The sequence below is a fragment of the Lepidochelys kempii genome, chromosome 16 (genome assembly GCF_965140285.1).
Source record: "Lepidochelys kempii isolate rLepKem1 chromosome 16, rLepKem1.hap1, whole genome shotgun sequence".
Classification (NCBI taxonomy): Eukaryota; Metazoa; Chordata; order Testudines; family Cheloniidae; genus Lepidochelys; species Lepidochelys kempii.
In genome coordinates this window covers 23,984,321-24,112,053 of record NC_136395.1, presented here as the reverse complement: position 1 = coordinate 24,112,053, position 127,733 = coordinate 23,984,321, and the positions used below count along the sequence as shown (strand labels likewise).

Sequence of the window (127,733 nt, the reverse complement as noted above, 5' to 3'; positions counted from 1 at the left end):
TCCTACTGAGGAAAATAGAAAGGAACAAAAACTCTGGCAAGTCAAGTGTAAAAGTCTAGCGGCAGGTTAAAAAAGAATTTGAAGAGCTACTAGGAAAAGATACAGAAGCTAACTGCAATTTTTTTTAAGTACATTAGAAGCAGGAAGCCGGCCAAACAACCAGTGGGGCCACTGGATGACAGAGATGCTAAAAGAGCACTCAAGGAAGACAAGGCCATTGTGGAGAAGCTAAATGAATTCTTTGCATCAGTCTTCACTGCCAAGGATGCGAGGGAGATTCGCACACCTGAGACATTCTTCTTAGGTGACAAATCTGAGGAATGTCCCAGACCATGGTGTCAAGAGAGGAGGCTTTGGAACAAATCGTTAAATTAAACAGTAATAAGTCACCAGGCCCAAATGGTGTTCACTCAAGAGTTCTGAAAAAACTCAAATATGAAATTGCAGAATTACTAAACTCTGGTGGGTAACCTATCACTGGAAATCAACCTCTGTACTAGATGACTGGAGGATAGCTAATGTAACACCCATTTTTTTAAAAGGCTCCAGAGGCAATCTAGCAATTACAGGCCAGTAAGCCTAACTTCAGTACCTGGCAAATTGGTTGAAGCTACAGTAAAGAACAGAATTATCAGACACATAGATGAATGTGATTAATTGGGGAAGAGCCAGCATGGCTTTCATAAAGGGAATCACGCCTCACTAATCTATTAGAAGTCTTTGAGGGGCTCAACAAATGCAGACAAGGGTGATCCAGTAGATGTAGTGTACCTGGATTTTCAGAAAACTTTTGACAAGGATCTCACCAAAGGCTCTTAAGCAATGTAAGCTGTCATGGGATAAGAGGGAAGGTCCTCTCATATATCAGTAACTGGTTAAAAGATAGGAAACAAACAGTAGGCATAAATGGTTAATTTTCGCAGTGGAGAAAGGTAATTAGTGGTGACCCCCAAGGAGTTATGCTGGAACCAGTGTTGTTCAACATATTCATAAATGACCTGGAAAAAGGGGTAAACAATGAGCTGGCAAAGGTTGCAGATGATACAAAATTACCCAAGATAGTTAGGTCCAACACAGACTGCAAAGAGTTACAGGGGGATCTCACCACACTGGGTGACTGTGGAACAAAATGGGAAATGACGTTAAGTGTTGAAAAGTGGAAAGTAATGCACATTGGAAAACATAATCCCAACTGTACATAAAAAAGAGATCTTGGGGTCATTGTGGATAATTCTCTGAAAACATCTGTTCAATGTGCTGTGGCAGTCAAAAAAGAAAACAGAATGTTAGGAACCATTAGGAAAGGGATAAATAAGAAGAAAATATCATATTGCCACTATATAAATCCGTGGTGTGCCCACACCTTTAATATTGCGAGCAGATGTGGTTGCCCCGACTCAAAAAAGATATTTTAGAATTGGAAAAAGTATAGAGAAGGGCAACAAAAATTATTAGGGGTACAGAACAGCTTCCGTATAAGGAGAGATTAAAAAGACTGGAACTGTTCAACTTAGAAAAGAGATGACTCGGGGGGATATGATAGAGATGTATAAAATCATGAATGGCATGGAGAAAATGAATCAGGAAGTCTTATTTACCCTTTCATGTAACACAAGAACCAGAGGTTACCCAATTAAATTAATAGGCAACAGGTTTAAAACAAACAAGAGAAAGTACTTCTTCACACAGTGCACAGTCAAGCTGTGGAACTCATTGCAAGGGGATGTTGTGAAGGCCAAAAGTTTAACAGGGTTCAAAAAAGAATTAGATAAATTCATGGAGTATAGGTCCATCAATGGCTAATAGCCAAAGTGGACAGGGACACAACCCCATGCTCTGGGTGTCCCTAAACCTCTGACTGCCAAAAGCCGGGACTGGCTGACAGGGATGGATCACTCCGTAAATTGTCCTGTTCTGTTCATTCCCTCTGAGTCATCTGGGACTAGCCACTGTTGGAGGACAGGATACTGGGTGAAATGGACCACTAATCTGACCCAGTATGGCTGTTCTTATGTCAGTGGGAGAAATGTACATTACTGCTCTTCATGCTGTACCTGTTCTGTGCATTTAGTGAGGATTTCATTCCACAGGGTTGTGTCTAACACTAACAATTCATACTCACAATCACTCGGCATTTCTAAAGCACCTGTATAACATCACCTTTATTGAACTTTTCAACAATATCAGCAATTAATCTTTCTTTTGCCAAATTTGAGCAAACATTGAAAACAACTAAGTATAAACATGAACACTAAAATGCATTACTCTATTAGGACATGAAACCCTTGAGATGAGATCTGTGTGAGACTCTGAGCACACCTATGTTAGACAGTAACAAACTGACTACAGAATCCAAAGAACCTTGATCATTTCAAGTAGCAGTCTGAGCCAGTTAAATTCAGCCTGTTTTCCAAGGTCGACACTTGAAACTAAATAGTCTGGCAGATTTTGCAAAAGAACTGAGGAGCACAGTGACCAACTTATCATTTTCTGCTGGTATAGTATATCAGCCTAGGGATTTATTTGTAGAGGATGTAGAGGTGAGGAAGACATGGAAATTCTCTGATGTTGAAGAACTGTCTGTCTTCCATGTCCTTTTTCAGGCCTACCACTCCATTTTTGGATTAATTTCCAACATGCAGAATGCCAGTTCCTTTCTTCTCCTTCTTAAACCTCTCTAATTCTTTCCTGAAGCCTTTCTATGTTGATCTCCTTCCTGATGGCATGTCCTAATGCTATCTCTCCATCCTATCACATTTAAGTGGTTGTCCTGTGTGTTGTAGTTGCCCAAAACATGTATTTGAAGTCAATAGGGCTGTGCACTGGTTCAGGGATCCACTCATGCAGAGTCAGTTGCAGGATCAGGACTTTCGACTGGCAACCTTGTTGGCAACATCACCAGAGAGGTCAAGGAATGAGGGTCATGGAGCTATATGGCATTTCCTGTAAAGCTGTGTGGGTATTGGTGTGCTAGATTAATAATTATAATTTAAAAAACTTCTCACCCAGGGAACGTGGTTCTCTTCTGCTACTTGTTTGTCTGTAGTTTGCATTATCATTTGCTTAATATCTTATTACATATTCTTCTTTACCTCAGTCTGCAGTTTACTAACTTTTGCATGGCTTCCTCTGACATCTCAGGTTTTACAAAAAAGTTACATGGGGCCTGGCTCCCATTCTTAAGTGGGTGCTATCCCTCATATGGCTACTGTCTTTTTTCAGTCTGGAGATTACTGGCAGAAAAAAATGTGGCTTCTACCTTTCCTTTTTCATATATTATATAAAACACCAAGAAGTTAAATGGCAGTTATGCACGAATATGACGCAACAGCTGCAATATAAAAGTTACACAATTCTGATTTTTGGCTGTTATCCTGGAAAATGTTAACCCCCCCACCCCACCCCCGCGCACACGCACACTGTCCAGCTGTATTGTATCTCATCTCTGCTCCTGAATGAAAGAAAATGTACACTCAAAGTATGAGAAACAAATCAGACGTCCATTTCTTTTTTTATCAGTGCTGCTCAGTTGCTTAGTGGGGGGCTGCTGTCCTAAAATGGAGTCAGTGTCTCTGTTCTAGGGTTACATTTAGCTCTCCTTGCGTTCTAAATTCTCAGTACAAAATTACATTAAAAGAATGCTAGGGTTGGGAGTCCAACCAACAAATACAAAAGAAGTGGCAAGTAACCAAGCTAAGCAAAGTAAGCTTACATTGAGATCCGTGCTTAATTTGTGTCAGGGCTTGTCAGGGCTGAGCTCTGGCACGTCTAGGCTTGGCAGTTCATAGCCTTGGCACCTCTGGGCTGGCTGCATCAGTTATGAATGTAAAAAAATTGCTTGAGTTCCAGTACATAATTGCTTGATCCATGGCACCTCTTTCATTACAAATGAAGCACTGATTGAGGTGGCATGTCATTGGTCTAGTTCCTGGAAATTCCATCCTGATCTGACTCAAGTATTTTCTATGGTGTTTGGGTTATGCGGACACCTGACTCCTTCTGTACCAGGCAGAATTTATCTAATATGGATGCAGTTTTTATGTAAGGTGTTAAGCAATTTATCTCCTTAATAAACCCTGAACCTTGCTTCACCTTACTCCAGCTCCAGATTAGAACACTTCTCCATCAATGATTACTTTTATCTCTGGTTCATAAAAATCCGTCCAAAGAACAATGTTATTTATTTATTTTATTTATTTTTCCTGTGAAGTGAGCCAGATTGCACTAGACGGCGGATGTTTAAAATATTTCTCAATCTATTCCCCTAGACCCTCCTAAAAAGAATTTATTTTTGCCACATCTTCCTACTACTTCAAATTACTAATTTCAAATACTGTTTAACTTTCTCTTAATGTGGAATTTGTTTTATTTGTTTTTTGTTGTGTTTTGATGTTAAGTAACTTTTAATCATTGGATCTATACATACAGAAACCCTATCTAATAATGTAGTGATAACATAGATTTATACAGTTAAGAATTGTTAGATAATCACATCACATCATTCTGTAAATATGTTGTGTAGTGATATCATAACAATTCCGGGTAAGCTGCATGAGACGTTGTATTGCACACGCATGACATATGATTATTTTGTATACACTGGATGGATGCTCTTTATACTTCTACATCTCAGCCATTAGAGAATTTCCTTCCTCCCCTACCCTCCATGTTCCAAAATGTTAAATTAACAGAATAGACTCATCCTGCAAAAAAAATGTTGTTAATCTTTGATTTTTTTTTTGTAAACATTTTTGGGTGAAAATGTGTATTCGTAAATAATGTTTTCTGTTCATGTAAATGAAGGTACAGTAGAAATAGCTCAACCCAGACACAAAGTAGACAGATGCTTTGCAATATTCACACATACACAGCTCTAAAAGGCTCCTTAGATAGCACTTCCATATACTATTCTAGTCCTCCACCTGACTACCAATGCATGTCAGTCCTGACCTGCCACTTCCCACACCAAGCATGCCTACTACAAGAGCTAACAGGAAGATGTTTCTTTCTGCAAGAGCAATGAGACTTTGGTATTCAATTCAAGTAATTGCTTAATTTTAAAAAAGAAACAAACAATCTGAGATCCCAGGACAGACTGTATGTTTAAAATACACCTCCTAATCTGTAGTAGATCTGTACAGTTATATTCCTGTTATAGAGAGAGCAATTCAAAACAATTTAAAAAAAAATTCTTCAGTCCTTATGGGAAGATTTTATAAAAGGGGCAAACTATCAATATAGGTTCAGTTTAAAGCCTACCAACCTGTCAGTGACCTTTTAAGCATCCTACATTGGAGGCAGTTTATGAGAATTGGCTTTGGAGCCAGAGAGACTGTGGTTTTCTTCTGAGCACTGCCACTGAGTCCAAACCCTATTACATGGGTTCATCAAGTCTGTTCCGATGTTGGACTCTTGGGCCGTCAAGCCCTTGGAGCCGCGCAGGAACGGAACAAATGGCAAACGATCGCTGCAGCCAACTGTTTGGCTAAGCATTGAAGAAGAGAAACTGCCACTGAGTGACTATGTGATTTTGGGCAAGTTACTTAATCTTTCTGGGTAAATTTAAAATGGGATTAATAATAATAGTTAAAATGGAATAATAATTGCGGGGTACTGTATGTAAATTCCTTTATAAATTATAAGTATTGTTACTATTATCATGAAAAAGCACTACACTTTACCTCCAAATTTTAGAACTCTAGCTTAATCTAAAACAAACTCTCAAACACCATCATGTTAAAAATCAAATGCAGACATTTGACTTACTTGTGGTAATGGTGATGTCAGTGTTAATTCCAGCCAGTGGAGCAGAAACAGCAGCTGATTTTGTCAACCCTACCAAGCCATTTCTGAATGAATAGTTTCATTCTTCTGTACTCAGTGACCATGACTTTCTGTGTTTTCCTGCTGCAGTACAGGGTTGAAAGCTTTAAACACAACCTAGATAGATTGAAAATGAAAGGTTTGCTTCCATTGTAGCACCAGGAAAAGAATCAGATTGCAACTTGCTGCAAGAGCAGAGGTTTTAACCTCAGTTGCCTGGCTTTGGGTACTTACATTCTGCCTATCGTAATTACCCATGGAGTTTCAAATGGCAAAGTTATTCTCCACTTCCAGATCTAAATGGTTGGTTAGTTCTGTTGTGCACTGTTGTTATAATTCACCCCAGAAGTTTCTTCTTTTTAGTGGTGGGTGAACTGATCCCTGTGCATAGTGTGTATATCAGTTTGGTAAACACATTGGGATCATTCAGGATGAAAGGTGCTCTATGTAAGCTATTATTATTTATTGTGCAATTTACTTGAGCCCCTGAGAAATGAAACAATTTTTAACTTCTGAGATATTTCAGCAGTAGATAGTTTACAACTGTCTTGAAAGGGAATCATTGTTTTATTATTCTTCTGTATTGTGTTATAAATCAAACAGGGCTAGATTCATCCTTCATGCAACTCCATTGATGCCCTAGGGATGAATATGGCTATTGAAATTCATTAATTCTAATCTGAGTTTTGTGACATGTTTAACATAGCAACATATATGAGCTCTATTGATACATTTTCAACATTTCTCAAAAAGAGTTTAATTTCTAATTAATTACATTTTTTGCAAAGCTTTTCTTACCTACCACAGCTGTGCGATGGCAAGTATGACACAGGCAGACAGACACCTACACAGCTGGCTATGTTTTTTCTTTCTTTCTCTACACCTTGCATCAGAGAAGTGTGCCTTCCCACCCTGACAGAAGTATTGTACTGTGATAAACTGACACAGTGCCACCATGGTGCAGCAATTTACAAAACAATTCCTATTCCGTTAACAATGCTTTCTACAACTGCTGGACTTGTATAAAAATGTAATGAGGCCATGGCTAACGTTAAAAAACAATTGCCAATGTGTTTCTCTTGGGTGATCATTGAAGCTAAAGAAAAAGGGTGCAATTCATATTCTAAGCAAAAAGGTTTTTGCCAGAATATTTTCAGGGAGAAGAAGGTTTCATTTCATTTTGATTTTACAACCTGGTATGTAATGGTGTGTGAACCAGGGCAGTAGGGGCTCCTTGCCATATCGGTAACATATGCTATGAGGTCAGGTACTAATGCTGTTACAGAGCTACACATGCAGATTTCTGCTTTCATAGTATGGGACTTCCATTTATTTATTTTGTGAGGGGAGACTTCATCTCTGTCTCATTTACCTTGTTATTAATCTAGATGCCAGACCCACATAGCCCAGCTCCACTAGATATCTGCAACCCCCTCTCTTTGATCCTGGTTTGCTCCACCTATTTCTTCATTTGAAAGTCTCAAATTCTACTGAAAACCCAGGAATCACCAATGGTGTTTTGGCTGGACTCATGCTGAAAAGTGAAAAGTGGTGAACTTTGGACTTTCACTTACTGGAACACTTGGAAAAAAGCAAAGCTATATCCTACATTCCTTAGTCGCATCAAACAGACAGCTCTAGGAGTTATACCCGAGTTAGGAGTAAAAGGACTGGCTGTAAAAAAAGCTTCTGACTAGAGCATCCGATGAAGTGAGCTGTAGCTCATGAAAGCTTATGCTCAAATAAATTTGTTAGTCTCTAAGGTGCCACAAGTACTCCTTTTCTTTTTGCGAATACAGACTAACATGGCTGCTACTCTGAAACCTGTCATTATGGGAACCAGAATTTTAATTCTGTGGGAAATTCTGCAATTTCAAAATTTGTTTTAGTTCCAAATTGGAACAAAGCAAAAATTTCTTAATGATAAGTTGTTTCAAAATGAAAAATTGAAATGGTCCATTCTGATAAGGTCCTTATTGAAATGTTTTGTTCTGAGGTTTTTTAAATGAAATTTTGTTGAAATTGACATGTTCAGGCAGAAAATTTCAATTTTGATGTGCAGTGAGGCAGTGTGGTTCCCCGCTGCCCCGGAGAGGGACGAGCCCCTCCGGACCCCAAAGTGGGCGGAGCCAGTGGAGCCTGCGCCTGCCCCCCACAGGTCAAGGCGCAGGACAGGAAGTACAAAAGCCCAACCCCAGAGCTCTCTAGAGACCCAGCCACTGGAGAAGCCAGATGCTTGTGACCTAGCTCCCGGTTGGGAGATTCTTGCAATTGGCGACCGACCCGAGGACTGGCCAGACCCCGGAGAAGCTGTTAAGCCTGCCCGTGGCAAGTTACCAAGAGGAGCTGCCAAGCCTACCGCTCGCCGGGTACCCTGAGGAGCTTGATTCCTTGGAGGACACCGTCCAGACTCAGGTACCTCTAGAGGGGGAGGTAGGAAGTAGCCCAGGGGCAGCTAACCCTAGTCTGGCTGCTGCACTCCCAGAGCCAATGTCAGTGTGTGGTGGCCAGGATCCCCACTGACACAGCAGTAGGCCATCTGCCGCTGCTAGGGCCCCGGGCTGGGATGCAGTGGAGTGAGTGGGCCTGCGTCCCCCCTGACACCCAACATGCAGATGGCCGTCTCCCCCTCTCCCAGGCCCTTCAGAGCCAGGGGCTGGGCCTCCTGAACTTATTTGTTCGCTCAGCCCCTGCCTGAGGGCCTGAGCCACAGACTCTTTGCCGCCCACCCTAACACAGGGCCTGGGCTTATTGCTTAATGGTTTGCCCATTCCCTATCCAAGGACCGGAGCGTGGGACTTGCTACTGCCTGCCAACTGGGTGTGAGTAACTGTTGTTTTGCCTCTACCGCTGCCGGGGCATGAGACCTCGCAGCCAGACTAGTTCCCTGGACGTAGGAAGACGGTGTGGTTCTCCTCCGCCCCGGAGAGGGACGAGCTCCGGCCAAACCCTTCTGCATGATGCAACAGCCTTTTCCTACAGAGAAACCTTCTGTTGTAAAATTTTCAACCAGCTCTACTCCTGATGAGGCACACAACTGCACCTTGAACACTAAAGGAACTGAGTCACTTACTTTTCAGGAAGAAACCTTCCCAAAGCGTTGTGTTGACAAAAGCATTGAATTGAATCCAGCAGCTAGTGTCAGGAGGGCAAGGATTCAAAATTAAAGAGGAAAGGAACTTGGTGATGTTAGGTTTCAAAGTAACAGCCATGTTAGTCTGTATTTGCAAAAAGAAAAGGAGTACTTGTGGCACCTTAGAGACTAACCAATTTATTTGAGCATAAGCTTTCGTGAGCTACAGCTCACTTCATCGGATGCATACTATGTAAAGTACAGAAGACGTTTTTATACACACAAACCATGAAAAAATGGGTGATTATCACTACAAAAGGTTTTCTCTCCCCCCACCCCACTCTCCTGCTGGTAATAGCTTATGTAAAGTGATCACTCTGATGAAGTGAGCTGTAGCTCACGAAAGCTCATGCTCAAATAAATTGGTTAGTCTCTAAGGTGCCACAAGTACTCCTTTTCTTTTTGCGAATACAGACTAACACGGCTGTTCCTCTGAAACCTCTCCTTACAATGTGTATGATAATCAAGGTGGGCCATTTCCAGCACAAATCCAGATTTTCTCCCCACCCCACCCCCCCAACACACACACAAACCCACTCTCCTGTTGGTAATAGCTTATCTAAAGTGATGACTCTCCTTACAATGTGTATGATAATCAAGGTGGGCCATTTCCAGCACAAATCCAGAGTTTAACGAGAACGTCTGAGGAAGGGGGTGGGGAGGAAAAAACAAGGGGAAATAGGTTACCTTGCATAATGACTTAGCCACTCCCAGTCTCTATTCAAGCCTAAGTTAATTGTATCCAATTTGTAAATGAATTCCAATTCAGCAGTCTCTCGCTGGAGTCTGGATTTGAAGTTTTTCTGTTGTAATATCGCAACTTTCATGTCCTTAATCGCGTGACCAGAGAGATTGAAGTGTTCTCCGACGGATTTATGAATGTTACAATTCTTGACATCTGATTTGTGTCCATTTATTCTTTTACGTAGAGACTGTCCAGTTTGACCAATGTACATGGCAGAGGGGCATTGCTGGCACATGATGGCATATATTATATTGGTAGATATGCAGGTGAACGAGCCTCTGATAGTGTGGCTGATGTTATTAGGCCCTGTGATGGTGTCCCCTGAATAGATGATGATGTTAGATGGTGATGTTAATTATTTAACAGCTGTAAAGTGCTTTGAAAATATGAAGCTCAGTAAGAGCTCTGTGTAAGCTTGAAAGCTTCTTTCTCTCACCAACAGAAGTTGGTCTGATAAAAGATAATGGCAAAGTTCTTGGTTCAGGCTTGCAGCAGTGATAAAATAAACTGCAGGTTCAAATCAAGTCTCTGGAGTACATCCATAGCTGGGATGGGTATTTCAGTCCTTGGTTCAAAGCTTCAGTGTAGCAAAGTCCCTCCAGAGGTATGAAGCAGGATTGAAGACAAGATGGAGGAGCTGCAGCAGCTTTTTATAGTCTCTTGCTATGTGGTCTTTCTTTCTTTGTTCCAAAGACAGGCATTCCATCACATGGCCTGGAAAAACCTCAGAGTTCTGTCCATAGGCATGTCCCTGCATATCTTGCTGAGTCACAAGGCATGCCTGCCTTCTCTCAATGGGTCAATTGAATATCTGATGGTCCTTAATGGGCCATCAAGCAGGCTAGGCAGAGCTGACACCAACTTGTCTGCAATGTCACCCAGAAGCAGCGCATAAGTTTGAAATACAGACAGTATAGAGCCAATATTCATAACTTCAACTACAAAAATGATACACGCATATAGACAACATAGTCATAACCAGCAAACCATAACCTTGTCTTGGACACCTTATTTGACCCCCTTTATACAAGATTTGGTGCCACTACAAAACCTTGGTTGCAACCATGTTCTATATGGTCCAGTTCAAGTCAATAACGTGACAGTCATACAGACCTGTGCTACTTCCTTAATGATGCATGAGAGCATAACTGTAGTGTTGAGGTTTTAAGCTAAGGTAGGAATACATTGGTCTCAAAGACAAACTTTTAATGATTTGGTTCATGGGGAATTTGGAGTCAGTTTGGGTTGTATGGTTTTGTATGCCTGGAGTTTGCCTTTGAGATTCAGTTTTATCCAAATCCAGTATGATATGGAGACCCAAATTAAAATTGGAGTTGCCTTAAAAGCTGTCATTACATGAGCGCTGTCAGGCTTTGTGAGGTTCATGAGGGTTCATTTGACCCAGAAGCTCTGCCATGTGAGAAACTAATTTCATTACAGAAACAAAACCATGATGGTGGAGAGGGGCAAAGAGTAAGCAAAGCCATGGTTTCATCCCCTTATGCACTGGCCAGGGGGGATGGCTGGCCATGCAGGGGTGGAGAAAGTATATACTAACTTCCTCACTTTTCCCCAGAATAACCCTGAATCTCCTTAGGCCAAGCACATTTGATTTGAACTAATGATCTAGAAAAGCAATGGACACAATAATAATAGACACAGGAATATATTGAGGTATTCATAGACATGGGGGGAAACGAATAGAGGAGACAGCTAGATACGGGGAGCTCATACTACTTCTCCTGCCCTTCAAGGGAGACCATTTGAAAGCAATTTGCTGTATGTATCCGAGGGTAGAGTTAAAAAGCTAGCCAATGCTGAGAGAGAGAGAATGCCAAAATCTGTTCTTAGTTATTTCACAGACTTCAGTGGAGCTGCACCATTAACTGAGAGAATTCAGTGGATTTGCATCTGCTTACCCAGAAGTAAAATTGGTCCATATTTGTTCATACCATTATTTACTATCAATGTCTATTGATTGCATAGGCATAAATATGGACACAATTTGGCCCACATACTGTACAGCAATGAAAGAAATAGAATTGAGAATAAGCTATTACACCAATAAGGAGGAACAAAATAAAAACTAGCTACAGAAGAAAATTCCTACAGAAACCACAAAACTGAAATGGCAAAACAGTGGCGGAAAAGCTCAGCGACTTAAAATAGAAAAGAAGGAAATGCCAAACAATTAGTCATTTCAGAGTAATTCAAAGGTATAAAAGAGTGAAAAAAATAAATGATTAACTCTTGCAGAAGTAACTTCCAAGTTTACTATTTCTAAATAGTTCCTGAAATATCATGTGGTTCTTCCTCGTTGCTTAGCAGTATATATATACAGTACATATATGCACAAAATCACCGGGAGAAAAAGAAAAAGACAAGGACAGAAGACGAGAGACAGAGTTTCAACAAACATCAAATTTCAATATATTTTTACTTTTTTCATTAATGATTTTTAACAGCAGCAAGTTAATAACTACAACTATCTCCAAGCTTTTATTAATTTAGGCTAATTTTCCTTTTATGTTAACTAATAATGAGTGTGTTAATGGCAATGAGAATCCTATATTGCTCCACAGATGTCAACAATGGTCAAGTTTTCTGTAGCTAGCCTTTTGGATCACTTGTATTATAACAAGGAAAGGGAGGAATAAGTATCCCATGTTAACAACAGGTTACACCCGAACACTTTCACCTAGAAACTGTATGTTTAATGTGGAGTAAGCAATACTGTGTTATTAATATTGGATATCTGTGTTATGGCCATACAGCTGTTATTATTGGCATTAGACCTGGTGCCATCAGGGGCATTGAGTGATGTTAGTACATATTCAGAAAACCTCACTCCAAATGGAATTAACTAAATAATGAAACATAGTTCTCCAAACTATACTAATACTTCGCACTTCTATATCATCTTTCATTCTAGGATCTCAAAGCACTTTATAAATATTAAATAAGTTTCCCAACACCTCATCAAAGAAATATTTTATCCTTGTTTTATAATTGGGTAAACTGTTCTGCAGAGAGTTTAAGTAACTTTTGTTTCAGAGTAGCAGCCATGTTAGTCTGTATCCGCAAAAAGAACAGTACTTGTGGCATCTTAGAGACTAACAAATTTATTTGAGCATAAGCTTTCGTAGGCTACAGCCCACTTCATCGGATGCATAGAATGGAACATATAGGAAGAAGATATATATATATACATACAGAGAACATGAAAAAGTGGAGTAAGAGGCTAATTAATTAAGATGACTGACATACAGCAAGTATGTCGCTAAGCTGGGGTAGAACAGCTCATCTGATCCTAGTTTTGTACTTTAACCACAAATCCATCTTTCTTCCCTACCATGAGCAAAGTATAATTTAGTATCAGCATTACTTAGTCTTAGGTAAAATTATAACAGATCCTCTGTTGTTTCCAGGGCCACAGCCTACAATCATTTTTCATATGGAACATCCACTGACTTTGGTAGGAATTACGTGTGCATGAGGAATGGAAGCTCAAGCGCTACTTTTGCAGCACACCAGTAACAATTTCCCAACAGGAGGGGCATTTGGATGTGAATGTGATTTTTTCTTATACCTCAGTGGGGCTATCTTCCTACTGCTGTTCTGGTGTGTGGACTTTGAGCAACATAAAATTTGTGTCCAAACAAATCAGATCCCTTTGAGTAAGAAAATGCAGACATATCATCAAAGACCATTAAAAAATCCTACAAAACCAAAGAAAAGGGAGGTGGGGAAAAGCTGCTTTTTGCAAGAAGATCCATCATGCTTATTAGTCTCTATTGTGCAGAAGATCACAGAGGCCTTCAGAAATCTTGAGACCCAGATATCTTAGGGTCTACTTCTCTTTCTGGCCCCCATCGGCAAATAGGATGCTTCAGCTGAGAAAGACTGCTTTTGGCACCTCAGGTTCAGAGTGTTGTCAGTAGAGGAGCTCTGGCTAAGGAATTCACTGCTGCTAGAGATCAGGCTAAGCCCTAATTTTACAACTTCAAGAGTGTGATGGAAGACTCACCTATTCACACAGATTTTTCGGCATTGATCAAGTTGTAAGTGTCCCTGACAATGCTTTGCTGGAAGTCAACTAATAGGATATGGTCATTATAAGGGACTGCTATAACAGAGGGAGGTGAATAGTGGTCTCATTTAGGATAGAAAGAGGTTTCTCTTAAATTTGAGGGCACATAGATATTATGGTAAGGAAATTATGAGAAATTAATAATCACAATGTTAGCTCAAAAGACAGTTTAAAGCTTATTCCCATGATTGAAAAAAGCTGTGAAACTGAAAAATTGCAGATGCACTGCTCAGTAGTTAACAGCATCAAGATCTGTACAGAAGCAGAACAGGCATCTCCTGAAGGTTAAAGTGCCTAAAATGTCATTGTCTAATTTTGTCTTGTTTTCACAAGCTTTGATACAGTTTTCCAAAGGAAAACAGCGTCTCCTCTACAGCCAAGAGATTTCCTTCCTGAGTCAAAGAACTACTGCCGGCAAATATCACAGGTCCTTCATGAAGTGTCAGGACATGCCAAGAAGATAGCTAATCTAAATAACATGTATGAGCTAAATAATATTCTGTAATGTTTTATAATCAGTAGATGGTGCTGTTGTTTAAATGGTAACTTCAGCTACTCCTGGTGGGAGAGACAAGTCATCCATGACGCTAGGTCTGTGTGTGCAGGTTTTCCTAGCAGATTGAGTGTAACCTGCACTGGGTGAAAAGAACAGGGTGAGGTGAGGGAGACAGGATCAACCTTAAGCACAAACAATAGCTTAAGGTCCTGTGCTTTGGGGTGCCACAGCATACACTAACAGTCCCTGGGCCAGTGAAACTGGAAGAGAAGGCATCTCTGCTGACCAATCCTTTGGCCATCTTGCGACCTGTCTCTTACTTGGGGCCTGCAAACTATAAGGTCACCCCTGGTGGGAGGACTCATATGCATGTGGACAAGTCTTAGTAGAATGGTGAGTTAAACTCTGCAGACAAATTGTTCCTATTTACCGGTTTCTCATGGCCTTCCTACTCCATGTTTCCATGTAGTCAAAAGGAGTGTCCCCCTAATTTTCCCCCCTGGTTATCTGTTTTTGTTGCTTTCGAATGGTAGCAAGTTTATGAAAACTGTAGTGTTGAGGTTTTAGGCTAAGGTAGGAATGGAAACCTTTAAGCTAAGGTAGAAATGGAAACCTGAGTTGCAATGGAAACCAGGATGCACACCAGCCCTCCTGGAGCTCTGCTGCTACCTCTGAAACACATGCAGCCTTGACTACACATAACCAACAGCACAAATGAGGCAGATTTTCAGATTTATGCCTCTATTCAAAGTGTCATTTCCTTGTACGCTACAGAACTATTGGCAGGAGGGCAAAAGGACAAACATATTTCAAAACCAAGTGTACGTTATTTGTTTTGTAGGATAGTCTTTCCTCCCTCCCGACCCTAAGCTGATGTGTAATTCTGTTGTGTACCCTTAATCAGTAGCTGCTTTTCATGACAGAGGTGGCTGCACTTCAGTAGTGGGTGACATCATTTCTGTACGTATGGTTAGTAAATTTTGTAAAGCACTTGGGGATCATTTTGGATAGAAAATATTGTCAAAATGCATAATATTATTGTTATTATTTTTGTTGTAATCCAGCATACTCTATAATGTGGCACCAGAATGACTGGAAAAAATGCGTGGAGCAACCTGTCATGTTAGCATCTGAAAGCTTGGCAGTTGCTCCAGTCTTTGCTAACCATTCAGAAATTAATGCTAATCCCTGTTGGGTTCAGTCCAAGAAATATTTTCAATGAACTGAACAATCTTTTTTATGTTGCTTAGTGCTTGTCTCTTTCAGGAAGTGTAATGTATCAAATAGATGAGTGGCCATCTTGAATTCAGCTCAATGCACACTATAACTTTGTTAAAATAGTAAAGGACAGTGGTGCCAAAGGAAAAGAAATACCATCTGAACATCAATGTTCCTATTGCCTACATATTTCCTAGGACAGGGTACAAGAGCAACAATTAATAAAACAATAAAAATATCCTCAAATTAACTAATTAATCCTTACAAAACTCTTGTGAGGTAGATAACTAAGTGTTATTCCCATTTTCACATGAATAAACTGAATCTTCAAGAGGATATGCAAAAACTACAAGAAGCTGAGATCATCCTTTCATGTATTTTAGCCAGCCTGAATATATTTCTCAATCTCTTGTGAAATCATTGTAATTTTTGGGTCTATTCTGAGCTTGGGTTACATTTCCTTTTGTGTGAGTGTCTCTCCTATGAACATTTTCCTAATATTATAAAGCAAAAACCAACAACTGTTGCTTTTATTCTACTAATAGCATACTGGGTAGCAAAGGGGCTGTGTAGTTTGGACTCCCAGGTTTTATTTGTGACTCTTCCATTGATTTGCTGTATGACCTTGGGCAAATCATTTGACTCCTCTGCGTTTTACTCTGTTCATCTTCATAACAGATATAAAATTACCTCCCTATTTCACAGGGGTTTTGTGAGGCTTAACTAGTTACTGTGTGTAAAGCTCCTTGAACTTCTTAGGTGAAAAGTGTTATAGAAGTTCACAGTATTATTCTGATTGTTTTTGCTGTTTTCTCTATGCAAAGGTAATTAAATAAGGCAACCAACCACTGACTGAGATTTGACTACATCTATTTGAAGGACCTGTTTACCAATGCGGGAGGCGGGAGAGTATTGCTGGTGGCTAGAACAGGGAGCTACGAGTCAGGAATCCTGGGTCCAACTCCCCGATCTGTCACTGGTTTTCTTTGTGTCTTTGTGTCACTTAATTTCTCTGTGCTCTCTACAGAAGGGGATTAATTAATGCTTCCTCGTTTCACAGGGATGTTGTAAGGATTACATCATGTTTTAAAAGCACTTTGAGATCCCTGAATGTGTCTAGCTATAACATATATTATAATTACAGAGGGCTACGTTAACTGTGGTGTAAAGCAGAAAAATATAATCACCTTTTTCTGAACTAAGGTGTAAATAAAATAATTGCTGTTACATTTTCAGAGAGATCAAAGCACGATACCTCAGCAAGTGAAAGAGGAACTCAGGGAACTGAACGCCTTGCAGGATTAAAATTAAATATTGTTGGTTGGTTGTATCATTAGCAATGTGACAGTCAGCAGAGCTCAGCAGAAAGGATTTAGTTGTTTGGCTTATTTGAAAGCCTTTTGTTCCAAGGGGTCATTAAATATTGCTCTTGGGGGTTGGTATAAAACAGACATTGTGGTTCTCTTCTGTCTTGGAAGCCTGCAGCATCTATTTCCTGAAGAACTAAGGGATATGGTTGATCAAGCAGTTTATTTGGCAGTGCAATTGTTTTAAATTCTATTTATATTTAAATCCAATGTGGAATGCTGGCCATCTCTCACAATTTCCATTTGCATGCTCCCTTATTCTTTAGCAGAAAGAACGCTCTGAGCTAGCCTTCAAGAATAGCACTGAAAAAAGGCATGGCCTTTCTCACATCTCATCAGGAGTAAGTGTGTGAAATATGCACGGCATTGCATCTCCTCTAGCTACAGAAGGTGGACTTCTGCACCTACTAGGGTCAACTGCATGGACTCAAAGGACTGAACTTTGCTCTCAGTAGCATCCAGGCAATCCTTCTGCCTTTCACTGGGTTGAATTGGTATCATTGACAGCAGAATTTGGCAAGGATTGAATAAACTACAGAAAGTAAACTACTCTCTCTTCAGTGGGGTAGTCCTTCTGTTTGGGGTTCAGGCACAGTAACATGGCAGTGTGAGGAAGGTTTCCCGTGCCTCTTCCCTTGTTGTAAATGTTCTTTGGATAAGTAGAGATCTTCAGTCTCCACAAGTTTCTATGTCACATCTTTCACAAATCCTGGCACATACAGTACTTTAAATAGTCATTCATTCAAAAAATATACAGTCAACATGAATTTTACAACAGAGAAACAAGTAATATACATATATTTGAAATAAAGCCCTCTACCAACTGTACAAATATAAGGCTGCATTTTTCTTGGGGTTAGTGGTGAGAAAATAAAGAGAGCAATGCGTATGTAACTAGAGCCCTGAGTTTAAAATAGAGCTTTGTTATATGTACAGTTTAGATGTGGTTCTCTCTTTATAGCAACGTCAGAAACATAAAAAGAAAAGGAGTACTTGTGGCACCTTAGAGACTAACCAATTTATTTGAGCATGAGCTTTCGTGAGCTACAGCTCACTTCATTGGATGCATACCGTGGAAACTGCAGCAGACTTTATACACACAGAGAATATGAAACAATACCTCCTCCCACCCCACTGTCCTGCTGGTAATAGCTTATCTAAAGATCACTATTTGGCGTAGATCACTTTAGATAAGCTATTACCAGCAGGACAGTGGGGTGGGAAGAGGTATTGTTTTATATTCTCTGTGTGTATATAAAGTCTGCTGCAGTTTCCACGGTATGCATCCGATGAAGTGAGCTGTAGCTCACGAAAGCTCATGCTCAAATAAATTGGTTAGTCTCTAAGGTGCCACAAGTACTCCTTTTCTTTTTGCGAATACAGACTAACACGGCTGTTACTCTGAAACCTGTCAGAAACATAGACACACAGGACAAGATTTTCAAAAGCACTCAGTGTTGACCTAACTGAAAATCTCACCCATACAGCAGAATTCCCTGTGAGTCAGGTGCCCCCCATCTCCCCTTCTCCCCCACCCAAGAATGGTTCCGGCAAAGGAAGCCCTTTGCTTGAGCCACAGATTTGACTCTATTGGCTCTATAGCTCCAAATAGTTAACACTCAGCCAGTTAGCACATGCCAAAGTACAACTTGTCTTGTTTACACTAGACATTTAGAACCTTTAGTTAGAATGTGGTAGCTAAAATATTCTAAAAACAACAAACAAACAAACAAAGCCCCATCTTGTATCCTAGTTTAGACATATCCTGGCATCATCTTCTGCAACAATATATCATAAATATGGTGCTGACTGTAGTATTTTTTAACAATAGGTTATAAGTTACTAGACATTTGCATTTAAAGTATTTTTCTCAGAAAAGTGTTACTAATTCCTGAAAATGTTTTGCTTAATATATTACAAGTAATTATATTAATAACCATACTTGGATAGTTGGTTAAATTCACTTTACTGTTAGAGTTAATTATGTTTATTATATCATTATTGCTGTGGAAATTAAAATTAAAAATTAAAATTAAAATTAAAAAGAAAAATTTGAAACATTAAATATGAGTCATATAAGAGTATCTGCATTTTTGTTGTATTAACATGCAAATACAGTGGTAGAACTACAAAATATGTCTCCCTCTCCCTCCCACCACAAGAAAAAAATGTAATCAGTTCTGTAAGCAAACTTAAACCTATTATTTAAAAGTAACTTTTCCATAGTTATTATCAAAGTATTCTGAAGGTATGAACTAGAAACTTACATAAACTAAACAAAGTGTCCAAAAGAATGACGTCATTTCCCTTGGCCTACATATGTATGATGGGTAAAGAACTAATATTTGGCGTAGTCTGTACTTTCAGATTTCTGTTATCTTTACAGGACAATATATTTTTTAAACAATGCAGTAGTTACATAAAGCAGGACACATAATTTAACAGTCTCTGCTTGCTACCGTGAACTCTGTTTCTGATACGTTGAATTCCTTGCACTGCCTGTTAAAATAGTTTGCACCATCCAAGCCACTAAATTCTGCCTTTTGCCCTCTTTGTAACTTGAAAGTGATGAAACACTTAAGACAAGACTTTGTTACATTTCAACTTTTAGCTGTTCTGTTGTAGTATATAGCATTTCCTTCTGGATAGTCAAATTACAAGTTTCCTGTTGCAATATGCAATCCACAGAGAAGGGTAGAGCAACATACTCTGTGGGTGGGTTTTAATTATTGTTGTTAGGTTTGTCCCAGATGTCCAGAATGAGTAGGCTGAAGTCAGCCTTTTCTGAAAACTTCAGTTAACAAGACTTGTACAGGTTTTCAAGAATATACTAGAATAAACAGGTCAAAAGAAAAATAATACATACCATTTTTCAATCTTTGGGGTGTTTTAAATGTGTTTTGTGTGCTTTAAATACTGGATAAAAGTTCACAAAAATAATGTCTAATTCAAATCCACAAACACAAGGAAAGTGAAATGTAAAGCTAATCTATACTGTTCCTCATCTCATTTGACAATATGTTGTAAATAAGGTCATGTCTACACTATAAACTTCAGGTTTCAGAGGAGCAGCTGTGTTAGTCTGTATTCGCAAAAAGAAAAGGAGTACTTGTGGCACCTTAGAGACTAACACATTTATTTGAGCATAAGCTTTCGTGAGTTACAGCTCACTTCATCGGATGCATTCAGTGGAAAATACAGTGGGGAGATTTATATACATAGAGAACATGAAACAATGGATGTTACCATACACACTGTAATGAGAGTAATCACTTAAAGTAAGATATTACCAGCAGGAGAGCAGGGGGGTGGTGCGGAAAAACCTTTTGCAGTGATAATCAAGGTGGGCCATTTCACATTTGGGGACAATGTATACCTTCAGATCAGCGGCACTGCTATGGGTACCCGCATGGCCCCACAGTATGCCAACATTTTTATGGCTGACTTAGAACGCTTCCTCAGCTCTCGTCCCCTAATGCCCCTACTCTACTTGCGCTACATTGATGACATCTTCATCATCTGGACCCACGGAAAAGAAGCCCTTGAGGAATTCCACCATGATTTCAACAATTTCCACCCCACCATCAACCTCAGCCTGGACCAGTCCACACAAGAGATCCACTTCCTGGACACTATGGTGCTAATAAGCGATGGTCACATAAACACCACCCTATACCGGAAACCTACTGACCGCTATTCCTACCTGCATGCCTCCAGCTTTCATCCAGACTACACCACACGATCCATTGGCTACAGCCAAGCTCTACGATACAACCGCATTTGCTCCAAGCCCTCAGACAGAGAAACACCTACAAGATCTCTATCAAGCATTCTTACAACTACAGTACCCACCTGCTGAAGTGAAGAAACAGACTGACAGAGCCAGAAGTCTCCTACTACAGGACAGGCCCAACAAAGAAAATAACAGAACACCACTAGCCATCACCTTCAGCCCCCAACTAAAACCTCTCCAACGCATCATCAAGGATCTACAACCTATCCTGAAGGACGACCCATCACTCTCACATATCTTGGGAGACAGGCCAGTCCTTGTTTACAGACAGCCCCCCAACCTGAAGCAAATACTCACCAGCAACCACGCACCACACAACAGAACCACTAACCCAGGAACCTATCCTTGCAACAAAGCCCATTGCCAACTGTGTCCACATATCTATTCAGGGGACACCATCATAGGGCCTAATCACATCAGCCACACTATCAGAGGCTCGTTCACCTGCACATCTACCAATGTGATATATGCCATCATGTGCCAGCAATGCCCCTCTGCCATGTACATTGGTCAAACTGGACATTCTCTACGTAAAAGAATAACTTATAACTGTGAGCAACACAGGGGTCAAAGCCCTCAGAGAGAAAGCAAAGTGCAGGCACTGGCTTATTAGGCAGTCTGGTTTGCTGAGGATATCACAGTGTAAGGCAGAAACGTATATAGCCTTAAAATCCTCGATCAGAAGGGAGTGAGATGCAGATCTCTGTCCAAAAGACAGAATGGCTTGGAGCTGGAAGCTTAACTGGGAATACAGAGAGGGAATACAGGTGCAGTTGCTTTGAAACTGTGACAGTACTCACCAGGAGTGCTTGAGTCGATGTAAAGCGTGGTGCACCATGGGTAGCTATCCCAGTGAGCTGCATGCCGTGGTCCAGTACAATGTCCTTTGTTTTATGGGACAGTAATGATTCACCCAAGGATTTCTGGGAGCTAGGAGTCAAGTTCCCAGAATGCAATTTTTTCCATCCCATACTACCTTCCACAACCCATAATTTTCAGTTTTTTAATATCCCACAACCCTGTGCAGCACTTTTCAGTCTCAGCAAGTATAATGTGCAGTTAATTGTAAAAGAGGCTGGTCTGCAGGGCAACACCAGATGTTTCGTTGCCCTCCCTCACCGGGTAGTAACCCTGGAGAAGTTCCTTCACTTTCATGCTGCACTGCTGCTGATCTCTGTCATGCCCCTTGCCTGTGTCCTCCATGCCTCCGTCTGCTCATAGATGTCCACATTTCTTGGCTGTTCCATAGCTATGCTTGTAAAGCCTCTTCTCCCCACAGGCCCAGGAGATCCAATACTTCTTGCCTGCTCTGAGCAGGAGCATGTCTAGTACCTCTGTGTGCATGGAGCCACGGTTGGCTGGAAGCAAGCAACAAAGGTGAGCTGCTAGGTGTGCTCATCAAGGTGGGGAACCAGGAAAGGGCATTTAAAAAACACACAGGGTTTTTTAAAGGCAGGGGGAGCTTCCTGTCTCTGCAGCCCCTTGGCAGTGGAGTTTAAAATTGTGAGCAAAGCAGTTACTGCTGCAGGGACTGAGACAGTGGCTGGAGGACTGTTAGTGTCAACACAAGTCATGCAGTGTTTACACTCACACCGTGTACCAAAGTAGTTGACTGTAGTTCTATGCTGTTCAGGGAAGTTGTTTTACTGTGTCTCTGTAATGGGGTGCTTACATCAGCCAGAGACAAATTTGACTGTAGACACATGCCTAAATAGGTTGATGCAAGGTGATGTACATCAACAGTTAACATAACTTTGCAGTGCAGACCAAGGTGCGTGTGGGGATTGGATGGGAAGTAATCACAAAGGTTTGAAGAATGAGGAGTACTCTAACACAGCTACCACTCTGAAACCTGTCACAAAGGTTTGAGTTACAAATAAAATACCTGATCTTGCTCCCACTGAAAGAAATGGTTCTGATTTTCCCCTTTGCTGAAAAAGAGTAACTAATAATTTTATCCTAGAAATAGTTTCCATACTCAGGATTAGAATATGCCTTTCAGACACAAGCCCATGGGTTAGCAGGTGTTGGAGACACATTGGCCTAGTGAGTGCTCCTGAAGTTAATGTGCCTGAGCAGGGGAAACAGGGTCACTGCTACAGCCATTGCATGGATGAAAAGATATGCTGTCTCAGTGGTGCACCAACTCTTCTGCTCTGTGCAAAGGCCTTGTTTTCTTCCTTTTGGACAGCCAGTATCACCCTGTGCACTATTCTCAAGCAGGCCTTGTTCTGCCAGAATTAAGAACTGGGGTTGCGTTTGGCCTCTGCACTGGGGCACAAGATAAGGCAAATCATCTAGACTATTCAGATTCTCTCTCCCATAGTATATCCATGGAATCTGAACTCGTCACAGGCTATACCTAAAATGAGGACAGCTACCCCTGAGGCCCCTTTTATACACAACACATGTTGCCTTAGGTATATGTATTGTCATTGCAGCCTTCAGAAGGGCAAAATCTGGATGCCCTATATCTTGCATCTCAAGTGCTGTAGTATTACTTAAATGAATGATTAATCATTTAAAGTACAGAGTCAACAAAACATAATACAATTTACAAAGCAAGCAGCTGTGAACTATTAACTGTGATTTCTGTCTTTTAGTTCTGTGTCAGAGGCTGAACTTTTCATTCACGTTATCTGTAAATATAGGCAACATTGTATTCATATTCCTTGGTTATTATTTCTAACTTGCTGAGCATGACAATACAAAGTGCTGATGCACTTTGCAAAACTCATATTTAGTTTTAACAGGTTTCAGAGTAACAGCCGTGTTAGTCTGTATTCACAAAAAGAAAAGGAGGATTTGTGGCACCTTAGAGACTAACCAATTTATTTGAGCATAAGCTTTCGTGAGCTACAGCTCACTTCATTGGATGCATACTGCTCACTTCATCGTATGCATCCGATGAAGTGAGCTGTAGCTCACGAAAGCTTATGCTCAAATAAATTGGTTAGTCTCTAAGGTGCCACAAGTACTCCTTTTCTATTTAGTTTTAAATGATAATTAACTCTTTTTTCCACAGAAGACAGACAAGGATGTTGCTTCAGAACTAGAATTTTATGCTCAAATATTTACAGTCTGAGCCTGACCTTATCGTATTTGCTTGAGTCACTGAGAGTTTGCCTGTCAGGCCAACTGAGTAGCCAGACCCCACAATTTAGAGATTTTAGTCTTCATCAGAACTTCTTTCTTCTCTGAATTTCCTAAGACCAAATCTTCTACTCTTTATTCAAGCAATATCCCCTTCATCTTCAAGAATTTGGCCTCTGTTTAGGAGGAATCAGTCAAGGGCAGTTCCCTCTCCCCTAAGAGGTCTCAGGCTCTCCTGGGAGGGTTTTTTTCCTTTATTCTTTTCAGCCAGTGTCATGCACCTGAACCTTCATTTTTATGTTATGTGTAAACTTAATAATGAACATTTAACAAAGAATGAATAATTAATAATGCTACATACCTGCTTTCCCTACCAAGCAATGTGGCAGAGTGGGGTCAGTTAGAAAGTTTTTTCCTTTATTCTTCATTAGCTGATGTTCCTGACCAAGACCAGCAAAGATCAGGAGGAATCAGCTGTTCTGGGAAGGATAACCAAACTGTATAAAATAGAAATATTCTGGCAGTCCTGTTTTTTGTTTGTTTGTTCCCCCCCCTCAGTTGTGATGTAATGGTTGAAGGTGTAATCAAGACTTGTGCTGAATTCAACACACAAAGTTGTTAAATAAATCACACACATATGCCTCAGAAGTTAGGATTAGACCCTTGAAACTTCAAATCTAAAAGCACAGTCTGCTGCTGCTTGAACTAAAGGAGGTTAATTAAACTTGTAAAAGGCCCTTTAACATATCTGTGGGTCCAATCACTAGCAAGCAGTATGGTCTCTCTCTCATAGACACACACATCTAAATGTCCTATATAAGTGCAAAGTATTATTGTTCTGTGCCTGAGTGAACAGTTGGAGCATAAGACTTTGTCATTTTTTGAAGTTATAATTCTTAGTGACCTAATGTTGCTTTTAAATTAGCCTTGTCTGCTCAAGCACTGTCTTTACTTATACCACCGGTGACTCATTTTAAAAAGAAAAAGCATATACGTCTTTGTGCATTGTAAAAATGAAACAGAAGGACAAAGACTATATAGGAGCAAATTCCTGATGCAAACAGGAACAATATTCGCTACCCACACTTCAATCTCTTAGACAAAGGAGGTCTTATTCTCTTATCAGGATGACATACAACTGAAACTTGCCTTTCATCTCAATTAATTCATAAAAGTGAAAACTATTTTTTTCAGTTTAAAAAGAAAATATATTTTTGGCAACCCTTACTCACAGGCTGATATGTTAATATGTACAGGAGCAAATAAAATCATGTTTGAAGTCCGGTAGCTTTACTGTGTACCCAGTTACTTGAAAATGCATTTTTTACCAAGACATTACTTTCAGTGTTTGCAATAACAATTGCTTTTTCAACCCCAGAATACCAATGGGCCGCAGCTGGTTCTGTGGCCTAGTTGTAATTTTTCATTAATGATTTGTTTGATGATTAATACTGATTTTTTAAATCATTATTAATGATGTTGACAAGAACGTGTGATCCCTTGTTTTCATGTTCCCAGGGTGCCCCAAATAAGCATGGGCTTTCCAATGCTACCCCTTTTAAGCCAACCTGTGGAAAATCCGCACTCCCGAGCGATGTAGCTATAGTGACCTAACCTGTGGTGTAGACAGTGCTATGTTGGCAGGAGAGCTTCTCCCATTGACATAGCTCCGGCGTCTCGCACAGGTGGATTAACTACGCCGACGGGAGATGCTCTCCCATTGGCGTAGCAGCATCTTCACTAAAGCGCTACAATGGCACAGTTGCACTGGTTCAGCTGCAGCACTATAGGTGAAGACAAGCCCTAAATTTGAAAGCTTGTCTCTCTCACCAACAGAAGTTGTTCTAATAAAATATATGACCTCATCCACTGTATCTCTTTAAGAGCTTTGAGTCATTTTCTCTGAGAAATACCCTCTTGTGGAAATTCTTCCTTGTGTTTTGTTTTCAATTATATTTCTAGTAAAACTGGTTCCATATACAGTACTGCAACATTGGAATTTTTTTCTGTTGCACCTGTGTTATCTGTTTAAAGTTATTCTTTATGTATGTTTTTATACTGTACTCATCACCATAGTATTTGAAGTACCATAGTTAGGGCTTTGACTGTAACAGCTGTGAAGAAAACAAATTGATGGACGTCAGTAATACAAGTTTAATAGACTACCTATCTATCCTTTTCTAATGTACCTATCACAGTGGTATCTGGTTTATATTGTTCATACATATTTTGTATTTATTTTTGCTATAGATGTAAAAAACAAATAAACTTATTATTTTTCATGTAGTTATTTTCAGACTCATGCCATAACCTCTGCCCACATATTCTTGGCAATGGAATTCCAGTGCCTGCACAATGAGAGGCTGAATTCAGAGCAGGGACTCACTGTTTCACAGCTGATAGAGGTCAGTTCATTTTGGGGAGGATTTCCTACACAGCTGTACACTGAGGAAAAGGAATTCATAGGGTCAAAGTAGTTAAAAATGGAAAATACTCAATAGATCTCCTGGAAGGATAGGATATTGCCATGGGATCTTTACTATTAATCTGGATGGGCAGCCAGGATCTCAAATTAATGTTTTATGGGAAAGCTGGATTTGTATCTTATTTATGGTGTGCACCATCATATCTTAAAAATATGCTACTGTACAGGAACCATCATCACAGTGTGTTGATTTATAAGAATACACGTTGGTGTGGTTCTGTATGTCTGAGATCAGAATTAAGCCCTTATGCTTCAATAATTTGGTAGGAATAAAAATTACAGAATCTAGATTTAGTATCAAATGTATGTTCTAACATGCAGAACCATTAGCTCTTTCCAAACTCACTTAAAACCTAGTGAACTTTTAATCCTAAAACTAGTAAATGGAATCTCTTCGCTTGCCTTAATTGAGGCTTTTGCTAAGCAGTCTGTTCATTCTTAGAATCATAAATCATGCACTGAAACCTTGCCACATGGCTGCCCTCTAGCAGCTATTGTAAAAATCTCTCTCTCTCAGTAGAGATGTCACTATTCTTAACAGGTTTCAGAGTGGCAGCCGTGTTAGTCTGTATCAGCAAAAAAAAAACAACAAAAAACCAAGGAGTATTTGTGGTACCTTAGAGACTAACAAAATTATTTGAGCATAAGCTTTCGTGGGCTAAAACCCACTTAATCGGATGCATGCAGTGGAAAATACAGTAGGAAGATATATATACACAGAGAACATGAAAAACTGGGTGTTGCCATACCTGTTACAGTTGGCACAATTGGTTAGGAAAATGAAAGCTCATTATATTAATGTAGATGAAAATGTTACATTGTGTAAATCTGCATGTAGAATCTTTTATATTGTATAATCTGCACTCAGACCATTAAACTATAGGGGGTATTATTGACCCAACATATAGACCCAACACACTGGTCTAACTTGTGTATCCATAGCATTTAGAGCAATCTGAAATCATATTATTAACTCTTGAGGTGCGAATACACTTATTTTACTCCTTCCCATAATACAAGGACCAGGGGTCACCCAATTAAATTAATAGGCAACAGGTTTAAAACAAACAAGAGAAAGTACTTCTTCACACAATGCACAGTCAACCTGTGGAACTCATTGCCAGGGGTTATTGTGAAGGCCAAAAGTATAACAGTGTTCAAAAAAATATTAAATTCATGGAGGATAGGTCCATCAATGGCTAATAGCCAAGATGATCAGGGACACAACACCACACTCCTAATGTCCCTAAACCTCTGAATGCCAGAAGCTGGGACTGGACAACAGGGGATGAACCACACAATACATTTCCCTGTTCTGTGTATTCATTCTGAAGCATCTGGCACTGGCTACTGTTGAAAGACAGGATACTGGGCTAGATGGACCATTGGTCTGACCCAGTATGTCCATTCTTAAGTTCTCAAATTCTTAAGTACTTTTTCAGTGTGCACATATTTGTAATAAGTTTTAAAAATGTATTATTCAGCCATTTAAAAAAGCTTTAAATAACCAAAACCCTTACTAAGGACTAAATATATGTACAATTTCCTCTTAAAAGACAAAAAAGCTTGGGAATAGCAGCAAAAATATTAATAAATTAGAAAACTTCCATTTCTCCCACCCTACAACAGACAAAGAGTGTGGTGGGTAACAAAGCAATCAGAAGACAACCCAGTGCATGTGGAAACATCTCCCGCATCTTTCAGAACTCATATACTAACTCTACTTAGGACGGATGAATGCCTGATGATGGTAAACATTACTCTGATTCAAATTATACTTTTTACTGAAGTAATAATACCGATAATGTATTGCATTCATATAACAGCACTATTGGAATTCTGAAGGAAGGTGGGAAACATGATGTGTTTCTAAGTCATTAATGGCCTTCTAGGTCATGGCTATTTTGAATGCCATAGGTAATTTTCTTTACAGTTTTGTTTGTTTATGCTTTACATTATTGTTACAATAAAATGACACCATTAAGGTTTATTAGACTCAAAATTTCAACTATCAGCTGGATTTTGGGTGTGTGCATATTACAAACACTTTCTCTTTGCTTTATTTCTAGGCACATAAAAATGCTGTTCTTGGTCCTGTGTGATTGAAGGACTGGAGGTTACAGATATAGTGGAGTTGGAGATCTTCAAGCTATGTGCACAGCCTGTTTTCTTAGGGAGAAAGTCCACTTGGTTTATCTTTGTAGGCTCACTCAGAAGAATAATTTTAATTTAAAGTCTGGTTGCAGTAATTGTTTTCTGAAGGGGAAAATCCCATAATTTCTGTAACCAGGAGGGCACTGTGAATGCAAATATAGTTCCCTTTTCACTGGGGGATTCCAGCAGCATCACCATACCTGCCTACAATGGAAAAATGAAAAGTCTAAGATTTTCCTCTTGGCTAACACCTCCTCATTCATCCCCTCTGTACTATTTGAACTTGAGCATTATTTTTATTGTAGTCTGCATGGATAGTCTATCTCTCCACTCAGTCTCTATTTTATTCAGTTTCTTTTTACTCCGTGTAGCACCCACATCCTTGGTGCTGCCAAAATTCCAGAGATTTTCCAGGCAGCACTGATGGCCTGAGAAATCTGCCGCAAAAGCTGAGGTCTGAGTGTCACCCATTGGGACCAGCAAAATGCTATGTTGTGATGCTGCATTATGACATGCTGATTTTTTTAGACATAGTATCATAATTTAATCTCATCATATTGCTGGCATCTTTATGGGACACCATGTTTATGAGTGTTACTCATGGGTCACTTTTAGGGCACAACAGCAAATCATAGTCCCTTTGTGAAACTTCTTGATGTACTAGTGTCTCTATGAAACAATGTATTTGTGTGTTTTTCTTGTGTCCTCTGATTAATTTGTGTGTGTAGGGGAGGGGCAGGGGGAGAAGGGTGAGAAGGTCACACTTTAAGACCCTGGAAGCCATCAGCAAACTATCATTGTAGCATTATGGCCCACTGCCATCTGGCAGGCTGTATTGTTGCTACCTCCTATTGTGAGAGGCTGGTGTCTTTCCATGAGCTGTTTGTGTGGGTTTCCTTGTGTCCTTTCATTATTGTGCAGATGGGACATTTGCTCCCCGCTACCCCAGGGGCCAACAAATGGTCATAAAACACAGCACCTGTCCTCATTGCCATGTGGCCCCTTGTGTCTGTGCTAGTGTTTGCCTCCTGACCCCTTGTTAATTTGTCAGGGTCACTTTGTGTCACACCCCTGAGGCAGTCCACAGATTGCCATGACATTGTGAGGCGGGGTCAGGGCAGGCTGAGGTGGTTTATACCAGATCCCCTCGCTACGGAGCCAGGTAGGGTGACCAGACAGCAAATATGAAAAATCGGGACAGGGGGTGGGAGGTAATAGGAGCCTATATAAGAAAAAGACCCCAAAATCTGGACTGTCCCTATAAAATCGGGACATCTGATCACCCTAGTGTGAGGGCATTGTGTCTCTGTGTGCCACGTATGTGCCTTCAGCCATTTCTTGCCCGGGCACCTCAGGGTCTCCAGCCTCCTCTCTGCACCACAGTAGACATGGAACCGGCACTGCGCTGCTTGAGGCTGCACCGCCAACTCTGTGTGGGTGACGAGCAGCTGTGTCGGGGACACTCTCCCTTGGTGTTTAGATGAGTCCCCGCTAGGGGCCGGAGCCACTGGCTGAGGAGGGGCACCGGGATGGGGGGTGTGGCACGAAGGAGGAGCAGCCGCGCCTGTGGGCCGGGCGGGGATGATTGGCGGCTCACTGACCCAGGCGGAGACTTTTCCCGCCCGCCCACTCGGCGCGCGCCCCAGGCGGCGCGCGCGACTCAGGACGCGCCCGGAGGCAAGAGGGAGCGCGTGACCCGGCGCGCGCACCCCTGCCCAGCACGAGCGCGCGCGCGCTCGCCGTCGCCTGCTTTGGGCACGGCCCGCCGCGTGCGGTTAGGAGTGCCCCGTGATTGGCCCGAGCTCTGAATCCTGCGTGCCGCTTTGTGCGGCCGGGGCCCGTTGAGAGTGGGCGGGGAAACCCCGTGTACAGGACACCGCCATCTTGGATAAGGGAGGGATGGGGGCGCAGTAAAGCCGTCAGAGCTGAGCCTGTGGGAGCCCCGGAGAGAGGCGGAGACCCAGCCCGGCCGCCGCTGCCCAGCCCGAAGCAGAGCCGTACAGCGCCCAGAGGGGACCGGGCTGCCGCCGCCGCCGCCAGCGAGAGAGCCAAGCTGCACAGCCACCAGCTCCCCGAGCCCAGGTAATAAGGAAGCGGCGGCACCTCCTCCACAACGCCGGGCCCAGAGAGCCAGCCCCCGCCCGGTCTCGGCCCGGCCCGGCCGGCCTCCTCCTGAACCCGGCCGGAACCCCTCCTTGCCTGGCGAGTCATCCCAGGACTGCACTCGGAACCCATCTCCTGGCCCCCTTGCCCCGGGAGCCTTTCAGCCCCCGCAGCGGTGCCCTCCTTCCCCTCCCCACAGCCACCCGCGGCCTAGCCTGGTGATCACTCCGTGCCCAGGCCTCGCTGGGACGTCTGCTCCTCCTCCTCCTCCCTTGCGCCGCTCCCCTTGCTGGGAGGTCCGAGGCGGATGCAGCCTGCACCCCGCATCAGGGGGCCCGAAGCCCCCTGTCCCCCGCCTGCTGCCCTGCCACCAGCCGCCTCCCCGTCTGTAACGATGAGGCACAATGGAAGGGGACAGAGCCAGAGCCCTGGGGGCTGGGCCTGCCAGGTAGGGTGAGGCTGGCTGGGCAGGAGCTAGGCCTCTGCTGCGCTGGTTCTCTGGCCTCCGCCTCCTCTGCGCTGCTGCACACTCGCATTCCCCTCATGTATGTGTGCAGTATGTGCCCCTGCGTAGTACGTGTGACTGCACGTGTGTGTGTATCGTATGTGCACTCAGGGTTTGTATACAGTAGGGTATGTGTTTGCGATGTAGGATGTTTGTTTCTGCTGTCCCTAACTTCAATATTTAAAATTTACCTTGCATGAAACTATGATAAAGAATCTTTCATGTAGGAATAATAACAAATCCTCCAAATCTTTGTCTGAGAGTCCCCCAAAACATTCTGTAGTTCACTCTTTTAGGCAAAATTATTCTAGATGCTGCACAGGAAAATGGATTAAAAGACTCATTGTTGTTTTCTGTTTCCATCACATTTCTGAATTGTCTTTTAACGATGATATTCTGGAGTGGGTGGATGGCTTATTTTGGAAACAAGTTTGTGACAACAAAAACACTGGCTTCATCAATTCTGTGAAGCAAGGAAAGGTGTGTGTTAGGCTCTGTCTACAGTTATTTTGCTTTCAAGACTATACTGTTGTGGCCTTTCTTGCTACACAGTTTCTTTCTAATAGTCTTAAATTGAGTGGCTACATGAGGGGTGGAGGGGACACAAATATAGATACAAGATCTTAGAAGGATTTTTAATTGACTATGCTGACAACATGAAAATGGCATTTGTCTACACTAAAAATTGACAGATAATCTAAAAAATTATCTTAGTATTGGGTTTTGAACTAGAAACTGATTCTGTAGTGGATGTGTCTTGTGTATTATAAATGTTAACTGAAACATCTTGCATAAAACTACTAGAGACTTTCTAACCACAAAAAAAGTAAACATTTAAATTATAGTGACAGGTTTCAGAGTAACAGCGTGTTAGTTTGTATTCGCAAAAAGAAAAGGAGTACTTGTGGCACCTTAGAGACTAACCAATTTATTTGAGCATAAGCTTTCGTGAGCTACAGCTTACTTCAAAAGATCTTCTACACTTCCCACAGTATGCATCCGATGAAGTGAGCTGTAGCTCACGAAAGCTTATGCTCAAATAAATTGGTTAGTCTCTAAGGTGCCACAAGTACTCCTTTTCTTTTTATTTAAATTATAGTATTACTTAAAGTCTTGGGTTGGGATTTGGTCTATGTTATGCTGAGCAATTTACAAACATAAGTGAGAGAGTTTCTGCCCTGGGGGAGTTAACATCTAAAAGTGTAACTAACTGCATATGAATTAAAAGGAAAATTACTAACTCCTGTGAAGGATTGGGGAAACCACTTAAACCAGAGCTGTGGTAAGAAACTCCAGTCTCCAGGTTTTTATGACTTGTTGGTGATCTTGAAATTGGGGGAACATGGTATTTACAAGTGAATTGGATACGTTTGTCCTGAATGAAGCCATCATTAAAGGAAAAAAGATGGAATTGTTTAACATTAAAATTAGAAGTTTTGAAATTATGTTTAGAAACCTAGTTATAAGTTTTTTATTTCCATACTTCAGTGTATCCAGTGGGCTCTCAAGACTCCCCTCCCATCTTTCTGAACCAATGAAATTGGCACTTTCCCTACTGATCAAGAGTGTATCAAGCTGGTGACTTAAACAGCCCAGTAACTAATTGCTAGAGAATCCTAGGTAACTTTCCATTATCTGTCTAGTTGTTACCAAAACTTTTGGTGTTGTATGTAATTTGCCTGTTCAGGCTTACCTTGCAGTAGATATCTGTGGGAGAATGTGGCTTTGCTGCTAAACAAGCAGTGAAAGGAAATGCCTCATACACAGTTGAATGAATATAAAATTTTCTTTTGCTTCAAGGTAGTTGCTAAAAATGTAGCTTTCTGAAGGTGGTATGGAGTGTTTTTAAGTGACTTGTGTTTTACCTTGGGCATTATCTCTGGTTTTGGTTGAGTGGTCATACTCATAAGCACAAGATTAATTCTCCTAGCTATTGAGACTTCTGTACACAGAGAGGACATCCAGTGCACCTTCTCTCTTTCCTCTTCCCCCCCACCCCCCACTCCCTCCGCATCTGTAGAGTAATATTCTGTTCCATTATTTCAGCGCAATGGGCAATAAAGGCTTGGTTGTTGTGTCCAACACAGCTTTTAGTTAAAGGGATTGCAGGGTTTATTAATTGTTGGTGAATCTGAACAATTTTGATACAATGTAAATGTTAGAAACATTTTTCCTAACTCTACAGTCTCGGCCTGGGTTCTTGCTATATAATGCATATCCATACATACTAAGGTCCTGTAAGCCAACATTGTCTTCAGTGACACCTGTGCATGCAAGTCATAGTCTTTGGGTTGGTTGCAAAGGTATAACTGATACCAGGAAGGAAGAACATTAGTTGCTGTGGCTCTGCAGTGTTAAAGGGGTAAACATAATTGAATTATTTGTCAATAAAATAAACAGATTGAAATCAGAAAAGAAAAACTGCTGTTTCAAGAGTGCTGTCATATGGTCACAGAAGAACTGCACTCTTAATAAACAGGGTTTAACTGTGAAACTTAGACACTGCTTAAATCTTACCAAAAAGCAGCTTCTTGTGGTAGGTCAAGTTATGTGCCTACCAGACTTATTTCTTTATATGCTGCTTTCCCAAAAAGCCTCAAACTTTCTTTATTAAGGAACACATAAGTGCCATCAGTTCAGTACTCATGTACAACTCTACCAGATGAAACCAATTTCTCACTGGGAAGAGAGAACAAACCTTAAACTACTGCTATATCAAATAGTTCATAAGTGCTTGCAGTTTGAGTCCCACTATCGTTTGATGGAGTAGGAGGGGGATGGTGGGTAGAGGCACGTATATAACTAGTAGGCTGGTGGTGGTGGGGGAACAACCTTAAAGAACAGTCTCATAAATACATTTCCTCTTCTAGTTAAGAATTTAAACAAAAATAGCATGAAACAAGAAAAGGAGGACTTGTGGCACCTTGGAGACTAACCAATTTATTTGAGCATGAGCTTTCATGAGCTACAGCTCACTTCATCGGATGCATACCGTGGAAACTGCAGCAGACTTTATATACACACAGAGAATATGAAACAATACCTCCTCCCACCCCACTGTCCTGCTGGTAATAGCTTATCTAAAGTGATCATCAAGTTGGGCCATTTCCAGCACAAATCCAGGTTTTCTCACCCTCTACCCCCCCACACAAATTCACTCTCCTGCTGGTGATAGCCCATCCAAAGTGACAACTCTCTACACAATGTGCATGATGATCAAGTTGGGCCATTTCCTGCACAAATCCAGGTTCTCTCACCCCCCTCCCAAAAATCTCACACACAAACTCACTATCCTGCTGGAGAGTGAATTTGTGTGGGGGGGTGGAGGGTGAGAGAACCTGGATTTGTGCTGGAAATGGCCCAACTTGATGTTCACTTTAGATAAGCTATTACCAGCAGGACAGTGGGGTGGGAGGAGGTATTGTTTCATATTCTCTGTGTGTATATAAAGTCTGCTGCAGTTTCCACGGTATGCATCCGATGAAGTGAGCTGTAGCTCATGAAAGCTCATGCTCAAATAAATTGGTTAGTCTCTAAGGTGCCACAAGTCCTCCTTTTCTTTTTGCGAATACAGACTAACACGGCTGTTACTCTGAAACCTAGCATGAAACAAAACTTAGTGACCATAAATGGCACCTGATCATTAGTAACATAGACTAAGCTGTCATTCTGTATTTTTTTTAAATTTTTTTCTTTAAACAGTCACTCCTGCTTTGGTGCATCCTGCTGACTATTTAATGGGGATTTGATGAATGCAGATCAGGTGACCTGACATACTTTCTGCTGTTTAAGTATAAGACTCACTTTCTCTTTATGGAGGAATGTCTGACAGCAGAAATATAAAATCCTTAGTAGTAGTGAGACATTCCCGTCAATAGAAAAACTAATAGTGATGTTGCTGGAAAATTAAGGGCAATGAAATGTTTTCTGATAAAACTAAGAACTTGGGAGTTGATTCTGATGGCTCTAGGCACTATTCATATGCCACTGTGTAATAATGTGGCATGACCTTGATACTTCCTCTTTGCTCTGAGTAGAACTAGTAAGATTGCAGAGGCAATGTATTTAAAGCTGTTATCTTTTTGCACCTGGCTGTTCCAGTACCACCTCCTGTAAGGATGAGGGGGACGGGAATAAAAAGTGCTTTAGAAACCTCGGACTACTCACATAGTCCCTGGGTAGAGTCAAGGTTAAAAACTGGCACCTTGGTCATCATATCTGTTCCTCTTGTAGTCTCACATTTGCTGACTCCAGTGACAAAGTTACTGCTTGCATTTTACTCTTGTTGGCTGCTTTGGCTTTCAATACTGAGAGCAAGTGTTCTTTTGTTCAATCATGCACATAAGCAGAGTTGTTCACAATGTACCAGTTACTCCCATGCAAACCCATTCAGGGCAGTGGAGTTGTGCAGTTATAAATAAGGGCCTAGTTTGGCCTGCAGAAAGTATTACTAATGGTAGTACACATGATGGGAAAATAATCTTGACACTTTGCGCTCAGGATGAGTTTCCATGACTGCCTGTTTAGCTTCTTGTTTTGTTTTAAACAGATCAAACTCTGCTTGGAGATCAAGAAACACACATGCAAACCCATGATGCCATTTTATGTCACTTTTCAGAGTAGAAGTGCATTATCGTGCTATAGTCATAGTTGGAGGGTATAGTTTCTTTCTGGAGCTTATATGGGTGTGTGAAGCAGGTGTGTTTATGTGACTCTGATGGGAACCTGTACCCCTAGTAGGCACATAATTACTGAGACGACATTATGTCTAATGCACATCAGTTATAACTACTGTTCAGATATACTGCTTCAATTATAGCTCGCCGTAACCTGATTTTATCTAGGGGCTGCTCTACACTGGCAGTGCTTTAACATGGCTTGTGTAGGCATGGCACGGTGCTGCGGGAGAGCTCTCCCCAGCGCTCTTACACCCATCTTAACAAGGGGCATAGCTACCAGCGCTGGGAGCCCGGTTCCAAGCGCTGGTGCACTGTCTGCACTGGTGCTTTACAGCGCTGAAATTTGCTGCACTCAGGGGTGTGTTTTTTCACACCCCTAAGCGAGAAAGTTGTAGCACTGTAAGGTGCCAGTGTAGACAAGTCCTAACATGAGTAACGACTAGGCCACTTTCAGAGTGTAGGAGATGTAAGTAGTAACTACATGTTGCTACACTTATGTAGGTAAAAGGGGTTGGAGTAGCACTAAGTTGTATGAAGACAGGAAGGCATATTTGAGGTTGCTTTAGAGTAGTTTTGTGGGAGCAGGAGAAACAGACTTTACATTGAACTGTGTCCATGTAAAACTACTGTTGATAAATTGAGGTGGTGGAGAGTGTAAATCATCTGTAGACCACTTTTTCCTTGAGGATTTAATATAGAAGATAGTACTCAGATAAGTCATTAAATACATTACTGTTCACTTCTATCCTAGGACTTAGTAAACACTTTACAACTCTCAAATTAAACTTCTCACAGGATTGTAAGAAAAAGCCTTTATGGGTACTTAGTCTTGGATTTTTAATTTTTTTTTTTTTTTAACCATGTTACTGCTCCTGCAGCAGCGCTTTGAAGTACGAGTGTGGTCACGTGCAAGCGCTGGGAGAGAGCTCTCCCAGTGCTCCTGGTAATTGGGGGGGCTCCGATCTCCTGGTGCGCTGAGAGCCTGTTTTCAGAGCACTTTAAAGTGCTAGTGTATTGCTGTGCTCAGGGGGGTGATTTTTCACACCCCTGAGCCAGCAAGCTAGAGCGCTATAAAATGTAAATGTAGCTAAGCCCTATGTCTGTACAGTGAAGTCCTGACCTGCTTATGGCCTTTAGTTACTAATGCCATGTATATGGTGGTGGAACACTGCTACTAACAAAATGTAGGTTAAATAAACTAAATCTTTTTTAGATAAGGGCCAAAGATCTAAATCATGTCACCTTTTAAAAATATTGATTATGCTTTTTCAGTTATAGATAATTATGAATTATAAACATTTTTAAATGCCATTACTTAGTGGGCTATCTTATTTGAATCATACAGTACTGCTATATGCAAAAAACAAAATACTGAAATTAAGGCACTGATCCAGTAAACATTTAAGCAGGTACATAACTTGACTTCAGTGGAACTAATCTTGTGTTTATAGATCAGCACATGCATAAGTGACTGCAGGATCAAGGCTAAAATTGTTTTTTTTTTTTTTGGTCTTAGGGCATAACTATAGCTGAACCCCTTGGTAACAGTGACTATAATATAATTAATCTTGGCATCCAAAATAATACAAAAAAAAATCCACCACGGTAATATTTAGCTTTTAAAAAGGGGAACTACATAAAAATGAGGATGTTTGTTACGTGGAAAGTAAAAGGAACTATCAGAAGGGTTAAATGCCTGCAGGCAGCATGGGGACAACTTAAAAAAAACATAATAGAGGCTCAGACTAAATGGATACCCTAAATCAGAAAGTACAGTAAAAGGATCAAGAGTACCACTATGGCTAAACAGCAGAGTAATGGAGACCATTATAGGCAAAAAAGCATCCTTTAAAAATTGAAAGTCAGATCCTAGCGAGGTTAATTGGAAGGTGCACAAGAACTTGAGAAACAACTTGCTTAAGAAAAATTCTTAATGTGGTTTTTTTTAATAAGTACAAATGGAGTATGTCTACACTTTAATTAAACACCTGCAGCTGGCCCATGTCAACTGAATTGGGCTTTCAGGAACAATTGGGAAAGGGACAAAGTATTATAATGCCTCTATAAATCCATGGTGCAGTCACACCTTGAATACTGTCAAGTTCTGATCACCCCATCTCAAAAAGGATATAGTAGAACTGGAAAAGGTTCTGAGGAGGGCAACAAAGATGATCAAGGGTACGGAATGGCTTTGATCTGAGGAGAGACTAAAAAGATTAGGGTTGCTCAGCTTAGAAAAGACAACTCGGGGAATATGATAGAGGTCTATAAAATCATGATGTGGAAAAAGTGAATAGAGAAGTTATATCTAGGAATGTAAAATATTAAGCAGTTAACTGGTAAGTATTACTCTTACCATTAACCCACTGTAACAGTTAACTGCCTGGTCGTGGGTCTCGAACAGGTTCTCCTGCAGCAGAGAGGCCATTTTGGGATGCTGGTAAGACGTGACTGGCAACCAGGAAGGAGTGGGCATCACGAGAGGTCACTGGGAGCCCTGCCTCTTCTTCCAGGGGCCAGATCAATGATAATGCTCTAGCCCAGCTGCGGGGGGCAGCTAACCAGGCCGGGGGAGCGTGTTTAGATCTGTGGGGGCCCCGTCAGGGGGTAAAGTCATCTCCAGTCTCCCCCATGCCACTGAAAGGGGTTCGGCTGTGGAGGCGGACAGCTTGCTGGTCAGGGAAGGGAAGCTGCTGCTGGGGTGGCATGGAGTGTCTGTGGAGGCTGCACTGGAACAAACTAGGTACCTGGGGCCCCTCTCCCTTTCCTTGGGTACTGAGGATGCAAAGGGGGTACTGGACCCTCTCAACTCCCCCGGGCTCTCCTGGCTAGGCCTGTTGTGTCACCTGCTCACCCCCCCCCCCCCCCCGAGCTCAGCTGCTCTTCCCCATCTATCTGGGGCAATGGGGGAGAAGAGATGCAGCATCCTAGGAACAAGGATCCTGCCTGAAATGGAGAGAGAGAGAGAGAGATGCCTGAATTGGTTAACAGATATTCCCACAATACAAAATCCAGGGGTCACCTGGTGACCCTAATATACATCAGGTTTAATACAAGAGGAGCTACTTTGTCACACAATCCACAGTTAACTTGTGGACTATATTGCCATTGGAAGTTGTGATGGCCAGAAGTATAACTGGGTTCAAAAAAGAATTAGATAAGTTCATGGAGAATAGGTCCATTAGTGGCTATTGTCAAGGACGCTACACTATGCTCAGAGTATCCCTAAACCTCCAGCTGCAAGAGGGTGGGACTGGATGACAGTACATGGATCACTCAAAATTGCCCTGTTCTGTTCATTACCTCTGAAGCATCTGGCACTGGCCAAAGTCAAAAGAGAGGATGCTGGGCTGGATAGTCAATTGGTCTAACCCAATACATCTGTTTTTATGTTCCCCTTAATATCTTGCTCTTTTGCCATTATTATGCACAATGACATCTAGGTCTCTCTGTGTATGATTAGTTCACACTGTTCTTTCCAGTGTACACTGATATCTTCAGACTACTTACAGAGCAGTCAAGTATGACAATCAGCTAGTCTTGATGAGGCAATCTAATTATATAAATTTGTTCCTTTAAAAAAAAAATAAAAAAATTCTGCCTTAAACTAGTGGTTTTCAACCTTTTTTCATTTGCAGACCCCTAAAATTTCAAATGGAGGTGCAGACCTCTTTGGAAATTCAACTTGTGGTGTGCGGACCCCTAACACAGGAATCTTAGAAAACTGACTGAACAGAATTCAGCTATAAATGTTGCATGTGCTTGGCATGGCATTTGATGTAGCGTGGAAAAGGGTGCTGAACTGTGGACTTCTATGGTGATGACGACAATTCCGTGTTTTGACCTCTAAGTGGGGATATTCACGTACTCTTGATCAGAAAAACAGAGTGCTTCTTTTGGGATCTGAAACTTCATTTTCATAGTCAACTTTCACAGATTCTTTAGACATAGTCTTTGAACCCCCAGATTAAATACCACTGCCTTACACAATGCAAACTTTAAAGAGACCCAATTAAATGTAGAGTCTGACTTGCATGTTGCTCATTCTTTAGAGATTTAAGACAATAAAATGAGAAGGAAGTAAAATGGATGTTTTGTACTTGTTTGTTTAATTCCTTAATTGTTAGTAAAGTTTCAGATTTAATAGATTCTTTACAAAAACAAGTTTCACATAGAATTCTCATCTATGCTGAAGAAAGTTTAGGGCCTTACTGATATCCTGTCTGTTGCATCAATTTTGTGTTGAACAACTTTTCATTGTTAACACTGACATTTCCAAACAAAATTGCTTCAAGAACTGCCATACTGGGTCAGACCATTGGTCTCTCTATCCCAATATCCTGTCTTGTGCAGTGGTCATTACTAGCGCTTCAGGGGGATCATACAAAACAGGGCAGTTGGAAAAATTCTCTCCCCCCCCACTTTCCCTCCCAGCTTTTGGCAGTCAGAGCTTTAGGGCCACATTCCTGAGCATCTTGGCTAATAGCCATTGATGGACATAATCCTCTCTGAACTTATCTAATTGTTTTTGAACACAGTTGCACTTTTGCCTTGGCATCATCCCATGGAAATGAGTTCCACAAGTTAACTGTATGTTGTTAAGAAGTACTTGTTAGTTCTAGATCTGTTGCCTATTAATTTAATTGAATGACACCCCCCCCCAACCCTGTTCTTGTTATGTTTAGGGGTAAATAACAGTTCCTTATTCACTTTCTCCATACCATGACAGAGGTTTATAGAATCATGATTATCTGCCCTCCTCCCCTTAGCCTCCAGTGGATTGTTTTCTAAGCTGGAAGAGAATATTGAAATCATGCTGCTATTCTATAAAATTGCTGGTACGCTTAGTCCTTTGGTAGTCTGAAGTCTAGTGTACACCTTCCCAAAGAACATAGTAGTAATAGAAAAGGTCCTGGGAATGGCAATGAAAATCTTTTTGAATGGCATTAAAAAGACTAATACTAACTAAACAGTGGACATAAGGCATAACGCATGATAAAGCTGATAAAAGAAAACTAATCTATGGAATGCTGTCTTCATTCCTACTACACTCTTTGCCAACCAACATAAAGGATTAGACATTATGATCGATAGTAGTAGTTAATCTTAGGATAAAAAACTTATGGCCTGACAAATCTTTTGGTATACTTAAAATAGCTTAATTGCTTGGGGTTAAGATTTCCCCTCGCCCATGTTTTATCCACATTCATTATAGGGACTTTTACAGCTTCTGAAGTATCTGATAGTCCACTGTTGGAGATAAGATAGTGGCCTAGTAGGGCACTCTTTTGTGTTCTAAGTAGCGATCTAACTTTTAGTTGTATAAAAGTGACTATATAACTCATCAACAAATTAGATGCTAATTTCAAATTGGAGTTACCTGTATTGGACCAAAACGCTTTCAGACATCTGGAAATGGTTAACTGAACCTGGCTTGATCTTAAATTTGATCTGATAGGCTCTTGAGTGGTCATTAAGATCTTTAACTTAGTATCTCAATTGTACATTCAGAAGTATTAATTGGAATGGCAATTCTTTAGCTACTTTATGTAGTGTACTATTTCAGTATTGATTAGACACTTGTAGTGTTACTGATGTGTAAATGGTGATTCACAGTATGCATCTGAAAGTTTTGTGGCTTCATAATTTATCCATTGATATATTTGGGAATTGGCCCTGCTTTGAGTAGGGGGTTGGACTAGATAATCTCCTGAGGTCCCTTCCAACCCTGATATTCTGTGATAGACTTTTTTGAAGTGATTTTATAGCACAAATGTAAATTGATAAATGCTTTTATGTGTGTGTTAAATCTTAAGGTATATTTTGATCAAGAAATATTTGACTTAGGCTTTGTTTCTGAAATATCTATTCTTGATGAATGCTCCAAATATTTAAAGATTTAAAAATTAGAAGGAGTTATAACTTTATCTCTGGTCTAGTCTACACTTAATGGTTTTGGTGGCATGGTTAGAAGTGTGCGTGGGGGGTGGTAATTGCACCACAAATTGATATCACTATGCTGGCAAAAGCCTGATGCCTGATCTACACTTAAATTAGATCAACCTAGTGAAGTTGCTCAGAGCTGTAAAATTTCATGCCCTAACACCCAATATAGACGCGTCTAGGTTGATAGAGAATTCTTTATGTTGTCCCTATATACTATAGTGGGAGAAAAAGCAGTAGCCAAACTTAAATTTATTCTGATCTTGTTAGTTCAACAAACCTGTTAAGATTTTTCTGACACTGAATGGTATTGCTCTTGGGACTCATTCTGCTTCCTTTCCAGCATATAAAACCTGGAAGATGCAGTCAGAAAATCTGCAGCATCAGGGTGTGTCCACACTGGAAAAGCTGCACTGACATTGAACTCTTTATGTACTTGGAGCATTAACATTCATCTGACAGTGAAGTAATCTTTTTCTAAATATGATGATCTTCAGTATCACTGCACATCCAGCAACTGGTGGTGTAAGCCTGAAAGAACTTGAGCCTTTTATGTGAAAGGACAAAGCTTGATGCTGAAGTTATAGCCCTACATCAGTGGGTTGTTTGACTCCCACAATTGCTCTTCTACCCAGTACAACAACAAGAAGTACTGTCCTTGCAAAACTACTGCCTTGCACTGCTTTCAGACAGTCTCTGGAGGGGGATCTAAAGTCTTGTTCTGAGAACTATAGTCTGGGGTGGAAGGGGAAGAAAACTATTGTCCTGACCATCATTTCCTCTCCAGTTCTCTCTCTCTCTCCTCTCCCCTCTTTCCCCCTCCAACCAAAATAGTGCCAAAGGTGCTCTGAGCTACTGCAGAGCATCTCATCGTGGAAACTTGCCTTGCTATTACATTACCAGAATAACTTTGTGCAAAAACTCCTTTGGGCTATCTAGGCTTAGTTTAGGCCTAATAGAATTTAACTTATGATGTTTTAGATAGTTTGCTTAGCTGCTTGGGGTACATGGAGTGGAAGTTGCCTAATTCAAGAGACCTGAGAAAGGTAGAGAAGTGCTGTCTGGTTGGACAGAGGGGAAAGGGGAACTTCCTCTGAATAAAACAGCTGGGGAAGGGGAAAGTCCCTGGTACTACCATATCTTGCCTTGCACACATTAAGACCTTTAAGCTATTCTTACCCCACCCCTTCCCCCCAAAAGTCCCTGCTGGAGTCTCTTCCTTCTGTCCTTCCTGCTGTGCTCTAAACTATTGTCCACACCATCTTTTTGGATTCACACTGTATGCAGTTCCTGTTAGACAGTCAACTCAGGCTTTTTCCTTACCTTGAGTGGTCATTAGTTTGGATTAGTTTCCTTTTTTAGGTGAGTAAGAAGAAGTGTTTACTATGGTATATATCAAAATGCCGTTGAACTGTCAGCATTTCTGTAGTGTTCCCCACTGATTTTACTTGACTGATTCTTTTAATATATAAACACACTTGTCCTATCTCCATGAGTTGAAGTTGCACTAACTTGTAATATGACTTAAGTGGGCTAGAGATCCAAAACCACTAGTTACATAGAGGGATATCTGACATGCGGGGGGTAGGAAAATGAGTAAGTGCAGAAGATGTTGAACCAATGAATACTTAACATTTAGTCATATGGGTGAGCAGCACTATCCTCATTTTAAACGGGTGGCTGGGGTGGGTAGGAAATAAGATGTATGAGAAGTGCCACTAAGGGAATTAATGAAGGGACAAGGCTGCCAAGGAAACATCTGAGCAGGACTAGAACTCCGACATAGCTGTACTTTGAAGTAGTAAAAGGAGTCTTCAGTGAGGCAGAGGAGTCATTCATAAATGTTAAACTCACAAGAACTATAGTTCCAGTTTTTAAGCAGATATTTGAAATTGTTTAGATCCAAAAATTGCATATATTAAAGGTAAATAATGGCAATCTAGACAGAACTAAGCATTCCTTATTCCTATGTATTTAAACTTCCCAGAATAATTCACCTTATCTTACTTAGTATACCATTTATAGTAAAGTTTAAGTAAAAGTTAATTAACAGGTTGATATGATATAAAATGATCAGTTCATGTAAAAGTAGTCAAATTACTGAGGCTTGTTCACTGCTGTCTGGCTGACAAAGCAACAATTATTGCCCAATTTCCTGAACATCTGACCTGTGGCTTAAGCTCTCTCAATGACTGGGTGTAGGAAATCTAGACTTCTTACTCAACAGAGCATGGGGCCTGAAGTAGCCTTCTCTATAAACTAGAGTGAGCAGGTTTAGCTGACTTAAAATATGCAAATCTGTAGTGTTTATCTTTGGAAAACATTCTGTGGTATACTGTAATTTAAGTTATTTGTAATGGCAAAATGGTGGTTATGGCTTTGGTTCAAATCTTAAAGTGCACTTTTTTTTAGAAAAGCTTTTGGGACTTCAAAGGAGGTGTTCTAAATTGTAACTAGCACTGTATTGTCAAACTGAGACTTCTCCACAAATGTGGAAGTTGGAATGTCCTATTTTCTGTCAAACCATCTGCACTAAAGAATCTGATTACACCTCTACCCCAATATAATGCAACCTGATATAACATGAATTTGGATATAATGTGGTAAAGCAGTGCTGCGAGGGAGGGCGGCTGCGCATGCTGGTGGATCAAAGCAAGTCCACTATAACGAGTAAGAGATTTTTTTTGGCTCCCAAGGACAGCGTTATATCAGGGTAGAGGTGTATATTATACACTCCCATTAGTGCCAGAAGCTGCTTGAGCCTTCTGTATGGAGCGGCTAGACTAGTATTTGCACTAGTTAAAATTTGTTCATGGAAGTCCCTGGTGCAGATAGTGCTTCGTAATACATGACATGGAAGGGCCTGTTACTGGATGTCTTGTGTTCTGAGTATTTGCATCTCTTAATCCATTGGCTGCATGGAAATGCAGTAGAAGTCTGAGATTGGAATAAAAGGATAGCTCAAGAAAAAAATGCACTCATTTTATACCCTTCAGGGAGAAGGGATGTATCTAAATCAGCAATACAGCTTAACCATTTAAAACCACTGATCTATTTCTTTTCTTTTTTTTATAGTGCCACAATGGCAACTGCACCTTACAACTACTCTTACATATTTAAGTACATCATTATTGGTAAGTATGAAATTGAAAAATGTTTTTACTTTAAAAACACATGTTGGGATAAATACTTGCTTACAGACATTCTAAAGTGTATCTGAACTTTGGGTGAGTTCCTACTGAAAGGAAATCTTCCTGTTAAGTGTGTATCTAGAGCAATGTTTTTCATTATGTACACTTCACCTTGCATCTCCTATTGTTTCTACTCTTTCTCCAGCCCCACAAAACTTCATCTAATGGAATATTGTGTTTTAAAGTTAAAGTGGTAAATATGCGCTATTTACTGAAATCCACCTTCCTTTGCTTTCTGAGCACCGCTTACCAGGCGTAGTTCTAATTGGATTTCATTGTACCTCCCCCTCAAATTCTTATTTCTAAGGCCACAACACTTAGCTCTAGTTTTCTGGTGCTTGTTAAAAGTTGTGCTGCAAATCACATGAAGTTTAACTGCTTATGGGATGGAGGGGGGAATCTGGGAAACATGCAAACTCATTTCTATAGAGAACATTGAGCCAGTCTGCTGCTTGCTCTGCTTTAAAATTAATGAAGATAATATTACTACAGTACTGGTATAATTGTAGTTATCTGCTTTATTTTTTGTAGCTGGATTATCCTGCTACTGTTTGTTGATATGCACAGTGGTTGCTTTCTAAGGCTAGAAAAGAGAACAGTCCAAACAAGGCCATTGAAACAAAAGCATACTCGGTAGAGTGTAATTGTCTCAGCAGAAAGCACTACACTGAAGACACACTCTTCCCAGCGAAGACCTGTTTGTGAGCTGGTAGTGAGTGCAAGTTCAGTATTCGTTCCCTTAGCAGGGTGGGCTGTATTCTGGTGCAATCTTACAATACAGAAATGTTTGTCAATCCCAAAGGGTTAGTGACTGTAGCCCCCATTTTTGGCTATTCTTGGTCTCCAGTATACGCTTTCACAGTGTAAAGGGCTTGAAGGTAGCCAGATTCTTTGCTTTTTTTCCCCCCCCTCTTACCATGTGTAGGTGGCTGAAGGGTAGAATGACTTAAATCACCAATTTTAATCCTGAATTAAATCAGTGTTTCTTCCTAGATGATTTAAATTGATTTTAATCTTGTTTTGCATCTCTACTGTCAGTTTTCCTAGAGAGGGTTGATTCTCATTGGTTGGCATAATTTGGTGGTTCTCTTGTTGACCAGAAGGATAAACTATAATTGCTTGATAAGTATACAGATGTAGTATAACATGCTTCTCAGATGCTTAGTTTTTAGTATTTTAGAAACTAGAATGATACATTTTTTTCAGTAGATAAATTTTTTAATTTTAATCTAGTGTTGCTGCATTTGGTGAAAATTGGAATTCAATTAAATACAGACATTTTAAAACTGTTTTTATTAAATTACCTTACATATGCTGGTTACCTACTTTTTTTTCTTGTCAACACATTTTACATTTTAAAGCTGCTTTTATTAAAAAAAAAAAAGTGAATTGAATGTTTCTGGTAACTATGGCCTTCAAGATTTTATAACTAGTAAATCTTATCCTCACACCTCATTTTTATTCATAGATGGGAAGAGAGAAAACAAGCTTTCCTGCTTTCTCAACTACAATTGGTTTCTCAACTTAAAACTGAACTAGTTGAATAGACAGAAATGAAGAAAACATTCTCTCTGCACCTGCAGAAGAGGCTAATGCTGCCAAAAGTTGGTTTAGCACTTCAGCAAACTCTGGCTCCAGATTCTTGGCCAGTGACTTCTACCAGTTCAGTGGTTTGACTCTCTTTAAAGCTTTGGAGCAATTGGGTACTGCTTTAACATTGTTTTTATTTAAATGATTTTAATAGAGCATAGTAAGCTTAGGACTTAATCTAGGTTGTCATTTAAAACCCCCCCTCCCCCCATTTTTAAAAGTGTTTAATTTAAATAAAATTAAAATGTTGGGTCTTCTGAAAAATACTTCTTCTTCTTCTTTTTTTTTTTTTTTAAAGCCATCCTGGGTGGATGTGGAAAGATGCTGTAAATCAGCTCCCGCAACTGCTCTAACTTGTATTGCAGACAACAAATCTACAGACAGCCCAGAATTTGGGAGGCACAAAGGTGTATCTCCACTTTTAGATGAAAATTTCAGAATTTGGGCCATTGTCTTTTATTCTGATGTAGCTTATCTTTATTAGGAAATTGGTGTTCATCTCAGCCTGGGAGAAAGCTTTTGTGTACTCTGTACTTTTGAGTTCCAATTAAAAAACAAAACTAAAAACTAATCCACAGTCACAGTCTGACTAAGAAATAACTGAAGTGAACGTATGTACCTGCAATGGGAGACTTCCTGTTCACATTTACAATACGACCTATGAAACTTTTTTGTAACAAATACATGTTAGGTACGTTGTACTGCTGAGTTTCACTGAGTGGCATAGTTCCAGGATTGCACAGGCAAACTTATGCAAGTGCATGGTTAAATCAGAATAATGATTTCTATAACCCTCTCTAAAATATGCCGCTGCTTTTAAATGTCCCTGTCTTAAAACTGCAACTTTGTATTTTAAAAAAAAAATAAAAATAAACAGATTACTGCGGGTACCAATGCCTGCAGTGCAATTTATGGGGAAGAGAGGCTACAGTGGCTTTAAGTCTCCTCCTTCATTCTCTCAAATGCTAGTGACCTGGTTCAGTCCTTGGTGCAATTTGGGCAGCTCTGGAGGTTCTGCTCACCCTAATGCCAAAACCTACAACATTCTGCCTATGCTGGGGAAATCCTCCCTTGGCTAAATGGCTCTTCCAATACTTTATGCTGCTGCAGCTGCATAAAAGGGGCACAGTTATGTGTGGGGTATGGCGGGGAGGAAAATCCTTAATGTTTGTCAGTTGAACTTGGAACCCACAGCATCAAAAAACAAATTTTGTTTCTTTTCATTTATAAAAAACGTAACTGAGAGATTAAGCTGCATAGTCGCTGGGGCCAGCTGCTTGAGGACATATGATTGCAGGTACTAGGCCCGTACACTCCTAGGGTGTCTTTTGACTGTAGAGTGTCAAAATTAAGTTTACTACGAGCACCTTATCTTGACCACAAGAGATGTGTGGAGTATTGTGGGTTATCTATACTGTCGCATTTAAAATTATAAGCAAACTAGGGAAATATCTAAATGAAATGACAATGAGGCAGGTGCACAGCTGGATGAAAGACCATATTCAGAATAGTTACCAATGGTTTGCTGCCAGACTGGAAGGACATATCCATGGGGTCCTGCAAGGGTGTCTCTGATCCAGTACTATTCAGTTTCATTAACAACTTGGATGATGGAGAGTAGGCCTATAAAAGTTGTAGACAACACCACACTGGGAGGGGTTGCAAGCACCTTGGAGGACAGAATTAGAATTCAGAATGATCTTGATAAATTGGAGAATTTGGTCTGAACTAGAGATGAAATTCAGTAATGACAATTGCAAAGCACTACACTTAGGAAGAAGAAAGTCAAACACACACACACAACCAGTTTTCCCCTTTGTAGGCAGCAGTACTGTAGAAGAGGATCTGGGAATTACAGTGGAACATAAATATGAATCAGCAACATGATGTAGTTGTGAAAAAGGCAAATCTCATGCTGGAGTTTGTTAATAAGAGTGTTGTGAGACACAGAATGTAATTGTTCTGCTTTACTCTGGACTGTGAGGCCTCAGCTTGCATAATGTGTCCAGTTTTTGGGCATCATACTTTTAAGAAAGCTAGTCTAGAAGAGAGCAATGAAAATATGAGGCTTGGAAAAGATGACCTTCAAAGAAAAGTTGAAAGAGTTGTGTATGTTTAGTCTAGAAGAGAAAAGGCTGAGCAGGGACTGAAGTCTTCAAATAACTGTCCTCTAGCAACTTTTAAGTTATTCATTGTTCTACCCTCGCTAGACGTGGGGAACAAGAGGTAATCCTCTCAATTTGCAGCAAGGGAGATTTAGGTTGGATATTAGAAAAAACTTCCTAACTGTGAGGATAGGTAAATGCTGGAACAGGTTATCAAGGGAGGCTGTGGAATCCGTTATTAGAGGTGTTTTAAAAACAGGTTAGAGACAAAAGCTTATTGGGGATGGCCGAGGTTTACTTAATCCTGCCTCAGTGCAGGAGAATGGACGAGATCAGGGGTTCACAAACTGGGGGTCGTGACCCCTCAGAGGGTCAGGAGGTTTACAGAGGATGGTCATGAGCTGTCAGCCTCCACCCAAAACATACTTCACTCCAGCATGTATAATACTTTTAAATATTAAAGGTTTTTTTTAAAAAAAAATTCATAAGGGGGGCGACCACACGCAGAGGGTTGCTGTGTGAAATGGGTCACCAATACAAAAGTTTGAGAACCACTGGACTAGATGATCTCCTGATGCTTCTTCCTGACCTGTTTCTTTTTATGATTATCACAGTAGGATTGGGCTCGCTGTGTTGCTTATACAACTCTAAAGGGTTTTGTGTAGATGACTCTGGGGGCAGTTTTGCCTTAAAGGTGTGCAAATCAAGGTTGCTATGAGATCCTTGATTGTTTCTTTGTTCTCTTTAAAACAATTGATCATTTAGTTCTGTATGTGAAGCACACTGCAATGATTGGGCTGAAGCCTAATACAGGACTAACATGACAGTGTAGCAGCTGCCTCACACTTGCTCAGCTACTGGAAGATGCCTAACTTCTGGTGTAAAATGTTTATAATTAAAGGTCTCTGCTCTGTCTGTCAGTATGGAATTTAAAATTTCTGTTGCCCTTCTGAAAGTTGCAAATAACCTTGGTATCTCTCCCACTCAGTGTCTAACGGGTCAGCTTTCTGTAGGACCTTGCAAACCTCAAATAGTGATATCGCATGAGGCTGTAACCTGAATTCCTTTCCTTTTGTTTATTCCTTGGACGCCTTTACTACCCTATGCCTGTGAACAAAGCTATAGGGAAAAGTACTGTTACCAGGTGCACTGTGAAGCATCTTGTGCATACAGGCATAGCAAAGCATGGTCCAGCAAGGCACTTGCGTATTCAATGTAAAGTTTGTCAGATGTTTTTAAATTGAAGCCATTGTTACCAGTACAGTAACTGTGTTTTCTGTAACAGGGGACATGGGTGTAGGAAAGTCCTGCTTACTTCACCAATTCACAGAAAAGAAATGTGAGTATCTTCATTTGGAGCCTCTGTTTGAACTGATGGTATGCTTTCTCCTTCTTTTTCCTGCTTCCCTAGTTCTGAAAGCTATTTTCCAGCATGCATGAGTTCCTTCGGGTGCTTCACCCATTACAAATAGGTAGACTAATCATAGTCAGAATGATGAAGATAGAAGCAAATAGTTATTTAGCATAGTCTGCTGCCTGTCAGGTCATTTGTCTGTCCACATGTCTGGAGAGTGAGTTCTGTGAAGTAAAGGCTATAGCATTCCCAAAACATAGACGGGTATCTGTAACAGGCATGGTGCTGGGAAAGGTCGTGCTACATGATGGCTTCTGAAAGTGTGCTACTAAACTTCAATCACAAACTCCACTTGAAAAATATTCCTACACTTCTTTGCATTGGTATTTGGTGAGAGTAGAGCCTCTGTTGGAATGCAAAAGCTCACTTTGAGAGGAGTTATACTTTTGACATTCAAAGTGGGATACAACTGCTAAAAATCAAAGGCAGCCTCTTACAGGTTTAAGTAACACTGGAGTTAATTTTATAGCTTGATTGTCATGAGTCACAGCTGCTGCATCTGCACGATACATGCTCCTTAAGGAGTGTATATGTATCTGTTTTATAACTGCAATGTCCTTTTTCTCTTCTGTGTTAGAGATGTGGTATATGAGCATTGACTCAAGTGTTGCTTCTCAGTTCTGAAGTTTTGCTAGTTTCGTTTCTTCAGTGGTGGTGAAAGTTTGTTGTGGCTCTTAATACTGTCTTATCCTTTCCATGCAGTTTTCTTATCGTGGATAAAGTAGCTTAGTTTTCATGTCCTTAAGCTTGCAAAGTAGTTACACAGCTTTAAAGTGTGCTTGTGTGGTGAGAACTAGGGCTCTGAAAGTGACTTTCCAGTGTGAATAGGGTAATCAAAGGTAATACCAAATCTCTTGCATGTGGCCTGACTTTTGAAGAGACCATCAGATTTTTTGAGAGAATGCTTTAAGTATTTTTAATTCATCAAAAGTTCTGTAAACTTGAAGCAATAGAACTTAAATTTTGAGCACAAAGACAGGGCATAAACTGATCTCTAGCGGGGATTAGGAAGATGATTTTCCTTTTGACAGGTTATCCTAGAACTGTCTTCTGACATGTTTCTTAAACCTTCCTCAAACAACAGTTACAGGCAAGTCTTCAAAATGTGATACTAAACTGGATGGATCTCTGGTGTGATCCGGCATGATCACTCCTATAGTCATGTGCAGAGTTTTTAACCGTCTGTTGGAAATTTATAAACTTCATTGAATTATTTCAAGTCATGGTTAGTCTCTCTAAGCCTTCAAGTTAAAGTTGTTTCCACAAGGGTTGGTTCTGCAGCCACCTAAACTGACTCAGTTACTCAACTTGTAGTGCCAAACACCTTAATGTTGCATACTTTTGCAACTTCCATTAGGAATTTTCTGATTTATGAATTGACCATTCTTAAATGTTTGGCAGTGCATTAAAACTATCATTGGTTATTTCCTGAACACAATCATTCAGTGCTGTTTAAATTAAAAACAATTTACTGTTATAAAGCGGGTTGATTTAGATTAGTGTTCTCTTCTCCCTCTTCCCCCCCCCCCCCATATGAAAGATGGCATTACTAACTCTTCCTCTGTCAGAGGGAGAAGACTTCTAGTAGAAAGATGTGAACCTCTGATTTATCTTTCTATAACAGTTATGGCTGACTGTCCCCACACAATTGGGGTCGAATTTGGTACAAGAATAATTGAAGTTAGTGGCCAAAAAATTAAACTGCAGATCTGGGACACAGCAGGACAAGAGCGATTTAGGGCTGTAACACGAAGCTACTACAGAGGAGCAGCAGGAGCGCTCATGGTCTATGATATTACTAGGTAAGATATTGTCTGAGTTTTGTCAACTGTAGTTATAGCTAAAATAGAACATGTGGTATGACTACCAATTTATTTCCAAGCCTATTTGGGACACTGCTGTACAATGTCACTACATAGTATATGACTACTTTCTCTGGGTCTCAGTCCTCTTGGTTTTCTAAACTAGTCAGGTATCTGGATAGTGGATTTTCACCCTTCTTATGCAGCCTCTCCTTTATTTCCCTCCCTTCTACAAATGGCTGTTTAAAAAGTAAAGCACTGGTAGTTTACTTTCAAATTGACTTTGGTTAATAAATGTGAGACTTCAGAATCTGAGTTCTGCATAAACAAGCTTCTCCTTGGAAACGTCTGTTATTGACTCTCCCCCTTCAGGCATTGTGGTGTTACTGCATTCTGCCAACTTATTTAAACTATCTTACCTGAAAGGTGGTTCTGTGTCTCTTAATATTTCAGGGTATGGAAGTTAGTTTTTTTTTTATTTTTATTTTTCATGATGGGGATATGGGAATATTCCCAGACTCAAGTTGTCTACCCTGGAGATAGTATGTAGTAGAATTCTGGGATACGGCATTCTGTTACACAGATCTATTAAAAAGCTGCTGGCCCAGGGGTGGGCAAACTTTTTGGGCCGAGGGCCACATCTGGGTGGGGAAATTGTATGCGGGGCAGGGGGTTGGGGTGCAGGAGGGGCTGCAGTGTGCAGGAACAGGCTCAGGGCAAGGGATTGGGGCAGAGGAGGGATGTGGAATATATGAGGGGGCTTAGGGAAGGGGGTTGGGGTCCAGGAGGGGTGCAGGGTGCAGCTGGGGGCTCAGGGCCGGGGGTTGGGGTGCACTGGGATGCAGGGTGCAGCATGTGGCTCAGGGCAGGGGGTGTTGGGGTGCAGGGTACAGGACGGGTTTGGGCTCCTGCCCGGTGCCGCTTACTTAAAGCGGCTTCGGGGTGGCAGCGGTGCGCCCTGGGGACAGGGCAGACTCCCTGCGTGCCTGCTCTGGCCCCACGCCACGCCGCTCCGGGAAGCAGCCGGCACCATGACTGCACTGCCTTTGCCATGCCTCCAGGTTCCCGGGCCAATGGGAGCTGCAGGGGGGCGGTCCCTGGAGGCAAGGGCTATGCATGGAGCCCTCTGCCATACCCCCAGCCCCCCCAACATGGTGCCGGTTGCTTCTGAGAGTGGCGCAGGCCCTGCGGCACCACAGGGGGTAATTCCGCAGGCCGGATCCAAAGCCCCGAGGGCTGGATCCGGGCCACGGGCCGTAGTTTGCCCACCCCTGTCCTGACCTGTTCTTGAACTCTCCCATTTATCGGTAGTCTTTCAAACAGAGGTGGCCTAGCTTTCCCTAAATGGGAAGGAATACAATAAATAGTGAGTAGCTAGCTGCTTGTACACACTCAAACTCTGTGTAGTCATTTTTTTTATAGCAAAGACTTGGTATTTTGAAGATGTAGTAATTTCCCTGTCACTGAAACAGTTTCAGAGTAAAACTAAATATCTTCAGGGTCTTAACTAATAGTCATAAATTACATTCCCAACTGCAGCTACCTTTCTTTTTGCTGTATAATCTGTAATTGACTTGCATGTAGGTATACCAACGATATACATTTTATCAGCACGTTATATTCAGTATAAGGAAAAACTACTGAATATTCATGGTCAGGTTGCAGATGAATGAATGTCTTGTACTCTACATGCTTCTCTAAGTGGTGGTGGTTTAGAATCACCTATTTAATACCTTGTTACACATCCCTTATCTGTGTGTATTTAGAGAACTGAATTTTTTTTTGTTATCCATTAAGAAATGAATGGTGGGTTAAAAATTTAGAACAATGAATAAAATGATGCAATGCATGGAGAAGCTGTGTTTTGAAACTTAAGTTGCATTGCCATGTAGAAATGATTAGAGGGTACTCAGCACGTGTCTGATATAGCTCCGTTTAGAGGCTGGGAATGCAAGGTGTTTCTTTTAGAAAATGGTTAATAGGCTGTTCGCAGGGTAAGAAGAACTTTGTGAGTTCTTTCCAAAATAAGGAGCAAAGCATACAAAAATCTTCTTCTTCCCTGCAGGGATGCAGGCATACACCAATTAGGCTCCCTCAGAGGAGGTCATTGTCATTTCATGGCTTTGATTCCACGGGCAATCCAAATTCCTCACAGACCAGGGCATACCAACTCAAAGCAGCACCAGACCCTGCCAGAAAAGATGCAAAACTTGCAGACATATCTCTGCTGTTACAATGATCACCCACCCCCACTTTTCAAGATCCATAGATCCTATGCCTGCCCATTACAACATGTGGTGTACTACATTTAGTGCGCTAAATGCCCCAATAATTATGTGGGTGAAAATAGACAATCACTATGCTCTTGAATTAACTCTCACAGGAAAAGAATACAAAAACACCATATCCCCTGTGGATGAACACTTTGTTCACAAAGCAGTCACTCTGACCTATCAGTCTTCATCCTCAAAGGAGGCCTGCACAACACTTTCAAAAGATGAGCCTGGGAGCTTAAATTCATAACTGTTCAGTCCATGATTTTTAGTGTCTCAGACACTGAATTTATGGCTTACTACAACAATCTGTAACCCATTTAGCGCTCTCCCCCCCTTGTCCTATGCAGAGGTGTTAACAAGCCGCTTCACCTTGAACAGCCGCTTAGAATATAAGAAAAGGAGTACTTGTGGCACCTTAGAGACTAACCAATTTATTTGAGCATAAGCTTTCGTGAGCTACAGCTCACTTCATCGGATGCATACTGTGGAAACTGCAGAAGACATTATATACACAGAGACCATGAAACAATACCTCCTCCCACCCCACTCTCCTGCTGGTAATAGCTTATCTAAAGTGACCACTCTCCCTACAATGTGCATGATAATCAAGGTGGGCCATTTCCAGCATAAATCCAAGTTTAACCAGAACGGGGGGGGGGGGGGTAGGGGAAATAGGCTACCTTGCATAATGACTTAGCCACTCCCAGTCTCTATTTAAGCTTAAATTAATAGTATCCAATTTGCAAATGAATTCCAATTCAGCAGTTTCTTGCTGGAGTCTGGATTTGAAGTTTTTTGTTGTAGGATAGCAACCTTCATGTCTGTAATTGCGTGACCAGAGAGATTGAAGTGTTCTCCGACTGGTTTATGAATGTTACAGTTCTTGACATCTGATTTGTGTCCATTTATTCTTTTACGTAGAGACTGTCCAGTTTGACCAATGTACATGGCAGAGGGGCATTGCTGGCACATGATGGCATATATCACATTGGTGGATGTGCAGGTGAACGAGCCTCTGATAGTGTGGCTGATGTTATTAGGCCCTGTGATGGTGTCCCCTGAATAGATATGTGGGCACAGTTGGCAACGGGCTTTGTTGCAAGAATAGGTTCCTGGGTTAGTGGTTCTGTTGTGTGGTATGTGGTTGTTGGTGAGTATTTGCTTCAGGTTGGGGGGCTGTCTGTAGGCAAAGACTGGCCTGTCTCCCAAGATTTGTGAGAGTGTTGGGTCATCCTTCAGGATAGGTTGTAGATCCTTAATAATGCGTTGGAGGGGTTTTAGTTGGGGGCTGAAGGTGACGGCTAGTGGCGTTCTGTTATTTTCTTTGTTGGGCCATGTCCTGTAGTAGGTGACTTCTGGGAACTCTTCTGGCTCTATCAATCTGTTTCTTCACTTCCGCAGGTGGGTATTGTATCAATGCCTGATAGAGATCTTGTAGGTTTGTCTCTGTCTGAGGGGTTGGAGCAAATGCGGTTGTATTGCAGAACTTGGCTGTAGACGATGGATCGTGTGGTGTGGTCAGGGTGAAAGCTGGAGGCATGTAAGTAGGAATAGCGGTCAGTAGGTTTCCGGTATAGGGTGGTGTTTGTGACCATTGTTTATTAGCACTGTAGTGCCAGGAAATGGATCTCTTGTGTGGACTGGACCAGGCTGAGGTTGATGGTGGGATGGAAATTGTTGAAATCATGGTGGAATTCCTCAAGGGCTTCTTTTTCATGGGTCTAGATGATGTCATCAATATAGCGCAAGTAGAGTAGGGGCGTTGGGGACGAGAGCTGAGGAAGCGTTGTTCTAAATCAGCCATAAAAATGTTGGCATGCTGTGGGGCCATGCGGGTACCCATAGCAGTGCCGCTTGATCTGAAGGTATACATTGTCCCCAAATGTAAAATAGTTATGGGTGAGGACAAAGTCACAAAGTTCAGCCACCAGGTTAGCCGTGACATTATCGGGGATAGTGTTCTTGTCGGCTTGTAGTCCATCTTTGTGTGGAATGTTGGTGTAGAGGGCTTCTACATCCATAGTGGCCAGGATGGTGTTATCAGGAAGATCACCGATGGATTGTAGTTTCCTCAGGAAGTCAGTGGTGTCTCGAAGGTAGCTGGGAGTGCTGGTAGCGTAGGGCCTGAGGAGGGAGTCTACATAGCCAGACAATCCTGCTGTCAGGGTGCCAATGCCTGAGATGATGGGGCGCCCAGGATTTCCAGGTTTATGGATCTTGGGTAGTAGATAGAATATCCCAGGTCGGGGTTCCAGGGGTGTGTCTGTGTGGATTTGATCTTGTGCTTTTTCAGGAAGTTTCTTGAGCAAATGTTGTAGTTGCTTCCACAGTATGCATCCGATGAAGTGAGCTGTAGCTCACGGAAGCTTATGCTCAAATAAATTGGTTAGTCTCTAAGGTGCCACAAGTACTCCTTTTTCTTTTTGTGAATACAGACTAACACGGCTGTTACTCTGAAACCCGCTTAGAATATGTTTCAGAGTAGCAGCCATGTTAGTCTGTATCCGCAAAAAGAAAAGGAAGACTTGTGGCACCTTTAGAGACTAACAAATGTATTTGAGCATAAGCTTTCGTGAGCTACAGCTCACTGCATCGGATGCATTCGGTGGAGAATACAGTGGGGAGACTTATATACACAGAGACCATGAAACAATGGGTGTTACCATACACACTCTAAAGAGAGGTTTCAGAGTAACAGCCGTGTTAGTCTGTATTCGCAAAAAGAAAAGGAGTACTTGTGGCACCTTAGAGACTAACCGATTTATTAGAGCATAAGCTTTCGTGAGCTACAGCTCACTTCATCAGATGCATATCGTGGAGTGATCGCTTAAGGTGAGCTATTATCAGCAGGAGGGAGGGGGAGGGAGACACTTTTTGTAGTGATAATCAAGGTGGGCCATTTCCAGCAGTTGACCAGAATGTCTGAAGAACAGTGGGGGGTGGGGTATAAACATGGGGAAATAGAATATGTGCTAATTACTTATGCTAAACAATCTGTTGCACCTTGGGTTTAGTGGTGCTCCTGGGAGTACCTTTCCCAGACCTGAAGAAGAGCTCTCTGTGGCCTTAAAGTTTAAGCTTCTCTCTCACCAACAGAAGTTGGTCCAATTAAAGAGATTCCCTCACCCATCTTGTCAGTCCAAATTCCCTTCATTTGAGCAAGCTCAGCTATTGATCTGCTGAAGAATATACAGTCCGATAAGAGTAAATATTTTAATTGTTTTTAAAGGAATAGTTAATACAGAACGATCAATGAGACTTAATGGTTTAGAGAAAAAAAGCAACCTGAAGGTATTGCCTGTCTTCTAAGCAAAGAACAAACTTAATGGGCATTGCCCAAGATAAATCCTCATACATTTGGGGCACAGTTGAAGGCACATCCTTGTCCTTAAGTGTGTGGTTTCATGTCCAGTTTTTCTGCCGCCTTATACTTTCTCTCCATCTCATGCATCCTAATTCACTGAAAATAAGTCTTACTTAAAGAACGCAATCTTATGCAGTGTTACCTAAGCAGTATTCTACAGTGCAGTATTCTTTGAGTATTAGATAGGAAATCCTTTAATGAGTTTAATACAGCACTGTGTCTTAACATGTTGCCCTCATGGAAAGCAGTAATACTGCATCTGATGTAGCTGGCCTATGCTCCAGAGTTCGTGCTGCTTCATGGGTTAGCTGAGTTGCTTAAGTTCTGTTCTGAATTCAGAACAGAACTTATCACTTCATCTCTGGGACAAACCTATCTTAAACACTAAAATTCTGAAAAGTGTACTATTGGGAGTAACTACATACTATAGTTAAATCCTCCTCACTTGGCTCTTCACAGAAGAAGCACATATAACCATTTAAGCAGCTGGTTGACAGATGCAAGGAACCTCACCAATCCAAATACTGTAAGTTGGACTGCTTTTTATGTTTTTTAAAAACTTATTATCCCAAAGCAAGAAATACATTTGTTTCAACCTTGGATTTCCTTGATACATGGTGGTAATCTTTTAAATAAACTTACAGTGTGCTGTCCTTGATATATGGCTGCTATGAGTTTATTCCAGGTTTTCTACTCCTAGCTTTAGATCTTAATATTGAACATACATTTGACTTTGTTCTGCCCCTCTTCTCACCACAACTTGTTGCTTTTAAACTGAAAGTTTAACTTGTCCTTTACTTAGTAATAACTTATTTTGTTCTTCTCAATTTGATTGTGGGTTTAAATCTTATCCAAAGGAACTACCCAGTATCTTTCTTCCAGGGTTCTCTTTTCCCCTCTTGGAGGCCAAAAGACTTTCCAGCTCCTGTAGTGTGGTTCTAATCTTATGTCTCTCTAATTAAAATGCTTTGTAAGGGTTGGCCTACACTACAGGGAGGGGAATCGATCTAAGTTACGCAACTTCAGCTGCGTGAATAACGTAGCTGAAGTAGACGTACTTAGATCTACTTAACGTGGTGTCTTCACTACGGTGTGTCGACAGGAGAGCATCTTGCGCTTCTCATTGAGGTGGACTACTGGAGTCGATGCTAGAGCGATCAATGGTTGATTTATCATGTTCATACTAGACATGATAAATCAACCCCCGCTGGATCGATCGCTGCCCGTCGATCCAGCTGGTAGTGTAGACAAGACCTAAGACTTCATATTTGTTTGACTCTGAAAGTCAAGCTGTATTCTTTCAGTTAGAGCATTTCTGATTGCAGAACTATCCCTTTCCTACTCTTGTGTTGCCTCTGCAATATTTGTGGGTTTTTTTTAATGTGCATTCAAATCAGCAGATGACTCTGAATACACACGAGGTAGTTATGAGATAGGACTGCTTCAACATAGTCATGTTTTAGAATAAAACTGTATTTTTCACAAGCCCTCAGGCCATGGGAATCCTATAGTGGAGAAGGGTTGAATGTGGCATCTGGAGTTCCTATCATTCCTGTCTTTATGGTGGAGATGTCGCTAGAGAAACAAGATACTATCACTAGTCTGCCCTACTTGCTAGAGTAAGGGACTGTGCGTGGGTGACCTGTCCCTTAAACTTTTTGGGCAGTGTCTTCAGTTTTACTGAGTCTTGCCTATCAAACGTAGGGTGACCAGATGTCCTGATTTTTATAGGGACAGTCCCAGTTTTTTTGGGTCTTTTTCTTGTATATAGGCTCTATTAACCCCCTCTCCCCCAACCCCCGTCCCGATTTTTCACATTTCCTGTCTAGTCACCCTGATCAAATAAATGGGTCTGCCTGTTTTTTGGGGGAGGGAATGCTCCTAGTTTAGGGACAGACAGCGGTAGCAATGCTGTATGAAAGCTTGCCGAGGTCCTGGACATCTGCAGACCCTCTGATCTGGGACAGTTTGTATCAACTTCCTCTTCCTGGGCAGAGGAGGGGAGGAGGTGCACTTCCTACTGCTTAGCTGGCTATCTTAGGGCTTGTCTACGCTGGCACTTTACAGTGCTGCAGCTTTCTCGCTCAGGGGTGTGAAACACCCCCCGAGTGCTGCACGTGTCAGGGCTGCAAAGTGCCAGTGTAGACTGAGCACTAGCACCAGAGCTATTCCCCTCGTGGCGGCAGGTTGTTTTAGAGCGCTGGGAGAGACCCTGTGAGTGCCAAAGCACCTCTCCTATTTCTCCCGGGCAGGGGTGCGTGAGAGAGCTGCCATTATTCTAATGTCGCGCCTTGTGGAGGAACCCTTTGCTTAATAGTAACTTGTTTTGGAGTTGGGATTAAAAGGCAATTGAACTGTTTTCCAGGCTAATATTTTTCTGTTCTGAACCAGGTGATAATCCTCATAGGGAATAAAGCGGATCTGGAAGCACAGAGAGACGTTACATATGAAGAAGCCAAACAATTTGCAGAAGAAAATGGTGTGTTTTGTTTTTCTTTTGTGGTGTTACGTTTCAATGAGGTTAGAGGTTTTAAAGTGAACCTTCTGCATTCGTAACTGGAAGCTGTTTAAAGCACACTTTTCAAAGTAACTTAGTTGTATATAGAACTTCTACTTTGCCTCAAATAGTCTAACTTGGTTTAGCTTAGTACTAGGAATGAAGTTTGCGTATTGATGTTGTACTTAAAAAAAGAACCTTAAATACTTTCAAAAGTATTATTTAGTATGAAACTTCAGTGGGCCCTCACGTGTTTATCTCAGGATTCAAACTTCAGTGACGACAATATGGTTCTCTTGAGGTATTTCATGTACCCTAACAATTTCAATTTTGTTTCTAAATAGGGTTGTTGTTCCTTGAAGCAAGTGCAAAAACGTAAGTGATAGGCCTACTATCTGATACTAAAATGTTTAGGTTCCCTGGACTTCATCTCTTTGAGCAAAAAAACCACACTTCCCAGAGAGACATTCTTAAGTTTAGTATACATTTTCATAGAGGGACTTAATCTGTGGTTTTGTGGGTGAAAGTGAACTTGATTTTCTCAGGTTAGATTGCAGTAAAAATATCATCAGGAGATGGGGGAATAGAGCATGCCTAGCTTCATCTTAACCTTAACTTGCAATAACCATCTTGTTACTCTGCTTTTGGGCCATCTTCCAAGCAAACAGTTGCTGAATTGTGATGGGCTGGCATTTAAAAAAACAAAACAATGTCCAACTGGAAACTGAAACTACTAAACTAATTTCACTTAAGACCTCACGCAACCTTCCTCCATCAGAGTTGCACTGATAAAATGGCGCACTTTATTGTGTGTGCTTTAGGCTGCAAGCTGACTTTAACTGATTAAATTACACTGGTCTAATTGTGCAGCTTCCTCATTTTAATGACCCTGCAGTTCTGTAGTGGTCGGAGTTCAGACTTGAAGTGTGAAACTTCTCCTGTATGGAGTGTGCAGTGCACTTGCATCTGTACAAGGCTATGCAGCTGCATGACGTGCTATTGCTGGATTGGGGTGATGCGATGCCAGAAGCTGCTGTAGGGAGTTTCCTTTTGACCTCCCCAAAAGAAGAGGGTGACAAATTCTTCCCCTTAACCACCGAGGACAGGACAAGAAGCAATGGCCTTAAATTGCAGCCAGGGAGATTTAGGTTAAATATTAGGAAAAACTGCCTGTCAGGGTAGTTAAGCTCTGGAACAAATTACCTAGAGAGGTTGTGGAATCTCCCTTATTGAAGGCTTTTAAGAAAAGGTCGTCAAACACCTGTCAGAGATGGTCTAGAAGAGAACACTTAACCTTGCCTCAGTGCAGGGGACTGAACTAGATAACTTAGCCAGGTCCAGTTCTACATATCTGGGATTTCTATAATTTATTTTTATAGGAATTGAGAGATCCAGTTGACCTATATATTTGTGTTCTCACAGTGCGGTAAGCCTATATGGCTTGGCAAGTCTAGCAACACTCTTAATAGAAACCAGGCCTACCATAGCACCTTGCAGAACTAACAAGGATAGGTTTGTTTTTTTTAAATTCAGGGGCTTCACTAATAGCATGTCACTGTACAGATTATAAGGGCTTCATGCTCTACTGTGCTCACGCTGGCAAAACTTCTCTAGCAGTTGCTAATGGAGCTGGTTGGAAAACTTAAAAAAAAAATTCATTGCAACTTGCTGATTTGTCAGAACCGTAACGTTTTGTGGGTCTTGTCTGTTTTGACAGAATTCAGCTGGGAATCTGCCTGCTGGGGAGAACAGCTTCAGGCTCGCAGCTTGGCAACCTGGGCTACCAGAGTGCCCTGCTCCAGTGTAGGCCATCAGGCACGCTGCTCCAGTGCCAGGTCTGCTGGTAGAACTGGGCAGAGAACAATAATTCTCTTTTTTGCTGAGAATTTTAAAACTTTTTTCTTTCAAATTAGAATGAAACCAAATTCTGAAATCTCAAAACCCTCCAAACCAGAACTACAGTTCTTTGCTCACGTGTAGCTGCTAGCAGTGAGACCTTGGAGAGGATATCACAGCTGATCAGTGCTATGCGACAGGTGCTATGGTAGATGATGCAAACTCAAAAAGCAAGTAAACCCTGACTTAGAAAGATTTACAGAAACTAATAGATCAGTTGATTGTGCCTTTTATTATAACTGTCAAAATCATTATATGAAAATGCTCGGGGGGGCAGGGGTGAAAAAGCCCATCTCTGTTGTGCAGCCTATTTTAAAACTGATGTATTTTTGAAGTCCAACAGTACTAATGGCTAATCTACTTCAAGGGTGAACTGACAGATTTGATTCTTTCCCCCTAAAGCTGGAGATAGCATCTGAAAACTGTCCCCATTGCCTGGTAATCTGTAAAAGACTTCATTAGACAGTTTACTTTTTCAGAATCTTCTGAGGGGATAGCTGCTTTAGGTTGGGAACATTGGACTGTACCCAGCTTTTTCTGTCATCTTAGCTGTTCTTACAGAACATAAAATCAATGCATAATTGTTACTATTAGAAAATCTCAGCTAGTGACTGAAAGAGGTGGATGGTAGGCCAAGCACATTCATGACTTCTCCTTCAATCTAGAATGTAATGTAGTGCACAACTCGAATTAATTTTGCTTCTTTTTAAGAGGAGAGAATGTTGAAGATGCATTCCTGGAGGCTGCCAAGAAAATCTATCAGAATATCCAAGATGGAAGCCTGGATCTGAATGCTGCAGAGTCAGGTGTACAACACAAACCTTCAGCTCCGCAGGGGGGTCGACTAACCAGTGAACCCCAGCCTCAGAGAGAAGGCTGTGGTTGCTAGTGACCTCTATTCCATGGCTCCATTTTTGACCTTTCACCTCTGTTGGAAGCAGTACTTTTGACTGCTTCACTGTCTTCTGTACATCTTACTGGGTTTAATTAAACTCCGAGACAACAGTTTAACACAATACTAAACTGCTAAACAACTTTAGATGTAATCAGGTTATCAAAGGCAAGTAGAGTAATAACCTCTCCTGCATGGTAAATCTAGAAGTTTTTTTCCAGTTGTCTGTGTGATAGTGTCACCAATACATGATTTAAATTGAGCACTGATGCTGGACTCATGATTTTACACTTTTGCAGGGCCTTTTCTTGTACGGTTTAATTTTATGGTTCTTCAGCCTTCCTTCCCCATCTGTAACTGTTCTAAATCTGTCCATAGTAACTGATGTTTATTTGCTGTGAAATGACTTGATGGTAGAAAAGGGGCTCTATAACAATGTGCTTTTGTTGGAGGAATTCCCTGTGGCGGGTGTGTGTTGGTGGGCTAGCTTGTTGCAGGAGTATACAACTTACTTCTGTCTTAGCCTAGCACAGGGAAAACAGTCCACTCTTTCTTCTTGTGCTCAGTAGCTTTACATCATTTTTTGCCATTTTATCCTTTACATTTGTTAACAGAGCGTAAATATGTATAAAATTTGAAGGAACTGAGCTAACAGTTAAATACATTCTGTGTATATGATTTTAATGAAGAAAATAAATTGATTACTGGCATTAGAACAGTATATAAGAAAATATCAGTTTGTACAGTATGATCTATATGTGACCACACTTTTCCCCATTTAGTCAAAGATAGATGTAACTGCAGTTCACTAACATAAGCTTAACTCCTTGGTGTCAACAGTGGGCGTTGTGCTTGGGAACTCTACTCCCGATGCAACAATATTAACACTAGTGGAATATCTGTCTTTGTTCCATCTTTGCACTGTGGTATATCTAGGCCTCTTTATTAACCCTGTTTGTGTGCAATCAACAGTGTGCTAACCTGCTTCTCTCTTTCTGTAAGCATTTTGCATTGGGCTTAATTTCCTGCCTTGCATTGTATAGAATGGTTCTATTACACATTTTATGCTTTTATACCTTTTTGGGAGTGGTCAGATTCTGAACTGGACAGTCAGAACTCTCTAGGGATTTTTAACTACTTTTGCATTTTTATTTACACTACAGTGAAACTTTTTTTTAAACAATTAGGGTCCCCTCTTACTAAAAGCATTTAGAACACTGCCTTCATAAAATTACACATGTTGAAAATGGGAGAGTTCAAATCGTATCCGGGCATATGCAGACTTTGTTAAAGTACATGTGGTATTTTCTATTTGGTTAGACCAGTGTATTTAAATCTCTATACACAGTACCATGCTTCACATGAAATCGAATTTTCATTTCTGAAACTTCAAATTTGATTTAGAGGTGGCGGGGGAAAGAATAAGTGGCTAAGAAAGAGAGAACATGCTTTTGTTATACCTACCATTCATTCATTGACACCAGTCAAACTGCAGTATTTAAAATACAAAGTAGTCTTAAAATCCCTCTCTACAGACACTAAGAGAAACTATCCAATGTTCAGACTTATAAGCAAAGAGTGGTACCGGAGTATTGTACAGTCAATGTTAAATAAAAGCCAAAACTGAAATGTGCAGACAATAGGATTTGGGTAACTTGTGCACTGTCCCTTGTTTTTTGTCTGGTTGGTCTTTTTTAAACCTAAGATTATTAAAGTAGATTGGTATAATGTTAAAAATTTATGGCTGATGCATTTTGCTAAAACAAAGTTGCACCGCATAGGGGTTGCCCAGGGACCATGACCTGCTGATGAAACAAAATTTGGGTGAAGTAAACAGCATTCTAATGACTACAGCTAGTTGAGGTGCAATGCCCTTATTCTCAAAGTAACTTACAGTAGGTCTCATTGTTTCTGTGACAGAAAGGACTTGTTTGGACTGCTGTACTCTTCATTTGGTGTAACAATGCTATTAATCTAAATATTTGTAAATAAAGTACCTGTATCTAGATAAATTATAGTGGGTTGCCTTATTTGAGACTTTCATGAGTTTGGTTTAGTCATCCCATGGACTTTTAGAATCTAAAATACTCTGCCTATCTGTCTTGCTGCTTCTGACAGGACTTGGTTTATGTAAGTAATGCTTCACTCCATTTCTTGCTTCGCACTCTTATCTCGGTAGCCAGACAAACTGATTACACATGGATCTCCTCTCAGAGAACTTGATTTGTTCAGAATTACCAAAACTTGAATTTCTCAGTACCTATAACTTTGCTAGCAAAGAAGGGCCCTCTGCCTTTAGCTGTTGTGCAATGGTGGGGTATGCCACAGGTTATTGCTGGGCACCAGCTAATTTTCAACTGCTTGGAAGTGCAAGAACTTCTTGAAGCCTTAAACCACTTGCTTGATGGTTCCCTTTAAGTTAAACATGAAGGCAAACAATCTTCCAACCTCTAACTAGATCCAAATACTGGAAGTAGAGAACACTCACCTCTGTAATAAGTTATTGGAGTGACAAAATGTGCTTGAAGGTGAAATGAATCTGGGCAGTAACACTTAACAGCTGCTGATTGTACAGCTGTCTGTGTAAAAAAAAAAAAAAAAAAAAAAAAAAAAAGTCCTAACTCTAGTGCATTGAGTGGGATTTATGTCAACTACATATACTGTCCAGCTGCACTATAAAGCTTGAAAGTAGGTCTCGAACACCTAGTGGATTTAGTCCTGTTGGTGACTTGCTCTGTAAACTAGTTCTAGGTTATGCTCCTAAAACAGTTCCTATAAAAGCGATTGTGTTGGTGGAAAGCTTTCTATATAATGCACGTTTTTTTTTATTAGTTGTTGCTGCTTCCACTTCCCTTGGTGCTTAGTTAGAACAAGGTATGTCTTATCCATGTGTGCACTCCTCCAGTTGTTACTGGAATCTCCCACAACTCTTAAAGCTCTGGTAAGAGTTCTAAAGTGTCCCTCTGCCTTCAAAAACATCATTGTATGGCCAAACAAGCAGAATTTTGCTGTTATGTATGTACATCTAATCAAATACTTTGTTTTGGAAAGTGATGTAACCTGGGTGAAGATTCTTTAACTACTTAGTGTTAAGGTTGCAGAAAGGGCCTTTGGGTTAATGACCATTCGTTAGCTAGTCAACTGGAAATGGAAGGGTTGACCCCCAAGCCTTTAATTTCACAAAAGCAGTATTAGTCTTCTAAGCAGAGTTCAAATGCAACATGGCTTTCATGAAATGCTTTCAACAGATAAATATTTTGTCTTAATTTTTATGCTTCAAGCCACATTCAGTCTAAAACACTGTGTGTGTGTGTGTGTGTGTGTATATATATATATATGTGCTAGAAATGTTCATCTACCTCGCTTACACAACCTGTACATAAATACATTTGCCAGCACTTGCCTTGCTAAGTGGGACACCTACTGTCTGAGGACTTAAGATTCATAGTGTGGATTTAAAATTGTACAATGACCTGAAAGGAGACTTGGCTGAATTACTTAAGTGGCACTTCCACTTATCACAAGTTTAACAGCCTGGACCATGCAAGTAGGTGAAGATTAACTAGTACACAATGTCTCTAGAATCTTGCTTGGGGAAAGTTAGGTGTACACCTCTATATTCATTTAATATGAGGAAGAGATTCCTAGAAAACTTTGTATATATTGAGTTTATAATCTAAGACAGCTGTAGGGTAGGCCCCTTGCTATTGTACTAGACTTTGTCAGGGTTTCCTCTCCATCTGAATACAGAAATGAGCATTACAAACTCAGGAAACTGAGTTAAGATCAAGATACTTTAATGTTTGGATCCTCTCATTAAATATGTATTTATTATTTCGTATCTCTATAGAGTAGACTTGAGGTTGCCTGGGTGCCTAATTATTTCCATAACATGTTTGGTTTTATTACATCTGAATTTCCTGCCCCTGTAATGCTGGTTTACATAATTAATCTAGGAATCTCCTTGTCATAGAAAAAACTTAAAGGATACTATGTCACTTCTAATCATTGCCTGAGCAATGCAAAGCAGCTGCTGTGTAGTGGTGAATATGACCATTGTGTATGAGTAAATATAAGTTACAAATTAAGCTTCCAGCATCTGAAAGTGCAATCTTCCAGCTGACATAAATATCTCAAAGCTATGAGGTATGAGAACAGGGTTGTGCAGGTATCATGAAGGGATAACAGCGAAGACCTTTCCAGAGAGGTCAAAGATTTGGGTGGGGGGCCTGAAAGAAGGGCTGTTAGAGATCACTCCCAATGTTTCTGTTTTAAAGACTCTCCTAGCAGTGCTATCTCAGTGCACTTCTCAAGACTTCTCTCTTCCCATTAAACTTAACATCTGTCTGGTCTCTCTTCCTACTATTTACAACCAACAGAGCTTGAACATGCAAATTCCCTGTAAAGGAAGGGTTGCGACTGCCTGAGTTACTTAAACTATTGACCCAATCCTATTTAGACTAAACAAGATGCAATTCAATGGCAATTTAATTTCTTCAAATGTAGCCTATATGCAAGATTAAGTTAAACTGTTTGGCATCAAATCATTCAGGACTGACCACAAGTGATGTGTGGTGGTGTGTGTTCTTTTGTTTTTTAAAGAACTCCATGTTAAATCCTAGCTCATCTAATTAGTGAGTACAGAATTGAGAATGCACATTATCAAGTGCTTTTGTTGGCGAGAGAACCCTGAAAGCCAGTTTTAAGTAGAAAACCCAACCGTTAGAGAGAGGTGGTCTCCATACCACCTCTGAATTCACTCGAGGCCTCTCTGACCTGCAGCTACCTGTTGAACACTTGTTGCATGCTTACTGAACTGCATAAATAAAGGTTTGGATTTCAGTCAATTTGGGTGATGTGAATTGGTCAGACAGATTCTGGCACACTTTCTAGATGGGAACAGTGGCAGACATTTTTGAATGTAACTAGAAGTCATGGACTCCATGACTTTTTTGCAGCAGCCGGCGTGGCTGGCTCATGGGCTGCCCAAGCCAGGCAGTCACTGGGCCAGCAGCAGTTTTGGGGTGCCTTCAGCTCCTAGACTGAGGGCCCAGGGTGCTCTGTGCAGTTTCCCTGCCTGCAGGCACTACCCATTGGCTGTGGGCCCTCCCCCTAGGAGCTGCAGGGACATGCCAGCTGCTTCCAGGAAGCTGCATAGGAAGCTTGCCAACTCCATCAACCCACCCTCCCCCCGCTAGGGGTCCTACTGCACACCGCATCTCTCCTGTCCTCCCCCAGCACCAGCAGAGGTCCCAGGCTCTCCCCCAGCCTAGCAGGGGGTCCTGGGCCATGTGCTGCTACCTGCCCCCCCCCACTAGTGGGGGGCCCAGGCCACCCCACTAGCACAGCCTATTTAATGGCCAGTACCCATATTCTGTTTAGATCAGTGTGTACTGCACGGTAGCCTGGGAATTTTAAATAGACCAGAGAGCTGCACAACCAGAGAGATTTTTGTGCTTTTCTTTCTGTATCAAATCTGAGGTGAAAGGAGTTTGGGGCCTGTAGCTCTAGACACTGCCTTAATAGCAACCTCTCACCCTGCTGGTATTTAAGTGTGACAAACATGGCGTTGAGAACTCTTAGTACAGCTCTGATTATGATCTCTATGAAAAGTTAAATACCAAATTCATGGAAAATGGTAATTTTCATGTAATGGTGCACATAACATCTTAGAATCAGTACAAACTTTATTTTGTGTAAGAAATATTCCATTCAAAGTAATGTGCATCAAGGCAGAGGAATAATGGCATTTGTTTGACAGCAGATGAAGGAACTATTACCAGATGTGTGTCAATACCACAGAAGTTCAAATTTGTGGTGGTGTTTCTTTAAATTAAATTTGTTAAAGATTTGAGATAATTGTTGCAACCTTTGTGCCCCAGAATAAAAGTTCCTCTTATATTAACACCAGGCTTTAACATAAATATTGCCATTATCTCTTGCTTAAGTAACTTAAGTTACAGTGCCATACAAAACTTTACAGTACTGTCAGAGGCTTACAGCCAGTATTTACATGGAAAAAATATTCAGGAATGGTAGACCACACTGCCTTGACAGGTGCCTGTATGGTGTGTCTGGTTATCCAGACTTCCAAGCTAATGAGGTAGCACTCTTCAGGTTGTATATTTGGACCAGGCTAGAAAGAGTCATTTCTAGCCATACAGCTGTTAGCGTTGTTAAATGTCAGCATTCTTCTACTACAAAAAAAAAAAATTTGGAGAAAGTTAGTGATTCTGTTAGAACACCAGCAAGCTATTTTGTTCTGGATGCAAGATGATGCTCTCTAAGAGTGAAGAGAGCCAGGGCAGCCATAGGATCACATCCTGCCAGTTTTTTTTTAAAATGCCCTTGTGTAGTGTTGTTCTTGATGTACATATTTCCAGTTTCACTCTATAGAAAAACTGGCTACCTCTTGGCAGATGAAAACTGGCCAGCATGAATTTGCTCCAGTGGAGATATACAAAGAACTCCTTTACAGCAGTCTATTAGAGACTACTGCATGAAGTGATAGCTCCTACCTGAGTAAGAATGGTTGGCTCAAATCAAAGTACCTCATTAAAATAGCACCATTAATGTTCTGAAGGATCTGCATTCAATATAAGCCAGAATTTGACAGCGTAGAACCTACCACTGAAGTTGTCTTGAAAAACATAGCACACAGGTTTACAGCTAGACCTTAGCCCCTGCCAGATTGAACTGTTGGCAAGCTTAAAGATAAAATGCCCCTGTGCAAAGTACAACCCCCTCTGCTTCCTATAAAAATGTACAACCTGTTAAACTGGAGGGTTAAGGGGTACTCCCACACAGAAGGCAAGAGTATTTTCACCAAACATATGACCCAAAACAATTTTAAATTGGAGATGAATTTAAAACAATGGTGGAGATTTCCTTGGGGAGTCTGTTTTAGGTCCATAAAGCACCTATTATGTGGAACCAAGAAGAGGTAGCATGTCTCGGTATAGTAGAAAGCTCTATTAGCTACCTACTATGTTTCTGAGAAGATGCAGTATGTGCTGTGCCCTACTACACACAAGTCTTCAAGGAGAAGTTCTGCTTAACCTTGTCTGTAGGGATCTATGTGATTTAATGTAACAGCTGGCTCAAATCTCTTACCTCCATGGTTTAGTGGGATTATTTCTTGTGTATGATATTGGTGGAATCGTTGAGAGCGAGATGAAAAGCCTGCTGGCCTCCTGTCAGAGCAACCTAGAAAGAAGAGTAAAATGGTTTGAAAAACGAAGCGTGAAAGCTAATGCACATAATGAGCAATTCAAATTAATCTCCGAAATACTCATTTACTCTGGGATTTAAACTTCAAGGTTATGGTAACCTTCCACCTCCAAAAGGTTGGTTTGTTTTAAATGAAATGTCACTTACTTGTGGAAAAACACTTACACAAAAGAGTCCCATACATACAAATCTGTTTGCTATCGCAGAATTTAGCATGAAGTTTATAAATACATAAAGTTTAAGCTGCCACCCCCCACATCCTCCTTATACTAGTACACTGATTCAGTCAATAGTCAGAAAATAGATCCACATCTCTTGACAGGCAAATTCTTTCCCACAGACTATTCATCTTATGTTGCTATTCTCATTTGTCAGTTTAGAGGGCCATCTTTGCATTAAGGCTAAGAACCAGGAAGTGAGTATATAAAAGGTAGGTAGCCCCTATTTACAGAAGAAATAGATGTAACTTTCGTGATGGGGTACTCTGATGTTGTAGACTTTAGGTACAAGAGAGAAATGGGGGAGATGTAGTTTTTACTACTGATTCAGACAGGACTTAATTTGACCTTGAGTAGATAATGTAAACTGTCTCTTTGCTTCCTCATCTGTAAAAAGGTAAATATCCAGGCTTCCAATTTTACAGGGGGTACAGTTGGTTAAGTCACTGTTTGCCATGTAGCTTTGTATTGCAATAGTACAAACTTCCTGAACTCTGTAAAACTGGTATACACAGTTTAAGCTAATAGTGTCTCTTTATCTAGTAACTTTTTAAAAAAAGTTAAAGCTATTTCAGTTACTATTGCCAACTTGTGGATTTAGAGTCACTTTCCTGTTTTCTACTATACAGGGAAAAACTGATAATGCACAAACTGCACAAATGGGAAAAAACCAGACCCCTTCCTCTCTAGTGTTTTGGCTACAATTATCTTAAGAGTTTACTTGTAACCAATTTAGGTAGGAAATGTTCAGGCAGAAACTTTTAAGATGGTATTCCTTTAAGAGCTCCCCAGTTCCTGTTCTACACAAATTGCTTTTAATATTAAGTCCAAGAAACAGTAAAGTGATTTAAAACTAATTCAGTTTCAGGACCAGCCATTTCAGAGTTGGGATAAATCAAAAGGAGTTAAAGAGTACCTGGAGACTACCATTTTTGTATGCATGTGTTTGTATGCAAAACACTGTCATATTTGTATTAAACTGTCCAGGACAATTCTACAGCAGCATAAGATTATGAAAACAAAGTACATTAGTGCATGTTTGGCTACAGCAGGGTGGCCATCAGAGTTAATAGACCACAATGATTTGGAAATGTGGTACTGCAAAATGCTCTGAAGTGTTACCTGGTTCTGCGTAACATTAAGATCATCATGAAGGGAGGACGTTAGCCTGGATGAGCTCTGAGACAGAAGGAGTGAATCTACAGTGGTGCTGCTAACCAGTTCATCTAGTGCGTCGACTTGCCTCTTCAAGCTGTGCAGGGTGCCCTCCGTTTGCCGTTTCCCTCTAATCAATACTTCCACTTGCTGGGACATGCATTGTCGAAGTTGAGCCTTAATAAAACAGAACTAAATTATTTCCTTATATCCAATTTCTGCTTCAGTTCCAGGTGTTTAATTGAAAGTGAAGGTCAGACTATTTTAAAAAAAACAAATTAACACAATATGATGGAAGCTGTTTTGCCTATCAGTTCTAATAATCTGCCTGTTCTGACCATTCAGAAAAGCAATATTTGTATGGTATCTTCTAACATCATAAAACATTACTTAAAGAGCAGCAGATGTGCGCTAACCAAAGTCTGGTTCCATTTGTGATTGTGGCTAGACTTGTATTAGAGGCTATCACATTGTTAACTTACACAATGCACTGCATTACCAAAGAATTATGACAACATTCACACACAAAAGCCTTTCTGGAAAAGTAGTGTTACGGGAAGCATGTTTAAACAACATGAACTTTGAGCAATAAATTATTAATTTACATTGAAAATATACAGTGCCTTCCTCTCCTTCCTTTTCATCCCAATGGAAAGAGCTACGATGTTGCAAGACATATTGTATGTTTATTTAAAAGGTATAAAATTATGGTTCAAGAACCACAGGAAAAAAGAATTCTTCAACGGCGCCCTGCTACGCAAAATAAATAAATAAATGCGTTATATAGTGTGTGAGATACAACCTTGAGCCGATCTTCATGGTGACGCAGCTTTTCTCTGAGTGCTTCTCCACGCCACTGTTCATCCTTTAGGAAAGAGAATCATATTCAATGGCCAAAATCCAAGGTTTTAAATCGGTTTAAAAAAAAAATAAAAAAAAATCTTTACCCTGCCATATAAACCACAAAAACTTAAATATGTACTGGGACCAATCTTCCATTCCTTTCACATGCACATCTTCCATTAAAATCAGTGGAGTTTGGGGAAGGGTGTGTGTGTAAAAGGAATGAAGGATTGAGTTGATTATTAGTAACCAAAAAGATCTACCAGAAAAATGTAGTTTAGCTCAGCTAAGCAATCCAGTTTTAATAAGAGAGAGGTTACTAGGAGTATCCAGTTATGCATGGGAGATTGAGAATGGTGAAATGAAGTACACAGAATACACAATCAAGTGGCCAATTTAAACAAATAGGGCCAAATTTAATCCTGGTGTAGACAGATGCAGTGTTTTGATTGTATATATAAAGTGTTTTTTTAAGTAATTTTACCATTAAGTGGACTTTGGACAAATCCCTCTTCTCTTCAAATGACAGCGGTCTTTCCTCATTAGTTGAAAATGGAAAGTTCTCTTTTAAGTTTTCTAGTTCACACTCCAGACATTCGTTTGCTTCAAAAACAGCTTCCAGATCATCCAACAGCTCTGGAGGAGATTGGCTTACGTCTTTAAGGCCAGTTCTAATTTCATCTTTCACCTCCAATTTTAGCATCTTCACTGCATCTTTTATCTCCTTTTGTCTCTTTTCCAAATCTTCCTGAGTTTTAATCTAAATAGCAGTAAAAAGACAGATTTATGCTTTAAAGAGGGGTGACAACTCAATGTTGCCATCAAATTATTGTTAAAAGTTAAAGCATCAACCTATGGTCTTTGCATTTACAACCACACTTACTTCTAAAACAAACATTCTAATTGAACAGTTATGCATGGTTGTAGACTGCTCTCATTACTGCTGTTAAAAATGAACAGTAGTAGCTTTCTAAACATTTCAGAATTTGGCCCGCAAGACCAAGCTAAGAAGTTTTATCCTGATGTATGTATGAGGCATCTGTAATTCAAACAGAAATTCTGTCATAGCTGTAAACTAATTTTGAAGGTCCCTTGAGGTCAGACTGGCAATATTAAAACACGAACATTCCATTTCCTATCTTCTCTCAGTCCTCCTGGATTGCTGTATAGGTACTGATAGCATTCCTCTCTCAGGCACTCTCAAGTCAAAATTAGTGGACTAGGATAGTTAAACCACTACAGCAATTTTATTGGCTGAACATTACAGTTTAATCTAAACTAAGAGGGAGACTGCATTTTTGTGGGATTACTGCACACTTCAAATCTGTGAAGTACAAAAAAGACAGTATATCTATGACCTGAAAACTGCAATCATTCTTTAGAAACTGACAAAAAGTTCTATAGAGATTGTGAAAATTATATCTAAAAATAAAAAGTCACATGCATGTATTTAATGGGAATTACTAAAATATGTGAGGTGACTGACAGTTAATGAGGCTTCAGTTTTTCCAGAGTTGTAAAGTAATTTCATGGTTATACTCAAAATATACTCTAAAACCTAGCCATGCATCAGTAATTGAAGCTGGGCATCAAGAGCACACTCCATTTCAGGTATGCTATAAGCATTTCACTGAATAGTTTACTTTCAACAGATGGCTCTATTTAATCTTTAATGTGTTAGAGTTTTTAACCAAACCAGTCAAAAAGTGTGCTTGATAATGTTACTAGTGCTTGCATGACTGAAAGACAGAGATACTAGGATTTACACTGATGTGTACGTAATAAATAAAAGCAGGTTCACAAATTACATCAATTTAATTTCCAAAAACACTGATTATTCTTGAGGGCAATTAGTGCCTAATCCTGTAGTCCATGATTTGCATAAGTAAGGACTGCAGTATTAGGCCCTCAATAGATTGTGTTGTTTGGAAGTTTTAAATGCATTTATTTATGCTAATAACAGAAGTGAACACAGGCAGATTAAAAATGAAAATGAATTTGTTTAGAAAATACATAAATTTCCAGGCAAAAACTTCCCATTGAAAAAATGGAATTATGGTTAGGTACTAGACCATACCTGTGACTTGAGATCCAAGTAATCCTGTTGGATCTCGCCCAGCTCCTTAATCAGGCGTTTTGCTCGTTCATGATTATCGTGTGCCACTCGTTCTACTGATGCCATTTCTTTCTGCAAAAAACTGTTTTCATTCTCTTTTTCCTAAGATATAAATGTGAAAATTGCTGAAACTTTACTTGTTTCCCCTATGGACAAACTCATTTCAGAAAAAACAAACATACATACATACATACATACATGTAAATATAAAACCATTTCTCTGACTTAAAATAGTATTGTTGTGAACAGTCAGTACACTAACTAGGATCAAGTAAGAGAGTGTTTGCAAGGCATCATAGGAACAGCAGAGTGTGGGTGGGTGACTTGTGAGCTGATTGCCTGAATTGTATCCTGTAGGCTCAAAAGGACATACAGGATTTTTCTCTCTAAAGAAAAATGCAAAGTAATTAAAATTGATTTTTTTACAGCAACATAATGAAAACATACATTAAGTGCTCTCTCAAGCTGGGTCCTTTGCGTTTTGATTGCTTCCTTCAGACTTGTGATTTGCTTTTCTGCTTTCTTCCTCTCTAACAGGATCTGATCTTGGAGGTGGTTTAACTCAGCCTTTGAGAGTTCCAGTTCTTTCTGGAGGGATAAAAACTCTTGGTTTTTTTCTTGTAACTGTGTTTCTTTTTCTGAGAGCTGATGTCCTGGAATTAAATTTAAAAAACACTTTAATCAGCAGAAAGTCAATGTATCCACTCACATTGGGTGTATGGCACTCATTGCAAAATCATTGTGTGTGTGTGTGTGTGGGGGGGGAACATGCAACAAAAGCTCTAGAAGCCCTTAAAGTTTCTATACACAAAACCCATAGTTTCTTCAGTTTTCAGGGACCCACAACTTCTCCATACTGCTGTGCTAACTGGTTCTTTTATGGTAGAGAAACGGAGCAAGACTGAAACGGATGATACTAACTTCTGTTTTATCTTAAAAAAATAAAACAACAACAAACCCTCATATTACACACTTGCCAATAAAAAACTGCAAGAGGGCACTGAAATGAAATTCCATTGGTCTTTATGGTTGAAATCGTATTCAGATGGTGATAACTGGAGAATAATCTAAGTCCCTTTACGAGATCATGAAATTCCTTTTTCAATCCTATTTAGTTTTACAGTTCTTCACACTTGTCTTGCTGGTTAACAGAGTAGAGCAGGAATTGCTTTTTCCTTCTGTTATAGTCATGCTGTCAAGATCAAATCCTATGAAAATTACTACCATGCAATTTTTCTCATTTTCATGAACACTGGTCTTCTAAACAAACAGTAAAACAACTGGGTCTAGCGAAATCAATCTGGGAACTCTCCATCCCCAAGTAGGGAAGCTCAATCAATATTTATTAAGAATCTGCTTCAGTGGCCTGCTCCAAACCCTAGCAAAGTCAATAGAAAGACTCCCATTGACTTCAACAGGGTTTGGATCAGCCCTCATATATCATAGTTTTATGAACATAAGTAGTATCTTACTGGTTTTTCTCACTGTTTCTTCCAGTGCTGTATACCAGGTCTCCTCCTTTTCCAGTTTCTCAACCCTTTCTTCTGCCAATCTTACTTTAGCAATTGCCTGCTCAAATTTTCTTTGTTGGTCTGTCAGCTCCTGTTCCAAGAGTTGTTTCTGATCTTTCAATTTAGCTGTATACTCTTCTAATTTTTTTTCTTCACATTCAGTGTCTGCCTTGAGGTGCTGAAGAATCTACAAAGAGAGGATGTCAAGTGTTAACTTTTGTTGAGACAGTTGGGTAGTATCAGCTCAATAATAGTAAATACCATCACCACAGATTATATTAGAAAAATAATACAGGGGGGCAAAGTCAGAACTGATGTCAATTCAATTCCATTGTCTTCACACTAGCAATCAACCTGAGAAACACAGAAAATTATTTTCTTTATGAATATGAGCTAGTGTCTTAGCTTTTCTTTTTCTTGTTCCTAACATTTAAAGGATATTTAGACAAACACATTTCTCCATCCTTTAATCCTGCTTTTAATTATGGTGCAAAAGTAACTTCTAATTATTAAGAAAATGGGTAATCCCCTTTTTTCTATTTTTTTTTATTTTAAAATTTCCCAAGAAATGGTTTGTTTTAGATTTCTCTTTATATAAAATCTTTAACAAGAGTTCAGTTTCTCCCCAAACTGTACTACTGTTCATTAGGCTAGATATTACAAAGCTGGATGTTTGTACATGATACTAATGTTCAGAGTTCTCTTCTACAGATGTTGAATCTCTCAGATGCATCCAGCCACTCCCATTATCAATGTGTGACATAGCACTGCAATAAGCTGTTGACTCATCAGACCAACACTAATAGCATTCTCCCAGATACAAAACTGCTGTCCATGAAACACAACTGTTATAAGTATGATGGTTTATTTCAGTAAGATTGTGGCTCCTACACATGGAAAAAAATAACCACTATGAGAAATTGGTTTTAGTTATCTACTATTATTGTAACACACAGAGGCCCAGATCTTCAAATGCAGCTGATGAGCACACACAACACTGTGGTGTGGGAGAGGCGTGTAAAATATGGCATTGAATAGAACTGATGTCAAAAGAAAAATTCACAATTAAAAAAACCTGATTTTTCAACATGTATCAAATTCCAAGTAGCTTTATAGCCCATCAAAACATGAAAGGGAATCATAGACTTTAAGGTCAGAAGGGACCATTATGATCGTCTAGTCTGACCTCCTGCACAACACAGGCAACGGAATCTCACCCACCAACTCCTGTAACAAACCTCTCATCTATGTCTGAGCTACTGAAGTCCTCAAATCGTGGTTTAAAGACTTCAAGGTGCAGAGAATCTTCCAGCAAGTGACCCATGCCCTAGGCTGCAGAGGAAGGCGAAAACCCCCCAGGGCCTCTGCCAATCTGCCCTGGGGGAAAATTCCTTCCTGACCCCAAATATGGCAATCAGCTAAACCCTGAGCATGTGGGCAAGACTCACCAGCCAGACACCCAGGAAATAATTCTCTGTAGTAACTCAGATCCCAGCCCACCTAACATCCCATCACAGGTCATTGGGCATATCTACCACTAATAGTCGAAGATCAATTAATTGCCAAAATTAGGCTATCCCATCATATCATCTTCTCCATAAACTATAGCTCAGTGGTTTGAGCACTGGCCTACTAAACCCAGGGTTGTGAGTTCAATCCTTGAAGGGGCCATTTAGGGATCTGGGGCAAAAATTGGGGATTGGTCCTGCTTTGAGCAGGGGGTTGGACTAGATGATCTCCTGAGGTCCCTTCCAACCCTGATAGTCTATGATTCTATGAAGCCAGATAGGTCTTTTGCCCCCACTGCTTCCCTTGGAAGGCTGTTCCAGAACTTCACTCCTCTGATGGTTAGAAACCTTTGTCTAATTTCAAGTCTAAACTTCCTGATGGCCAGTTTATATCCTTTTGTTCTTGTATCCACATTGGTACAGAGTTCAAATAATTCTTCTCTCACCGTGGTATTTATCCCTCTGATATATTTATAAATAGCAATCATATCTCCTCTCAGCCTTCTTTTGGTTAGGCTAAACAAGCCAAGCTCTTTGAGTCTCCTTTCATAAGACAGGTTTTCCATTCCTCGGGTCATCATAGTAGCCCTTTTCTGTATCTGTTCCAGTTTGAATTCATCCTTCTTAAACATGGAAGACCAGAACTGCACCCAATATTCCAGATGAGGTCTCACCAGTGCCTTGTATAACGGTACTAATACCTCCTTATCTCTACTGGAAATACCTCGCCTGATGGATCCCAAGACCACATTAGCTTTTTTTTTTTTTCCTTCAATTTCATTAACATTTGTCCTGGTTTATTTTTAAAATTTTTAAATTGATGTTGAAACTCAAAATTCTGATCATGTCTCAATTTATCCCACCTTTATGCTCCCACGATCCTAAATCGACAATATGCTTGCTCAATTCTCTGGTGAAGGTCAGAACAGCTTAAGAGCTGCTTTATGCTAGCTCTCAACAGCTGAGGATAAAAGGGTGCAGAGAAACTTCATCAATGATCCATTTTCTCTTGAGATACCATCTACACCTGCAGCCAGAAGGGTAGGTGTGGGGTGGGTGGAATAGATATCATGTGCCAACTTTCTTCTGCAAAAAGATCTCCTTACACTGGGATGATCTTCCCATGGTTTTAAGAAAGCTTTGTGCTGCATTTCAGCACAAAGTGGTCACACCACAGGGGAGAATCTGGCTCTTTGTTATTAATAATGGATTGCCATTGTTTTGTAGTGTTAAAGTTTCTGTTCCAGAATGTGAAATCTCATGCTCTATTGCTATTTCTCTCCAAATGAAATTAAAAAAAATTAGATAGAAGTATTATATTAAAATTGCAAACTCACACCTATACCCTTTTCGCCAAAATAATTTTAGAAGCACAGAAGCTGTGTCTCCACCAGTCATGCAAAGACAAGAAAGAGATAATCTGAGTCTCATTACCATTTCTTGTTTGGCTAGTTCTAGTTTCCTCTCTTCGATTTCTCTCTGAAGCTGCTGCAGTTGGTTCTCCTTCCTTTTCTGTCTCTCCTGGCAATCCTTATACTTGTTTAAACATTCACTGATGTCTTCTTTTAGGGTTGCCTGCTCTCTAAGCAACTCATCCTGATGCTTTGTGGTATTTTTCAGATCCTGCATTATAGATCAAATACAAAATCAAGTGAATAGTGGCTCAAAATAAATTCTCTAAGGATCCTACACAAAACAATCCTCTCATTGGGCCATATTCTGCCAACCTTATGTTACCTTATTGCTTATGTCCAAACTTAACTATTGAGAATTGCAGGATTGGGAAAATTACTACAGAGTTGCAAGAGGACATATCTTAAACTGTGAAATTTATACTTTGGACATGAACATTGTCACAGATCAACCTTCCTTCCATGTTTTAACACCACCACCACAACATCTTGGATCCTAGTTAAAATGGTATTGTGCTCCAAGTGACTTGAGCTCATTTAGGATTTTTTCCTCTTGATGGAAGTCTAAAATATCTAAACAATCTGTAAGGCCCACACCCTTGAGCTAATATGCACAGATCCAGAAAATGGCTGTACTACAATACATACGTGAAAAAATATGAACCTTGGGGGACAACGAAAAATCATCCTTTGGTTTATGCTTCGGTGTTCGCATTGTTGTAACATAGTTTTTAATTTTTGATTAAGCATATATTTAATCTTTAAGCAAAGCTAACCTGTTCTACCAGCTGAAGTTGTTGCCTGGAGTCACTCAGTTCACCCGTCAGTGTGTCTAGCTCTTCCTTTTTCTCTGCAGAAAACAAAATATGTTTGGTAAAAGAAAAGAAAATAATCTGAATTGACAATCCATGAATTTAAGTGTGTGTGTGTGTGTGTGTGATGCACACACAGAAGGAACTTTCTATAATATTTGAAGAATGAGTCTAATAGAAAACTGTAATTTAACCCATGATACATCACTCAGCATGCTACATTGGATAACTTATGAACATACATTGTGGCTTTAAGTAAAAATATGAAGCTATACATTGTCACTTAAAATTCACAACTTTTCTTTACCTTGGAGATGCTGCTGTATTACTGCAATGTCTCCATTTAGTGATTTTTTGTGTCTGTTTAGTTGGTCAATTTCCTGTTTCAGTTTTCTGACATTTAAGTCCATTTTCTCTACATTAGACAGTGCAGCTTTGCTACTATCTTCAATAGCAGTTAAATTTCTGTAAAATGTGAAGAAAAAACAACACATTCTTGGTCTGTTTAAAATATTTGGCAAGGATTTAAAAAAAAAAAAAAAAGCTATACTACTACAGGCAGTTTTATGGGAAGTAACATCTTCTGTCCCATTTCAAGACTGAACATGTTGCTTTCAAATGGTCTCTTACTACACTGCCGCAGTATCGCAGATGTAGCAAGTGTTCAACTGAAGTTTTAAACACAGGCACAAGCCAAAGTAGGAATGATTAAAAGACACCTCCACAGTAATGGACAGTATAGTCATTTATCCTTTTTTTTTTTTTTTTAAAAGGAACAAATTGTTCATGACAAATGCAAAAAGTAATTCTAGAGAACAAAAGCTTTCCAATCACTGATCTTTGAAAAAGTTTATTTCACCCACTTTTTAGTTTGTGACAATTTTCTCTCCAAACTCTGATAGTTTTCTTCAAGTTGTTGCTTTTCTTTTCTCAAAGATTCAGTGTTGTTTTGCAGAGTGCGCATTTGAGAAGCCAGCATCTCCTTTTCTTGCTGGTCTTTCTCAAGGAGCTGTCTCTGCCACTCCATTTCCCCTCTCTGATGCTGGGACAGTTGCTGGAGATTCTCTAACTCTAGTTTCTCCTATGAAATACGACACAAATACAGTATGTGTGTAACAGATGCAGATATTAAAGAAAATAAAACCAAGCTAACACCACCTTTCTGTACATCTGCACAGGACCTTTTATCCACAAAGTTCCCAGAGTTCATTGCAGCCTGCATATACAGCACTTACTACTCCTTTTACTAAACTATACACAAAGGCAAACAGCCTGTGATTTTACAAGTTATCATGAAATATAAACTGCACACTGGAACTTTCTATTGCATTGTGTCAGATTTAATTGAGATTCTTTGAGAGGAAGAATAGTGCAGTGGTTAGGGCACAAACCTGGGACTTGGGAGACTAGAGTTCAGTTACCTACTCCACCACACACCTACCTTTAGTACTGCAACTTGAGTCTTTTCTAATTCATTAACTTTTTGGCTATGTTGTAGTTTTAGACCTTGTAGTTCATTATTTTCAAGTTGCAACATTTCTAGAATGCGCTTCAGTTCTAATTGAAAGAAATAAAATCAAGTCAGTTATAGGAAAACCAAAATATGATGGTTGCAAAAATGCATTAAAAACAGGATTCACCTAAATGAACTTTGTTGCCAAGAGTGTCCCATTCACTAAAGGATCCACTTTAGAATTTTTAAGAATTCACAGTGTTAATGACTTCTGAAAACATCAATGGGCACACTTCCTCTGCACTGAGTGAAGTAGAGAAAATACAATATTTGACAATGTAATGAAAGACTGTATTACAATGTATATGCACAAGAGTTTTCTAATTTTTGAGTGCTTAATTTTGCAATTAGTGTTCTTTAAATGGAGATTTTTATATGTAATTTCAAATATATTGTACCACATCCTCATTGTAACAGTGGCTGGCCCTTTAAGGCGAGTCAGGGCCTAGTCTACTTATGCTGGAATTCATTATGGAGAACGAGCCCATCTTGGTCTACCTGGCTGACTGCCAGCTAGCTGACTAATGAGCACCCAAGCCTGATAAAAGGCTATCAAAGTCAGTTGAATAAGGGTCTCCAAAGGAGAGGAGGTTTTAGAGATGCTAGTGGGATGATGATGTATGATGATGACTTCCTTCTTAATCTCTCCAAGCTGCCAGGTGAAAGGAGTGAGTAAAAAGAGAATACCTGCGGAAAAGCTGGCTGAGGGCTACAACTGGTCTGAAGTATAACCCAGCTTCAGGAGAGCTGAGGACTCCTGATTTAAGGAGAGAAGCCCCAATCCGCAAAAGGTACTTAAGCTCCTAAATACACATTTAGGTTCTGCTGTGAACCAAAAAACACTCCTGCAAACTCTGTAGGTGCCTAAACTGACTTGGCATGTAAGTTTTTGGAGTAGAAGTGCCCTTAGAGCCTATATTTGTGCCTCAGGCTGGTGTCTGGATGTCTGTCTCCCACCTAGGCTGCACAGTGGCTTACAAACTGGAGAAGATAGGTGGATGAACCTTGTGTGCAGGGTCTGATCCAGCAGGTGTACTCATAGAATAGTCAAAGGGCCAGACAGTGGGAGGGGGAGGGAATAAGTCTGTAGCCTGGTGGTTAGGGAGATGGGAGACCCAGGGTTCAAGTCTCCCTGCTCCAGTCATTCTTTCATTATTTATCCACAGTGGCACAGTTTCAACAGGAGACACTGAAGGAGCCCCACATCAAAATATTTCATAGCTGAGTGGTTAGAGCACAGACCTGAGAGGTGGGAGACCCCTGTTCAAATACTTTCTCCCCCTCTGACAGAGAAGGGGGAATTGAACAGGAGTCTCCCATATTCTAATCAAGTGCTCTGACCACAGGGCTAATAGTTATGAACTAGGCACCACCACCACTTCATCTCACTGCCCCTCCTCCATTTTGTGTGGCATGAGGCAGGTACCTAACTCATTCCTGCAAGGAACCACTTAGGTGCCTAAGCTGCCTGAGGTTCCGGTTCAGGGATCATTAAGCAGAGAAAGGCACCTCTCTGAAGCCCAGACTTAGGCCTTTCTGTGAGAACGGTGAGGCCTATGATACATCCTTCTTGTTGGCATCTTCCATTGGCTAGCTTAAGGCAGCTCCACGCCTAGCATGTTGGTTTTTGTGGATTGTGTTCTAAGGTGCCTATTTCTCCCCAATCACTGTACACTGAGCCTAAGTGCCTTACTCACGCTTTGTGGATCGGTGTGGTTCCTGTGATTTTTCTAGGTGCTGCAACGCTCAGTGCTCTAACGCCTAAGTCCCTTTGTGGATCTGGGCCAGTGAGACTCTTTGAATGATAAGCCAGCTCTGGGAGGAGAGCTGGGGACTCTTGAACTTGGGAGAGAATGCTTGTCATTATTAGCACCAGGGTCAAAAGAAGTGTTGGACTTGAGGAGGGGGTTTTGTGCACTATAAAAAGGAGTTAATGAGACCCTGAACATGGTGAATCTTGGTCTCAGAACCCATGTCTGAGTAAATGATTTCAACTGCCAAGAGGGTGCTGTGGGCTGTGTAAGTGTAGGGCCACAAGGGGAGGAGATGTGCTTGAGGGCAGTGCCCCATCACACACATGTTTAGTGAAAACCCATTCTTAATTGAAGGGGGGAAAAGAAGGACTTTCACTTCTGAAACTTCTAAAGATATTTAACCCATGACAGGTTTTCAATAAAACTTTCATTCAAATTTTGACTTCATTCCAGAAAAGAAATGTAAAGCAGTATGTTTTAAGCAACTTCTTTGACAAGTGTCTGATAATGCTAATAACTTGAAACAGTTTAAAAATCATTAGGAGCTGGCAAAGAAAAAAAGCAGAACTTGAAATGTTCTTAAAAAAAATCTATGTACATGCCAAGCCTGTACAAATAATGTATCATGGCATCAGAGACATACCTGTCTTATGTTTAGTTATTTGCCCTAGTACTCCCTGCAGATTTTCTTCTTCTTTTCCAATGTCCTGCTTTATGAGGGAAAGGTGTGTTCTTTTTTCATTTATCTGGGCGTTCAGCTCTCCTCTCTGAGCATTCAGCTGTTCCAGAAATGACCTTACTTCCTATATCAATATGCCAGGGTTAAAATCATATTTTAAAAAAATCCTTAGCTGTATTGCTAACAAGAGATTAATTCACTTCGAGTTATTTTTTTAAAATCACCATTCTTGCTGTGTTTACTTTTTGCATTTAATTTAGTTTGGATAATAAAAATAGACTAGTCAGTTTCACTTTAGCACGTGTTTTAGCACAATGCTGCAGTGTTTGGGTTGCAAACATGAAAGAACGTTGTCATTGCAGATCTTTTTTGAAGAAATATTTTAACTGAAAACATTTCTATTGCTCTTGAAGTCTGTAAACTTTTGATTTCACAGACCTACATGACTCTAACTATCTCTTAAATAAACTTAAAGAAAAAGCTTTACAATATCAGTCTTGGTGCTGAATTTTAATTTCACAATACCAGGGCAGAACTGACAGCCTGGGCCACTAAGATTTCTTTCTTTCTACCAGAAATGTATACATCTAGTATCACCAATTTTCTTCCAGAAAACAGGATAAAAGACTGATTTGTTTGTTGTTGTGTACGGGATATATTACACAGACTGGCCAGATTAGTTTTTCTTCACCAACCATTTGTCCTAACAGAAATTGTAGCTACATTTATCCAAACCAATGGTTCTCAACCAGTGGCTGTGGGGCACGTGCAGCCCAATCAGCACACAGCTGCAGCCCATGTGATCTCCTCAGGGCCATATTGGTAGTGTATATATTGTGTGGATGCGGCCCACAATGGTAAATAGATTGAGAACCACTGATCCTGACATTTCCGTTTGATAACAAACACACCCACTACCAAAAAGTAACCAAGGGACTGATTCTGTACTTTAACTGATCCAGATCAGGCCTTTATGCATTAGTATTATCAAAACTGCAAATTTTTTTTTTTAGGGGGTGGAGAAATTTTTTGAAAACTTCATGAAATATTTTAACTTTTTTCCTTTCACTGAACTAAACTACACAGATAAACAGTTAAGAACTGTTAAGACGTTTGAAAATTTACTTTTATTTGTCGTCGTTTATCAGTAACTTCAATCTCCCCTTCTTGAAGAGCTTCTTTGAGGTTTGCTTTCTTATGAGCAATGTCGTCTTGAAGCAGGTGCAGCTCTTCTTTTTTTTGACCCAATAATCGGTCCAAGAGCAGCAGCTCTTGCTGGTTAGCGGCTATCTACAGTACAAAAATAAATTAACAATCTTCTGCCTAAACCACTTTCATATCTACATTAAAATATGTCAGGCTGTCAAATTATTGCTAAAGAAGGTGTCTTTCTTGGAAAGTTCAAAATATAATTTTTGTGACAGCACTGAGCAGCACAGCATGGGGAGGAGGTGACCAGTCCTCTGTGGAGAAAGAAGTGGTTTGGGACAATTTAGAAAAGCTGGACAAGCACAAGTCCATGGGGCCGGATGCACTGCATCCGAGAGTGCTAAAGGAGTAGGCGGATGCGATTGCAGAGCCATTGGCCATTATCTTTGAATACTCATGGCGATTGGGAGAGGTCCCGAACGACTGGAAAAAGGCTAATGTAGTGCCCCATCTTTAAAAAAGGGAAGGAGGAGGATCCTGGGAACTACAGGCCAGTCAGTCTCCCCTCAGTCCCTGAAAAAATCATGGATCAGGTCCTCAAGGAATCAATTCTGAAGCACTTAGAGGAGAGGAAAGTGATCAGGAACAGTCAGCATGGATTCCCCAAGGGCAAGTCATGCCTGACTAATCTAATTGCCTTCTAGAACGAGATAACTGGCTCTGTGGATGAGGGGAAAGCAGTGGACTTGTTGTTCCTTGACTTTAGCAAAGCTTTTGACACGGTCTCCCACAGTATTCTTGCCAGCAAGTTAAAGAAGTATGGGCTGGATGAATGGACTATAAGGTGGCTAGAAAGCTTGCTAGACTGTCGGGCTCAACGGGTAGTGATCAATGGCTCCATGTCTAGTTGGCAGCCGGTATCAAGTGGAGTGCCCCAAGGGTTGGTCCTCGGGCCGGTTTTGTTCAATATCTTCATTAATGATCTGGAGGATGGTATGGATTGCACTCTCAGCAAGTTTGCAGATGACACTAAACTGGGAGGAGAGGTAGATACGCTGGAGGGTAGGGATAGGAAACAGAGGGACCTAGACAAATTAGAGGATTGGGCCAAAAGAAATCTGATGAGGTTCAACAAGAACAAGTGCAGAGTCCTGCACTTAGGACGGAAGAATCCCATGCACCACTACAGACTAGGGACCAAATGGCTCGGCAGCAGTTCTGCAGAAAAGGACCTAGGGGTTACAGTGGACGAGAAGCTGGGTATGAGTCAACAGTGTGCCGTTGTTGCCAAGAAGGCCAATGGCATTTTGGGCTGTATAAGTAGGGGCATTGTCAGCAGATCGAGGGACGTGATCGTTCCCCTCTATTTGACATTGGTGAGGCCTCATCTGGAGTACTGTGCCCAGTTTTGGGCCCCACACTACAAGAAGGATGTGGAAAAATTGGAAAACGTCCAGCGGAGGGCAACAAAAATGATTAGGGGACTGGAACACATGACTTATGAGGAGAGGCTGAGGGAACTGGGATTGTTTAGTCTGCGGAAGAGAAGAATGAGGGGGGGGATTTGATAGCTGCTTTCAACTACCTGAAAGGGGGGTTCCAAAGAGAATGGATCTAGACTGTTCTCAGTGGTAGCAGATGACAGAACGAGGAGTAATGGTCTCAAGTTGCAGTGGGGGAGGTTTAGGTTGGATATTAGGAAAAACTTTTTCACTAGGAGGGTGGTGAAACACTGGAATGGGTTACCTAGAGAGGTGGTGGAATCTCCTTCCTTAGAAGTTTTTAAGGTCAGGCTTGACAAAGCCCTGGCTGGGATGATTTAGTTGGGGATTGGTCCTGCTTTGAGCAGGGGGTCGGACTAGATGACCTCCTGCGGTCCCTTCCAACCCTGATATTCTATGATCTAGCAGAACCTGTTGAAGCTCTGATCCTCATTGTGCTAGGCACAGTATAGACACACAGATTAAAAAAAATAAAAAAGTCTCTGACCCAAGAAGCTTACAATCTACAGCCCCAATCCAGCAAATGTTTATGCCCATGAGTAACTTTTATGCATATGTGTTGTCCCATGAAGCTCACCAAGATTACTTATGTGCACAAGTGTTTGTGGGATGGGCCTTAGTTATTACTAGAAGCAACAGGTGGAAGAGAAGGAAGTAGTAATATATTCAAACTATCAAATTAAACTTGATGTCTATACAGCATATTTTCTGCAAAAACTCCATACAGTAATGTGGAAGGCCTACCTACTAAGTATTACAGTAACTTTGTGGATTTTTTGGTACAAAAATGGAACAGCTCTTCAATTTTAATGTATTCAAATTTGAGATTAAAGGAAACTTGGACTATAACATTATTTCTACTGGTAAGTTTTATATACTGTTCAGCCCTGATTTCTTGACAAGTACTTGACAACAAGTGACAACAAAGAGTGCAGAATAAATGGGCATGTCATCTGCACGTCAAGAAGGTTTTGGCTGGTGTGAAAATGCATTTATCAATGCACAGGTGTATATAGTATTTAATTTGTAATATGTATGGACTAGCTATTTAAAAATAGTAAAACTTCATGTTGAGAAGATACTGACACTAAAATAAACCTAAAAATTAGGCGATTCTGACCGCAAAAAAATCAGAACATAATGGATTCTACTTCCAGTGCATGGAGTGGGTATATTTTTTTTTCTTTAAACTTACCTGATCTTTCAATCTTTCCAGCTCAGTTTTTTTGCCTTGAAGAATATTTTCTGCTTCTTTAAGAATTTGAAGATGATGATCTTCATTACCTTCTGCAACCTGAATATCTTCCTGCAGCTTCTGAAGACTGATTATTAAATTTAGGATTAAAATATGTTCAAGAACACCACTTAGGTAGTCCCTTCACTTTGCCATTAGGTGAACTAAACAGATGTTTAAAATAAATTAAATTAAATACTTACCTTTCAGTCAATATTTCTATCTTCTGGCTTAAGGACTGGAACTCAGAATCTCTTGCTGATACAACTTTATTGATTTCTTTCAAGATACCTTCTTGTTTAGTCTTGTGCTGTTCTAAATCCCTCGTATCTGCCTGAAGCAACCTGAAATACATTCATTATTTCTCATAATATCACAGCATTAGGTCTCCGAAAACAACATGAAACACACCTTCTTTTGTTCCTTCCATTTCATGAATCTACATTACATAGCACCAAAAATATTAAACATAAACCAAATGTACCTTAACTGCTGATCTGCTTTCACAAGCTTAACAGCCATCTCCTGAGCTCTTCGCTCTAGCTCCTCTGCATCAGTCTCAGTACGAGACAAGTGTTGCTTGGCATGACTGTACTTCTGAATAGTTTCTTTGGTCTAGAAAAGAAATGGATTTTTTTTTAAGTTACTGAAACGAGATTCACAGCAATTCCATTTGGTGGTGTCACTTAAATATAGGTTGACCAGATAGCAAGTGTGAAAAAATCAGGATTGGGGCGGCGGGGAATAGATGCCTATATAAGACAAAGCCTTGAATATCAGGACTGTCCCTATAAAATCAGGACATATGGCCTCCCTACTTAAATAAAAAGGCTTATTATCTGAGTATGGCAAATTGGCACACTTGGTTTGAAGGAAGTTTATTAGTAATGAGGAGGGAGGGGTGATTGATTGATATACAAAAATGAAGTCATAAAATGAAAAATTTCCCCTGGCTTTTTAAAGTTAGTCACAGAAACCCAGACAGCTGCCATTTATACATTTATAAAATAATGAATAAGAACTTGCCTTCACATCTCCCTCTCATCAAAGCAAATGAACAAATTTAGATTCAGATCTAACCATCCTTAGCTGCATCTGCCTTGCACCATGAAAATGAATATTCTACCCACTTTAACACAAATATCTTCCTTAAACCAAACAGATAAAATACAGAACAATTTACTTTTCCCCGGGTACTTTCAAGTTCAGTTTCAGCTTCCGCAAGAAGTCGATCTGCCTCCCGGAGCTCTGCCCGTCGTTTTCGAAGAGTCTTTTCTATACATTCAATTTCATCTACAATGTCTTCGTGATGTTTGAGAGATTTTTCTAATTCTAGCTCCATAATAAGACTGTCAACATGTCCTTCAATGAAGTCCCTAAAAGAAAGGGAGGGAGGAAACAAACAAACCAATTAATTCAAAAGTCAAATGCAAAAGATCTGACCAATCTTTCAAAAGGTATACTCTCTTACAGAAAGACTACAGAAACAGAAGTTGTGCATAGTAATACAGTGGACCCATCTTCACTAATAGATTTTGAAAAGTCTATTAATCTTTTAACAGGCATACTTTTAAATCCATATAACATACTACTCTTACTTGCGTTTACTGCGTTTCTGGGCTGTCTTACGTAGCTCTGCTACTTCATGCTCCAGCTCTTCTCTTTCATGCAAGAGATCTTCAATGTTTTGATGCAATTTTCCCATCTCTTTATTATGTTTATGCTCAGATACTCCTGTCCACTTATATTCACATCTCTGAGACCTTAAACGATACACAGTATCTTCTAGTCTTGATATTTCCTTTTCCTAATGCATGCAAATACAAAGGACAAGACTGACTCTCCACAACAATCCTCCATAACAAATATGTTCCAAGGCAAAGCTAATGTTCTTTGAAACTAGAGGAGCTGCTGTATTCCTATGCTGTGGGACTATATAAAACTTTTAATCTGAAGATCTCAGAACACATGGAAAAATGGAGGCACTGAGGATCAAGAGATTTACCCAAGATATAACGGTGATCTAGCTGCAGGGTTATGAATAAAAGTCACATCTTATTACTTCCAGGCCTGTGCCTTTATCTGCGGCGCCATATAATCTCCACCTGGATAACTCCAACTGTATATCTTCTGTTCAACAGACACCAGACAACATATCCCTTTGAAAAACATATCCCTAGGAACTGTCTTCCAGTAAACTTTTAAAGTCAGATGATACTCTGCAGGAATATATGGATTTAGTGAAACCTTTTTATGTTCGTCAAATCTGTAATCCATGAAATGATTAGATGGAATAATGAATACTATGTTAGCTAGAGAAAAAACATTGAGGGGGAAAGTTAGAGATGTTTAGAAGTAGAGTCAGTAATATTTGTGTAGTTTTTAGTTTTACAAATTTATTTTCAAACCCAACAGGTGATGATACTAAAAAAACACCACCACCTATATTGAGTCAAGTGTATACAGCTGGGCCTGCGCCATACACGTACCAAGTCATGATGTTCAGGCACATTGCAGTGAAGCACTCCAATAGGAATGAGAGGGACAGAAAAGTTAGCAGGTACAGGGCCATAAACAATCTGAGCTCCAGTAGGAGGTGGTCCAAAGATAACTGTTCCAGGAGCAACTGGTCTACCATTGGTTGGTATAGGAGGAGGTCCATAAACTACAGTCCCCTGAGGTACAGGGGCACCATCTGGAAGGACAGTATAAATAACTGAACCAGGAGGTGCTACAAAGGGAGAGTCACTGGGAGCATTCATTTCACCATCGCCTCCATTATCTTCTCCATGTTCACCATCTTTAGAGAGAAAAAAATCAAAATTGTAATTTCTTTTTTAGTTAACAATATTATTTATTATGCATCTCCAAAAGAAAGGCCCTAAATCAGCAGTTATGTTTGTTCAGTCTGAATACTTAAAAGCTCAACACTAATAAAATATTTTTGAAAAATTCAGTCACTGATGCTCAGAAAATTCACTCTGAACTTTAAATAAATAAGCAGTTTGTATTTCCCTAAACATCTTAGTATGATCAAACTAACATACGTTTATTGGAATGTGATTTGGACAACCCACTCCTGACTGGGGAATAAACCCAGCATCCTCTTGCAGTGGGTGAGACATAGTCTTCCTTCCTGATTTGCCTGCCCTGGCAATGCCAGGATGAGACAGGATACTGTAAGCCAACTCCAGAGTCTTTTGTGCTGGGAGAACCAGGAGTTGAGACCTAAAAACCCAAAGAGCAATGCAAGTTTAAATTCTAGAAGTAACAAATATGGAAAAATAAACATCTGATTACAAATGTTTGCAAACTGGTCTTCAGAGAACTGGTTGATCACATTGTGCTTTTTACTGGTTGCAGCTGCTACACTGCAGTAAAAGATAGGAACTTATTTAAGGCATATTTAGTTATGTCCATGTAAACAACTGGTGTGGCTGCCATAGGGTTGTTATGAGATCACAAGTTAGAAGGCAGATGACAAACAAGACAATCTTTGTACAAAAATTATCTGCACTATGAAAAAGTCTGAGAACTTATTAGATATGGCTCCTTTTGGACTATTACAATAGCATTCCTATCATCAATAGTTAGGGCAGGAACAGTAATTTAAAAACTAGATTTGGAGGTCTGCAATTTTTTTAAAAAAATAAATCCCCACACAACTTATTTTTTGTTTTAAGCTTTTTGTTGATGTTTCTCCACTACTCCAGTTAGTGAAGTTGACATTGAGTAGATGGGGATTTAAATGGGCTATCAGGTTAGCAATAAAGGAGGTGTGCTCTGCTTGGAATGTTCAGTAGCTTTCAAAACAGTTAATTAAATCATTAAAATGAATTTTGAATACAAAATTGAAAAGGACGCAGTCAGTAGCTATTTTGAGAACTGTCCTAGCTTTAAATAAGTGTATAGTTTAGATTCTGTGCTAATCTGAGATTCTTCAAAATTTTGTTTTAAATAAAGTCTTGACAGTTGACCTTTAAAGTTACATGTTCCTTGTTGTCTCAGGTGTGGCTTAAATTAAACGATGAAACACTATAACATGCACTGGAATGCTGCTAATTTGTATGACTAAGTGGAAAGCCCTTTGCAAAGTACTGAATTTTGCAAAGAGCTGACTTTTAAGAGACAAGACTGTGCATGACTGTACATACTTCAGTGTAGTGTAAGGACTAGTCCACATGTGTGGTGTAGAGAGAACATGCCAATATAAATATGCAAACATCGACTATCATGTGCTGAAAAGCTAAAAATCCAAATTAACAAAGTTCTAAGAAGCTGTATTATGGAACATATATTTTGTACAGAATATGAGGTATGAAAAATTAATGTTGGTATTCCAACATTTGTCTATTTTACACCCATCAACTTTCCCTCTAGTTCCTCTTCCAAATATTAATGAGGTTCATAATAGAATTTTTCCATATCAAACTACTTTCCACAAAATCCCATGTTAGTTTTCATACTTGTGATAATGATGGCATATAATACCAATATCCCCTTCTTTTGAATGGATCTGCTATACCGGTGATGTAATCATTCTGGTAAGAAAGGGCATGTCTGAGTGCTGCAATTTCATCCAGTAAATTGTCTATTTCATCCTTGTTACCTGTAAAAGAATAACATGGTTACATAACCATAGAATGTACTTCAGTAAAGCTGAATGCTCTATTATAGTTATGGAGGTACCCAGAGGTCTATATATTTGAGATAATTAAAATGCAAATTTAAAGTCCGCCACACCCCAATACATTTTCTTTCTGCATTTTTTCGTACCAGTAGCACAATAGTTATTACCCAGCACTTCAGATAAACACCAGACACAATAAATTCATCTTTAGATGAAGGAAATTTAGTACTTAAGTACAGAGGAAACTTTAAGACTTCTGAAATTACTTAAAATGCTTCTAAATTCATTCATTCTTTTTTATTAAACTTGGTCATGAACAGACCTCTGAAATCAGTTGTGAAATGAGATTTCCATGCTTCCCCCTCCCCCACCCAGCTACAAGGTAGGTTTCTGAAATATCTACTGAATGTGTAACACCGATAATGTGGTTTGGTCATTAAAGTTGGGCATCAGTACTCCTAGACTGTTTTTTAGGTCTGCCACTTATGTGCTGTGAGACCTTAGTCAAGGTTGCAGAGGTTAAGTAATGCTTCCTCATCTGTGGGTGTGATGATAATATGCACCTATATCACACGCAGCGTGTGTGGTTTAATTCAATAATATTTGCAAAATACCATAAGAACCAAGATCCTTCATCCTGGATGAAAGAAGCTACATAACTGCATTATATGCATGATAAGCACATTATGGAAGCGTAAACTTACTAGATCCTGCTCACTTCATTTCCATACACCCATACCCTTTGCCCCCACCCCTCGGAAGTAAAAAACAAACGAACAAAAACCTATCTAGGAACAAAGTGTGCATCTTAGAAACCCGCGTTCAGAAGCCTCACAGAATGGACTATTAGAGTTTTGAATACACCCCCAGGTATATGAAGCAAGCAGGTGGTGAGAAACATGGGGTAGAAATTTATTTCTCTAAGCCTGTGCTGGAATGCAAGGTGCAGAGACAAAAGAAGAAAGTATTACCTGCTCTGGCATTGTCTAATAAGCTTTTTAGTCGGTCAATTTCTGCTCTCTGATGTTTCAGAGTCTGGTTTAATTTATCAATCTCAAACTTCTGAAAACTTGATGCAACAGCTCCGGCATCAGGTTCTTCCATTTCATACTGAAACGATTTATAAAAAAAAAAAGTTTAAAATCAAAACTGTCTAATTTATAAAGCCTATTCTAGAAACACCTCTCATTAAATAAAAAATTCACAAACTCAGCCTGTGAATTTGCTGTAAGAAAGATTTCCCCTTCTCCTCCCAAATGATTGTGACTATGCAATTACCTACATAAAGACATTTTACCAAATGATAGTCATAGGAGAAAATCAGCTGGACTAACAGAAATGAGTATGTGGAAAAGTCCAGTACTAAATTTAAAAAGAAACCCAGCCCTAAAAACCTAAAACTGTAATTAGGAAGTCAGTAATTTAAAAAGTTATCATTTAATCATAGAACTGGAAGGGATCTCGAAAGGTCATCCAGTTCAGTCCCCTGCAGACGTGGCAGGACTAATTAATTATGTTAGGCTGTTTCAGATACTCATTTAACCATGCGCCTATGTTCAAATTGATCTCTGCATATTTCACTCTTTCCCCTTTAGCATTCATATCTTGATGTACAGCAAAACCTACTACAATTTACCTGTCCTTCTTTTTCTTTTAAAAGTCTCTGCAACAATTCTATTTCTGCTTCTGCTTGGGCAAGATCCTGAGCTGCACGAGCTGCCTGCATACAGAACTTCTCTGCTTCCTGAAATTCCTACAACAATAAACAGAGTAAACCTTTAATTTTAAAACCTTATTTTACAGAGCAGCTGATGCCTCATATAGCATTGAGAAAAGTATAGTAATAATCATGCTGGTCTGCTTTCTGTATTTCCTTTTTCACCTTTTTTTTCATTCCTAATATCTGCATGAAAAAACAGTTTTTTGTGTGGGTTTTTTTTACACATTATATAAATACCCACACTTGTAGGTACTTTATAAATATGGAGACAAAGTTCCTGACCTGAATAACTTGAAGTCTTAAGAATTTACTTACTTTGTATCTGTTCCTGTTAATTTATTTTGACCTTAAGTCACAATAGTATTACTGCAATCTGTTTTTCATTTGTTAAGTGGCTATTATTCAAATCTTTGTAAAAATTACGTATTCAAAAGCTTTCAGAATGTAATGAGACAAGTTATCCAACCCGGAAATTACCTACTCTGCCTTCCCAGACTACATCAACTATTTATATATTTTACAATAAATAAGACTGGCCCCCAGACTGAGACCTTATGTGCCAAGTTTCAGTCCAGTGTGAGGATTTGTGGCTGAGCCTTAAACTCCACATGATAAAGGAAACATCAAGAACCCTCCAATTATAACAGCATTAGTAAACATTACATAAATGTATTATTTCTATGTTGAATCACCTCGGCTCGCTCTTGGTTAATTTTGAGAACAGTTCCATGGAGAGACTTTAGCTGATCTTTGGCGATGGAGAGCTCTGTGGTTGCCAGTTTATCCGAAGTGGCTATTGCTCTTTTTAATTCCTTCAATTCTTTATCTAGGCCAAGAATTTGCTTTTGTGCCCTGGCATCGTCTAAGTTTTTCTGAAATAGGGGAAATATACGTATATTGTTATAAGAGTTTTTATCTTATACTGTTTTTACATTGTTAATATTTTATAGCTTTCTTCTGGTGTCGCTTTATCTTACAGCCTTTAGGAGACACTATGCCCCATTTTGTATAGTGTTCTCATATTATTTTTCATTTAAAAGTATTTTTGAGATGCTTTGCATCAATTGATATATATATAATTTTTTAATTAAAGCCAGAATCAAACTAACATCACTGGTAACAATCAACATCTACATTTGAGGTCCCAGGTAACATACTGTAAGTCCTAGAAATCAAAACTGCCAAAACAATTAAAGTTTTTTTTTTCTTCTTCAGGCAACTGAGTTCAGTGTGTGTGTGCTTATTCTTGCTTATCTACCTCCCACCTTATTCTCTAAATCTTCCAGTTGGGCAAGAATTTTCTCCTTCTCCTCATCAGCTTCTTGAAGTTGTTGATCTGCAAGGCCCTGTATTTCTTCCATACTCTTTATTTTTGCATGCAAGTGCTGGATTTCATTCTCTAGCTGATGAACTCTAGTCTCATTCTGCCTCTTCTCAGATCTAATCTGCAGTTTAAATAAAATTATAATGAACAACATGAAAGAGAAGCACACACAGTGCATGTTTTGATTCACAATCTTGCTGAACTTTAAAAATATCTGTTTTGCAAAACATGCAATTAGTAGAATGCTATTTCTCAAAGAGAGAGATATCATGGTTTCAATAGAGTAAAATTTTAAAAGAACTTAAGTGACTTTTGAAAATGGGACTTCAGAGCTTTTGAAATTCTTACCCATAATCTTTACTTTTTCTACCTATATTTATTTTTCTTTGTTCCCCATATATTCTATAGTCTGAACATTGGCTAGGCATATAATCAAGTACACTTCATAAAGACAGCACACAATCGACTTCACAGCTGTTGCACGCACACACCAGAAAATGGCTATCCCTATTAATTTTTGGAAGCATGAGAAAATTCTTCTGAGACATTTATGCAAAAATGAAAACCTTCTGCACACTCTATGCAATAAAGGATCTCAGAAGAGTACAATGGGGCACACAGCATATCAGTGCAGATGCCTATATTAAGCCATTGTCTCTAGATTCAGCATCTCCATACATTTGCATCATATTTTTGATGCAAACAAAATTAATAAGGAGTCTGTGAGTAAGGTAAGTCTACTGTAAGACATGAGAACAAAAGGAGTGTTCATATGCATCCATTTTTCCCTACAGTAGCCAGAATCTATTTAAAGTGTGAAAAACTGTCAAATTACTTCTCAAAATTTTTTATTCTCAACTGTTTTTGTCATTTCCCTTTAATGGATAGTTACCACTTAAGAGAAATATGCACTGCTGCAATCAGGTGAAAACCAGAACCATTCTACACATTAAAAAGGAAAAAAACAAATCCATCTTATCAGATCTGAAATGGAATAATAATGTCTCGCTCTACATTTCAGTTGTCCCAAACCTGCTCCAGACAAACTAATATTTCACCTATATAACCAAGAACTTTTAAAAAGTGCTATAGTGCTATGTAGGGAGTGAAATTTGATCCTTGTGCGGACAGTTCAATTTTCTCCATTTTCTAACTTGTAATTCTCTTACTCTTGCTTCTGCAGCTTTGTTACAGGCCTGTCTATATTTTTCCTGTGCATCTCTCAGTTTCTCTTGTTGAGATGCCATCTCTTCTTGTAACTGTCTCTGTCTAGCCCATGCCTCCTCTTTTTCTTGCTGTGAATGAGCAAGGATTTCATTAAATTGTTTTTGCAGGTCTGCAAGGCTTTTCCCTACAACATCAGTTGAATTATGGCATCTGAAAGAAAGACAATGCAAAGCATAAAAAAGCAAGCAATCATTTTAGTTCTTGGTGTTAGATGCTGGGATTTTTCCAACCTAATATGCTAGTGCAAGACTTTAAGGTGACTGACACAAGTGGGTACAGTTCAATAGCAGCCCTGCCCTATGGCTGAGATGGTATGGAGAGGTGTCCCCTTATCTCCATCTCTCCCCTTCCCATTCTGTGTGGCTAGAGGCAAAGCAGCAGGTCTTGCTCACCTACACCCCACCCAGCTGGGTCTCACTAGATCTAGGGGCAAGTGGTCCAACTGGCGCACTCAACTGGTGGTGCCTTTTTGATTGGTCCCATGGTTCCTGAGCCAACACAGGATATTTAAGCAGATGTGGAACAAAGGATTGCTCTCTCACTTCCTGCTCTGTGGCAGGATACCCCACCAATAATATTTAACAGTACTGATGTAGGGTATGTAACTTGAGGATGGAATGCAGGACATGGCAACAGGGTTATGTATGGGCCAGTGTCAGAGCTGCACTCTGAAGCAAAGGTGGAGAAAGAGTGGTTATCTTGTTACTCTTATATACTTAGATCTGTGCATACTAACTCACTTAATGACGTTACTATTGAGTTTATTTTACCCACCTAATTTCTCCAATTCCTGTCTGCAGTTTTCTCTTGAGCTCACTTACACGAGCTGTGACTTCTTCAGGATCAATTGTGTTGTCAACTGCATGGTTTAGCTGATTCTGAAGATCTTTAAGCTGTTGTTTCAAAAGGTTATGGTCTCCCTGTAAAACCAAATGTAAGGGTCAAATTCCAGTACTTTAGAGTCTGACAAATATTTCCCCAATATAAAATGCATCTTTCCTTGCAATTACTCCTAAATGTTGAAAATATTCTGATGCCAGTTCAAGAATGGGCTTGTTTGTATTGCATCTCCTTCTTAGCAGTCTAATGAAGTAATAAATACATCTTTGTGTAAGTTAACCCTATCGCCATAAAGGAGCTGATAACACAAGCAAACTATAGAATTCTCATTTCATTCAAGGACTTAACATTGAGAAACTTCTCAGAAAAAACAAACAGCCACAAATTTCAACAATTAGAACTGTACGAAGATAATACACAGAGCAAAATTACTCAGTTAAGCCAACATAACTAATTTTCAGCAAGAATCAGGAGCAGTCTGCACTTTACAAAACTGGACCTTTCCTTTTGTATCCCTGTTGTCTGCCTGAAGCTCTGAGTTGCTGACTATTTACTTTGGAGAGCAGAGACTTCTTTTTGTATCTGTGGTGCTGCCCCTAAGGAATACCTGTTCAGACAACAGAAGGACAAATACACATATCCACATTATCCCTAATGCAGAAAACAAGAAGTGTAAGGTAGTAAGACAACCTCCAATTTAATTTAATTTCTGCTTTGACTAGAACCTACTCCAACAGACTCTTGATATTCAGTTTCTCTCTTGCAGGATATTTCTCTTCAACTTTAATGGGAACCAAGTGTGCTCAGCAGTTCTGAAACCTGGAATAAACTAAGCCTCTTTCTCATTCACATGCACTGAACTGTAAGGAAGGACATGTTAACATAAAACAATAACCAATCCCTCTGGAATATCATGGAGCAGTCTTGATAGCCCAATTCAGACCGCAACAACAGAAGGATGATGACTGCAACATGGGGCTTTTGGGTTAGGAGTATTAGCATTAGGGAGAAAAGAAGAGTCAGAGATGCTACTTAAGATTTCCAAACAGATGCAGAATACATAGAGGAGGAAAATCCATATTAATTTTCCTTTAGGGGGGAAAAAAACCCATTCCAGATATCAGGTGAATTTTGAGACAAAAAATGAATAAGTATTTAACCTGCAATTGTTTGAGCTGGGAGAGTAGCTTATGGTTTTCCTGTTCCTTCTCTTCTGATATTTGTGCTTTGGTAAGAGCATTTTCTAATGCCAGCCTTTCTTTTTCAAGTTCAGCTTGCAGGGCTGAGTGTTCCATCTATAATAACAACGTTTTCAGATTTAAAACCCAGAAAAATTGTACTTTTCGAAACAACAAAATTAACTGAATTATAAAAGGTGCTAAACTAGATCTGGTCCAAAATCCCATTCCGCCTCCTTGTTGAAATTTCTAATGAAATTTTAAAAATAAATCAACATGTTCCAAGGGAGTTTTACAGTTTTTAGCAAAAACTCAAAATTTTTGTCTAAAAATAGGAACTGTATTTGGCTTCTTGTGTTCCCATTCTCTATGGGCCAGGATGCCCAGCTAGGGAAATTTTTGAAAAGCCAATTTTCAGACAAGCCCTATGCTAAAATTTCAGAAGACTGTGGTAATGACACTTTTTTTTTTTTAATGTTTGGGCAACCAATATTCTTCCAACTGTATTTCTGGAAAGCCACAATTGCTAGTCTGTTTTTATTCAGAGTATATTCTCCATGGAGAGCCCAAAAATATTCTGTATCTTGCTTTCCGGATAAAGTATAAATCATATCAAAAAGGCAACTACCAACCATACTGGTTACATTGCCTTATGAAACATAATTGCTACTTTAGCATAAGGAACATTTCCTTACTAAACTTGAAGTTACTGAATGCAAAAATAAGACCCATCATTAACAAAGGAATTATTCATATTTGTTTAAGTTCCTTGCTACATACATTACTTTAAACCATTAAAAGGGGATCTCCTTAAAAGAAAGGGATTTCTGACTATTACAAAGGAAACTTCCATCATAGTAACAAAGAAGGAGATGGAAAAGTTTTCTAATTTGTGTAATATACTAACAGAACTCTTAAAATGGATATCTGAAAGCAGGATTAACTGGATTTTGAAGTGTGTGTTATAAATAGCCAAAAATGTCTTCATCAAAAATATGGATATTAGAATTTTCATCATGAACTCACAGGCCTTTAAAAAACACCTGATAAGAACAGCTTTCCTGGAATTTTCATTCTCCCCAGACTCAGAAGGGAAAAAAGTATTTCTAGATCTAAAAACAAAAAACATAAACTAAGTGAAGTCCATTTATGTTTTTCAAGCTAGATTACCCTTTTTTTTTTAAAAAAGGAGAACTATTTTCATTTGATGTCACACTAATTCTATTCTCACCTGACTAAGTCGTTTTAGTCTCTCCAATTCTTCCTTCTGTTGATTGGCTTCAACGTCTTTGACTTTAAGTTGGGCCTCCAATTCAGCCTCATATGCACTGAGATCCCCTTGTGCCTCTCTAAGAGATTCATTTACTTCTCGTTGCTCTTGGAGTGCACATTCAAGCTCTGCAATTTCCTGAAATTGCACATTCAACTTAGAAATATACATATTATTTATGATTCTGTTCATATTTCTAGTTAATTTCTTGAGCTAGCAAATGCAGAATATTCAACTGTCAGACAGGCAACGTGCTCCAGTAAACTCTCTCCTGGCTTCCAGGGATTAACAATTATTACCACATCTAGAAGAGCAGATTAAGGGTACTATTCATGACCACTATAGTCAGGGACAGTTAAAGCTAGTTGTAGCTGACATTCAAATATAACTATAGATACAAATATATAAGAGTCTAGGGTGCTGTTGTGCTAAGCACTGTACAAAGCCCACACAATACAAATAAGGGAGCTTCCAGGTTAGAGCCACAGCCATTTGTTTCTCTTAAGTTTAACTTTACACCTAGCAGGACAATAACATTGGTCTTTAACAACTGTATGACATACCCATTAGCTTGGTGGTAACTATCTGGTGTGGAAAACCTGAGTATGGGAATTATCAGTTAGTTCAGGTTCTGGGCTGAGGAAGCTCAGCTGTGGTGGTTATTTATCTTTGGTTTTGAGAATGATGGTTTAGCACTTATTGTTCCAAGAGCATCTCCTGTGGGGTGGTTTCACTGAGGAGCTTTGATACCTGCCTCAGAGGTACTTAATTGCACACTCCACTGGGAGAGTGAGAGAGAGAGAGAGTAGTGCAAAGTGCAATTTAAAAAGGGGAGGGTTCCTTAGGTGCGAAGAGAGAGAGCACAAGCAGGAAAGGTGGTTGCTAGAATAAATCAGTAGAGTATTCTCAATCTAAGACTTTGTCTACACTTCTTTGTTTGCTTTGCAATAGTGTAGCCATATAGATGCAAACCCTAGTGTAGATGTGCCACACTGGTGTTGGAGCAACTTGTGCTAGTGTAGTGTAAATCAGCCTTTGGTCCAAGGAGCAAAAGTCTAAGTCTGGATTTCTGGGAGAGTTCCACCATAAGAAAAATATACATTGACTTCCCCATAAAATCTCCATTTGCTGTATGCTATTTATGTTTTAATAATTACAGGCCAAATTCTGTTCTCAGTTTACAGTTTCAACTCCCACTGAAGTTACCCTAAAAGAGAGCAGAATTTGTCCTAGGGAAATTTTGTTTTCCAGTTCAGAATTCAGTTTCTATTTTTATTCCTAGGGATCTGGCTTTGGGAAGACACAGGTATTCCTAAATCTTACTTTTCTCATGTTTTCGGCATCCATGGCAACTATTTCCAGCTGATTTCTTTCCTCCTCCAGTTCAGCCAATCTTTGCAGCAAAGCCTCCTTATCCTTCCGCAACTCCCTACATTCGTCACTGGCCTGCTTGGCCTGATCCTTAACACTCTCAAGGTATTCCTGTAATCCAGTGATAATACCTTCTAAATCCCTCTTCAGTGCTTCATTTGCTGCTATTTGACCTGCACAAAGATACAAAATGGAATTAGAGTATGCAAGAGAACTCTTTATTTCAAATATATTGGGCCAGGAATACAAGATGAACAGAATAGACATTCCTAATCTTCCAGTGCAGTTTCTCAATACTGTTACTCTTCTGAATACAAGACATCAAAAATGTCACAAAGGAGATGTTCAATCACAAACTGTCAAGTTTTGAAGATCGGAACATAGTTAATTTAGCTGAATCTAAGTTTTTTCCACTTTAATTTTTTTAAACTAGTTTTCTCTCTCTCAAAAAAAAGTCACCCACATTTTACAGTGTTAGATTTTTGGTACAACTCAAGCCATTATTACTTAGTGGCTCAATTGTACTTACTACTTGAACCAACTTGTGTCTGTTACCTAGTTTAGAGTAACTTCTCATGCACTTGAAATAGCTAATTCTAGAGAAACAACAATTAAGGTTTCAAAAAATTTCTTCTCTAAAATGTGTCCTTTTAGATGTGACATTATACTAGGTTAATATGCAGCCATTTAAGACACATACTTCTATTCTATATTGTTCCCTCTTTGACCTCCTTCAACTTTGTGCACTAAATATCTTCCTGATTTGGAACAGCTTAAAATATGAAGTGTACACTTTCTAGTTTACTGCAACAAGGATTTCCTTTTATTAGAGTTAGATTTTCCCTTTTTCTTTTAGGGAAGAAAACATCCCACTAGAACGAATTACTACTGCTGTTCAGTAATAGCCAACAAGGAATTCTGAGAGATGTTTAGGATGCAATATTCTCCAGGGACAAAGGACATTGCCTTCAAGATATTATGCGTGTACAACTCCAGAGGAGAAGTACTTTAGCTCACTATGCATTATGTGGCTGCACAACCTCACCTTTCAATTCACTTAAACTGTAATGATAAGATTTATTAAGCATTTGAAAATATTTAGAGCGAGGCATTTGCTTTCACACAACAGTGATTTATAGTATCTCGTACATAGGAATACCAAAGAATGGGATTTCTTAAATCAGTTTTCAAAACTGAAGTGATCAAATCAATACATACGATAGAGCCTTTCCATGCAGATGGTGATATTAGAGGATCCCTTAAAAGTCAGCAGAGACTGTAGCTTTTCTACCATGTAATAGTTTTCTAGAAGTTCTGACTCCGACAACAGTTTCAATCAACATGTAGAAGACTGCATAATACCACTTAGACTATCAAGATGTCACCTATTCATATAAGGAGAAGACGGATCACCTCATTTTTACAGCTGAAGGCCACTAATTTATGGCATATCCATGATGCTCCTTTATTGGCTGCAAAAGATGCTGTCAAGTGATAAAATACACTCACCTTGTTAAGCAAGAGATCTGAATCTTCCATGCAACAGGGAAGAGTGTTGCTTCTGGCTCTCCCCATCAAGATCTGATCATTGAGGTCTTACATATTGTGTCTGCAACACCTCCTTATCAATGCAATATTCCTTTACCAATGAAAGCCGTGGTGGGAAATACATAATGTTTTGGTGACATGTGTTTTCCAGCTCTTTTCCTCTAAAGTGGACACACTTGAGAATTATCCCATTTGTTCCTTTCAGATCAGTTAGGAATAATTTTCAATCCTTTCCTACTAGAGCTGTTGATTAATCGCAGTTAACTCATGTGATTAAAAAATTAATCGCGATTAATCACACTGTTAATCACCGTTAAGTTTTTTGAGTTAAACAATAGACTACCAATTGAAATTTATTAAATATTTTTGGATGTTTTTCTATATTTTCAAATATATTGATTTCTATTACAACACCAAATACTAAGTGTACAGTACTCACTTTGTTAGTTTTTATTATAAATATTTGCCTGTAAAAATAATAGTATTTTTCAATTAACCTCATACAAGTACTCTAGTGCAATCTCTTTATTGTGAAAGTGTAACTTACGAATGTAGATTTTTTTGTTGTTACATAACTGAACTCAAAAACAAAACAATGTAAAACTTTACAGCTTACAAGTCTACTCAGTCCTACTTCTTGTTCAGCCAATCACTAAAGACAAACAAATTTGTTTACATTTACAGGAGATACTGCTGCCTTCTTATTTACAAGGTCACCTGAAAGTGAGAACAGGCATTTTACATGGCACTTCTGTAGCTGGCATTGCAAGTATTTACGTACAGATATGTTAAACAATCATATGCCCCTTCATGCTTCAGTCACCAGTCCAGAGGACATGCTTCCATGCTGGTGATGTTCGTTAAAAAAATAGCATGTTAATTAAATTTGTGACTGAACTCCTTGGTGGAGAATTGTATGTCTCCTGTTCTGTTTTACCTGCATTCTGCCATATATTTCATGTTATAGCAGTCTCGGATGATAACCCAGCACATGTTGTTTGATTTATGAACACTGTCACTGCAGATTTGACAAAACGCGAAGAAGGTACCAATGTGAGATTTCTAAAAAGTAGCTACAGCACTCAATCCAAGGTTTAAGAATCTGAAGTGCCTTCCAAAATCTGAGAGGGACGAGGTGTGTAGCATGCTTTCAGAAGTCTTAAAAGAGCAACATTTCGATGCAGAAACTACAGAACCCGAACCACCAAAAAAGAAAATCATCCTTCTGCTGGTGGCATCTGACTCAGATGAAAATGAACATGCATCGGTCTGCTCTGCTTTGGATTGTTATCGAGCAGAACCCATCATCAGCATGGATGCATGTCCTCTGGAATGGTGGCTGAAGCATGAAGGGACATATGAATCTTTAGCACATCTGGGACATAAATATCTTGTGATGCCGGTTACAACAGTGCCATGCGAACGCCTGTTCTCACTTTCAGGTGACGTTGTAAACAAGAAGCAGGCAGCATTATCTCCTGCAAATGTAACCAAACTTGTTTGTCTGAGTGACTGGCTGAAGTAGGACTGAGTGGACTTGTAGGCTCTAAAGTTTTACGTTTTGTTTTTGAATGCAGTTTTTTTTGTACATAATTCTACATTTGTAAGTTTAGCTTTCATGATAAAGAGATTGCACTACAGTACTTATATTAGGTGAATTGAAATATACTATTTCTTTTGTTTTTCACAGTGCAAATATTTGTAATAAAAATAAATATAAAGTGAGAACTGTACACTTTGTATTCTGTGTTGTAATTGAAATCAATATATTTGAAAATGTAGAAAACATCCACAAATATTTAAATACATGGTATTCTATTATTGTTTAACAGTGCGATTAATTGCGATTAATTTTTTTTTTAATCGCTTGACAGCCCTATTTTTTCCTACATCTCTTGTGTCTCGGTTATGTTAGAATACAGATTCAATGCTCCAAGGAAACAAAGTTTAACAACAACACCACCACCACCACCACCGTGCTCTTTACCATCTGTAAGCTGTTGCTCCAGATCCTTAATTTCCTCTGTTTCCCTAGCAATCCTAGAAAGCATCTCATCCAGGCGACTTTCAAGTTGTTTGTAATGTTTGTTCATCATGTCAAGCTGCTGTTCTTTACTTGCTTTCTGAGCCATCATGTGAGCCTGTGGATTACAGATAAATGGATACATTTTGCATATTTATCAGTAAGAATTTAAAAAATAACTTCTTTAGTTTAACAATATATCTGGCTCATTGCTCCTGAAATATCCCATTACTGGAAATGAGCTGCACCAACAATTTGTACCTTCCATTTATTATTTACCTACTTTTATTACTTCCTGTTTATTGCCCCAAAAGGCACAGTCTTTGGACACTCGTCTCAGACAGATGAAGTCTCTATAGCAAACAGTTTAAAAAACAAACAAACACCAAACTACCCTCAAACACCACATTCCTGCCCAGAGTGGGAAGGTCCTATGTATCCCTTACAGCTCCAAAAACTGCCCTTTTCCCAACTTTAACTCTCAACACTTCATTACCCCTTTCAGCCAAGAAAGTACAAACAAGACCCCCTTCAAAACCCATGAACACTGCTCTTCAGTAATTGAGGACACAAGGAATTCATTCATTCATACATTCTCTATCTCCCCTAGGGCTGAGCAGCTACCCCCACAGCCCTATCTGTCTATGGCCTGGGAAGAAATCAGCTAATGCACCAAGATATTCTACATAACAGTGCAGAAAACAACGAGCAAGCCAGCCAAGCTTTACGTAGTCTAATAATTTTGGCTTCACCGCTGAATAGCTTTATTTTTTTTTTTTAAGAGATAAGGTGGGTGAGGTAATATCTTTTATTAGACAAACTTCTGTTAATTAAAAGAGACAACCTTTCAAGCTCAATAGAGCTCTTAATATGTTTTCTAAATCTACACGATACGTTCACTTAAGCTGTGGTGGCCCAATATCAACTAAGAACACTGACAGAAGTCTCTCTCTAACTTGAGCGGTGTAAACTATTTGCAGAGTTGAATGCAGTCAGTTACAATAGGATACTTTACTGTAGTTGTTCGAATGCTGGCCTCTGTTCAAATAGTAAGTTTATATCTGACAGTCTGATTTACAAACATGGGGCCAAATCCTGAGGAGTATTCAGCACCTGCAGTCTCCATTGACTTCAACCAAAGTTTCCTCTGTTCAGTATCTCTTAGAATTTGGTCATAATGTACTAATGAAACACTTTCTGGCAGCATAGTGACAAACAAAAAAGGAGTACTTGTGGCACCTTAGAGACTAACCAATTTATTTGAGCATGAGCTTTCGTGAGCTACAGCTGTAGCTCACGAAAGCTCATGCTCAAATAAATTGGTTAGTCTCTAAGGTGCCACAAGTACTCCCTTTCTTTTTGTGAATACAGACTAACACGGCTGTTACTCTAAAACCAAACAAAAGACCATAACAATTCTTATGTTTCAATACCAATGTTACACTGTACATTGGTACTGAAACATTTACAAAACACAATTCTTACAATGTCAAAAGCCTCCAATAATACATAGTTTGTTTTATTATTAAAAAAAATTTCTCTTATGCCGTTGCCCCAAACATACACATTTCACTTTTATCTAGCTATTGTATGAAAGTCTTAAAATTTTGCTAACATTTCAGAATAATTTTTTGAAAGCTGTTTTACTGCAAGTCATTTTAATTGATAATTAAAGCAATATAAGATTTAACACATATCTGCTTTACTTTTAAACAAAATTGCAGTCTGTAAGGAATATGTCACTCAATATATTTTTAAAAGTATGCAAATAAAAAGTTACAATTCTCAGTATTCATATTACTGAAACTAAACATTGTCACCCATTTAAAAAATCCAGTCTAAGTTAATTTCTAACTTCCAAAGTACAGTTCCAATTAATAAGATTAAGCACAGCTGCTGTTCTTGAATGATTATTTTGCTACAACTGTTGAATGTCACAAGAGGATTGTTAAAAATAAACACTTACAGCTTTGTCTTTTCTTCCTTTGAAGTCATGTGCAAACAGCTCCACCCCTAATTTAGAATCCATTTTAATGATGAACTGAAGTCTAAATGATGGAAAGCAGCAGCTTAAAATGAAACATGGTTTCTCTTCTGTCTTCTCTTTCCTCCAAACTTTTCTATTTGACGATTACACTTTGGTAAGCATGTGGTTTGAAACTATGGGAAGTTGCAGAGGCTGAGAGCTTTTGACATGTCATGCTCTCCGATCTCTGCTTGTCTCCACAAGCTGTACTCTGCCCTGTTTGCTTTAAATCACAACACAGGAAGCTGTGTATGTAGCCAATCGACTACGGAGTTAGTAACAGTCAGTCTACTCCCCAAGAGGCTGGGCTTGTCCTCTTGAGAAAGCAGTTTCCTCCCTGAAACACACAGACTGTTACAATCCTCCTATTTTATTTTCTTAACTGCAGATTTGAAATCTATTTCAAAAAAATAAAAAGGAGTCTGGGTCTCAGATGAAAGCAGAGGCCAGGCATGGGAATACTTTTTCTGTGTATTCATATAAATGGAAAATAGATATTGAATGCACATCTGAAAAGCTTTTATTTTATAATAGATTTGATTTTAGGACACATTTTAAAAAACTCACTGTAGTCTAATTTAAACCTGCTGTACATAATATTCATGTAAGTTATACACCACAAGTATGTTAAAGATCAACTTTTAAATACTGCTTGTATAGATAAAAGAAACAGGCCCATTCACATAGTTTCCTTGGAATGTCAGTGTTTGCATCCTAGGCATTCAGGAACTGAAATTTCTTCTACAATAATGCAGATCCCTATGCTCTCCTTGCTGAAGGACGGAAGCTAAAGAACACTAATCTTGCACAGACATGGTCTAAGCAGGGGTATAGGAAATGGAAAGGCAATTGTGCATTAACCTCTCTGTTGCATAATGTTCCTATTGTACAGCCACCACAAGCATTGCTGTAGGAAAGCAGAAGCATGCATAAATAAAGGGCAGAGAGGAAAAAAGTCAAGACACTTTGTTTTTACTCATCTTGTTTCCCTCTCCAGCCAGCTGTAGCAAAGGACATTTGTCAGTTGTATTATCCCTGCAAATGGGAGGAAAATGTCCTGATTCTGCCCTTCTGGAACAGCATTAAAGGAGCCATAGACAGGTCTGGAGTCTGTCCCAACTGTAAGGGTCTGATCCAGTGCCCACTGAAGTCAATGGTTGTTTTTTCTGACCATGCTAGTGAAGGAATACGCTCTTAGTTTAAAAATATTCAGGCCTAAAGTTCTTCAAATATTTCAGAACAATAATCGAATACAAGTGTCTGATAGATAGTTGCACTGTTTTTTTGTTTTTAGTCTGTCTCCCTCCCATTATCACAAAACCCTTAATGACACCTGTCAGGGTTCCTTCCCCACTCTGAACTCTAGGGTACAGATGTGGGGACCCACATAAAAGACCCCCTAAGCTTATTCTTACCACCTTAGGTTAAAAACTTCCCCAAGGTACAAACTTTGCCTTGGCCTTGAACAGTATGCTGCCACCACCAAACGTTTTAAACAAAGAACAGGGAAAGAGACCACTTGGAGATGTCTTTCCCCTAAATATCCCCCCCAAGCCCTACGCCCCCTTTCCTGGAAAAGGCTTAATAATAATCCTCACCAATTTGTACAGGTGAACACAGACCCAAACCCTTGGATCTTAAGAACAATAAAAAAATCAATCAGGTTCTTAGAAGAATTTTAATTAAAGAAAAGGTAAAAGAATCACCTCTGTAAAATCAGGATGGAAAACACTTTACAGAGTAATCAGATTCAAAACACAGAGGATCCCCCTCTGGGCAAAATCTTAAAGTTACAGAAAACAGGAATAAACCTCCCTCTTAACACAGGGAAAATTCACATAAAACAAAAGATAAAACTAATCCGCCTTGCCTGGCTTACCTATACTGGTTACAGTATTGGAGACTTGGATTAGGATGGGGTGGAGAAGATGGATTTCTGTCTGGCCTCTCTCAGTCCCAAGAGAGAACAAACCCATAAACAAAGAGCACAAACAAAAGCCTCCCCCCCCCAAGATTTGAAAGTATCTTGTTCCCTTATTGGTCCTTTGGGTCAGGTGCCAGCCAGGTTAGCTGAGCTTCTTAACCCTTCACAGGTAACAGGATGTTGCCTCTGGCCAGGAGGGATTTTATAGCACTGTATACAGAAAGGTGGTTACCCTTCCCTTTATATTTATGACAACACCTGACCGTTGTAGTAACATGTTGAAAATATTTTCATTTAAGGGAGGGTAGAAGCGGGGAGAGAAATATAGTCCTCCCGAAGACGAACTGGACAAACCTCACTCTTGTCAAAATTACAGCTTTTAACAGAAGCCTGGTTCCAGCTTTGGTCCCCAGTCCTGCAAGATGTTCCGCAAAGGCAGACCCCACCATGCCAGTGTGCAAAGCTCATTGCAGGGTCCGGGCCTTAACTATGGAGCTGCAACAGTTATCTCCTATTTAACAGATTAGTTCAGTGGCTTAACCACTTGGGCCCTGATCCTGCAAAGAGATGCACGCAGGTAGACCCTTGCACCTGCAGGGAACCTCTTTGCCTTCAAGGGTCTCCCTGAATACATCTGTTTGCCGAACTGGGGCTTTAGGATCTAGATACAATGTAGCACATAGTAAAAATGAACACAATGCCATAACTTCTATGACTTTTTAGTAACTTGTCTTGAATACTTAAATTTTCACAGATGCAAACAGTTACATCTTATAAACTTAATGTTTATGTGGTTTACCTCAACAAAGTAAACATTTTTAGTTGAATAGTTAGGCCTAGATCCTCAAAAGATGCCTAGTTTCCATTAATTTCACTGGGAGTTAGGTGCCTAAATACCTTTCAGAATCTGGACTCTACTTCCATAAATATATTTGATAAAGGTGGAAGCCAATTTTAAATTCTGTGGTAATAACACATCTTTAATACCAAGCAACTAAAGGAAACAATTATCTTATAAGTAGCTCATGAGCTAAAAATATTGCTAAAATAATATGAAAAGCAGATTGTTTTATAAAATTAGGTGTAACGAGATTCTAGTTAAATATTTATTCAGAATTTTAACTAACAAAAAGTATACCTTAATCCAAAACCTGACATAGAAAAACTAGGTTTCCATATTTACTTTTTAGTACTTTACTTACATATCTTGGATCTTTTGGATCTACGGAATCTATAAAACTCTGCAAGTCTTCAATCTCCTTTTGCTTATTCCCTATTTCTCGCTTCTGTTTTTCCATGTGTTTTTCTAGTTCCAAAGCTTCCTCTCGTAGTTGATTTAGGAGAAGTATCTTGCCACTCAGTTGCTGTTGAAGACTTTCCTTTTCTGCTTCTGAAATCTGGAGTTGAGGTATGGAAAAACAGCTGATTCAGAATCTTTTTGAAAGATATAGTTGATAAACATGGAGTTATTATAGTCTGCATTAACCTAAATTAGATACAAACTAGGAACTCCAGCTTGCTGACATCTTGTTTCTGGTTATTTTGCTCAGGTGACAAGTGCTCACAAATTAGCTATGAAAATAGGAATATGTTGTTCACTCTTTGACAACAAACAGTTTAGAATCTCCAAATTGTGTAACGTTGGCCCAATGAGCCAGGAAACCTCCGAGACCTGGTGCCTGAATAATTATTTTAAAACCCTCATTTAAGTGTATTTTAAAAATTCCAAGGGAAAGTAAATAAAGGGGGAAAAAAAAATCTTGTCTTAATTGGACTTCTTGACAAAACTGGGAGGAGCATATTATTACATTTTCTATGTCTACATTGCTTCAAAACATTTTTATTCTTTATCTTCACATTGTTATTAGCTTTTACATACTTTTTTCTGAGCCACAGTGTCTTGCAGTTGTTTAAGTTCCTCCTTTGCTTTTAAAACGTGTTGCTCTGCACTTACTATTTCATTTTGTAGTTCTGCTAATCTTCCTTCGGCTGTAAAATTAATAAATAATTAAAAAATCAAAACACACTTTAATAATTTCTGTATAACACTGATAATATATTATCTGTTTCCTCCATATCCTCTCTAGACTATGTCCCCCTGAGGATATGAATGCCCCCTGAGTACTATCCTGCCTGAGCCCATGGGTATGTACGGTGCTTGGGAGACTAGCCTGAGCCGCCACCCATGCTGTCACAGCCGCACTGCTATTTTAAGTGTGCTAGCTCAAGCAGAGCTAGTGCATGTCAGTCTACTGTAGTGGGAAGCCCTCTCCGAGCTGCTAGGTAGACATACTCTAAGTGAAACCCTGATGAACAAAGTTGTTATATCACAAAGCATCACATAAATAAGATCTTTCACAATTACTTTTTGCCATATACTTAATTGTAAAAATTTTCTTAATTTGATTTCTCCCTAGTATGTTTGATAAATATACAATATATTGCTTTACTTGATTATCCTAATTAACTCTACAACGGACTCAGATTGGCTCAGCCAACTCAGGCAGAACTCCTTGAGGACGTGGAAGTGGGAAAGAAAAAAAAAAAAAAAAGTCACCTCCTGGCATTATCTCTTCACCCTAGAGAAACTACTCAGAGTGCCCTGTGGGGAAAATTTGACTCCAATGTGTTTTCAGGATAAGGATGGGAGTTGAACTCGGGACTGGCTATTTAACTTGGCATCATTCCTGGCTGGTATTCCAGTTGTACCATTGGGAACCAATGCTACCTCAAGCAGTGTCCGTTTCTCTGCCGTCCCCACAGCTGTTACTGCACAGCTGTGAGGGGCTTGGGCAGTGGCAGCCACACCCTTGCTGAAACCATGCTGATACTGGTAAAAGGAAAAGCAACAGTGCAAAGATGTAAACTCTTGTAGCCCCTGCAAATCTGGAGGTTTCATGTGGTTGGGTGGACTTCTACTAATCCCCCAAAACCTGTTGTGATTGAACAGTTGTGAGGTAACTCACAAATGTGAAACTCACTAAGTGTTGTAGCTTCTCTGCCCACCCCTGCTCTCAGCCAATGGGTTGCCCATGGAAGGAGACAATCCAGCATTTTATCTGCCAATACACAGGCATTAACCTATTTCCAACTTCAATTTTACTCACCTTACATTACTTAGTTGAGATGGGGGGATAAGAGAGGGAGAAATCTGCTCTCTAGTGCATTTGAAATCTGCATATGAATCTTGCCCTTAACACTACATTTTTGTAAGTTAAACATCAAAGAATAATATTTTATTATCAAGTCCCTTCATGCTAAATTCTCAAAGCAATTTATTGCAGTCCTCATTTTTTGTTTGTCATTTGACGGTAATTTTGAAATGTAGCTACATTGACTAAAAATACACAATCAAATGCTAAATGTAGATATCACATTAATTCTAAAGTTTGAGCAGTTTGTTGGGAAATTCAGCATAAATCAAAATGTTCCACTGACATCAGATAAAGGGAACTGGTTTCATATTTTTGCTTGAGAAAATTTAAAACTTTACCAGCTTGAATCTTTTTTTCTTTATCTTCTAGCTGAACATCTAGAGTTTGATGAAGTTTCAATTTAAGCTGCTGGTTCCTCTGTAGATCTTCATCTAGTTCAATTTTTCCAACTTGTATTTGTTGAGCTTTATTAGCTATGTAACCTTTTTTGGCATACATATTTCTCTTGTACCTGGCTTTACCAATGTAAGGGCTTTCACCAGGTACATCATCAAGTTCAACATCCTGAGACATGACAAGAACAAATATCTTATATTATTTTCATACACAGTAAATGTTTTATGAGGCTTCAAAAGTAATTCATGATTTTTTACATTTAAACTTGAATTTAACATACATGTTAAGGGCCACCAACTTGAAATCCAGACAGTTTAAAAATATATGAAGAGTTCTTCATTGACACCCACACAAACAACATGGAAAAAAATGATTATGGCTACAGTCCTGCAGACACATTGGTGAAACTGACCATATAAAAACTTCTGTCAAATGAACTGAAGGAATTGTTTACTGCTAATCTCTTATAGTTATAGTAATTTAGATTATATTTGTAACACTAAAAATGTAAATTCAGGCAGAAGTGTGATTTTAATTGATGGTGCCCTTTAACTTTACTCATACTGTACTCTTCCGAATATTTCAAAAACTATATATTAGTAGTTCACCAGGAGTATTGAACATTCTCATTGATCTTTTTATACTTCTGTTGTGATGTCTCTTTCCACTCTAAAGGAGGAGGTCCAAACTCTACAATCCAAAAAGGGGTTATTCCTGTAAGTAAAATAGTGAATAGAAATCCTGCTCCCATTGAAGTCAATGGGAGTTTTACTATTGACTTCAGTAGGGTCAGATTTTCACCCAGAGTGAGTACAGGCTAAAGAATCAGGCCCAAAGTGGGGAAAATCCATTGCATAATTATCAGTAAGAATGAATGATCTATTCACTAGCTTTACTCAGCCAAAACAAATTTACAGCTATTAACATTAATATTTAAATATTAAATGCCACTTAATAGTAACATTAGAAAATATTGACTTTAAGCCTTTCGAGAAAACATGCAGAGAAAAGTATATAACTTCCAATTTCAAACAAAGTTTAATTTGCACAAATGACAAGCAGTAACTATTTAGAAAGCAAATTCTATTTAAAATTACAGTAAATAACATGTCCTGCCTCATTTTTAGTTTTATTAGAATGCAAAGCAATAGAGGGGACAAACACAAAAAAATCATTATTTTTTAAATAATTACCTCTGGTGGAAAATAACTTAATGGCTCAAATTTGGCATCAATCTTATAAAAAGCCAGTTCCTGCTCCAATTCGTATTGCTTCTGGCATGCTCGGGTTAACTCCATTGTCTTCTGCTTTAGCTAATGCCAGTATAAAACACAATGAGTCACTTTCACCAGCAAAGTACCATATTGAATTACTACATACATTAGCACTTATCACTGTATGCATTAACTGTATAGTGATGCAAAGCCTCTATACAAGAAAACAGTTATGAGAAGGTTTGGTAACAAAGGACATAACATTAAATTACTATAAACAAGACTCAGACAAAAATCAAACCTGCTGTAACACAAATGATCACATGAAGGTCCTTTGAATCTATATTTCATTTTCCTCACAAAAAAGACAACCCAAATATAGCTACTCAATGTACTAAAGGTTTCAAGAAACAGGCATGTCAATAACTAACTTAGTCAAACATCTAATCAATCAACTATGTAAATTTTCTGTAAGTAATGGTTTAACAAGCCAGAATAAGAAACTTTGTTTCAGGTGCATCTTGTTAAACTACTTTAGGTTTTAGAGAGGGCTAACTAGTGAACAACGATAAGGCTACTAATACAATACACCACTCTTCTTACATTTTTCTTTTTATGTTTTTGTGCTGAGAGGAACTTAAATTGTGCTATCAAATGGTGATACATTTAGCAAGAAATACACCACCCATAGTTTCCTAACGTTAAACTGAGTTATGAAGATATTTACAGTATTGTTAAAGCCAACTTCAATGTAATACATTGTATATCAACCCTATGTTGTTACTTAAACTTTTAGCAAAGGTCCATCATGTGATTTTTATTTATTTTTTGGTCAGCTTTTCATGCTGAATACCTGAGGAAGAGCATGCAGCAAGGCTCCAATAGACAGCAGAATGTAGGACTAATGGAGGAAAAGAAGAGAAATATAGAATAGACTGGAATAAGGGAAAGGCTTAATGAAAGGTTTAGAGATCTAAATAGTTGGTATCATGCAAAACTTCAATCACATTCAGAATAGAAAATATTTGAGGAAGAAGAATTATAGCAGATTAAGCAAATGACTAGTCTCATTGTAACTTTTTTATTTAAGATGTTTTGACACTATGACATCATGCAAGCATATCCTATGCAAAAATACAAAATTGTGCAATCCAGCTGTACATGGGGACTACCTTTAGTGAGGAATAAAGGCTCAGTGGAAAGGGAACTGTGACAAACCAAGATACCAGCTAAAGGAAGAAAGAAGCAAGCAAAGTTTGTCATCCAAAGGATAACAGTGGGTTAAGTTGTAAAATATATGCTGCTAAACTCTCACTATACTGAGAACTACATTTTAGAAATATGCTGCTGTTTGGTAGAAAATATACTGGGTATACTTATACAAATGTATAGCTCTACTCATCTCTTAGCTGAAAGGAAATATTAAATAATAAGATTTCACAGACATACCTAATGAAAGTATATAAATCAAATGATAAGTTTAATTATTTATAATTTTACATTTTACACCCAGCAATGAAAGATAATCTTCAAATACAGGCTCTTAGAATGATATGAGCAAAATAGAAGCAAACAATGGACATGACCTACAATAACAGTAATGAAGAAGAACCCAGTGGCAAACACCTTTTACTATCACAAGGTAAGTGTGGATTATTTTTCTTCACTACAGCAGCAATTTAAAAATTAAACAATGAAGAATCATCAGTACACTAGAAATTTAGCAGCCATGAGTAACTTAACCTCTTACTAATACACAAAGTTTTAAACAAAAAATGACTAGAGGCAAACAGCCATTAGCTTTTTTAAAATACTAAGGTGATAGGAAACATACAATTTTATAACTTGAAAGCCTTAATTCAGGAGAAATGTGTATATTACACACTGCCTATTTCCAGGCAAACTAAATGAAAAGACAACTAAGCAAATGTCCATGTGTTTCTTGGTATTCAATGGGCCACTCAACTTGCACACAGGATAAAAAGTTACAGGAGCAGAAAAGGGGGCAAAGAATGTAAGTGAGGAGGGAAAGAGATACAGAATGTGGTTCTTTAATGAAAAATCTGTACATTTTGAAATGTGGGTGTACAAATTAAAGGTGTTTAGCAAATTTACTTGGGCATGTGGGAGGAATCCATGCAGATGCTGGATAGAATTACAAAGGTAATATTTTTAGAGAATTTAGAGCTAAAATTTTCAAAAGTGGCTACTCATTTTGGATGCCTCAATTTGTGTGTCCAATATTAGATACCCTGGGCTCAATTTTCAGATGAGATGAGCACACACAGGTTCCAGTGAAGTCAGTGAAAGTTCAGTGCCCAAAACCTACAGAGGTGAGATCTGCCAGGGGCCAGAGCAGTCTGTGCAAAGGCCATGTTTCTTCTCAGGCTTCCTAGCATTACAATGCCAATATAGTCATGTCGCCAGAGAAACTTCTGCTGTCCATGGACAAAATCCTCAAACCACAACCATCCTGTGCTTACCAATGGTTCTATAACACAGAAGGAATGCATACAAAAGTGTAATAAAGCCACAGGATGTATTAAGTTTTGTTCTTATTCTTTGTGAAGTTGGTAAGGATACAGCATATATTACTCTGCTTGCCTACTCCCAAGCCACAAAATCTTCAATCCCAGGGAGGATTTTCTGGGAAATGGAGAGATAGATAATGGTGAAAAGGCAGAACCCCCTGCTGTGTCAGCAAGGGAAGATATACACATGGCGCATTCAAGTTATAACTCATCAAGTTTTCATCTGCAGGCTTCTGTAACTATTGGCCATTTAAACAAGATTTGTTTATGGGCGTTTATGCTGCATTGACTGTCCTTCTGCAGTATAACGCTTTTCTAGGGCTTGTTTGACTCGGAAGGCCACAAGTATATTGTGCTGGATTGGATCAGTTTCAGTTATTATTCCTGCTTCTTCCCCAGCTGGAGGTGCTTTAAAATTTAGATGGCAATTTCTTCTCAGAGATACCACTATGGTAACTCCTAGTCAGACACCTCTAAATATGTAAATTGCTCTAGGTTCTCGGTCTAACAAAATACCATTTACATAAGTCTTAAGCAATCTGAGCAGACGGTTGACTTTATGAATGTAGTGCTACACTGAGTATAGTGTATGTGAAAGGTGCCAGATTTAACAACCCTGGAGACTAAAGTCCTGGTTTTATCCACAATATAGATACAGCACAGGCAGTGGAAGTGTAAACTTCTCCTGGCAACTTCACCATTGTGCCTCATCCAGGTAGAGTGAAATTAATTACAGTGAGTTAATTCTCTCTGCCCCATTCCATCTTTGGCCTCCACCCCAAGATTACCAAAGCCACCACTGTCACAACTGGTAATGTGGATCTTTCCCTCAAGGAACTGGTCCAAGAACATTAACTCACTACACACAAAATACCAGAGACCTGCTGAATGTGGATTGGTCACTACCAGTCTGCCTGGAGTTGAAGCATCGCCCTGTACCAGAAAAGCTTCATATCCCACTTACAATCCACTGAGCCATCTAAATACAAATTTAAACATAAATCCCCAAGCATTTAAACATATATTATATTGCATTTATTGTTAGTGAAACAAAATGATTCTCAAAAATATTTCTTCAGTATTTATTTTTAACCCAAATGATTAATTTACCAATTCATTTTTGGTGTCCAGGTCCCTCTCAAGTTCTTTGTAGATTTGTTTCTGTTGAAGGGTTTTTTGTTTTAATGATCTATTCACCTCATCTTGATGCTGAAGTTGTTCAAGCACTTCAAACTGTTTAATTTTAAGGTCCTCCATCTCTTTTATTGTTTTCTCTAAATCTTTTTCTAATTTTTCTATTTCTTCTGCAAAACAAAATAATCCAAACACTCAAACATTTTTCCAGTTGCTTCTTCAATCTGAAACTTGGAAGCAATGGTGCTTCTCCACTTTAAGGCAATTAGTATATTTACACAATTTTTTAAAATCTGTACTGAAATAAATACTTAAGAGAACTTCCTGAAATAATTCTTGTTTTACTTATATTGTGCTTTACATGTAAGTCTTGTTCTTTAGATGTATATCAGAATTATGTCTGATATACAAACTTTGAAATCTTTTGTTTTTAAACAGGCATCTTCAATTAAACCAAAATTTCAAACCTTTCCAGCTTCTTGTTTTGGTTAGCTATCTCTATGTGCATATACAGAGAATGAGAAGTTATACTAAGGCTCCTTTATACCACTCTGGCAGTGTAAGAGGATCACAATGTGGGTGGAAATGGTGCCCTGAAAATATCCTTTATGCAGGGTATCTTTAGCCAGGGAAGAGCTGGTATAAGGGCTATATACTGGCCTTCTCACAACCTCCAAAGTTAGGAGCACGGCAGGGGTGTAGCTAGAGTGCACTGCACTTCAGTTTTTAAGGGAAGCAAAGCTTAAGTTATACCATTCTTGCCCACCCAATCCCTGTCCCAAGCACAGGAACGGAGTTACTAAGAATCAAGCCCACTATGCTGTGATTTTCCATACGTGACATAATTTAAAGTGAGATGAGAAGTAAAACATAGCTTGTGACCTTATGATACATAAAGTCAGCCTTCTTAAATATGAATTTAAATAAAAGATAATTCTTCTTGTGTCTACAATAGAATTGGACACTGAGTAGGCTAAAATCCTCCTTTTTTTCTTGGAGGACCTTTAAACAGTTTTTAAGAGGACATAGCTGGTCACATCATAAGTTGGCAGTAAACTTTAACAGTGTACTTAAATCTTAATTTTAATAATCCATATCAAATCATGACATCAGGAATTACAAAGCTTTTAAATATAACCTTCTAAATTTGGTATAGTTCACAGTAGCTCTAACATATCATCATGATTACCTAAATTAAACCTCTCAAGAGCCTCCTTCCTGTCATGATTTGTCACTGGCTGTCCGTCAAGGTTTTCCAGTGAGCGTAGGTGGAATATGGTATATAGGCGGTAATGAGGCAGATTTACAACTGGATTGTCTGCCAGGAACAAAGAAGTCAAGTCTTTTAAGGGCTTCAGCTTAGCTATGTCATGGAGCTAAACCAAAGAGAAAGGTACAATGATTAGACATCTTTCCAAAGACAATCACTCCCCTACCATCCATTTTCTACTTTTTAAATAAAATACATTGTTAATGTAAGTGAAGGCTACATTTCACTGTTTATATAACAATGTAATTTCTAAAACTGATGCCCCCACCAAAATTATATAGCAATATCAGAGCTCAAATTGTGAACTAAATTTATGGAGTTAAAGTGTTCTCTGTGGGAGAAACCCATGGGAAGTGGAGAGAAAGTTATGGAATCTTGACCTTGGAAATTCCAAGTAGATGTCACCTCAGGTGGAGGGGCACTTTGGGGGAGGGGGAGAAATACCAGCTTTCCAATCCCAGACACCCTTGGGGTTCATGGGGAAATGGAACACCAACCCTGTGAAGCTGTCTTCAAAGAGGGCTGGACCATCTTGGCTCCTACAGCATGGTTTCTTCAGGAGCTTTACTACCACTAAAATGAGCCCTACTCACAGCCATATTCTTGCAGAGTACACAAAAGGGACCACAAACATTAATCTAATCATGTCTCAGTTAAGAAGTTTTTTTGAAATGCCAATCATTTCTATTCTTTGCACAAAGCACATATGTAACTAACTTATGCTAATTAGAGTTGGGCACACAGCATGAAGAATTGAAATGGAACCCACAATTTGGGAGAAGCTTGTCAACTTCCATGAAGTCTTTCCTGAGCTTGCAAAGCCTTACATTGCCCTGACTAATAATAGTTTGTATGATGTGAGTGCTTTGTGACAGAGGGAGAATTTTCCTGATAAACAGTGAGTAGCCTTGTTATGTAGACAGCAAATCTATATTATTATATCTTTTCCCCAGAGAGCCTGTAATTTTCATGTTGCTGATTAATTGAGAAGTTAAATATGAAAGTTTTTTAAAAATAAAATATTTCTAACAATTATTTCTCCTAGTTAAAGTCACTTACTGATGATATTTTATTTTGCCTCAAAATAAGGATGCGCAGGGACCTTAATTTCTTGCCTACCCACACAGGAATGTGCTCAATCTCATTTCCTGCAAGGTTCAACTTTTGTAGATTCTGCATATGCTCTAGACCTTCAATTTTACTGGAAACAAGAAGAGAAATAGAATTTAGACATCATGAAGCAAATCATATATACAGTGTAGCTATGGCCTCAGGGATACTGTACACTGAAACCTGTCTTAACTGGTCACCGAAAAAAACAGTAAAAATGGATGCACAGTGAAGGTGATCAAACAAAACTATACTGAAAACCTGGATATATTTTAAAGTGGTTAGATAAGACAGACGTTGCCTATTGTAGCTGGACTTCATTGCAGATTTCTCTGTAATATGCATTAAGTATCTTACATCTCCTTATTTTAACACTATAATTAAAATGATGAAAACACCTTCAGAGTTTCATTTTAATAAATTCACTTTCCCCTCTCTCACATTTTAGAATCAGCCCTAGGAAACATGAATCAAGCAAAGGCAAAAAACCAGACACCATAATTTTGATTATAAAGGTGTGGCTAGTCTGTAGCCTCTCAAATGTGGAAGATGTACAGTATAAAGAAAAAAATCAATAGAATGTTTCTCTTTTGGAAAGAAATCAGCTTCAGAAAATATATAACTAAATTACCTTTGTTCGCAAGTACTTTTCAATTGACCTTAATACACATAACTGCCATTTTTTCCACAGTGGAGTTTCACTTTCTTGTCAGAATCGTGGTCAGAAAGCATTTCTATATTTTGCAAATCCAAGTATGTATGTGATGTATGTAGTGTAAAAAGACACTAAAAAAGACTTTTCTTATCAACAAAAGTAAGAGAGGAAGAAGAGGCCCAACAGTACCTCCCATACATAGTGGAGCTTTACGGACAATGCTGTTATCCCTTTACATTAACCAATCATGCTGCACAAGGGGTGGAATGGTTTGTAATACACATTCATTTCTGGTAAATTTTATATTTAGACTCTTTGTATAATTTGTGTAATATTTGGTGTTTAAGTGATCATATGGCATACTCAAAGGTCTGTCAGTGAGCACAGTCGTTTGTCAAACCAGTGAAAGCAAAGAAATGTGTGAGATGAGATGACACTAATGTACCTGTCACCTGGTTTTTAATGGTGTAAATACAAATATCTTCCATACGTATTTTGGGAACACAGCAAGTTGGTTGTCTGCACTACCTGAAGACATTATGGTGTGAAGAACACATTTTTATGAAGCTACTGAACAACTTCAAATAGGTAGACCATACAAGAGGTTTTGTTTTTTATAGTGCCATAGACATAAAAGAAAAATGTATGCCGCCACATCACTGCTGTTGACTGCCTACACTGGTTACTATTGCAGTGCCTATTCTTTTGGCTACCATACGTTAGGAATGGCCACCAATAGAGAAGTGCCTCAATAGCCCAAACAATCATTTTTGTAATTAACCTTAATTCTGCAATATATGTTTCAAATACATAGTAACAGTACAAAACAAGTCATAACCAAGGTGTCATTTAAGCTATGTATATTATAATCAAGCAAAAACGGAAAGTAATCTTATAGGTATATATCACTTTACTAGTATGGTATTATTTCATTTTGTTTTCTAACCCTCTTGAAAGAGGAAGTTGCATCACTGCAGCATGTAGAAATACTATTTAGTCAGTCTTCTGCACACTTCCTTTATTAACCTCTTTACTGCTATTGTGGTTACTGCACTTGCAAAGAAAACCTCCTATAGAAAGAATTAATAAGCCTACTTTATCAGTGGTAAAACTAATGGGAGCACGGAGAAGTTGCTCTTTCATCCCATCCACTGTCCCCTCAGCATTTTTTCAATCGAGTAACTTCCTCCCAAAACACTGAAAGCTGCCCTTTTGTGGCAAATAAAATAGGAGTTTAATGAGTGCACTGACTGCATGAGCAGGCCCTTTCAGTTTAATCTTTCAGTTCTCTTTTCTGAAGGTGAATCTTTTCCATTCTCATATAACAAACAGCAAGAACATTTTGTAATATTAATGCATGAAATATTTTAAATATATCTAACTTTTATACCACACTCCTGACCATAGAATCTGAACAACTTAAATTTTTAAAAATAAGTAACATTCTCCACCCACACCAAAAACAGAGTGTCCGCTTACCTGATTTTATTGTAGGACAAATTGAGTTCGTGTAGCTTTAACTGTTTATCCAACTTCTCAATCTTCTCTATTTGATTGTTACTGAGATTTAATACCTCTAGTTTAGAGCACTCTTCTAATTTTTCTATGTACTAAAAAACAAATTATATGTAGTAGTTTGTTAATACAAGATGGTACCTATATTTGCATTCAGAACAGCAGGTTTATGTTTTTAAGAATCATGTCTCCATAAAAGCTACTACAAATCATTATTATCCCCTTTACCATAGAATTGCAAATCTGAGCTCTGAAATTTTGCATCGGGACACACCTGCAGCTGAACACACCTGCAACTTTCCATACTGCAAAAGAGTGGAAAACTACAGGTGCTACTAGCTCTGCAGTAGACCAGCCTCATCTACAGAAAGGACTACTTTCCACACAAAAAATTAAAATAAAATAAATCCATAAGAGGCACCACTACCCAGAAGTTGAGAAATTACACAAACATGTACCCATGTTTTAGCTTTGTTCCACATGTGAAACTCTCATTGGTATCGATGGTAATTTGTACCATGATGAGGCTTGATTCTGTAATTCTTACTTTCATAAGTAGCGGTTGCAGAATTGGGCCCAGAGAGGTAGACTGGCTCTTCTCATCTACTTAAAGTGTTTTCCTAACCATTATTTCCAATGTTTTAAAATATTATTGAACTTTAATACTATTGTGAATTATAGTTAATAAGAAATTGCATGCAGTAACCCACCTTAAATTTCTTGCCCCCATCCTTAGCAAGAGAAAGATTCAGTGATTTTACGTATGTCAAATTTTCCTGTTTGGACAGGTTTTTAATAAGAGATTCTGTAATGTATTTAACTCCTGGACTAATACTGTCTTCATCTGCAAATTATAGAAAAAGTGTGATTCAACTAGCACTGAAAGAAAAAAAGTGTAATACTTTTGCTTAGTTAGTACAACAAAACAAGGGAAACCTGCATAGAGGCTGAGAAGGAGATACACATTGACAGCAGCTCCAAGAAGCGTTGTGCCTGAGGAAAATACAATGCCTCTGGGAGTGTTGAGGAGGGGCACCTGGTAAATCCTTTAACAAGATGCAGTGTGCATTATCCCTGTGCCAGTCCACCTCCACTGTCTAGTGCAGGAAGATGAAAGGAGTCAGGGCCTCATTTTGCTACCCCTGTACAGTTTCTAGTGCCACTGTTGCTATCAGAGTGCCCCGGTCCTTGTGTGCCAAGAACTTGATTAAGTGAGATTTCTAGCTTCCCTCACCTTTCCCATCATCATCAATTCCTGTTTGGATTATAAAATCTGGGGGCATGGATCATGTGACTTTTATTCCTGTAGCTCTTCAGGGAAAGAATTGTCTCTTTGTTATATATTGGTAGCCCTTGCTACTTTAATACAAATCATAATAAAGCACCATGCAAATTTATGAAGCAAAATAAATATTAATCCAAATCTTTTTTCATCTAGTCTTTCAGCTGAAATATTAATATTACATATAATATGTGATAAAATGTTTTCATTGACTTATTACATATGTATTTTTAATATATCAGTGTCCCTTTAATTTAATCTTGTGTATGTAGTAAATACTGACTTTCTCCAGCTGTTTGATTTCCAATTGAACTTGAAACAAAGATGTCTTGTTTACGGTTATATTTGTACATCACCTTTCACTGATGATAATGTACAGGTCTAGGATTAGGGGCAATCGGTTAATTTATGCCCCCTCTGCTGCCTGAGGGGGTATGCTCTGTATAAAACAGTTCTTAGGGGTTTAAAATCAGAAATATATAATGTCGATATTTGGAATCTGGATGATGCCTAAGCAATTTAAGACAATTTATTATAGGGTAGGCTAAATATGGGGTCTAAAATATGTGACAATGACCCTTTAATACACCTTATAATAGATGGACATGTAGCTAATTTTATTCTGCCAATATTAAATGCATTCAGGGTTGATTCTTATTATTTACACAATACCTTTGTCAATCTGATATTCAAAAGAAGCTCCTACATCACTTTCTACTGTAACATCAAGCTGTTGATACCTCTGTCCCCTTCTTTTGGAAGTTGCAGGTGTGCCCTGCCTGCTAAGAGGAGATGGTGACCTGCTACTTGAAGTGACAGTCAACATTGGACTAGGCGTACGAGAGGGTGATATCTGTCTTTTTCTGGGTGATGTTCTTTGTAATGACCCTTTCTTCATTGCACAGAACGCAGTCAGTCATCTGGCAAAAATCTGTAAAACTAAAAATATATATATATTCAAGATTGTCATGGACTGTACATGTATATAAATCTTACTGAAACTGTTTAGATGTAAACTGAAATACTGTATATTTGTTTTATTTAATGATGTTTATGCACACATTGTCTTGGCATCTGTGTTTGATATAAATTCCCAAAATGCCATATTTAGATGGCACACAATAAAGAGTAAAAAAAACCTCATCTCCTCTCTGCCATCCTACCCTAAGAAAAAGCTCTTCAGCAACAATCCTTGAAAAAAAGATGTATCTTACCCCATTCTCTAATAGTTAGTAAAGTTGGGTCCTGATGAACCACAATGCAGGAAGAGGAAATTCCTCAAATGGAGACCCTCCACTAAACACACACTACTTCCATTGGGGGGGAGGGATATCTTAGTGGTTTGAACATTGGCCTGGTAAACCCAGGGTTCTGAGTTCAATCCTTGAGGGGGCCATTTAGGGATTTGGAGCAAAAATTGGGGATTGGTCCTGCTTTGAGCAGGGGGTTGGACTAGATGACCTCCTGAGGTCCCTTCCAATCCTGATATTCTATGATACTTCTACTTCCACTGACTTTAATGCATCTGGAAGTAGATTGCAAGCCAATGCAGTTAATATTCATAATAGGCTGAGGGCATTTGATTATCTGGTACCTAAATAAAATGCCTTACATAATAAAATATACTTACTCTAGGTTAATTCTACTCATCAACTAAAGGTTCAATGTATTCTTTCTGTTTGTGGAAGCCCATAAACCCACATCCTCACTGTGGAATGATTTTTACAAAATCAAGCCAGGAGGCAAAAGCACATTTTGGTCCACACTTTATAAAGCCAAGATGAGAGCATCTGCCTTTTGAAGATTAATGGTCTTTATCGTGGGGTTTTCTTACTAGACACAATGTAATCACTCATGTGGCACAAAGCTTTGGAGACTTCTTCATTCAAAAGGGGATGATAACTGCCATGATTGTATAAAAGTCACTCTTCTGGTCCACCTCAAGGCTCCAAAACAGCCAGAAGCTCATTCTTCATAGACGATAGGAATTAAGAGGTTTATTTGTTTTATTTTATGAACTAACACAACATGCACATGTGATTTTACACTGCACATCCACATGTCGCCACACTAAAACAACATCAGTGTAACTCCACACCCCATCACCAGGACTTCATAATCAGCACATTGCTGCACCCTGGCAGCAATACAACTTCTATACAACACAACTTCACAGTAAACAACAGTTCCCAGAAGTGGCACTTCACAGGGCACTTTGACATGACAACTGCACATCAATTCTGCTACCCTCTGACTGACGCACTACGCGCACCAGCACCCCTTCCTGTGGCTCTGAGACCCAGCCAGGACATGGGGGGGGGCAGTCCCCAGTTACCTGAGGCGCTGGGGACATGTGGATGGGGGGTCGGGCCCCTCTCACCTGAGGCGCTGGTGGGGGGGGGGAGGGATGGGGGTCGGGCCCCTCTCACCTGAGGCGCTGGTGGGGGGGGGAAGGGATGGGGGTCGGGCCCCTCTCACCTGAGGCGCTGGTGGGGGGGGGAAGGGATGGGGGTCGGGCCCCTCTCACCTGAGGCGCTGGTGGGGGGGGGGAAGGGATGGGGGTCGGGCCCCTCTCACCTGAGGCGCTGGTGGGGGGGGGAAGGGATGGGGGTCGGGCCCCTCTCACCTGAGGCGCTGGTGGGGGGGGGAAGGGATGGGGGTCGGGCCCCTCTCACCTGAGGCGCTGGTGGGGGGGGGAAGGGATGGGGGTCGGGCCCCTCTCACCTGAGGCGCTGGTGGGGGGGGGAAGGGATGGGGGTCGGGCCCCTCTCACCTGAGGCGCTGGTGGGGGGGGGGAAGGGATGGGGGTCGGGCCCCTCTCACCTGAGGCGCTGGTGGGGGGGGGAAGGGATGGGGGTCGGGCCCCTCTCACCTGAGGCGCTGGTGGGGGGGGGAAGGGATGGGGGTCGGGCCCCTCTCACCTGAGGCGCTGGTGGGGGGGGGAAGGGATGGGGGTCGGGCCCCTCTCACCTGAGGCGCTGGTGGGGGGGGGAAGGGATGGGGGTCGGGCCCCTCTCACCTGAGGCGCTGGTGGGGGGGGGAAGGGATGGGGGTCGGGCCCCTCTCACCTGAGGCGCTGGTGGTGGGGGGGGTCAGGGATGGGGGTCGGGCCCCTCTCACCTGAGGCGCTGGTGGTGGGGGGGGTCGGGATGGGGGTCGGGCCCCTCTCACCTGAGGCGCTGGTGGGGGGGGGGGGAGGGATGGGGGTCGGGCCCCTCTCACCTGAGGCGCTGGTGGGGGGGGGGAGGGATGGGGGTCGGGCCCCTCTCACCTGAGGCGCTGGTGGGGGGGGGGGAGGGATGGGGGTCGGGCCCCTCTCACCTGAGGCGCTGGTGGGGGGGGGGGAAGGGATGGGGGTCGGGCCCCTCTCACCTGAGGCGCTGGTGGGGGGGGGGGGAGGGATGGGGGTCGGGCCCCTCTCACCTGAGGCGCTGGTGGGGGGGGGAGGGATGGGGGTCGGGCCCCTCTCACCTGAGGCGCTGGTGGGGGGGGGAGGGATGGGGGTCGGGCCCCTCTCACCTGAGGCGCTGGTGGGGGGGGGGGGAAGGGATGGGGGTCGGGCCCCTCTCACCTGAGGCGCTGGTGGGGGGGGGGGGAGGGATGGGGGTCGGGCCCCTCTCACCTGAGGCGCTGGTGGGGGGGGGGGAGGGATGGGGGTCGGGCCCCTCTCACCTGAGGCGCTGGTGGGGGGGGGGGAAGGGATGGGGGTCGGGCCCCTCTCACCTGAGGCGCTGGTGGGGGGGGGGGGAGGGATGGGGGTCGGGCCCCTCTCACCTGAGGCGCTGGTGGGGGGGGGGGGAAGGGATGGGGGTCGGGCCCCTCTCACCTGAGGCGCTGGTGGGGGGGGGGGAGGGATGGGGGTCGGGCCCCTCTCACCTGAGGCGCTGGTGGGGGGGGGAGGGATGGGGGTCGGGCCCCTCTCACCTGAGGCGCTGGTGGGGGGGGGAAGGGATGGGGGTCGGGCCCCTCTCACCTGAGGCGCTGGTGGGGGGGGGAGGGATGGGGGTCGGGCCCCTCTCATCTCAGGCGCGAGGGGGTCGGTCTCGTCTCGGAGATTGGGGATCCCGGTCCCCGCCCCAGGGAGTTCCCCACGGCTCCGCGTTGATTACCTGGGTTGACATGGTAACGCCTTGCCGCCGCCGCCGCCTATTTCCCCGGCGTTCTGGGCCTGGGCAAGCCTGGAGCCCTCTTGTGGCCAAACCGGCCTCCCGCCGGGCGCTACGACGGCTGCCGCCCCGCCGGCGCGACACTTACGGCGCAGCGGCTCCTTTAAGAGCCCGGCGCCGGCAGCCGAGCCGCCGCCATTTCGGTTTGGTGCTGACGGGAAAGGGGCGGTGCCCGTCGTGGCCGCGCCCCTTCCTAACGGCCACCGGCTCCCCCTTCCATCGCGGGCCCCTCCCGGCGCAGGGGGAGCCGGAGCCGGAGCCGGAGCCGGGCCCTGCCTCAGGGGGGCGGGCTCTTCAGGGGGGGGCGGGGCTTAGGGACCACCCGCACCAGGGGCTCTGACTGAGGCGGCTCCCCGCAGGGCTCTGTGTCGGACCCCGGTGTCCGGCCCGGCCTGTCACCCTGCCTGGGCTGACGCGGGCGAACTGAGCGGTCCCTGCCTGGATCTCTCAGAGGAGGCCGCAGATCCCAAGGCCCTGTCCGCTCCGGCGCCCTGTGGAGGAGCCGGGCCGGGGGTGGGTCACCGCTTGGCCCGTGGCTCGGGCTGGCCAGTGTGCGGCGCTCCCGCCCCGGGTGTCCCCCGGGGCGGGGGGGGGGGATCAGGGGAGCCGCCCGGCCGCGTTAGCGTGGTGGAGTTGCTGGAGGTTTGATCTCAGGCGGGGGCGGCGTGTCAGACGCGGGGCTTTGGCTGCTGGGAGCCGCGAGTGCGGAGCGAGGGTCACCGATCAGGGCCTGGGCGTGAGGACCCGTCTCCCGCCAGCTGAGGGCAGACGCAGCGATGTGGCTCGAGTGCCTCTCTGCGGGGTTGGGCCCCAGTTTAGGCTGAGTTATTCCCACGTTGCCTTTTGAAATGGCAGGTGTCACTCAAGCTTTGGCCAACCTGTCCCCTCTCAACTGTATCCTGAGCAGAGTTGTTGAGGCCCTCCCCAGGGGTGG

The 127,733-nt window shown here is 40.1% G+C and overlaps 2 protein-coding genes across 18 annotated transcripts; one reads left to right on the top strand and one right to left on the bottom strand.

Moving 5' to 3' along the window:
* Positions 1-30,228: 30,228 nt before the first annotated feature.
* RAB14 (RAB14, member RAS oncogene family) lies at positions 30,229-64,666 on the top strand. 6 transcript variants are annotated; one of them, XM_073314974.2, is made up of 9 exons: positions 30,229-30,479; positions 32,494-32,625; positions 44,703-44,761; positions 49,799-49,852; positions 51,552-51,729; positions 57,829-57,895; positions 59,761-59,848; positions 60,211-60,241; positions 62,474-64,666. In XM_073314974.2, exons 3-9 carry the CDS (start codon positions 44,710-44,712, stop codon positions 62,649-62,651), a joined length of 648 nt encoding a protein of 215 aa, XP_073171075.1. In that variant the 5' UTR covers positions 30,229-30,479; positions 32,494-32,625; positions 44,703-44,709; the 3' UTR covers positions 62,652-64,666. The 6 variants fall into 6 exon arrangements, with proteins under 6 accessions (XP_073171075.1, XP_073171074.1, XP_073171073.1 ...); XM_073314973.2 differs by lacking the exon at positions 32,494-32,625 and having other exon boundaries at positions 30,230-30,479; XM_073314972.1 differs by lacking the exons at positions 30,229-30,479; positions 32,494-32,625; positions 44,703-44,761 and adding an exon at positions 46,292-46,480.
* A 3,439-nt stretch (positions 64,667-68,105) lies between these two features.
* CNTRL (centriolin) lies at positions 68,106-127,027 on the bottom strand. 12 transcript variants are annotated; one of them, XM_073314954.2, is made up of 45 exons: positions 126,743-126,997; positions 123,306-123,572; positions 122,062-122,195; positions 121,316-121,446; positions 119,131-119,272; positions 117,991-118,177; positions 116,778-116,971; positions 114,309-114,365; positions 113,116-113,235; positions 111,865-112,090; positions 110,251-110,360; positions 109,574-109,768; positions 104,386-104,539; positions 100,803-101,023; positions 99,441-99,617; positions 98,192-98,326; positions 96,966-97,111; positions 96,134-96,341; positions 94,906-95,085; positions 94,333-94,512; positions 93,557-93,673; positions 92,892-93,030; positions 91,757-91,899; positions 90,338-90,518; positions 89,780-90,090; positions 88,889-89,097; positions 88,474-88,666; positions 87,775-87,905; positions 87,494-87,634; positions 87,252-87,378; positions 84,531-84,695; positions 83,370-83,529; positions 80,901-81,016; positions 80,323-80,540; positions 79,767-79,924; positions 79,424-79,497; positions 78,670-78,858; positions 75,689-75,914; positions 74,664-74,869; positions 74,178-74,318; positions 72,585-72,860; positions 72,060-72,122; positions 71,225-71,434; positions 69,768-69,860; positions 68,106-68,851 (listed from the first exon to the last, which is right to left on the bottom strand). In XM_073314954.2, the coding sequence occupies exons 2-44, from the start codon at positions 123,529-123,531 to the stop codon at positions 69,786-69,788; spliced, it is 7,092 nt and encodes a 2,363-aa protein (XP_073171055.1). In that variant the 5' UTR covers positions 123,532-123,572; positions 126,743-126,997; the 3' UTR covers positions 68,106-68,851; positions 69,768-69,785. The 12 variants fall into 12 exon arrangements, with proteins under 12 accessions (XP_073171055.1, XP_073171062.1, XP_073171050.1 ...); XM_073314961.2 differs by lacking the exon at positions 114,309-114,365 and adding an exon at positions 113,990-114,037; XM_073314949.2 differs by lacking the exons at positions 68,106-68,851; positions 69,768-69,860 and having other exon boundaries at positions 71,051-71,434; positions 126,743-127,000.
* Positions 127,028-127,733: the final 706 nt, after the last annotated feature.

Coding starts and splice junctions, on each gene's coding strand:
- RAB14 (XM_073314972.1), top strand. CDS start 46,372: ATGAAGAAAACATTCTCTCTGCACCTGCAGAAGAGGCTAATGCTGCCA. Junction 57,896..59,760: donor ACCTCACCAATCCAAATACT/GTAAGTTGGACT, acceptor GTTCTGAACCAG/GTGATAATCCTCATAGGGAA. Junction 59,849..60,210: donor ACAATTTGCAGAAGAAAATG/GTGTGTTTTGTT, acceptor GTTTCTAAATAG/GGTTGTTGTTCCTTGAAGCA.
- CNTRL (XM_073314949.2), bottom strand. CDS start 123,531: ATGAAGAAAGGGTCATTACAAAGAACATCACCCAGAAAAAGACAGATA. Junction 119,273..121,315: donor TTGTCCTACAATAAAATCAG/GTAAGCGGACAC, acceptor TCTTGTTTCCAG/TAAAATTGAAGGTCTAGAGC. Junction 93,674..94,332: donor TTAACCAAGAGCGAGCCGAG/GTGATTCAACAT, acceptor TTATTGTTGTAG/GAATTTCAGGAAGCAGAGAA.